This window comes from Lagenorhynchus albirostris, chromosome 20 (genome assembly GCF_949774975.1).
Source record: "Lagenorhynchus albirostris chromosome 20, mLagAlb1.1, whole genome shotgun sequence".
Lineage (NCBI taxonomy): Eukaryota > Metazoa > Chordata > Mammalia > Artiodactyla > Delphinidae > Lagenorhynchus > Lagenorhynchus albirostris.
The window spans coordinates 35024310-35145563 of record NC_083114.1 but is presented as its reverse complement, the minus strand read 5'-3'; the positions used below and the strand labels follow the sequence as shown (position 1 = coordinate 35145563).

At 38.7% G+C, this 121254-nt stretch overlaps 2 protein-coding genes across 11 annotated transcripts; one reads left to right on the top strand and one right to left on the bottom strand.

Annotated features, from left to right (window-relative positions):
* Positions 1 to 2306: 2306 nt before the first annotated feature.
* Positions 2307 to 70659, bottom strand: MBTD1 (mbt domain containing 1). Of its 7 annotated transcripts, none has more exons than XM_060134685.1 (16): positions 69870 to 70659; positions 43255 to 43456; positions 38705 to 38844; positions 37320 to 37434; positions 36664 to 36749; positions 26155 to 26272; positions 23635 to 23769; positions 23275 to 23363; positions 22831 to 23065; positions 22168 to 22223; positions 21726 to 21830; positions 17491 to 17638; positions 16414 to 16496; positions 15778 to 16012; positions 15206 to 15283; positions 2307 to 5571 (listed from the first exon to the last, which is right to left on the bottom strand). In XM_060134685.1, the coding sequence occupies exons 2-16, from the start codon at positions 43406 to 43408 to the stop codon at positions 5453 to 5455; spliced, it is 1896 nt and encodes a 631-aa protein (XP_059990668.1). In that variant the 5' UTR covers positions 43409 to 43456; positions 69870 to 70659; the 3' UTR covers positions 2307 to 5452. The 7 variants fall into 7 exon arrangements, with proteins under 7 accessions (XP_059990668.1, XP_059990669.1, XP_059990664.1 ...); XM_060134686.1 differs by having other exon boundaries at positions 36664 to 36746; positions 38711 to 38844; XM_060134681.1 differs by lacking the exon at positions 2307 to 5571 and adding an exon at positions 12554 to 12822.
* Positions 70274 to 108037, top strand: UTP18 (UTP18 small subunit processome component). 4 transcript variants are annotated; one of them, XM_060134688.1, is made up of 14 exons: positions 70278 to 70663; positions 72293 to 72405; positions 74583 to 74681; positions 76702 to 76769; positions 81039 to 81127; positions 82668 to 82793; positions 83605 to 83779; positions 89583 to 89683; positions 89973 to 90063; positions 92766 to 92889; positions 101686 to 101860; positions 105168 to 105310; positions 106641 to 106679; positions 107877 to 108037. In XM_060134688.1, the coding sequence occupies exons 1-13, from the start codon at positions 70334 to 70336 to the stop codon at positions 106663 to 106665; spliced, it is 1659 nt and encodes a 552-aa protein (XP_059990671.1). In that variant the 5' UTR covers positions 70278 to 70333; the 3' UTR covers positions 106666 to 106679; positions 107877 to 108037. The 4 variants fall into 4 exon arrangements, with proteins under 4 accessions (XP_059990673.1, XP_059990674.1, XP_059990672.1 ...); XM_060134690.1 differs by lacking the exon at positions 105168 to 105310 and having other exon boundaries at positions 70274 to 70663; XM_060134689.1 differs by lacking the exon at positions 106641 to 106679 and having other exon boundaries at positions 70276 to 70663.
* The last annotated feature ends 13217 nt before the right edge of the window (positions 108038 to 121254 follow it).

The window sequence follows — 121254 nt, the reverse complement described above, 5'->3', positions numbered from 1 at the left end:
GATTGGTACAGTTGTAAAATGGTGCCAAGGAGCACCTATCAATAGAAATGTTCACTATCATCTGGAGTCTGCCTTAAAAATGAGATTACAGAAATATGTGGGTTTATGAATACCTGTTTTCTCAGGAAACCGGTGAAAGCTTTTCATGCCACTTCCATATAAAAGACTCAACATTACATGTTTTTTTTTTTTTTTTTTTTGGCCACATGGCTTTGCAGGATCTCAGTTCCCCGACCAGGGATTGAACCCTGGGCCACAGCAGTGAAAGCCCAGAATCCTAACCACTAGGCCACCAGGGAACGCCCTCAACGTTACATTTTTTTATGCACGTTGCTATACTATAAGACAACGACAAACACATCAACAGCTTGGTACAGAAGTGTCAGGATTCTAATTTCGAGTCAATGATTGACAAGAAATTTAACATTTTCTAAATTATTTTTTAGTTTCAAGTGAATCTCATGTTTGTGTGCTACGTGCTTTCACTGCATTAAATGGCAGTTTACTGAAATTAGATCCTGGGGCAGGCCTGGGGCCTGCATTCTAATGTGGAGGTGCCCACCCTGGACCCACATGCACAGTGGCTAAGGTACCTGTCAGCAGCAGCAGCAGCGGTTACTCTGTGTATAGTATAGTATAGTATAGGCTTACTCTGTGCCAGGGTTGTTCTAAGAACTTCACGTACATGAATTCATTTAATGTTCACAACTCTTAGGAAGTTGGTACTAGTATCCTATTTTATAATTGAGGAAACTGAGTCAAGTTAGAGCGCTTAACAAGTGAAGGAGTCAAGTTCCAATGCAAGTAGCTGGCTTCAGACTCTGCTCTTGGTCACTGTGCTTTACTACCTTTATATAGTTTTCCAAGTGACGTGATAAAAGTCATGAGTTTGGAGGGTGATGAAGTCAAATTTGGAGTGGTGAGAGCTGAGAGGAAGGATATGAATGTTAGGACTTAATTTGGTAGAACTGAATGAGGAAGGGTAGGCTATGGTGAGGACAAAAGCACTGCCTCTGGAGTAAGGTTGGACCTAATTCTATGTAACAGTTGGGTGTGTGAAAGTGGACAACTAATTCAGAAACTTTTATGCTTTCATAAAACTGTATTTTAAACATATAATAAATGCATTTTAAAAAATGCATTACTTTTTATATAATTATTTGTTAATAGGCAAGCCCTGCTTTGGCCTGCTCGTGAGGCTTGGAATTCTTAACAGGCCAAAGAGGGATGTCAACCTAGCCTCAGTAAGAGTCTGCAGAAAGGAAATAGTTGCTGTTCTCCCCGTCTCACAAGGCTGGATAAACAACACAGTGCTAAAGTTACTTGTTTTGGGGAAACATTTGTTCCTCTTAAAACATGGGCATAAAGCACTTTAGGAAACTAGTTTCCCAAGAGGCGCGTAAGGGTTTAAAGAAGAATGTATATGTCAGAGCTCGGGGTAGTAATTGAGGCCAACCTGGGAATTCCAGTTTACTAGGGCAACTGTTTTCAAGCCATTTTAGGTAGGAAGCAGGGCAGAAATTAGGTTCTGTCTTTCTTGGAGTGTGTTATATTTTTCTAAAGTGATGAAATTAACTACTAAAGATACCCAATCCATCTCACTACTATCTAACATCCATAAAATTCTCTACAAACTGCTTCTGCAGTAAAAGTTGGATAATTTCCCACAGAATCAGCTGTTGATAAAGGAGGGTGTCTGCGTTCCCTCTTAATGTAAACAGCAAGAGCAAGCTGGGATAATTCATTTACATCCTATGAACCTTGTTGCTGAGGTTAATGGAGCTGGGAAAAAAAAAAAGTCTCCTAGCAATCATGCCAACCCTGAAACACCATGTTCTGACTAAAGTGATTTAATTTCCCCACAAGGGGTCCACACTCACCCCTCCCGTGTTTTTTGCCTATTCCCTCCAAGTGAGATCCTGGCTCAAATGCAACTATGGCCATATATCCACCCATATCCTCTTCCTCTCGTCAGCCAGCAGTAAATTCTTCCTCACTTGTGCTGGCTTACCTTATGAGAGTACAGGTTCTGTGAGGGAGGAACTGATCTGACTTTCCCAGGTGCCTTCGACTGCTTATAGAAGGCACTCAAGGGGCTTCCCTGGCCGTCCAATGGTTAAGACTCCATGCTTCCACTGCAGGGGGTGCAGGTTCAATCCCTGGTTGGGGAACTAGGATCCTAAATGCTGTGTGGTGCGGCCAAAAAAATAAACAAATAAATAAATAAAAGGCGGCACTCAATATTTTGAATAAAAAAGGAAATCCCTCAAATATCAAAGCATATTAAAGAATTGCTCATATACAACTTAACTTTAACGTTTTATTTTGTGTAAAAAAGGGCAAATTTAGTGAATTATTTTCATCTTGTACACAAAGTTATAATTTTAATGCTTTTCACATCCATGCTGAAAATTTGCAATTTGGTAAAAATGAAAGGAACATAAATTTCTCCAAAGGAATTTTTCACGCCATTATATACACTTTACGAGAAAGTTTCAAACACTTTCTCAATGATCACAAGTTACCAAGAAAATAAAAGATTAAATTTGTACAGATATTGATCTATTTATCAAATACATACAGAAATGATGTAAAAACCTTATGCAGTTTACTTTGACCTCTGTCCTCAAAAGATTTGCCCAGGGACAGATACTTTTCTTTTGTATAAATGACTGTGGCTGTATTTAAAATATGAAAATCAAAGGAAGAAACCCAGTTTAATCACAGTATTTTTAAAATCCCTTCCCAATAGTAAAGGATCATTACCAAATATATAGCACCATAATACAAATATTGACGGGAGAGGGTATTCACATCACACAAAATTAATAATAATAAAAACAAACAAACACTGAAAACCCGTGTTAGTATCCGTAGAATAAGAAGTTGATAACAGCTTTAGCTTTCCTCATACACAGCAAGGAAAAGGTTAAAGAGTTTAAACTACCAAAAATCCCCAAATAATCCTAACAGGAAAAAAACAAAACAAACCCAAGGTCAGCAGTACATTTGAACCGTAGAATAGAATGGGGCTACTGAGTTGTACACTTGGAGTTGTGGCTAAGACATAAATCTCCTCTGCATCAACTCATTTTCTGTTCATCGGCAGCAGGGAGTTAGAGTCTGAACAATGAAGAGGGCTTCAGATTGTGTTTATTCGGTAGGAAGTCCTTACCAACATTTAACGTTGGTCATGGGATTAAGACACGAAACACTTCATAAATAGGTGGGAAATCTGAAAACACTCAGAGCCTGGCTTTGCTGTAGAACTGGAAGCTTATAAAACCTGGCTACAAATGAGCATTTCACAGAACTAATTACCAGGCTCCAAACCAAATCCCTCCTGGTTTATTCAGGTCCCTATAGAGCCCCTAAGCCCAGGGTACTGTTAGAGCACACGATACAACTGGCTTCTGGTGCCCATATCATGGAATCGGAGTCCTGGGTTTAATTCACTAAGCCTGAGAATAAAGATTGTTGTAACCCTTGCTTTTTGGAAGTCTTCCAGGCTTTAAGTTTATAGGAAGATTCTTAAAAGTTAAAGATTTGGGAAGTGTGAGGATGTCACATTTACAGTAGGTCCCTCTCAGTAATGTTGTTTAAGATAAATATCCAGTAATTTAACAGCTGAATTCACATATATCTGACACATGAGAATCAACTTGGCATTGATATGGTCTGCATTTATGCCCCTAAAGAGTCAGTATTAAGAAATGTTGACATGCGATTCCATACATTCTTACACTATAAAGTAACAAATTTTACTTCCAGTAGCAACTATAAAACCTTATGATATTAACCCCTCTTGCATAGAATGAGGTAAACCTGTGCATATTACCAATGCTATTATTCCCAAAAGTAGAGCAATATTTTAGAAAATAAATTGCTGGTTTTTAATGTTTTATGCATTTTAAAATTCAAACAAAAAAAATCTTACCTAAAATGGTCTCCTGGGGCTTTCCATTAACATTTTTTAAAGCATTCCATAGGCTGAAGGACTGTAGAGGTTAATCATTTTGATTAATTTCTAATTAGCCCTACCTATATTCCAGAGGAGATGGTCAATATTACCACTCTGAAGAGGCCAGGCTAAGACCCAGAAGCACTTCTAGAACAGATGCAAGTAATTCCTGAGAGTTTAGTTTATGAACCTCACTGGTAAATGCTAAAGCTCTCTCATTCAGTCACAACTCAGAAAGTCAAAAAACGCAGAGAGCAAACCTTTCACCAATTTACCTTTATATCCTTTTTTCAAAGGAAGCCATGTGAATTTTAAAATAGGGAATGTTCAAAATGGTCCAAATCCATTATTATTGTTAAAATTAATTCTGAATAGAGTTAAAGACAATTCATACTAATTTTATACATATACATATATATATATATAATTAGTATGAATTGTCTTTAAATTTTAAGAAAATTAAATTCTCTTTCAAATTAGTTTTCTAACAAATCCAGGATAGTTAAAAGCAGAGCTGGAATGATTTTGAAATCTAAACTTATCTTGGCTTTAAACAACTGTTAATTTGATTCTCCTGGTAATACAGAACATGTGTTTTGGGGTGTGGTTATACCAAGTATTATCTCACAGATGGAGAGAAATGGCAGAGAACTGATGAGAATCCCTTTTGTGGGGTATTTTTTAGTAAGGAAAATAAAATAAACTTAGGACAATATTGCATTTTCCCCAACCCCTCAACATGTAGACTGAGATCTCGTATATCTTGTCAACCATTCCAGTTTAACACTTTAGTGTTAGGATAATTTTACTCATTTTTTAATTAAAAGAGAACATATAAAAGTATCCAGAGTTCTTCCAGTTTCATACAGAACTCTAAAGAAATTTTCACAGAATGAAAAACATTTCTGTACAAATATTTAAAATGGGCTGCAATAAAATGCCAACAAGCAGAATTAATTACCCTTCCGTGATCTATGTGGTGATGAGCTCTCCATGGGGCGGGGATGGGGGGGGACGTTCAGTTGCATATTCTGCAGCAGAGGAAGCTGGAGATGTGACTGGCCTAACTTCCAAAATCCCAAAATCTCCCAACAGGTACCAAAAAGGTTCATTTGTAATGACAGTTCATTTGCATTTACAACTATATCCTTCTTAAATCATTTCCTTCAATCCTGCTACCTAAACTTTAATCTTACCAAAAAAGTTAGAATTTCAGTTCTTGTTAACAATGCACATAAATCCAAACTTGGAAAATATTACAAAATTCTTTCAAAAGCTTCAAATACAACACAAAAATTGTCCATCTTTATAAATTGAAAAATTTCCCCCCACAGCTAAAATAGTTTCCCTACCCACTTGAAAAATCTGGAACTGAAATTTTCTATGTTTAGCAAAATGTTCCAGTAGAATAGCCCCACTGTACAGCTGGATTGATTATAAATCAGTCCTGTGTAAAATTCTTTCCCTCCCACCCTCAGTTTCTGAGCAACCTCAGGGCTCTTGTTTGATGTAGAAGTTGGCAGAGCCATTGCTTTCCTGATCAGATGCTCCTTGGAGGAAATTATAATCCTCTCCATCTATCAACTCCTCCTTCAGCTGCAATGTAGTCACTGTAAGAAATAAATGTACAAGATGTTATTAAGTCTTTCTAGAATATTCAGATTGCTTCATGTTCCACCAGCTTCACAGTTAATAAGACTTCTTCATGTCTTCAGTAACTCTTAAAACTAACCCCCCCGAAGGAAGAGCATTTAATTAATTTTAAGTTTCAAAGTATATTCGTAGTTAAGAAGAGTTCCAAAAAGGAACAATACTGCAAAATGGACACTGCACAAATGGACACTGTCAATGAAACGTTGAAGGTAACAGTGATCACTAATTTGACTAGAATGATTAGAGGTTTTCTCATGATTAAGTATTCACTTTTATGTCAATGTCTACATAAACAGCATATTTCTTGGATAGTTCTGAATAATAAGTAACACAACAAATGACTTTAACATGTTATTATCTCCAAGGAGTACCTAAAGACTCTCTTCATAAAAAAGATATAAATCTGATAATATTAAACACCTGTATTAAAACTAAAATCAAGAAAAACTTAAGTAATCATTTTAGGTAAAATAAAAATTGATTGACACCAGCAACATGAAAATCCTTGGTATAAAAAACAGCTAACTTTGGGAATTCCCTGGTGGTCCAGTGGTTAGGACTCTGCACTTTCAATGCCAAGGGCACGGGTTCAATCCCAGATGGGGGAACTAAGACCCTGCAAGCTGTGCAGTGCGGCCAAAAAAGAAGACAAAAACAAAAACAGCTAACATTACCAATGGGATCACTTAACAGTAGTACTACCTGTTTGAGTTCTTATCTGAAGGCTTCTTTTTTTTTTTTTTTGCGGTACGTGGGCCTCTCACTGTTGTGGCCTCTCCCGTTGCGGAGCACAGGCTCCAGACGCGCAGGCTCAGTGGCCGTGGCTCACAGGCCCAGCCGCTCCGCGGCATGTGGGATCTTCCCGGACCAGGGCACGAACCTGTGTCCCCTGCATTGGCAGGCGGACTCTCAACCACTACGCCACCAGGGAAGCCCCGAAGACTTCTTTTTTAATGAAAACAAACAACAGTATAGGCAATCTTCAATTTATGAACAGGTCATGTTCCAATAGGTCTTTATTTTTATGGACAACTGTTTTTCAGTTTCCAGTATTTTCAGTGGGGTTTAGGTTTCTTGGTAGTCACTGAAGTCATGCTAGTCATAATTTTTAGTGACAGGAGGGCTCTTCTTACTGCATGGACAAGCAAGAAGAAAAAGAGGAATGTTTTCTTTGCTGGTCCCAGCACTGGTCTTAGGCAAAAGTTTAGGTTGTTTAATTCTGAGATTTTCCTATCTCTTTTTATAAACATCTCTTAAGTTACCTCAACGCAGTTAGTCAGTAATTTCAGGCTGCCCTAAATCCTTTCCCCGAAGCCCACCCTCTACTTCCTATAGAACACCTCCCTTAAAAAAAATTACTTTCCTACTTTTTAAATGAAAATGATCTCAGCGAGGTGTTAAACAAACACTAGTCTTAGTAACTGCCAACCTCTCAGAGATGTATTTGAGTTTCTTAAAAAGTTACTGTTTAACCAAAATTGAGTTGGTAAAGTTTCAAATAATTTAAAGAATAGGTGATCTTTTATGCTTATATTCTCACTGGAATCTAATCCCATTGTGAGTAATGCTAACTTTCTTCTTCAATTTCTTCAGCACAGAGATCTGTTAAGTCAGAGTTCACAAACTGGGCTTTTCCCTCCCTCACCTCTGCCCTGTGGTTCTTTCAAATTGACTGAATATTCTGAAACAGGAGATTTCATATAAAACCATGAAAAGCAGGGAGACTTGGTAACATAAGACTAGCATTCTTGAAGGGCTATTAACAGCGGGAACCAATGTAGCCTAAGGCCTCCCTCTGCACAACTTGTGACTCTCAGACTGGCTGCTCAGCCACTGAGTAACCCACCTGTCTGCTTCCTGCAGGGACTGTCTCCAAAGGAAAGATGAAATTTTTCTGTTTCTTTTTTTATGGCTCTTTTCATAACAATTGGAGTGAGAGGATGAAGATATATATGGAATGTAAATTGGGAACTGCTTATACAGGGGGAAAAAGGTCAATTTATGAGAAGAATTAGGACTCAGAGTATTTAGATGAGTAGTAAGCCAACTAAGTTTCATGAAACAATAACACCACGTGGAACAATATTAAAATGGCTATTTTTAAAGTCAAATAGTGATAGAAAAATACTTCGTGTCTTGATTTTAGTTACAAAAGATTAGTTTCAAAAATAATGGTCTTTGACATCTTATTTAATAATTTAAAGAATAATCTTTTGGGGCTTCCCTGGTGGCGCAGTGGTTAAGAATCCGCCTGCCAATGCCTGGGACATGGGTTCGAGCCTGGGTCCGGGAAGATCCCACGTGCCGCGGAGCAACTAAGCCTGTACGCCACAACTACTGAGCCTGTGCTCTAGAGCCTGCGAGCCACAACTACTGAGCCCACGTGACTAGAGCCTGTGCTCTGCTACAAGAGAAGCCACCGCAATGAGAAGCCCACGTGCAGCAACGAAGACCCAACACAGTCAAAAATAAATAAAAATTTAAAAAAAGAATAATCTTTTGAAATAACGCTAATTCATTTTATTTTACTTTGGTACTTGTTTTGGTAATGGTGTTAAAAAATTTAATAGCCCAAAGACTGAAAAGTGAATACACTATGCCTATAATAATAGCAAAACACATACCAATCAGATTGCTGAAAGGTAAAGCAAACATGACTCTGCTTACTTTCTTTAAAAAATCCTTTAAAAAAATAAGTTAATATGATAAAAATGCTTTTATGGAGGATATCAAACATATAACAGTTATCCTTCAAGTCAAACCAACATGCGTTGTTAAGGACATTTGAACAATACCATGAAAATAAACACATGGAAAAGGAAAAAAACCCCAAATTTCATTAAAGGTGCAGTACCCACAATAAAAGGTTGATTAAAACAATATCTTGTTATATGATGATCAGATGGCTAAATGAATGAGAAAAGAATTACTGTGCTTCAAGACCAAACATGTTCCATTCAAACAGATGCTTTTTGTTTTTTTTTAAATGTAAGAAAAGTAAATTGAAATTCTAAAGCACATCCTGAAACTATTTGCACTTATTATTAACAACAAAGTTCTGGATTATGCTTCTACTCATGTTAAAATATGGAAACAATGTTCTTAAAAAAAATAACTCAAGATAAAGGTGAAACAGTCACTCAGATGTGTAATGTTCTAATGCAAAGTTTCAGTGTTTTCAAGGAACCTAAAATAAAGCCTGTCTGGTATCTTCACACTTATCATTTCTCCTTTACAGGCCTTATTCTCAATGAATGATGGATGAAATAAAATAGATCCTGTGACTGATGTCACTTTCTACACAAATGCATTTTCTTGGCTCTGTTTTTAAAAAGAAGTTACTTTGCTGACTTTACTCACTAACATTTCAAAAGACAGTCTAACAGAAATCACATTTTCCTAGTTAGAAGTCCATAAATAATAAATTCTCTCAATAGCTAAACAAACCGTAGCTTTCAGAGTTAAGACAGCAATGTAGTCCCTACATAGTTTCACCACAGTAAAATCACATTAAATCCCACAAGATGTGCCCCTAGCTCAGAAGATACACACAATAGACACCAGTGGAAAGGGAAGTCACTTAGGAGGCCTTGTGGGTTCCATCCTGTATGCCTACTCCAAGTTCCTGGGTTTTGCCAATCCTAAAAGTCAAGTTCTCTCACAAAACGTGACACACGCCTTCAAAATCAGTCTAATGCTTAAAGAAAATACACCTCAAATGCAATAAAAATTCAAACATATTCAGAGCTCACAATATCTATAGTTAATCACTTAGGTTACAGAAAACTTTCATAATAACAAGTACAAAAAGAAAAAAGTTACAAAGACAAGAAAAGAAGCTGAAAGGCTCTTTAGTCATTTGAAGGTATTTCCATAAAAGAGCAGATAAACTTGCATCTGCAGTCCTAATCCATTTCTTATACAACAGAGGTATAGTAATTTTCTCTAGATATAAAGATATGAGTGATCTTCAGAGAAACAGACTAGGAAGGATCAAGATCACCTAATACACTGTTTAAGAAGGCAAAAGCTAAAGAACACATTTTAAAATGGAAAAAAAAAGGCTGATGACAACTTCAGGTGCAAAAATATTAGCAAACAGAGGACTGAGAAGAAAACAGAGCTAGGTACTAAGTCCCATCATGCTTTTCAACATATAAAAGGCATTTTAAAGACTGCAAATTCGATAAAAAATTGTTTAAAGGCAATAGTTAGGATATGGCAGAATATATGCCAAGGCAGATACAACTTTGGATTTGGGGCTATGTGATCTGTACTCACGTCTAAGATTCATCATATGCAAGTGAAGCCTCTGACATTCTACGGTAACATGTTTGTTCTTAGCATTTACAAAGGGCAGTCTTCCTTATATTCTACCAGCTTAGCCTAACCAATTCAACTCAAATTAAATGTCATTTACTTACTTAATCACTGTACATATATAAACGTGAAATTATAGAAATAAATTTCACTCAAATTCAATACCAAAATTATAGAGGCATTATATTTCCAAATCCGTTATTCAACTAAGACTGTGGTAAATGTTACTACCAGAACTAAAATCACACAGGAATACAAAACACATCCTGTCTACTGAATGAGACGCTATGGAATGCTATGAACAAAGCCTCATTTTTGGATCTGATTAATCAGATTGCTCCCTTATGGCATATTTCTCCCTCAGGTCAAGTCACGTAGAATTCTGCAATGCAAAACGTTCAATCATTTTAACGAAACCATGAAACAGTACAAGTTGTCTCACAATTCCATAAACTGAAATCACAGCTTTACCTGAATTTGAAGCTCAAAAGTGGCTTGTAACAAAATAAAAATCCTTCCCTGATTATTCATTTTAGTGAAGTGACTACCAAAGACTAATGAAAATGAATTTTTTAGTTGAAAGAAAAAGAAAAATTTAATGTCAGCATCTGTCATGCCAGACCATGCTTCTGTCTCCCACCACCCTAACCCAGACTTTGACCCTCTGCAGTACCTGAGGTGCTGATGTGACCAATTACCTGTTTTGAGGCTGGGACTGAACTCTCGGCTAGTGCGGGGAGGTGGGAAGGCCTCCAGGGCTGTCTGTGCTGGAAGGGCTCGATATAGAGGGGGAGTCAACTCTTCGCCACCAGAGAAGCTCCTCCGTACCCCACCTGTCATGGGCAGGCTCGACAAACTGACAGGCTTCTTCCCAATTGGCATCTTCCTCTCTAAATATCAAGTTAAACTAAAGTAAGCTTTTACTTACATGTGTGGTAAGAAAACTGCATCATAACTAGGAAAGGTTGTGCTGCACAGGATACTCTGAAAAGAGAACCAACTATGCAAGGTTTGTATTTCCGAAAACAAGGGGTGTGTGTGTGTGTGTGTTGGGGAGTGGATGATGGGGGAGATTATTTCTAGTCTCTCAGAGTCTGGTAATCCTGGTTCTTGACTCTCTAATCAATTTAAAACAAAACAAAGCAAAATGAACTACAGAGAGCATCGAGTGTGGAGAACAGCTGGCTAATTACCTTCAAAAAAATTTTAGTTTGAGGGGGACTGACAATCCAATGGCAGAGAGGGTTTTAAAACCCTACTTGTAGGCATTTCACTGCCCATATAAGCCCAAACAAACACTGTCCTTCAGGGAGAAATCAAACAGTTTAATTAATGAATTATATGAGTGGCAGGATTTTACTGATATGAAATGTGCTCCCCTAACTTTTGGTTTATAATTCACTCTTTTAGAAAACAATTATAGTTCTTATTCTGAAAAGCAGTTCTAAAATTTAAATGTTTGTTGCCTGCAAGTTCTTCAGCAACCTAATTTCTTTTGAAACACCCTTTGGTTACGGTTTCATAAGCACACATAAGCTTTCAAAGACTTACACAATGCTCTTACCAACAAAAAGAAAATAAGCTTTGCAAATACTGAACAACCAAGCATACTGCATTAATTTGATTGAAAGCTGAAGGATACTTACATATCTTTGTGACTATAAATTATATCTGTTTTCTTCCAGAGTTTACAAATGACTCAGGCAAGAGCAATCAGAAATTATCCTTTGCAAAATCAGAACTAAAAGACAAATCTAAGTTAGACAGTATTCTTATGTAAAATGATCTGGAAACCAAGCTCCTGTGAGTACACTCTCAACTGCCAAACCAAAACCACTTGCAGCATTCATTTAGACGAAAAAGTCTAATGTACTACACACTTGGAGGTAAAAATGCAAGGAGAATCTCCAACTCTCTACTACTTACAATAGCCCCTGAAGATGGTACAGAAATTAGTGCTGGTTTTCCTGGTCTAGAATTACTAGGCCTTGAGGAAAAAAAGGCTTTTCAGATTGGACAGATCATGCGCACACAACAGTCTATATGATTCCCTCGACAGAACATCACCCTTATTTTTCAGAAGCACTAATTAATAGTTATCCCTCTGCAGCATGAACACAGCTAATTAAAAAATAGGCTAGAACCCGCGCACTGCAATGAAGAGCAGTCCCCTGCTCACCACAACTAGAGAAAGCCAATCAACTGTCTAGTTCCATAAAAAATAAGCCCTAACAAAGAACACACTGATGGATGATTTTAGGTACAAAAAGACCAAAGAGCCTAAGATGAAACAACAGAGCCAGAATATAATAATCTGTAGACAAACTTAAAAACAAATAAAAGGTTTTGTGGCCTATCTGACTGATATAAATCTGCATGCAATGGATGACTTAGGTTCCTGGACCCCAACTTCTTTCTTATTCTGGTGGGTAAAGTTTTGCGGAAAAAATTTCTAATAAATTATTTGCTGAGTAATGTGAAAAAATAAAAGGAACAGTGTCCTTACAATGAAGACTGCTTCTTCATTCACAAAGCACTACAATTCCTTATCCTCAATTCCAAAATTCAAAGGTTTTTTTTGGCAAAACTTCGGCAACAAAATCAGACCTCACTTGGTGATACTATTTATAATCTTTATTTGGCCCATTAAATGTAACTATTTATATATATTTTGCTTCAAAAAATGCTGCAGATGGGGCTTCCCTGGTGGCGCAGTGGTTGAGAGTCCGCCTGCTGATGCAGGGGACATGAGTTCGTGCCCCGGTCTGGGAGGATCCCCCATGCTGCGGAGTGGCTGGGCTCGTGAGCCATGGCATGGCTGCTGAGCCTGTGCGTCCGGAGCCTGTGCTCTGCAATGGGAGAGGCCACAGCAGTGAGAGGCCCGCATACTGCAAAAAAAAAAAAAAAAATGCTGCAGAGTCTGCAAGGGGTGTTACATAATATATGCTACACACACTGTACTTCTTTTCTAAAATCCAAAAAATTCTAAATTCCAAAACACATCTGGTCTCTAGGATTTCTAATAAGGGGCTGTGAGTCCCTAGTTCTTTTCTTTTCTATGTCCAAAGGACAATTTAAAGGCATTAGAGGGACTTGCCTGGTGGCGCAGTGGTTAAGAATCCACCTGCCAATGCAGGGGCCATGGGTTCGATCCCTGGTCCGGGAAGATCCCACATGCCGTGTAGCAAGTAAGCCCGTGTGCCACAACTACTGAGCCTACGCTCTAGAGCCCGCGAGCCACAACTACTGAGCCTGCGTGCCACAACTACTGAAGGCTGCACGCCTAGAGCCTGTGATCCACAACAAGAGAAGCCACCGCAATGAAAAGCCCGCGCACCGCAATGAAGAGTAGTCCCCTGCTCGCCACAACTAGAGAAAGCCCGCGCACAGCACTGAAGACCCGACGTGGCCAAAAATAAATAAAATAAATAAATTAAAAAAAATAAAGGCATTAGAGATGATGTCATAATATTAGGAGCTATTAAAATGTTAAAGAACAAATTATACTTTTAGCTAAATTCATTTCTTCAGCTAATCCAGAAATCTGATAATGTTAAATGTCACTAAAAACTGGGATAGTGATATCATCACTTCATTAATTTCACATTTCTTCCCATGTCCCCAGCCCATTAATTCAAAATAATTAAGCCCCATAAACCATAAACAAATCATGTGAGTGTCACACTGAGGAGGTATGTGAACTGTGTATACAATGCTCAGAAATTCGTCCTAAAAAATATATGTCATAACGTCACTGAGTAATAAAAAGCATTCTTAAATTCGACACATTGCAAAGAAAATTCTGAAATCTCATAATAATAAATAAAAAGTGAAAAGACAAGACAAAGCAGCCTGTCTTAGAGAAAGCTTAGTGATCACGTCTGCTATGGTTAGTCCACTGACATGAAGTTACTATGTGACTTCTTGCTAATCAGTTCCAGATAAGTGGGAAGTCACTTTCATCTATCTGGTCTGGCAATGTTCTCTAGAGTTCTTTTAGGTGAATATCAAACAGCCAGTCAGCAAAATAATTTTTGGTCTGTGGGAGGCTTATGTCCATAATATAAAAGAGAGGGTGAGAGACAGGCCTGATGATTATCACGATTGTGAGGCTGACTTGCGTTTCATGTGGGGAGGAAACTAAAGCACCACTGCAGTGGCTGCTAGAAGTCCCCACTGCAAAAACAATTAACATCAATAATCAAACGTGTGAAGGTATATTTGACTCTTCACACTGTTTCAATCTCTTTGTTGTTAATGAGACAGATTAGCACTTAGTCGAACATATGGCAAATCAGTTGGAAAAATCTGTTTTACTTTCAATCCTCTAATATACTTTTTACTTAAAAAAAAATCTTTAAGTAAAAATAATCTTATCTCAGAATGAAATATTCCATGACAGGTTTCATGAAGAGAAAAATCTGTAGTTCACTATGGGGTGGGGGAGGGAGATTTTAAAAGAATCAGAGCTATCAATATATTTTATATTATTTTGGCATCAATGTCAGTAATCATTCATTGTAAGGTAAAATATAGACAGCATATTGAAAAAGAGTTTCTTAAGCCTGATTGTGCTACCTATCAACTTGACTTTCTTTTCTTTTTTTTAACTTCAATTTCTTACAAGTATCATTCTAGAAAGAGAGTTTTGGTTTATAAGAAGGATGGGCTTATTAGTTTCCAAGTCTATTGTAAGCATCAAGCATCTGCTTTTACAGTTATTTTAATAAAAAATTTTTAAAAAAAGGATTAATTTTCAGAAGGTTTACATATTACTTCAAGAATCATTCACAGGGCTTCCCTGGTGGCACAGTGGCTGACAGTCCGCCTACCGATGCAGGGGACACGGGTTCGTGCCCAGGTCCGGGAAGATCCCACATGCCGTGGAGCGGCTGGGCCTGTGAGCCATGGCCGCTGAGCCTGCGCGTCCAGAGCCTGTGCTCCGCAAAGGGAGAGGCCACAACAGTGAGAGGCCCGCGTACCGCAAAAAAAACAAAAAACAAAAAACAAAAAAACAAAAAACAAATCATTCACAGACTCTATTCTTTACCATATATCAAATATTATGGTAATAATTTTTCATGTCAATCAAAGATAAGTGCTTCTCATTATTGAAAAGGTTTGCCTTTTATGGCATACTGCACCTTTAAGCATAATACAGAATGCACAGTTACCAGCTCTCACAAGGGATACCATTTCTGTGCAACAATACCAAGATCCCAGTTGGCCGACAAGTTAGGAAATGTATATAAACACCATGTGGTGACCCACTTTTCTTATGTCCTTTGTATTGCTGGGACTTAGCCTTTTTCTTCTGTTTTGATGAACCTGATTGGCTTTCTCTTGATGCTGAAAAATAAAAGAGAAAATTGATATCAAATAATTGCTTACAACTCTAGGTACAACTTAGATGAACTATCTTCACCAAAACCATGACGTTTATAAAAGTACACGATGCTTTGAAAATAAGGGTACTTGTTCCTGCAAAACCATGAAGCTCAATACCAGACAGATTCCATTATTTATTCAATAAGCACTTATTATATATCAATAAATTTTAGCCTATAACTTTAAACTCATTAAAGGAAGTCTAGCTTAATTTGGTGAGTACTCTTAATGTTGTGTTTCTATAGTCATTAAGCAACTGACTATTGAGTTCACACTGCCATGGTACACATGGTCTGATTCTGTGATATTGTTGTTGAGTCTTAAGATCTTACCTGGCAACCAATCAGACATAGGTATATTCTTGTCCTGTGAGCTCACAAGATGATTTATGTGAGATAGTCCTCGGAGAATTGCTGATTTTTACAAAAGGACACCTTTTCTGTATACCAACTTACACTGTGATGCTGGAGGCTGTAGTTGATATCCAGTTAATTGACACCACCCTACAGGATAGAGGTCAGGGGATTCACAGTCTACCCACTGATCATATTCTTCTTCCCATCCATCAAAATGTATCCTCAAGAGACGATGAATAATTCGAGTTACTGTGGCTACACATATTAATCGTGGCTCCATGAGATCTACTGCTTCTAATTTCATTCCTACACGAAATCCGTGATTTGGAACATCCTAACACGGAGAAGCAAAATATTAACACTGGTGAAAAGAAGAATGTATAACTCTACTAACACTAAGAAAGACAAAAGAGAAGTAACATAACCAATTAACAATTTAGACCAAAAAAATCCCAAATAATTAATTATTGAAACATATGAAGGTGAAGCATATAAGAACTAGTTAGGAAATGTATTCATTCCTATTTTACTCAGATTAAAAATGATACAAAGTTTGGAAACAAGCTTCAATGCCTATGTAAAGGAAATATGTACATTGTTTTACTAATATATATTTGTTTATATTAATCTCCACTAAGAAATTCTAACATAAGGCAAAGACATTTTGATCAACAATGATTTGCATTTGTTAAGCATCAAAAAAAATCAACGTATTATGCTATCTTTTAAATTTACCTTATTAAATAGTTTTACTGGTGCTGCAATGGAGCCAGTTTCCCTGAGGTAGTCAAACCATTTAAAAGGAAGTTTTGTGTAACCTGAAAAACATAACTGGTTTAACTAGGAGTTCACCTAAAATTAGTGTAATATTAAAATGCAGATACAAAGTAATTCAGTGCGCACTACAATCACAGGTGCTAATGCTGTACAGTACAATAGTTCCTCCCTGTTAGATGGATATTCTTCTTTTTCTAGGCAGAAACAGGTGCGCCCATTTATTCTAATGCCAAAGTAACTCTCCTCTCCTCAGTGTGTAAGAACTACAGACTTTTGCTTTTCAATCCTAGGCTTAGAACAGTCTAATATTTAATATTTTTTCAGCAGTATTTTTCTTTCTTTGTAAGAAAGAACACTGGCTGGGCAAATACTATTTTTATAGTCTTCTGTTTGGCTTTTCTCCTTCTTAAGAGAAAAATCCAAGGCTCAGCTATTGAAATTAGGAAAGTCACTGGTTAAGCCACATGAGCTATTTAAGGGTATGTAATCTTTTAAAAAGTCACATGGTAATCATTTTTATTTTTTAACTTTTTTTTGCCACACCGCTTGGCTTGTGGGATCTTACTTCCCCGACCAGGGATCGAACCAGGGCCTCGGCAGTGAAAGTCCCGAGTCCTAACCACTGGACCGCCAGGGAATTATTCCCTCATATGGTAATCTAAAGATGAAAACTTGCTTTCTCTCAAAGGCTAAAGTACCTATTTTTTTAAAAAGTTCATGTATGCAGTAGCTCTTTGAGCCTACATCAACATCTCAACAGGGCTTGAGAATACCAATTCTTATTATAAAATGTACACATGCTAAGGGAAAATTCTACACCAATGTAATTTATTAAAGCTACTTAGGATACAGTTCTTTATGTTTTCAGAGCACCCCCCAGCTCTTGTTATGTACGCATATGTTTATATATACATATACACACATACTATATTTTCATACAGCAAGAAATCTAGGGCTGTGGTAAATGTTGTAAACAGGTACCATGTAAAAGGAAAGCAAGGATGAAAACCCAGTGTATATATTAGGAAGAAGTACCTCTGGGTGGAGTAAGTTCAATCATGTTAATTTCACAGAAACCAACAGGGAAAATAGAAGGGGAGGTTGCATGGTAACAGAACCAGTCAGATCCATCGGCTGCTTCTGAGCCATCGATCCCAATCATCAGGAATCCATCAGCCAGCACCTTTTAAATTAACAGAATTCCAAGTATTTTAAATTAGGTACCCACAATGTTCACTGCAGCACTATTTACAACAGCCAGGACATGGAAGCAACCTAAATGTCCACTGACAGATGAATGGATAAAGAAGTTGTGGCACATATATACAATGGAATATTACTCAGCCATAAAAAGGAACAAAACTGAGTTATCTGTAGTGAGGTGGATGGACCTAGAGTCTGTCATACACAATGAAGTAAGTCAGAGAGAGGAAAACAAATACCGGATGCTAATGCACATATATGGAAAAAAAACGGTACTGATGAACCTAGTGGCAGGTCAGGAATAAAGATGCAGACGTAGAGGATGGACTTCAGGACATGGAGGTGGGGGGGAAGGGGAAGCTGGGACGAAGTGAGAGAGTAGCACTGACATATATACACTACCAAAGGTAAAATGGATGGCTAGTGGGAGGCTGCTGCATAGCACAGGGAGATCAGCTCGGTGCTTTGTGACCACCTAGAGGGGTGGGAGGCTCAAGAGGGCGGGGATATGGGGATATACGTATACATATAGCTGATTCACTTTGTTGTACAGCAGAAACACAACATTGTAAAGCAATTATACCCCAATAAAGATGTAAAAAAAAAATTAGGTACCACTATTATAAAAATGATTCAAGTCACATTCTAAAAGAAAGGAAAATCTATTACATAAAGATCTCTTAAAAGTGAAAAATGTTTCTTTATTTAATTAAATAACTGAAATTATAATGAAAAAAATCTGTGTAAGTTCTAGTGTGTACCAGAAATCACAGCATGGTTCCACAGAAGTGATTTCAGAGGTCTAGGGAAAACAGTACCTCTGCCAGTGGCCAAGGCTGTCTGCTGCTGTGGCACGTGAAAGTGGGCTGAGTGCTCTTCTACAATTTAACTATCTAGTCCCAGCTAAGCTTTAAATCCTACTCAGTAATAACTTTACTTCCTTCTGGTTTATCACACAGAGAAGCTTTTCTAAACCTTTTCCACCTTCCTCAAGCTCCAACTTTACCTCTCTCATGCTCTGGATGATCGTGCTCCTCTATCACAGAAACTATGTGAGGGGCCTCACAGTCCATCCTTTGCACCTCAAATTGTTGTAAGTAGTAGTCCTTTCTTTGCCCCTCAAGACAAACTTCTCCATCTTGACCTATTGTCACTGGTACCTTGCTCCTAAAACACCATCTCTTATACTCTAATGTCTCCCAATTCCCATTACATTAAAAATATTTTATTTTGAAACAGTTCAAACTTACAGAAAAGATAAAAGAATAATACAATGAATTCCTATATACTCTTCACCCAGAGACTCAATGCAAGTTATATACTATGTAACTCCTTGAAGTCTGACTTCTGTCCTGACCCTACTAAACTGCTAAATTCACCGATGACCTCCTAGTTTGTCAAATCCAGTGCCTTTTTTCCAACACTTCAGCCTCCCTTACAGTATTCCATACCAGTTGACTACTCAATTTTTTGAAACATTTATTCCCATACTCTCATTACATTACAGTCTACTGGTCCATCTTCTCACCTCTGTGTTCATTCCTTCACATTATTTTGGTGGCCACCCTTTCACCTCCAACTCTTGTTTCTGATTTTAGCCCTTTTCTTTTGTTTTCATGATGGCATCCACTCTTCAATGGTTGACTTTTATGCCAACAATTTCTCAAGTTTTATCATGAGTTTGTCACCCTCAAACAAACTGTCTCAGTCCTGCATTTTACCTGCATGCTGAACATATTCTCTGAGAGTTAGTACAGGGCATCAAACCAACAACTTCCTTCTCCTGCTCCTTTCAAAGGCAATCAATCACTGGGTTCCCACAGCTCTCCCTAAACATTCAGTCCCTTTATCCTTGCCATTAACTAACTCTCTCCCCATTACGTTGTTTGATATCATTGCTTTCAGCCTTCCTCTATGGACATTTCCCCTCTTACACAGTTAAACTTTCCTTTGGTATGACCTCTGTTCATTCCAGAAACCTTTACCAACTTCTCCTGTTCATAAAAAAAACTCAGACAGCCTGACCAAGCATTAAAGACTGCATAATCTAATTCCACATCATCTTTTTGTCTTTGCCTGCAGATTCCTTTCTCCTAGTTATTTCTACTATATTGGATATGTACACTAACTTTCTCTTCAACCTTAACAGCTCTAAGACCTCTGGAAAGGACTACCTCCACTCACATGGGATTCTTTTCTCCCTTTCTAAATACAGCTGACTGGATCAGGGGTTAGTATTCAACCTTCAGAGGACCAGGCCAAAGGCTGGGCTCAGTTGTTTAGATTCTCTCTCAGTAATTAGAATTAACAGACACAGAGATAGTAGTCAAGCCATCGGTTGGAGCTGGCACTGAAAGGTTGTGATACAGACAGGGACAGGGGCTACCATGTGCAGACTGAGTGAGCAGGACACCAATAGAGAAAGAGTGACAGAAGAGTGGTGCAGACACAGAGCATAGGTGGAATAAAGAGGCCCCTGAGAGGTGGAGGATAACACTAAGTTTATGCCTTCCCAGGTCTCATCCCTGTGTCCTTGCCTGTCTGTGAGCGTGCCCATTGCAACCTTAGAGTAACTTTCCTAGAGCTCACTTGAGTGGGTTTCTGTTCCTCATAAACAAAAAGCCCGGTCCAGAATATTCAAAGCAACTTGTCTGATGTGTAATGTGTGCGAACCACTCTCCACTTCCTAAACGTGGCCTGTACTTTCCACTCTTGATGCTTTTGTGCATATTCACTTTCCATGGCACGGTTTCCTCCTGCATCTCTGCTTGGCAGAGTTTTTCCCATCCTTCAAGACAAAGTTTTCAAATGTCCTCTCTTCCATAAAGCTTTCCCTGATTCCTCTGAGAAGATGTGACCTCTTCTTTATTTGAATTCCAACAGTACTTGTACCTTTCTTAAATCATAGTTGATCTTGTATGTTAAACTTATTTTCATACATCTTATCTCGTTCTACAAGACTGTAAGCTTCTTAAAGTCCAAACCAAACCTAGCATGGCAAGAATTCATAAAGTATGTTCTGAGTGAAGCTGGGTATTCTACTCGCTGGACACTTATTTTCCTTTCACACAGAGCATGGCGCTGGTTCCCAAACCTGGCTGATTTTCAGAATTACCAAGAGAACTTTTTATTTTCTTTATTTTTTAAACAAATACAGATATCTGAGCAATAATTCTTGTGATTCTGATTGAGTAGGTCTGGAGTAGGTCATGGAAATCTATGTTTTAAATAGTACCAGGTGGTCTGGATCACTAGTCAGGTTAAGAAGAAGAACAAGGGTTTGGAGCCTGTCTGGTCTAGCTGTGTGACCCGAACACAAGTGTCTGGGACATGGCAGCCATCACAACTGTTTTTAATTCTTCTGGCTTAAGGCTTAAAACTGTGTTGAAATGCAAATCACAATTTAGTTACACCTTTATGTAAGCAGATTCTGGATCAATGGTTCTTAACCTTGGTTGTACCCGAGAATCACCTGGGGACTTAAAACAAAAACAAAAAACCAATGCTAGGGCCCCAAACCAGACTGATTAAATCAGAATGGGGGTGCAGGGTCAGGGAAGAGGCCTAGTCAATGGTATTTTTTTTGTTCCCCAGGAGATTCTGATGCCTACTGAGAATTGAGAACCACTCTTCTACATCTTTTTATAAAAACAGTTTCAGAAGAGAGAAAAAAAGAGAAAAGAAGTAAAGTACTACTAAAAGGGAAAAAAAAAAAGCACACAAAGGAAACGTAGGAAACTGAAGATAAACTTGGCCTTGTTACAAATTCTGTGTGGGACAAGCTTTGACCAGGAAGTAAGTTAAATAACTATTCCTCCTCTAACTTAAGGATATACTTCCATAAAATAAAGGTAGCAGACTCAAGATAACAATCTTGACAACAAGATATATAAAAAGAAAAGCCCCTAAGAGAATTCAAATTTATTTTGAAATTACTAGTAACGTTCTCCCCAGTGAAGATGCACACATTTTATGTCAAAATGAATATGTTAGGGGCCTCCTTCTCCTATTACCTTAAACCTAGCTCCTGTAACTGCATTTCTATATTTTAAAACCTATTCTCTTACCTTTCTAATGGTCGCAACACATATTGTGGAAAGATTTAATGGGTCTATAGCTTCCAATTTCATTCCTTCCTTGAACCATTCCCCACTCTGGTCTACTTCTTTTACCTAAAGAATTACATGAAAGTACATCTACTGTCACAAGTGTTATCAGTTTAATAATTAAAATAATACCAAGTTGAAGAAGTTTACCAGATGAAAATACCGAGTGTCTTCTCCTACCTACCTAATATTATAACTCAAACTTCCATTAGGGAATAGAGAGAATTCAGGCAAATAGAATTGAAGAATAATTATAATCAACAGTTGTGACACATATGGATTACAAGGTCTTAATCCTTTTAGGTGAACATATGTAATTACGATTTCCATAATATCAGGAAAAAACCCACAACCCTATTTCAAACCTAATTTACAAATGAGGGTTCTTATAAAAACTTCTTACCTTAGCAAATAAATGTGGTGGTGTATCAAAATGTCCATCCTGTTTCTTTGTAATATCTACAAGGAAAAGTTACATACTAATCTGTCAGCATTTGTGGGAAGACCAAAAACCACGTTTCTTTGAAGGTTTCAAACTCACAAGGTATGTATACTCTAAAACATGGCAAAAATACATGCCTTCTACATTTATGGTGAATAATATTCTTTAAAAGTTTTTCTCTCTTTAGAGTACATGTGCTGTTAAATACATTCAGCCAATCAGAATGCTGGAAATTCCCTAGTTAGGGAATTACAACTTTAGAAAGTACGTTTTAATGTGTTTAGTATTAAGCCTAACCACATTTAATTTCACTATTTCAACTAAAATTGAATGGAAAGGGAAAGGCTATCTTCAGTTCTTTCAAACAGGCTGGATAAAAAAGTGTAAGAAAACAAATGTAGTTGTGACCAAAAGTGCATTATTTTTTACTTGAGCACAAATGGAAGGAATATAAAGGAACTGTTAGGACATTAACATCCTGGTGTGAAACTTTCCTAATTAAGGTAGAATAAGCAGCCCCGGCAACTAGTTTTGATCTATGCTATTCTGCAGAGAAAAATAACCAAGTAGTACAATTTAGCCTCAATGATATTTTCCACAGGAGTTCTTGTGACAGGTGCTTACCAGATCTTTTGAATCGATGGCCTATGCTTCGAGACCAACCGATATGATGGATTAATGGGCTGTGCATATGGCACCAGAAGTCATCTGTTCTATCTTCACTCTCTTCATACACTAGTCTTAATCTTCCTCCAATTACACTTTCCACCACTGCCACTCGTGTTCGACACAAATGCCTCTTGTCAACCACTTCTACCCTCATGCAAGGTTTGAAAGGATACTGCATGCTCTCTGAAACCTTGAAACAAAAGCAGAACTGTTGGGAATTCATGACAAAGGTCTACAAATAATTTTAGTATTGTACTATAAAAATACCGAGCGCACTCGATAATTAACATAGGTCATCTGACTCACTAATTCAAACAATTCCTTAAAAAACTTCGAAGGTATTCCATTTTTTAGAGTTCTCATTTGCCACTTCAGTCCTTTCTAAGATCCTGTCTTTACCTTTTGTGAGAAATCGGGAGGAAGTGTTTTGGCACCAGTAAGTCGTTTCACTAGAAAAGCTTTCCAGTTTGTATACTTATGCTGAATAGCTAAAACAAAAGAAATAACCAGTTACACTTTAGCAAAGAATAGAATTGCTTCATAAACTGTTTGTTAAAAAAAAAAAAATAACAAATTTCCCTGCAATTAAAGTTCTCAAGAAGAGTAACAAAAATAGGGAAAATAAGCATGTCTTACTAGCAAGTAAGTTACTTGAAACCAAAAAACATTATTTTAATTTCTATGTCACTTTAACGTTACTAAGTGTAAAACTGCATTAAAGTGCAAATACTCTATAGTAAGGGTAAAGAAGCTACTCACTTCTGGGAGGGACAAGAGGTTTTCCACTGGCTGCACACCAACCAACTGGATGGATATCAGAACCACATATATTGCACCAGAAGTCCAGACCAGAGTCATTTTCAAATCCTTCATATCTTAAAAGGGCATTGTAGCCTGAAACCAACAAAGCAATTGCCGCATAATAAGAAAACCAAATGAAATAAAACAGGATATAGTTGCTGGTAGCGGTTGTCAAATGTCAGTGAGCATCTGAAACAGATCCACATGCAGGGCTTGTGAACAGACAGATAGCTGGGCCTCACACCCCAGAGATCCAGATTCAGTAGATCTTGGGTGAGCCTGAGAATCTGCATTATAACACCCTCCCAGAGGCTGCTGTCACTAATGGTATAGATGAAACTTTGAGAACTATCTGAACAATGTAATTAGTTTAACTGTTTTCAGGGCATGGCCTACTCCTCTGAATATATTTCAACTTGACCCATAGTTTCTTAAATTCTAGAAAAGAAATTCTCAGTGAAAAGAGGGGTGGGAAAGTTCTATTAGAATGTGTAGTTTTGGAAATAAAGAAGACTGTGGTAAGTTAGTATAACCTTGTTAAGTCACAGAAATCCAGTTAAAGTACATTTCAAAGAAACTGCTTTATCCAAGTGATCAGGTGACCAAATTATTATTGGATAATTTGGATGTGGCTCCTTTAGGAGCCTAAACTTTTCTGTCTTGTTTATTTGGAAATAAGATTTGAAAATGCGAGGTAAAAAAGTTCAGTAAACACAAATAAAAGTATGTGAAATCACTTAAAATCTATATGTACTAAACAAATCGGAAGAATTATTTCCTGAAAAGAACAAATAGTATAGGATATATATTGTTTATAATTTAATAAACCTTGTATTGATAATAGATTAAGGTTTAATTTAAGGCCTTTAGTGGAATAAAAAAGGCCCAATAAACTTGTATTTCAGGCTGGGAGCTAAGTTCAGTCAGCATTTTCATGTGTTAATATTTATGATGAAAATTTATAGCATTAAACTTTTAGTTTTAAAATTCAATAATTCACAGAACAACTCATGACTTTGCTAACTGTTGCTGATTCTGGGTTCATGATCAATATCAGGCTCACTTCTAAAATGTCATTAAAGGGGCTTAAAATGAGATATAAGGTGCAATCAGATAAAACAGAAATGTAAAACCAGATGGAAGATAGAAATAATTCTTGGATATTAAATACATTGATCTTTAGAGCCATTTAAATGCAACTGATTTAACCATCAAGCAAAAAAATATATACTGCTGTTTTCAATTACGGTGTAGAGCATAATACAAGCATTTAAAGAATGCTTATATAGCTGGGGAAATGTTTCAAGGAAAAGGTGGGAACTGAACTGGGTTAAATACGGTAAGTGAGAGAGTGAGTGAGTAAAGGCATGGAAGTGACACAGAACATGCTGTATGAGAGAGGAGGAAAACTAATCTCACAAGAACAGATCATTTATGTTGGGGAACAATAAAAAATCTGGTCAGTGGTGTATGGTGAAACTCATCAATAGCTGTAAATGCTGACCATCCTGATCCTTTAAGGACGAAGAAGCCATTAAAGACAGAAAGACGGAATTGAGATCATTTTTAGGTAAATTAAGTCTATCAGCAGTACATAGGGAGCAATACGCAGGGTGTATGGGGGAGAATGGCTGGAGATAAGCCTAGAAAGAGTAGGAGGAGTAAGATACCTCTTCCAGTAATCTCAGGACAACTTTTATCATCTGAGCGGCTGCTCCCCCTCTGAAGCACTAGTGTCCTACTGCACCACTCACTAAGCACCTTGTGTTAAAATGTATTCAATATTTAGCAGATGTGAGCTCGCTGAAAAAAACAAATCTTATACGTCTGCATGTCACCTGCCCACGGTGTCTAACACAGCAGACACCTAATGCATTTACTTCATGAGCAACAATGTAATAAGGGCTGGGGTACTTGGAAGAGGTGGGAATGAAGAAAAAGGTAGTACCCAAAATAGATGAAATTTTCATCACTAGTTTACTTCTCATATTATGGACCATATCACTTTTTTTTAGTACTTCGACTTTTTTGTTACTTTGCAAAGCATCTCCCTCTACCAGGGGCTGGTAAACTATATATGGCCCACAGATCTGGCCTACTGCCTGATGTTTTTTAGTTTGCCATCTAAGAATGGTTTTTACATTTTTAAATAGCTGAAAAAAAAATCAGAGGTAAAATAATATTTTATGACACATAACAATAAATAAAGTTTTACTGGAACACAGTCATGCCTATTCATTTACGTACTGCTTCGGCTGCCTCTATGCTATGATGGTAGAGTTAAATGGTTATGACAGAGACTGCATTGCTCACAAAGCTGAAAATATTTACTGTCTGGTCTTTTACAGAAAAAAATTTGCTAACCTCTGCCCTACATCGTACTTATCTGGCAATACTTGAAAATTTACAAATATGCTTTCTCATAAGTTACAAATATAATTGACATTTTTAAAGTAAATTATTACACATGCTTTTCACCTGCTAATTTTACAATCCCAGCAATCCAGAAGACTTTGGTAGGTAGGCTGCAGTCTGTATTGGGAACTTCTACTCTCACATTTTCTGAGATATCACCCCAGCAGGTCCCCATAGGTGCCTGTCATATAAAAATTATTAAATTATCATCTTATTAAATAAAGCCTAAAACACATCATTCAAAATTAAGCACTACTCTCAATCATGGAAACATTAAACTAAAAATACCGTTTAATTCATTCATTTTTCTCTAAAAATATAATTGTTATTCCCTGTGTCACAGAATTCTATTTGGAAAAAGCCGACGTCAGGGACAAGCTCAAGATGAAGAGAATTCACATACATTAGAATAGATCCATGTCGAGTTCAAAATTCAAAACTGCCCTAAAACAAGACTTGAGCAGCAATTTTTGTAAAATCCAAATTACAAACTTGACAGTAGGTTTCAAAGGAAAAAGCTGATTTAAGAAATCCATTATTTTTAATATGAACTGAATGAATGTACTTTACCTTAACCTCTAATTTTAAAAGATCTGGTCAAAGAGCAGAAAGAAAGATAATTCCAATCAGCAATGTGGTTTCAGAAACGTAGAGAAACAAAACTTAGTTATCTATATTTTCAACTTCAGTTAAATTCATAGAATAGAAATATAGTCTGTTACAACTGACCTGTGGCAAAAGCACCAGATAAAGTTATTAAAAAGGTGGAGTGGAAGAGTTTTTGGAGAATCGCACCATGGTAAACTGTTAAATAATTTATTATTTCAAAATTTCTCATGCAGGAATTAACATAAACAAAGAGAAAACTTTCAGTGTTAGACCTGGTAATCAATAGCCTCCACGCAAATGGTTAAGATGGGGACTCAGAAAACCTATTAAATGAATACCATGAAGGGATTTTCCAAAACTTAATATGTTTCCAAATTACAATTTCCATTATATTTTAATCCTTAAATTTGAGGCAGTTTACAACTATTTGGAATTTAGCAATGGTTAACTAAACCAAATAAATGAATATAGGAATTTAAATGCTGATACTACCAAACAGTTTCTGCGGTCCTTGATAATCAGCTCCTCGTTAAATACAATTTAGAACCTTGATCACAGAAAAAAGGATTAGGTAAGGTTATAAAAGACCTGATAATATGAACAAATCAGGAAAAGACAAAATAGCTTCAAAGCTAAAAGATGACTAAACAAAGATATTCAAGAGTCACACAAACTAGTCCATCCGAACACTGGGCAAATGTCTTCCATGCAAGGCTGCTCATACTTGGGTGGATGCTAACCCAACAGGATTAGCTTAAAACAGCACTCAACCCTTATGCTCTCAATAGTTTAAGGAACTTCTGAAGGAGAGGAAGAAAATGTCAAACAACACTGAACTAGGATAAGTCTAGAAACGAAACACAGAATCAACTTACGGCTATTCTTTAAAGTAGCAAGCAATGAATATACTTCAATCACTTGGAGACAGTGGCCTATCTCAACTATTTGTAATTCTGGAAGGATACACATAACTATCTTCCCGAGCTGTGCAAAAAAATAATACATCTATTATGACTACCTCTTTCTGCTTTTTTTAAATTGAAAGAATGGACTCTTCAGGTTCTGCTATCTCCCCCTATATCATTCTAGACTGTAGGGCCATCCCTATTGCCAGCAGATATGATTAGAAAAGGAGAGGCTGGAAAGAAGATAGGTAACAGATTAAGCTACCATGTATTAACACAAAGACCATGTGTTAACTTCTGTGAGGATGAACCAATTAGAGCAGACAGATGCAGTGAAATGTATGCATTAAATTAAGGTGGGATATCCATTCCTCTTTGTTTGGCTGCCAACTCTTGTGGAATGGGCTTTATTTTTCACTGAGAAGGAAGAAGCATGGGTATGCTGACAAGTTGTGTGTTAGGTGGGCACACTGTTAAATGAATTTGGCATACAGGACTGACTCCCTTTTGAGCTAGATATGACAATGTCATACTGACTTTTTTTTTTAAGTCTCAGCAATTGTTTGGAGAAATAACTTATGGTCACATTTTACTAAAGAGAATGTGTCAATATGCTCACTTAGAAAATAAAGTTAATGCTCACTTTAGTGGGGTATGTTATGTTTTGCTCCCTACAGTCTGGATTGGTATAGGAGAAAGTAGCAGAAAGTGACATTTGTTCTTGCCTGTAAGGTTGTGGTTCTGCTAGGCCCTCTTAAACCAATCCATATGGTTCACTCTAAGAAAAAAAATGAAGAAACAAAAACGAGCACCATAGTCATTGCATAGTATGTGCTCAATGTGTTGAAATAATAAAGTCATTTCATAGATATATCTGCCCTTTTGTTTAAAATGAATACTCTTAAGTGTGGAAGACTAAATGACCCAGGGCTTGAGAGCCATCTTCATCCAAGTCATCTGTCTTCTCTTGCTGGCAGGAGGGATACCTCTGAAAGTCTGGATTGGCATAGCATGAACTAGCAGAACCATAATTTACAGGTAACAACAAATTTACCTTCCAGACTCAGGACGAGAGGTCCACCTCAGGTTCCTCCCAAACCAAGAAGATCTGCTTCACCACTTCCTGCTCCAGGGCCACTCGTGAGGGCTATCTGGGAGCGACTCTCCTTCCCTGCAAGGTACGCTGTCATCAGGTCCTGCAGGACATGGCCAAATCCAAATGTTGAGGGCTCCCCAACACAAATATATGATAACCTCCACCTGACTGTCTATCTGTAAGAAAGTAATTGGGTGGGATTCTTACTTTTCTGTGCTTTAAGAATATTCCCAGATAGTCCAACAGCTCAGATGGCCAGTATTTCGACTCTCGGAGGGCTGACACACTGTACGTGTGATGCTTTATGGGAGAAATACAGATTTCCCTCCACAGAGCTGACAACCTACAACTTTTGATAATCACAATCTTCAGCAGTGACAAAGAATTTAAGTGGGCAGAAGTTAGCCTTCAAGTTGCACATAGGTAACTATTATTGATCCTAATAATGATATGGCAAATATACAAAAAGCCACCATTAAAATACTTTGACTAATAGGCATTATGATGACTAAAATGAATCTAGTAGAGAAAGATAGACTATTATTTGGCCAAAAAGGGGAGAAAACATTATAGGAAATTAACTAGAAAGAAATTAGAACTCCTAAGTATTATTTGCTAGAACTGATAGGAAGTAGAAACAGAAAAAATAATTGATCCCTCTTTCCCCAGAAAGTCCACTCACCTTTTGATTTGATAACACAATCTATTGGGTTGGCCAAAAAGTTCGTTCAGTTTTTCCGTAAGCTGGCTCTAGTAGCCCTTAGTTGTCTTTAACTTCATTTGAAACAATTTTGTTAGACTGTATTGTGACAGCTGTCGTATCAGTGTGCACTTAAAAAAAAAAACTTATCAAAACTGGTGAATTTTTGTGTAGCCATTTTAATATTGAAGATGGAAGAAAAAAAGCAAAATTTTCAGCGTTATCATGCTTTATTATTTCAAGAAAGGTAAAAACGCAACTAAAACGCAAAAAAAGATTTGTGCAGTGTATGGAGAAGGTGCTGTGACTGATGGAACGTGTCAGTGGTTTGCGAAGTTTTGTGCTGGAGACTTCTTGCTGGATGATGCTCCACGGTCAGGTAGACCAGTTGAAGTTGACAGCGATCAAACTGAGACATTAATTGAGAACAATTAACACTATACCACGCGGGAGATAGCCAACATACTCAAAATATCCAAATCAAGCATTGAAAATCATTTGCACCAGCTTGGTTATGTTAATCGCTTTGGTGTTTGGGTTCCACGTAAGTTAAGTGAAAAAAACCTTCTTAACCGTATTTCTGCATGGGATTCTCTACTGAAATGTAATGAAAACGTTCCATTTTTAAAACAAATTGTGACGGGTGATGAAAAGTGGATACTGTACAATAATGTGGAATGGAAGAGATCATGGGACAAGCGAAATGAACCACCACCAACCACATCAAAGGCCGGTCTTCAACCAAAAAAGGTGATGCTGTGTACGTGGTGGGAACGGAAGGGAGTCCTCTATTATGAGCTCCTTCCGGAAAGCCAAAAGATTAATTCCAACAAGGACTGCTCCCAATTAGACCAACTGGAAGCAGCACTTTGCATCGGCAAAGCATCCGGAATTAGTCAACAGAAAATGCATAATCTTCCATCAGGATAATACAAGACCACGTGTTTCTTTGATGACCAGGCAAAAACTGTTACAGCTTGGCTGGGAAGTTCTGATTCATCCGCTGTATTCACCAGACACTGCACCTTTGGATTTCTACTTACTTCGGTCTTTACAAAATTCTCTTAATGGAAATAATTTCAATTCCCTGGAAAACTAAAAGGTACCTGGAACAGTTCTTTGCTCAAAAAGATAAAGCTTTGGGAAGATGGAATTATGAAGCTGCCTGAAAAAATGGCAGAAGGTAGTGGAACAAAAGAGTGAATATGTTGTTCAATAAAGTTCTTGGTGAAAATGAAAAATGTGTATTCTTATTTTTACTTAAAAACCGAAGGAGCTTTTTGGCCATCCCAATATGTTTTGGGGTGGTGGTAGCAGGGGGATAGGGAGTACAAGGAAAGTTCAAAAGTAAAATGGGATGTTTGGGGTGAAAGTAAGATTAAGAATGAGGGAATGCTAGTGTATGTAAAAAGAGACAGGAAGCAGTGGTTACTAATTTGAAAGGCATAAACAGCCCATAATTAAAAAAAAACATATCAAATGAAAATAATCTAGATTATTTAGGCCTTCCTTAAAACAGGTGATTTTTATTATATCAGAGTCCACTGCTTTCCTGCAGAGAATCTATTTTGTGGCAACACTCATAATAGCTAAACTGGATGGAGTACTAACAAGTACCAGAAACTAATTTAAGTCTTATTTCCATTAGAAAGAAGTTTTGCAATCTAGGACGACATACTGAAGATTCTAACTTTAGTTAAAATGGATGTGAAATCACATTTATTTTCAATTTTCAATGGAGTTACGTATGCATGGTTAAGGCTAGGGAAAAAAACAAAGAATAATTTTATTTGAAAGAGATTATTTTAGTAATAAATACAGACCTGAGAAATAAATCATGAGTTTTACTATAAGCTACTGTTACCGCACATACACAAACAAAAAGGTTTCTGTTTTTGTCCTTAAAATCCAAAAATATACTTGTAATATGTGTTGCAAAGAAATATGGATAACCTTATCCCCTTCAAAATAGCTGGCATACAGGTCTGGTACCAAAGAGAGGATTAGAAAACATCATGTAGGGCTTCCCTGGTGGCGCAGCGGTTGAGAGTCCACCTGCTGATACAGGGGACACGGGTTTGTGCCCTGGTCCAGGAGGATCCCACATGCTGCGGAGCGGCTGGGCCCGTGAGCCGTGGCTGCTGAGCCTGCGCGTCTGGAGCCTGTGCTCCGCAACGGGAGAGGCCACAACAGTGAGAGGCCCGCGTACCGCAAAAAAAAAAAAAAAAACAGAAAACATCATGTAAGCAATACAAGGTGATATCTGTGGAGAAAGGATGAAATAGTATAGTAAACGCAGCTTTAAAGTTATGGCACGCACGTGTGCAAAGGACCTTTTTAAAAAATACCTAACTACAACTATTTTCAAGGGAGAAGAAAGTAGGATGATTACATTTCTGGTTTGGCAATGACAGTATCAACAAGACACCAGCATATATAGTCCAGGTACCAAACAAAAGAAATCTGAAGTCTGTAAATACATAACTAAAGGAATATGATTTTAGCTTTTTATGATTCACGTACATTTGATATTAGCACATTTTGGCCTATGCTGTAATGCTTAGGAAAGACATATTCTACTTGATTTTTTTTTTTGGCCACGCCATGTGGCTTGTGGGATCTCAGCTCTCTGACCAGGGATTGAACCCCGGCCAAGGCAGTGAAAGCCTGGAATTCTAATCACTAGGCCACCATGGAACTCTCTGTACTTGATTTTATAAGGCAAATAATGGGGAACAGGAGTGCTTCTATTTAAAAGACTATAATATTAAAAAAATTAAGAATGCTTTAAAGCTAAATGTTCTGCATACACAGAACAACTCTCTTGGGTTCAAACATAAATTGTCAATAGGAGAAAATAGTCTGTGAACTTCATTAACGTGGAGTACCTAACTGGCATGTGATACTGCAGTAGTATTTTGGAGATTGTTCCACAGTTAGTAAAGATAAGGCTAAAAGGTGCTTTTAGAAGCTGTGAAATAAAAAAATGTATGTATTAGTCTCTGGCCCTGCTCCTGGCACAGAGGTCTTAACAGCCTTCGTAATTATCTAAGTGATAAGAGTACTAGAGGTATCTTTTCTTTTAATATTTGATCTTTGACTCTAATTCCAAGACATAGACCTCCTAAATCCTTTGGAATTTCTTGGGTGATAAGAGTGTCTTTTGTTCTAATGAGGCAACTCTTTGTGGGCCCCTAGATAGCTTCAGGATGGGAGCTGGTCACCACATAGATCAAACTATGATTAGAAGCTTGGAACTTTCAGCCCCATCACCCATCCTCCAGGAAAGGGAGAGGGGTTAGAGACTGAGTTAATGACCTATTATGCCTATGTGATGAAGCCTCCATAAAAATCCCAATACACAGGATTTGGAGAGCTTCTGGGTTGGTGGATAAGTAAAGGTGCTAGGAGAGTGGTGCACCTCGGAGGGTATGGAAATTATGCCCCTTCTCATATACCTTGCCCTACACATCTCTTCATCTGACTGTTCATCTCTTTTATTATATCCTTAATAATGAAACAGTAAACCTAAGTGTTTCCCTGAATTCTGTGAGCCATTCTAGCAAATTATCAAACCCAAGGAAGGAGCATGGGAACTCTGATTTACAGCTATCTGCCAGAAGTAGAGGTGACAATGTGGGATTTGCAACTGGTGTCTGAAGTAGGGGCAATCTTGTGGGGCTGAGTCAGTAAGTGTGGGATCTGATGCTAACTCCCGACAGACAGTGTCAGAATTGAACTAAACTGTAGGACACCCAAGCTGGTGTCAGAGAAATGCTTGATATGAGGAAACCCACACATCTGGTATCAGCAGCACTGTGTGGTCGAGTTGTGTAAGTAAAGGGGGAGCACAGGAGGGTTTTCCTATAGGGGCTTAATTCAAAACTATGTTAAAACCCGAACAAATAAGAAAAACTGCATGAGAAAAAGCAGGTTAAAGCCCAAAGTTGAAAATTTCAATCCAGCTACTGAAAAATGTAGCAAGAGTTTCTTCATTTATTAATAAGAGATGGAGTAGATGAGCTAGATGATTTTTAAGATAACTTACAGCTTTGTGACCATATGATTTAGGATTAATTAAAAATGATATTACCTAACACCTGAAACCAACACAAGATTGTAAATAAACTATACTCCAATAAAATTTTTTTTTAAAATGGTATTAACCTAATTCAGTGGTTTCCAACCTCAGAGACTGCCAAAGAAGGGAAAGCCAAGGGTCAGGGGCCAAGGCTCCAGCCATACCACCCTACTCTTGCCAGACCAATCAGTATAACTTCCCCTTATTCTAGCTATGTTTATTAGGGAAAGCGGGAATCGTAATGCTTTAAAAAAAAAGTCTGAAAACTACCACCTAGATGAAATGAAAGTTGCATCAGCTATACAGCAATCATAATATACAGGTTTCTAAGTAGATATATTTAATGACAACTGGGCTCCATTTACAATAATTATAAAAAATGTCAAACACTGTTGTAATTGAGTGATTAAGTATAAACCATTATGCACAATTACAGCAATATTCAAAGAGAATATTGTCCTATGATATACTTTGCAGAAACTTCCCAGAAATTTAAAGACAGACCATGGAAAAGAGGAATTCTACTGAAATTCTATGGTTTAAGAACTAATCACTATCATTTTTAAGTGCTGGAAAATATATTTACCTGGGGTCCCTACTGCAGAGGTTGAGTTACCTTAAAGAAGCAAGGCAGTCAAAGCTGTGACACCACCCCCACCCCCAAATCCTGGTTCAACCAGAACAGCTCTGTTTCCATGTACACACTGAATTTTTGTTTGTTTGTTTTTGGCGGTGCCACTGCCTTGCAAGCCGCGTGATCTAAGTTCCCCAACCAGGGATGGAACCTGGGTCCCAGCAGTGAAAGCACCGAGTCCTAACCACCGGACTGCTAGGGAATTCCCACAGATTGAATATGTTAAAAACTTATGCTTGAAAAATGAATCCCCTAGGCTTCCCTGGTGGTGCAGTGGTTGAGGGTCCGCCTGCCAATGCAGGGGACACGGGTTTGTGCCCCGGTCCGGGAAGATCCCACGTGCCGCGGAGCGGCTGGGCCCGTGAGCCATGGCCGCTGAGCCTGCGCGTCCGGAGCCTGTGCTCCGCAACAGGAGAGGCCACAACAGTGAGAGGCCCGCGTACCGGAAAAAAAAAAAAAAAAAAAAGAATCCCCTAGGAGCAGGGAAAGGCTCCCAACCTGCGCTCAAGTTGGAGACAACGCAGGTGTAGAGTGTGGAGGAAGAGGCCCCACAGATGAACCAGTGTTAGAGCAGGCATCAAGTGTTAGAAGATTAGAAGACTGATGATTCAAGGCAGGACCTTGTGCTTGCAGCTGCTCCTGGCAATAGGTTTTCTAAAGCTAAAGCCAGTAATTCTCCTTGGAGACCCCAAAAACTATCTAAGGGGGAGAACCATGAAGAGTCAACTCTAAAGGACAAAAATCAAGTACAGCATAAAGTCTGACCTCCTAAACCAAATGACTTCAAATAAAAATGCTCGTTAAGGCAACAAAGCAAACTCATTTTGTACTAAAATATATTAAGACATTAGCAGTATAAAATGTTTCCTATTTGGTAAGGAGAAGGCAGTAAAGGAAGATGAGTGGAGCAGGAAGGCACTGGGTGACAGATACCTTGCTTCTGAACGAGAAACAGGAGGTCCCACAGTATCATTATTAATCATACAGCTAAGGCTACCTGCTCTATTCTATATGATAGAATACTTTAATCTTAAAAAAGCAAAGTCAAAAAAAATCTGTTTCATTATAATAGAGATTTTCTTGCAAAGAACTTTAACATAGTATGACTATTCAAAGATACGGACATGAAATAAAATATTATACTTTTGGGACTTTGAAATGCTATTTTAAAAAATATCCTGACTACTTATATAAAATAGCTGAACATGGCTTATGATATTAAAACCTAAAAAAACAAAATATTAAAATAAAGATAGGAAAAGAGATAAAGGATACTCAGAAGGAGACAACAGACAAATGTCCCAGGAATCTGGGATGAAAGAGTTATTATAACTGAGAACTTAATCTAATTCTTATCTTCTTAGTACCAAAAAGAACTATCTCAAGAGAGGAGAGTTAAATACTTGCTTTGTAATTCTCATGAAAGCTGCTGTTGCCATGTATTTAACGTATCTCATAAACGTGACACTACTATCAACACTACAGTAAAATATATCAGCTACTGTATACTAAGGTAAAGTATCTAAGATTCCACTTAGGCTGATTCAGATGGTCAGCATGCCACCGACTAAGGGCTTAACACCTGGACTTTTAAGAAAGAAAACTTAGCAAATTAATGAATTTGGCTTTAATTCATATTTCTACCACTGAATTAGTATGTTTGGCCTTGATCAACATCCTTTATTGGACACGAATGAATTAAAATTCATTTGGATTTCCACAGCAAGAACTCAAGCTCAGTTTTGTTCACATGCTATTATTTAACAGTAAAGCCCTAAGTTAACAATATGTTAAGTGTACACAAAATTTCATTCATTAACTTTCTAAATTCTCTTTCCTTCTTATAAATGGTCAGTAGCAGATAGAACCTTTAAATATAAATTAAGCTTACAGTAAGGTTAAAAAAAGTATTGAAGAGAATTAATCAGATAACTGAATCAAAAGGAGTGAAATCAAAAGGAAAGAATTTATCATTAGATACATTTTAAACATAACTCTCAATTACTTCAGATGTTCTGTGACACTACTTGTTAAAAAGAACATCTCCCAACAGATCATTTCAGCCCACGATACTGTATTACTAATAGTTCCTTCTTTGTTTTTGTGATTTTACATTTGAGACAAAACAAAACTAGAAGATCTTTCCTTTTCTCAATTATTAGGTCAAATCACAAAAATTTAGGTAACATACAATGCATGGTTTCTATGAGGTTGAACCATATGACTTTGCCAATATACAACTATTTTTATACACAAAACCAGCAATTTTATATGGTTCAACTTAATACGAAAATTGGATGAGACTAGTGGCTTTCCCCGTTTGAAACAATTTCAACCTGCAATGTCTTTATAGGAAACTTTTACTTATAAAACTTAGAGAAGTTATGTAACTATTCATAGTACAATAATTAATTAAAAAAAGAAACATTTCCATTACAACATATAAAATAAAGACCTTCTAAGGATAAGATGATTAAATGCCATTGTGCCTTCAGATTTAAACAATGACTAAGCATTTCAACATAAGCTGAGAAATTCCATACTCACATGTTTAAAGCAGGTAACTGGAGCTGCTATAAAGCTATTGCTACTGATGTAGTTACCCCAGCTGAAACCTTCCATGGAGACTGCTACTGAAATAAAATAAATTTAGATATATTACAGTTCTCAAATTTGTAAGAAGGCTATTATTTTAAAATGTGAAATGACATAAATTTATCACCTCTGAAGAAAGTTTCTTCTATAAAGACAGAACTTCTCTAAATAAACATGAACTTTAGCATATATCATATTTGCAAACAAATAGCAGTTTAACTCTTTTATATACAACATATGCTCCTTGGGAAGTGAGGCAAGAGCTCTCCAGTTATAAGAAACAAAGAACAGCAGAGAGCAGATACCTTCAGGCTAACAAATGCCGTTCTGGCTGCTCTTGTGTTTTATTCCCACGCAGCTGTTACCGTGCACGTCAATGAGATTTCTATCCAGTATCCACCACCTAATAGCACCATAACTTGTGAACACTATTCTATTCTAGAATAATTTACTGAAACCAAAACCACAACCAGGAAGCCCAGTGTCATAATGTGCAAATACAGTACACAAATAGCTTAGTTAACAGAATCCAAAATTAAAATGTTATTAATTAAAACTAGATGAATCAGTACCAAATATTTCACCTCCACTACATTCACCCATATTACCTGATTTAGTCTTTGCTTGATTTTGCAAGGTAGCTTGATACTGAGCATATGCAGCTAGTTTAGCAACTAAAGGTTGTTTCTGAAGAACTTTTGCTTTCTTTGTTGGAGGCTTACCCTAAAACAAGAAGAGTTAAGTAAATAGGATTCTTTCTCATCCTCCCACCCCCAAATCTGAAAACTAACTCGATTGCATACTACTCATTCTGCTTAAGTAAACATCGAGGGTTTAGAAAATTATTAAAGCAGAGGAAACATACAAGGGATTTTAACATGAGAAATGTTTTCTGGAGTTCTGCTACAATGTAGGTACGTCATATGGGTAGCAGAGCTGGCACAGACTAAAATAGCAATATGCAAATTAATATGTTAATAAAAAATTATATCCCATAAGATGTTAAAATATAGGCTGTGGTGGATAATTCATTCCTTCTTGTACTAGATAAAACCAGTGGTTATTCACTCATGCAGGTTGCCAAGCATTGCTATTCATATAAGAAAAGATAATTTAATGTTTAAAGAGCAAGTGACTGAGGTTTATACCTTTAGCGCTAACGCAAAAGATCAATGACAAAATGATCATGGGCCAAATTCAGTGTGACAAACTGCCATCCATTTGGGTACAGACCATTGCTCAGGATCTTTAGGTACTGTCTATCTGAAATATAGAAATACATCTAAGTGATGTATTTCCTTGATCTGGGGAATTTAAATAATCCTCTCAGTGCTATGTAATGATCACAATAAGGTAAAGAAGAATATGAAAAATGTGATCATTCAAATAAAATATATTACAAATATCAGTTACGTGATGCCTTTAAAAAGTAGTTTATATGCTACAATAGTAATAACTTAGTCAAATGGTCAAATCTCCAGTCATTTTGTAGGCACTGACGTGCATTTACATAAAGATGATTTGCCTTTTGTATTATGAATTTTTCCAAAAAGTTAGTTGGATTAACCAAATACACTTGGTCAAGGTATCAAATGGGTTACAATCAAAAATACAAACCAAAGATGATGGAAAAATAAAACCAAAGGGTAAATCATTCCCCCTCCCAACACTGAAAGTTTCTACTTTGATGTTAACTCCAAAGAAAATCAGGGGGGAAAATGGCTTCAATTCATATATATCTAAAGATGTTTATTACATCTATACTTATTTAGAAAAAAGACACAAACAAGTCATAGTTTATTTTGGATAGTATGCCTTCTCTATTTATAACAGCTACTCAATTTTATAGAATGAACATATTTCTTTAAAATGTGGGGTATAAAATGATAACTGGCCAATTGGGCAAAGGTGAAGTGCAACGAATCACAATCAAATGACAGATAAACAGTGAAAGCCATAGAAATAACAGATATAAAGAATAAGGTTTCTGTACCGTTACCTGAAGTCTGGCCAAAATGCTTGCCTTCTTGGAGTTTGACGAGTAACTTCTTGAACATGAAACACTGCAGAAACGCTTTGTTTTAGAGTAAAAAGCATCTCGCACACCAACCATCCCACACATTTCGCAGGTAGCTAATTAACAAAAACATTGGTATTATGATCATATAATAAAACCAATTTTCATCTAACAGTTTCATAATTTCTCCAATTATCTAAAGGTTTTAATTTAAAAAATTTCTTTAAAGCAGATAGAAAATTTCTTCTATCTGATACATAAATGATATAAAAACCTAATAAAAGGTAGGGGAAAGACTGGAATGATACCACAGCTACAGGCTCCAGAAGGTCTGACAATAGCTTAAGGTCTGAAAGGGCTTTAAAAAGGGTCAAAAGACTCACAAACAAATATAAGTTAGATTCAACTAACATTTCCTTAGTGCTCACCTTGTGCCAGACATTATAAACTCTGATGTTTGAAAGGATTATAAACAAAAGATAAAAAAAAGTGCAACACAACTGAAGATTAACACAAAGTGCAGCACAGGTCTTTAAAATACTGTAAAGACTGAAACATAAAAATGGCCAACTCAGAAAAATGCTAAGGGCAATATGAGGATTCTCTCAAGTTATATTCAGGAGACGAGAGAAACAGGATAGGTTCAAAGCTTGAAGTACGTGCACTATTATTAACTGATAATAGAGGGCAACAAAACTCTAACCACTAGTGGGTCTCTTTTGTAAACTAGCATAATGGACAATAATTTGAAAGGCAGAATTAGAAGAACAGGGTAGTAAGAAGTGAAGCTCAAAAAAGATACATAGGTTGTGGGATTGCTGAATTACATAACAGTTCTATTTTTAAATTTTTGAGGAATCACCATACTGTTTTCAATATGGCTATACCAATTTACATTACCACCAAGAGTTTATAAGACTTCCCTTTTTCCGCATCCTCCTCAACATTTGTTATCTCTTGTCTTTTTGATACTAGCCATCCTAACAGGTATGAGGTGATATCTCATTGTGGTTTTGATCTTCATTTCCCTGATGATTAGTGATGCTGAGCACATTTTCCTGTACTATTGGCCATTTGCACGCCTTTTTTGGAAAAATGTCTATTCAGGTCCTTTGTCCATTTTTAAATTGGATTATTTGCTTTTTTGGCTATTGAGTTGTATGTGTCCTTTATATATTTTGGATAATTAACCCCTTATCAAATATATGGTTTACAAATATTTTCTCCCACTCTGTAGGTTGCCTTTTCAATTTACTGTTTCCTTTGCTGAGCAGAACCTCTTTAGTTTAATGTAACCTCACTGCTTATTTTAGCTTTTGTTGCCTTGTGCTTTTGGTGTCTTATCCAAGAAATCACTGCTAAGACCAATGTCAAGGAGCTTCTTTCTTATGTTTTCTTCTAGGAGTTTTATAGTTTCAGGTCTTACATTTAAGTCTTTAATCCATTTTCAAGTTAATTTTTGTGAGTGGTATAAGATAGGGGTCCAGTTTTTCTTTTGCATGTGGATATCAAATTTCCCAACACCATTTACTGAAAAGACTATCCTTTTTCCATTGTGTGTTCTTGTTGCCCTTATCAAAAATTAGTTGACTGCAACTCAGTATCTCAGAGATATCTGCCCTCCCATGTTCATTGTAGCATTATTCACAATAGCCAAGTTATGGAAACACACTAAACGTCTTTTGATGGATGAGTGGATTAAAAAAAAAATGTGGTATATATCTATATATAGACAGATAGATATGGTATCCATATATATGGAATATTATTCATTAAATTGGAATATTATTCACTATAATTGAGTATTATTCAGCCATAAAAAGAAGGAAATATTGTCATTTCTGACAACATGGACAAAACTGGAGGGGATTATGCTAAGTGAAATAAGCCAGAAAGAGAAAGACAAATAGTGCATGGTATCACTTATATGTGGAAACTTAAAAAAAGAAAGCCCATTTCATAGAATGGTGGTTGCCAGGGGTACAAATTTTCAGTTATAAAAAGAATAAGTTGTGAGGATCTAATGTGCAGCATGGTGACTATAGTTAATAACACTACTGTATTGTATACTTGGAAGTTGCTGAGAGCGGATCTTGTGCTCACACCGCACGCACGCACGCACGCACGCACACACACACACACACTCAGTTAACTTTGTGAGGTGACAGATGTGTTAATTATCTTGATCTTGGTAATCATTCCACCGTATCCGTGTATATCAAATCACCACATTTATAGACATTTATACATTTAAACATATACAATTATATTTGTCAATTATTCCTCAGTAAAGTTGGGGGGAAAAAGATAACAGAGCAAACAACTATGTTGTTGAGTGGGTTGAGTGGGTTCAAATCTCCATCTAAACAGTTATAACTGGAGGAACTTACAGTTTAACCAGTAAGTTCTCATAACAAATTATGAGAAATCATGGAAAAATTGTAAGAAGCCAAGGATAAGAGATAAACAAAGGGTGTGTAAGGGAAAAAAAGCCTGAATGATCTTCTGTTGTAAAAATTCTAGAACAGATTATTTAAAAGGTTTGTGGATCATCTACATAAAAAAAAAAAAAAAAAGCGATCCCAAGGGGACAATATATCTTTTCCAAGAACTAAACATGTCAAACTAGAATTCTCATGACCAGGATGTAAGCTCCACCAGGGAGTTTATTCTATATTGTTTCTATTTGTATCTGTAAAACAGAGTCTGGCACATATAAAGCTCCCTTTTGTTATAAGATTACCAGACTGGTATATCATAACTAAACCACGACAAGATGTATATTAACAGGAGTAAACACATTTGATAAAATCTCTCAGGTAGCTTTGTCAGTAAGGACTGAGAAATTCAAGCTGAAGTAGAAAACACCTAGGTAGGTTTTAACTGGTTGGATGACTACACCTAGTGAGTCCTGATAAGTGAAGTTAAGTTCTTTGATATGATCTGCAGGACTCTGTACCAGGGCCTTCGATGCTCAACGTTTTAATCAAAAGACTAGAATATAGGGCTTCCCTGGTGGTGCAGAGGTTAAGAGTCCACCTGCCAATGCAGGGGACACGGGTTCGAGCCCTGGTCTGGGAAGATCCCACTTGCCGCAGAGCAACTAAGCCTGTGTGCCACAACTACTGAGCCTGTGCTCTAGAGCCCGTGAACCACAACTACTGAGCCCAAGTGCTACAACTACTGAAGCCCCCGCGCCTAGAGCCCGTGCTCCACAACAAGAGAAGCCACCCAATGAGAAGCCCGCGCACCACAATGAAGAGGAGCCCCCGCTCGCCCCAACTAGAGAAAAGCCCACACGCAGCAGCAAAGACCCAACACAGCCAAAAAAAAAAGTACCAATGTCATTAAAGGCCAAAGGAAACTAATTAAAAAAAAAAAAAAGACTAGAATATGACTTACAGGGCATTATCATCAAATCTGCAAATGACGATCAGATGACACTGCATTCAACATTAGATGAAAGAATTAGGAATAAAATATTTCTAAGACCAAAATTTAGTAAGAAAAAGGTTACATGGAGGGTTTTAAAGTCTTAACACCTTGGGTTTAAAAAATCAACTGCAAAAGCGCAAGACTGATTTAAATTGGTCTAGTTCATGTGGTTTCAGTTATTTGCAAATTCAGCATTAGTTTTAAAAAAGTTAAAGCAATTTTGGTGGCCTGAATGGAAACACAGTGTCGTAAAAAAAGGAGATAAAAGCTGAACTACCTTCTGTCCTAATCACACAGGGTGACCAACTATTTGCCTGAGGTCCTTTTCCAGGATGTGGGACATTTAATCCTAAAACCAGGACAGTCTCAGGTAAGACAAGTTGTCACCCTACTACCACATAATCTGAAGTATTCCCAGAAGAAAGTGAGCAGGATACTGATGAATTAAATCATTGATGCTGAGAAATGACTGAAGCAATTAGGTTTACTTAGTGTGTCCTAGAGACACCCTAGAAATAAGTGTTGTAATGTGATGGGAAGAGATGTCTTTGTTACAGGGATTAGAATCATTCTGTGTGCCTTTAAAAATCAAAATTAAGACCAAAAGACAAAGTTAGAGCAAGGATAATTTTGGTTCAATATAAAGGATATTCTGGTAATTAGAGATACCCTATAGCCAAAGTGTTAAAACAGAAAACTTATAAGGAATCGTTAAAGAGAAGGGAGACTTAACCTTGAAAGTCTCTTTCAACTCTTTAAGTCTATTATCTTACACACTTCCAATTACATAGGGATTTATTATTTAATTATGGAACTTAAGTCCCATTAAGTTTCTCAGCTGCCTTTTGTTTTCATTTTTTTCTACTTGTTTTCTACCAGCAGGTGGTAGGTATGCAAAATAAAGAGATCTAACACAAACCCAGTGATCTTATCTAGAACTATAAGTTTCAGACCATGTTTCTTCAAACTGTTCTTTAAAAATTCTAAGGGAAATGACAGGAGAAATGGAATCAAAACATACCCTCAAGTATAAAGGTGTGTAACAGGTAAAGGCTGTTCACCTGAGCTGAAGTATATATCTCCATACTCACCCATGCCAGATTTACCATCTGGGTATGTGTACACTTGGCCATTGTTTTTGATAATTGGCAGATTAGAAGGTAAAGGAGCAACTTCCTCTTCACTCTCCTCAGAGCTGGAGCTGCTACTCGTGTCCTCACTGCAGCTATCATAACCGTCAAACATCCCGAAAGAGTCTCTTCTTTTCCTTTCGGATCGTGAAGAATGTTCAGTCTTAAAAGTAGAAGAAATCAGTAACACATGACACAGCACTCATGTATACTACCTAAAAGACCTTAGTTCAAATTGTGATAAATGAGATTTGAAAAATGAAAATCTAGCCCTGAGAATTGATAATTTTATTTTATAATGAAAAGCTAAATGTTTGAGGAGGATGCAGTGGCCAGATCACCAGGGCCCTTGAAGGCTAGGTTAAAGTTTGATATATTTTCTTCCTGAGGGCAACATAAAGACACTATGAAATATTTATCACAATGCCTGGAATATACATTTAGTAAACACTGGCTAGAATTCCAAATCCTAATAAATTCACACACCCTAACTCCATACAGAGATGATCTTTTACATCCAGAGTTTTCATATAAGTTTGTCGTCCACTTTATAGTCAGCTTGGTTAGCAGCTATTTACTGATCCTGAAATGTCAACACAGAATATCTTATTCTGACTCAACTTGTTAGAGAATATAAACTTAAAATTTCAGGGACCCAATGATTACAAACATTTTGGTTTCAATAAGTATAGGCTGTTAACATTTAAAAAAACGTATTATGGTCAAATACATTTGGGAAATTTTCCTTACTTCAAAGCCCTCTTCGAACCCTTAAGATGCTTGTGAACATTACAATAATTTAAGAGGTATATACAGTATGCAGTGTTTTCCAAAGCATCTTTTTTTTTTTTTTTGGGTACGCGGGCCTCTCACTGTTGTGGCCTCTCCCGTTGCGGAGCACAGGCTCCGGACGCGCAGGCTCAGCGGCCATGGCTCATGGGCCCAGCCGCTCCGCGGCATGTGAGATCTTCCCAGACCAGGGCACGAACCCATGTCCCCTGCATCGGCAGGCGGACTCTCAACCACTGCGCCACCAGGGAAGCCCCCAAAGCATCTTTAAGAACTAATGTTCTAGAGAAATGTTCTCTATATCAGACCAAAGCCCCTGAGGGGGCTGCAACTTCAATATAAGTTGTAAAATGGGTGGGAAAAAAACTGACTACATGTAGGGAGTTCCCTGGTGGCCTAAGTGTTAGGATTCCAGGCTTTCACTGTGGTGGCCCGGGTTCAATTCCTGGTCAGGCAATTGAGATTCCACAAGCTGCACAGCTCGGGGACCTACAAAGGAGCCTTTTTGTCCATGCTCTGGGTGGAGAGGCTTCTCCGGGATTTTGCAACCAAAGACCTGAGGTTATAACTTATCCTACCCTAGATGGTCAGAAAATTCCCATGTCAAGAAATTAAAGTGGTTCTAGGATACCAGTGCCCCTTGACACCCAGAAAAAGCAATCCTAAATCATTTCACAAATAATCACCTACAATTCCGGCCTTTCAGCATTTCCACAGATTTTTATCAAATATCAGTACACAATCAAATATCAAACACACAATAAGTGGTCCACCGCAAGCGTCAGCAGAAATAGATTAGATATCCCAAATAGTTAGGCACTGGAATTGCCAGAGACAGAATATAAAATAACCATACAAGAACTCAGAAGAAATAAAAAATGTTATTGAAAAATGAACAGAGAATACAATCAGAAAGAACCAAATGTTATTTCTGTAAATGAAAAATACAATTGCTGTAATTTTTTAAAAAAACACAAAAAAACCCTAAATGGATTAGACATGCCTAAAAAATAATTGGGGAAATGGGAGATAAACATTAAGAAAGAACCCAAAACAGCAAAGAAGAACAGAAACATAGAAACTAAGAGGTTAAAAGAGCACTGAATGTAAAGATCTAATAATAAATGTCAATAAGAGTTCTCAAAGGAGATGGACTTCCCTGGTGGCACAGTGGTTAAGAATCCACCTGCCAATGCAGGGGACATGGGTTCGAGCCCTGATCTGGGAAGATCCCACATGCTGCGGAGCAACTAAGCCTGTGTGCCACAACTACTGAGCCTGCGCTCTAGAGCCCGCGAACCACAACTACTGAGCCCGAGTGCCACAACTACTGAAGTCCTCGTGCCTAGAGCCTGTGCTCCACAACAAGAGAAGCCACTGCAACGAGAAGCTCGCACATGGTAACGAAGAGTAGCCCTTGCTCGCTGCAACTGGAGAAAACCCGCATGCAGCAACGAAGCCCCAACACAGCCAAAAATAAATAATAAATAAATAAATTTATATATATAAAAAAAAACTCTAAAAGGAGAGACTATGGAGAATGGAAAAAGGTAAAGCTGAATGAGATACTGGCTGAAAATTTTGAAGAAATAACAAAAACATGAATTCACAGATAGAACTACAATATATGTTAAGCACTACAATATATGTTAAGCACAACAAAAAGATATCCACATCTAAACAGATCACAGTAAAAGTGCAGGAGACCAGAGAGATTTTAAAAGTAACCAATCATAACAGTGAATCTCACTAGTCAACAAGCCCAATTTAGGCACATTTAGTCCCATCAGCTGCTTAGTAACTAACCATTAAATATGAATAAACAGGCAAGCATTACCAGTCATTTGTGAAAGGCCTCTTAAAAATGTGGAAGGCCAGGAACTTCCCTGGTGGTCCAGTGGTTAAGACTCCTCGCTCCCAAGGCAGGGTGCCTGGGTTCGAGCCCTGGTCGATCCCTGGTCGGGGAACTAAGATCCCACATACTGCAACTAAGCACTTGCGCTGCAACTATTGAGCCTGCGCACCTCAATGAAGAGCCCATGTGCCGCAATGAAGACCCAGTACAGCCAAATTAATTAATTAATTAATTAATTTTAAAATTAAAAAAATTAATTAAAAAAATGTGAAAGACCAAAACAAATCTTCAGAAAAAAGAATCTACAGGAAATAGAAGTAATACAGGGAGCAAAAGAAAACTTAAAAAAAAAAATTCTTCAGAGAAATATAATAATAGGATGCTATCAGTGAATAAGATGGATCTTGGAATTTAAAAAACAGAAGAGGCAAAATAATAAATTAATACATGGATAGTAAAATCAAGGAAATCTTTCAAAAAGCATGTGTGTATGTGTATACATGAGACAGATAGATAGTAAAAGAGAAAAGATAAAAGTTAAATACAGAAGATACAAAATCCAAAGAATAGAGATACTGAAGAAAGAAAACAGATAGGAACAAAGAAAAAAATACAACAACAACAAGAATTCCAGGATCAAAAGACAGAGTTCCTATACTGAAGGGACCACGCAAGCCCAGCTTAATGACTTAAAAAAAAAACCAAACTATACCAAGGTACATCCTTATAAAAATTACAGAACTTTGCCATACTAAAAGCTTCAAGAAAAACACTATATCACACAAAAAGAGAAGGGAATTAGGATATCAGTGGGTTTCTCAATGACAAGATTAACAAAAGTAATGCCTTCAAACTTCTAAAGGAAAAAAATTCTTATCAGAAAAGCTATACTCAAAGCTCCAAGTGAAAATCAACTAACTGAAAAACAAACAAAAAGAAGAAAAAAAGAAAGTAATAGCTGGTTAAGGAAAAAAATTCTTATCATAAAATCTATACTCAAAGCTCCAAGTGAAAATCAACTAACTGAAAAACAAACAAACCAAAAAAAAAAACGAAAGCAATAGCCAGTTCTTTGAGAAGATCAATAAGACTGATTAGAGATAAGCAAAAAAGAGAAAAGACAAAATTTCCAGTATCATGGGTGAGAGGCAGCATCACTACAGATTCTGGAGATATTAAGAGGAGAGTAAGAATATTACCAACAACTTTACGCTAATAAATTTGACAACTTAGAGGAAATGGACAAATTCTTTGAAAGACATAAAACCAAATCTCACATATAAACATATTACCTGAATAGGTAAGTAACTATAATAACCTGAATAGGTAAAGAAATTAAATGTGTAGTTACAAACCTTCTCACAAAGAAAACTCCAGCCCAAATGGCTTCCCTGGAGAATTCTACTTAAGAAATACTACTGATTCTACAACAACTCTTCCAGGAAACTGAAGAGGATGAAATAGTTTCCAACTCATTCTATTAGGCCAGCATTACTCTGATCCCAAAACCAGAAAAGCTACTGTAAGAAAACTACAGAGCGATATTACTCATGAATATAGGATGCAAACATTGTAAACTAAATTTTAGCAGACTGAATCAAACACTACATAAAAAGAATAATATAGGATGGCCAAGTGGGTTTATCCCAGGAAGGCAAAGCTAATTCAACATTTGAAAATCAATAAATTCATCATATTAATAGACTAAAAAACAGAAGTCATATGATTATCTCAAGAGATACAGAAAAAGCATTTTACAGACTCCAAGACCTATTCCTGATTAAGAAAAAAAACCCTCAGCAAACTAGAAATAGAAGAGAACTTCCTCACCCGATAAAGAACATTCAGGAAAATCCTAAACTTAGCATGAAATTTAATGGGGACTTCCCTGGCGGTCCACTGGTTAAGACTCCATGCTTCTACTGCAGGGGGCACGGGTTTGATCCCTGGTAGGCGAACTAGGATCCTGTATGCTGTGTGGCCCAGCCAAAAAAAAGAAATTTAATTATGAAAATCTGGATGTTTTCCCATCAAGACTGGGAGTTTATATATTTGCGTTTGCCATTTTAATTCAATATTGTACTAGAAATTCTAGCCAGCGCAATAAGAAAAAAAAAGTACAGAAATAAATAAAAGAATCCAGATTGTAAAGAAGTAAATTTAACTAAATCTTTATTCCCAGACATCATGATTGTAGAAAATCTGATGGAATATACAGTAAGTGTTGGGCTAATAAGTGTTTAGCAAGGATGCAGGACAAAATATCAGTACAGGAAAATCAGCTGCATTTCTATATACTAGCAACAAAACTCCAGAAATTGAAATTTCTGGAGTTCAATTTCTGGAAATAAAAAAATACCACTTACAATAGCATCAAAAAGTATGAAATAATTGGGGATAAATCTGGCAAAAGATATGCAAGACCAATACCATGAAAACTACTAAATGTTCCTGAAAGAGTTAAAGAAAGATCTAAATAAATGGAAACATTTACTGTGTTCACAGATTAGAAGAATAAATATTGTTAAAATGCCAATTCTTCCCAAGTTGATTTATAGATCCAACACAATTGTAATCAAGGGACTTCCCTGGTGGTCCAGTGGTTAAGAATCTGTGCTTCCACTTCAGGGGGCAGGGGTTCAATCCCTGCTGGGGAACTAAGATTCTACATGTTACATGGAGTGGCCAAACAAACCAACCCCGAAAAACACAACGTAATCAAAACACAGAAGATTTTGGGGTAGAAATTGACAAGCTGAATCTAAAATTCATATGGAACTGCAAGGGCCTAGAATAGCCAAAACAAATTTGAGAAGAACAAAGTTGAAAGACTTAAGCTTCCTGACTCCAAGATGTATGCTGAAGCTACTCTAATCAAGGCAGTGGAATTTTGACATAAAGACTGACAAATAGATCAAAAGAAATAGACCCATACATATATGGTCAATTGATTTTTTTTCACAAGTGTGAAAAGGCAATTCAGTGGAGAAAATATAGTCTTCTCAACAAAACGTGCTGGAACAAGCAGATAACCATATGCAAAAAAAAAAAAAAAAAAAGAGAGACCGGGATCTATACGTTATATCATAAAACGTAACTCAAAATGGATCACAGGGAATTCCCTGGTGGTCCAGTGGTTAGGACTTGGCAATTTCACTGCTGTGGCCTGGGTTCAATCCCTGGTTGGGGAACTAAGATCCCACAAGCCACACGGCATGGCCAAAAACAAACAAAACGGATCACAGACCTAAAAGTAAGAGCTAAAACTAAAAACTTCCAGAAAAAAAACTGGAAAAAGACATTCATGATGTTAGGTTAGGTATTAAAAAGTTTTTGGATATGACATCAAAAGTATGACCCATTAAAGGAAAAATTGATCACTAAACTTAATCAAAATTTAAAACTTCTGGTCTTTGAAAGACACTATTAGGAGAATAAAACAAGCCACAGACTGGAAAACAATATTTGCAAATCATATACCTGATAAAGGATTTGTATCCAGGACATATAAAGAACCGTCAAAACTCAGTAACTTAAACAACATAATTTAAAAAATCAAAAACAGGCAAAGATCTAAAGAGAATTCACAAAGAAGCTACATGGACGGCAAATAAGGACATGAATACATGTTCAACATCATTGGTCATTAGGAAATTACAAATTAAAATCACAAGATGTTCTTATGCATCTATTAGAATGGCCAAACAAACCCACAGCCCTCTATGGTCTGTGCAGCAAATGGAACTCTCATATACTGAAGATGGGAATGTAAAATGGTACAAGCACTTTGGAGAACACGCAGTTTTAAATACAGTGTTAAATAAGATGTGCTAAATATACACCGCCTACGATCCATTCCACTCCTGGGTATTTATTTAAGAAAAATGAAAGCTTAAGTCCATACAAAGACATATATATGAATGATCATAATAGCTCAAAACTGGAAATACCCAAATGTCCATCAAAAAGTAAATGAATAAACAAATTGTGGTACATCCATACAATGATTCCATTTTGCTACTTGGCAATAAAAAGGAATTAATTTTTGACACACACAACAGCGATAATCTCACAATAATTATGCTGAGCAAAAACCATACCAAAAAAAAAAGAACACAAGCTGCATGATTTCATTTTTATAAAACTTTAGAAAATGGAAACTAATGTATAGTGACAGAAAACAGATCAGTAAGTTACCTGGGGAAGGGATGGGCCAGGGGTGGGAAAGAGGTTATAAAGGATCATGAAGAAACTTCTGGGGATTATGGACAGCTTCTGTATCTTGACTGTGGTGATGGTTTCACGAGTGTTATATTTGTCAAAACTTATTAAATTGTACACTTTAAAGTTTTAAATCTCGTGTCAATTTTACTTCAAGAAAGTTGTTAAAAAAATCTATATCCTGTCAATCTATCAGCCACGTGTAATGGTTGGATAAAGATATTTTCAGATATGCTAAGTCTCAAAAAACTTAGATCCCATGTTCACTTTTACTCAGGAGATGTGCTTCATTATAACATCAAAGTAACGAAGAAAGAGGAAGATTCAATAGAGGACAGGGAATTCCCAAGACAATGATAAAAGGGACATCCTCGGATGACAGCTGTACAGGAGGCCTACAAAGCAACCAGACTATACTGGAGGAGGATGGACGATGGCAGCTCCAGGATAAAAATAAAACTTGTGTTTGACAGAGTTTGTTGGAGGATTTAGGAAAAAGGCAATAGACACTTTTAATAGTGTTAAATGATTAAACGAAAAAATATGAGACAGTTGTTAACTCCAGGAAAAGAAGTTATATCAAAAAGGAACAAAGGGAAGGCTTCCCTGGTGGCGCAGTGGTTGAGAGTCCGCCTGCCGATGCAGGGGACATGGGTTCGTGCCCTGGTCTGGGAAGATCCCACATGCCACGGAGCGGCTGGGCCCGTGAGCCATGGCCGCTGAGCCTGTGCGTCCAGAGCCCGTGCTCCACAACGGAAGAGGCCACAACAGTGAGAGGTCCGCGTACCGCAAAAAAAAAAAACAAAACAAACAAACAAAAAGGAACAAAGGAAGTTCCCTGGTGGCCTAGTGGTTAGGATTCTGGGCTTTCACTGCCGTAGTCTGGGTTCAATCCAGTGACCGGGCTGAGCAGCCGTAAACATTATCATATAAACACTAATGATTTAACTTATGAAGTGGATAGGTATAAAGATATAGTGATTCCTCATTTCCCCATGAGATTAAAAATAACAAGAAGTGAGTTTTTTGATCAACTTGAATAAAAAGTTTGGAGGATAGAGATAAAAAGGGCGAATGTCAACTTATATTTATTGCCTGGGTTATAAATTTTTTCCATAAAGCTTAACTTATTAAACTTAAATGACTAAATGACTACTCTTTATTATAAGATTATGTCCCCCCTTAAGAATGGTAACAATAGACGGCTATTTTTGCAAAATATTTCATCTTTACTTACAAATGATTTACAATGTATATAGTTCCAAAAGATTTACAGAAAAGTTGAAAATACAGCGCAGATTTCCCATATTATACCTGTTTCCCTATTAATATCTTATGTTAATATTGTATATTTGTTAATTAATGAACTAAAATTGATATGTCATTTAACTAAGTCTATATATACTTTATTCAAATTTCCTTCATTTTTACCCTATGTTCTTCTTCTGTTCCAAGATCCCACACTACATTTAGTTGTTAGATTTACTTAAGCTCCTCTGGGCTGTGAAAATTTCTCAGATTTTCCTGGTTTCTGGTGACCTTGACAATTGAGGAGTACTGGTCAGGTATTTTGTTGAACGTCGCTTCTACTGAATTTGTCTCATATCCTCATGATTAGACTGGGGATACATCCTGTCAACATAACTTATCCCTGTTGATGTTGACCTTGATTACTTGCCAGAATTATTCTTTTAAAATAAATAAATGTATTTATTTATTTATGGCTGTGTTGGGTCTTCATCGCTGCATGTGGGCCTTCTCTAGTTGCGGTGAGTGGGGTCTACTCTCCGTTGCAGTGCGCGGGCTTCTCATTGCGGTGGCTTCTATTGTCGTGGAGCGTGGGCTCTAGGTGCGCGGGCTTTAGTAGTTGCAGCACTCGGGCTCAGTAATTGTGGCTCATGGGCTTAGTTGCTCCGCGGCATGTCGGATCTTCCCGGACAAGGGATTGAACCTGCGCCCCCTGCATCGGCAGACGGATTCTTAACCACTGCACCATCAGGGAAGTCCCACTTGCCTGAAGAATTATTTGGCAGTTTTTTCTACTATAAAATTACTCTTCACCTCTCTCCATACTGTACTCTTTGGAAGTAACTATTCGAAGCCCATGCTCAAGGAGTGGGGAATTAAGCACCCCCTCTTTTTCAAAAAATTTATTAAAAAAAATAAAGTAGCACTCTTAAACAAATTAATTAAATGAAGTAGCACTCTTCACCCCATTATTTCTCATTTCAGTATCCTGTTTGTTTCTTTCAGAGAATTTATTATGAATTTGATTTTAAGATTTTTGTGTGCACTTAATTTTTTACCTATCTTCTCTGAACTGTATTTCTGTCTTGTTCACAATATTCTCAGAGATCAGCATTGCAGGACTCAAATATTTGTTGTCTCTCAACTGGGGGCAGTGGATATTAGCCCCCTGGTAGATATTTGGCAATATCCCTTAAGAGGACTGGAGGAAAAGAGTCACATTCCTTTGCATTAACATGACAGGGGAGTCCAAAACGCTGTGTAGTGCCACTGGTGAGAAACCCTGATTTAAACTGAGGCTTTATGTTTTTGGTTATAAGTGACAGAAACCTAATTAAACTGTGGTTCCTAATTTGATGAACAAACTGAATTTGGTATGGGCTAAGCAGAAACCAATTTTATTCTCTCATTATTGTCCCTGAATATTTGAGGATCCCTCTTTATTCCTCAGACAAAATCTTAGTCAAAGCCTTTAGCTTTTTTCCCCGGTATTATGATCTCTTTATCATTCATTTCTTAAATTTGCCATCTTACAGTTCTAAGAGCAGAGTTCCTAAGTTTAAAAAATCCCAAATAATGGGTATGTTGTCTTCACCTGGGTTAAGTGCATGCCTAGGGGTATTCAACCAGAGGGTCAGGGGCATAAAAGAACAGAGCAGCTCCAAAGACAATTATGTGGATGAATGGAATGAAAATTTCCAAGAGAGAAAAACAGGGGGTCAGGTCAACTCAGTATCACACACATACACACACACACAAATGATACTTGTTTAAAGGCTGAGAAAGAAGATTTCTGATGGGCGAGAGGAGGATCTTTTTAGGCAGAGAACAGCATAGGTGAAGGCACATCAGCAAGAGGCCATCAAGCACCCCCTCTTTGAGCGTGGACTATCTACACAAATTATTTGGAATTCTTTCACATAGATTTCCTCTCCTTTAAAAACTTCCCCTTTTTGGGTTTGCAGTTTTCTCATCATTAGATTCAGACTGTATATTCCCAGTTGAAATACTACATAACTCATGCTACTCAGGGTAGTAAACCCAGATTATGAGATGTTCATCTGCCCCTTATTGGTGACGATAAGACTTGGTCTAGCTGTGGGATCTGGTTCTCCACTGGTGTTTTACTGTTTTCCCTCTTTTAATAAGCAACCTATGGAAGACACTTCAAGACCATGCAAATATACTGCTCATCAAAATTTCACTCCAGATTTAGCATCCAATGATTCTTGCCCAATCTTTTACTACGATTTTCCAATCCCAGAATTCCTTCCATATTCATCAGTTGGCATTCTTCTGTCAGGAAGATCCTTCTTTTTTCTCTTATGGGTATTAACTCCTGGATTCCAACTTTTCAATGGTTTGTAATTCTTTATTGTCCTTTGTTATTTGGGGGCTCAAATCATGACAGATTCAGCCAGTGGGAACCCATTCAAGCTGACTCCTGTGTCATTCTGACATGCCCCTATCATTTTTGAACAATTTTTTGCTTTCTGGCATAACAAGACATTCTAGGCTTATCTCACTTTCCTGTCTCAGCTCTGGAATCAACCATTTCTCCAAAGAGCCTTGGTTTCTTTTACTAGGAATGTTAGAAATAAAGATCTAGGTGGTCCATGTGTTCATTGCTACTGGGGTATCTCTTTGCTTCTGGAGCCTTTCAGTGCATGTGAGTTGGAATATATATGCAGACATGTATGTGACATATGACTTATGTATATACAATGTATTTTCAAAATCATAAGTTTACACTTACACCTCCAATTAGAATCCATCCCCACAGGGCTTTTCCTTACCTTCTCACATCCGTATTTGTCTCTCTCTTCTTCTATTGAAAACCCTGGCTTCCAACAAAATTAACATTTATTCATTTGCTCCATCCTTTTATATATTTAAATAGTTTCAGAGCATAACATCCATACTGCTACAAAAATGAACTTTTGAGTTCAGAATTTCTTTGTAGTCCCTTCTCCTCAAACTGAGGAACAGAGTACTGAGTTTTAGAGTTACTTGGATTAGCTATTTCTCCCTCTTTCAATTGTCAGTTTGAAATAAGTTGGTTTTGGTTTGCTTTTGGTTTTAGTCTCGACATCCTTATTGAGTTAATTTCATTTACTGGGACTATCAAAAAAATCACCCTGCTTTCAAATATAAACAGCTATACAAAAAGGTATAACTTGGAGAAATATTTCCTTCCCTTACCTCGCCACTGTCTCCTGTAGGTGGGTAACCAACTTTATTGCTTTCTGGTTCATCTTTCTTATGTGTGTATGTTTTAAAAAGGTAAACAGGTATATTCATGCTTCCTTATATACACAAAAGGCCACATACTAAATTCCTCTGTCCTTTAATTTAGAAATACATCCTGGAAACGACTTCATTTCAGGGCACAGACATCTTCCTCATTCCTTTTTAAGCTGCACAGTTCTCCACTGTGTGCATGTTTATTCAATCAATTTCATTTGGACACAATAGTTTTCAATGTTTTGGCAGTAACAAATATTGCTGCAATGAACATATATACATGTATATATACATATACACATATATGTATATAAATTGTTTGAGGTATAACTTCAGGGTATATTCTCAGAAGTGTGACTGCTGGGTAGAATGGTGAATGTTTTGTTAGATATTGCCAAATTCCCCTCCATGGAAACTTTACCATTTTGTATTTGCTCCAGCAGTACTGGGAGGTTTTTTTTTTTTTTTGCCATATAATATGCTGGATGAAAATGGTATGTCAGTAGTCTTTTTTCCCCTTTTTTTTTAAAAAACTTTTTCTTGGAAATAACTCCAAATTTACAGAAAAGCTGGAAATATAGTACAAAGAAATCCTGTGTATTCTACTCAGATTCACCAATTACTAAAAAATCGCTCCATTTGTTTTATTCTTCTCTCGAAATATATAGATGTTTTTCTGAACCATTTGAGAGTGAGTTGCATACAATTTTTTTTTTTTTTTTTGGCAGCAGCATGCAGGATCCTAGTTCCCTGACCAGGGATCAAACCCATGCCCCCTGCAGTGGAAGTGTGGAGTCTTAACTACTGGACCACCAGGGAAGTCCCATACATGTCTTTTTATTCCAAACTACTTCAGTGTGCATTTCCTGAGACTATAAACATTCTCTCATCACTATAGCACAGTTATTAGTTTCAGGGAATTTAATGTTAATACTTTGCCCTAATTTACCATCCATATTTCAATGGACCCAATGTCCTTTATAGAATTTCTTCCCTCTAGTCCAGCATCACATGCTGTATTTGTTTCCTTTAATCTAGAAGATTGTTTTTGGAGAATGTAGGCCTCCTCTCTTTTTTTTTTTAATAAGCAAGAAATAAGAAAATTTATTATATTAGTATTAAGTTACAATATAAGGACAAGCTATATATATATATATATATATATAAAGAGACAGAGACAGAGATAAATGTACATACATCACCAGTTTGGGAGAACTTACATCACCAAGTTGGGAGAACAAGCAATATATATATAGATAGAAATAAAAGTGCATACAGCACCAATTGGGGAAACACCTACATCCAGACCCAAGCAATGCTGGGAAGACCTCTCCTCTTTTTAATGGGATGCTTTTCATATGGGGTTCATCTGAAGTTTCCTCATTTTCAGGTTATATATCCCCATAATACTACGTAAGTGATATATCCTCCTCAAGAGTATTACATCCAGAGGCACAAGATACATATCTGCCCCTCAGTGGTGATGTTCATTTTCATCACCCTGCCAAGGTGTTGTCCAGTTTTTCCAGTATACTTACCATATTTCTCCTTGCAACTAATAAGCAATCTTGGGGACACATTTAAAACAAACTAATACAGTTGCTCACTGAAATTCTACCCCCCTCATCCCTAAATTAGGCATCCAATAACTCCTGCAGAACCAAACATTATGATGTCTGCAAAATGATTTTCTAGTGCTAGTACTCTCTTACCAGTCAGCAGGAAACTCGCATCATCCCCTTTATATATCTATCTACCTATTCATTATCAGTATGAGTTCACTAACTCCTATTTCCCTGCCCCACACCCCCAGTTCATAATTCATTTCTGTCTTTAATTATTTGGGGGTTCAAATTATCCCAGATTTGGCTACTAGGATCCCCTTGAACTGACTCCCATGTCATTTTGACATGCCCACATCAATTTTTGAGCAGTACCTTACTTTCTGGAATATCAAGATATTCTAGGATCATTTTAAACCCTACACTGCTCCAGCTCCTAAATCAACCTTTTCTCCAAGGAAACCTCATCCTTTTTAGTGGGGATTGGTATTAAAAACCAGTATAGTTCTACACTAAGCCATTTTTGTACCTTTCTGTATATGTGTGTGGACTTCTCTGTTCTTATCTCTTGCCCTTTATTCTTTAAGTGTTTTTAATCTTTTAAATGTTTTTTCAAAACTCTTTGTATTTAGGAATTTACCCTAAATTTACCTCTGTTATATATGGCAAATTTTGATTTTATGGAATTTTTTGCCATACAATTAAATAAAATTTTTTTAATGTAGTAAAACTTATCAGTATTTTCTTTCATTGTACCTTGAGTCACAGAAAAATTTCCCTTATACCATGGTATAGAAAAATTCACCCATATTTTGTTATTTACATCTCTGATCCATTTAGAGTTTATTCTTTTTTTTTTTTGCGGTACGCGGGCCTCTCACTGTTGTGGCCTCTCCCATTGCAGAGCACAGGCTCCAGATGCGCAGGCTCAGCGGCCATGGCTCACGGGCCCAGCCGCTCCGTGGCATGTGGGATCCTCCCGGACGGGGGCACCAACCCGTGTCCCCTGCATCGGCAGGCGGACTCTCAACCACTGCGCCACCAGGGAAGCCCCTAGAGTTTATTCTTATGTATGGTATAATCAGTGGCCCTAATATTATCTTTTCCCAACTATCTAGTTGTACCATCGCTTTTTACTAAAATGTCCCTTTTGTCACAGTGCTTTGAAATACCACTTTATGTTTTAGATTTCCATATGTAGTTGTGTCCATATCTAAACGTTATACTATCTTATTGGTCTGTCTATTCATGTGCCAATAGCTTCCTTTTTAAATTAGAGAGCCTTCCTAGTATAGTCTGAAATCTGGTAGGCCTAGACACCCGCCCCCAATATTTTTCCTTTAATGCTTTGATATTCTTGCATGTTTTATTTTTCCAAATGAACTTCAGTATTAACTAGCTTAGTTCTATACCAAAAACTTGTTGGGTATTTTTATTAGGGCCTCATTAGATTTACTAACTTCGGAATCTTCATAAAGTTGAAATGTCTTAACTGAGAACAAGAAACGTTGTATAGTTTGCATCATATAGGCTTTTGAACAATTCTTGTTAAAAGGAAATCCTTATGAATTTAAGTATTTTATTTTTCGTGGCTAATGTAAATGCAATTTTCCCTTTTGTTATATTGTTGAATTGACTGAGTACACTTAGATTTATTATTTTATATCCTGCAATCTTGCTAAATTATTTGGAAAGTTTTATCATTGATTTTCTAGGGCTTTCCAGATACACTATAATGTCACTTGCAAAGAAACTTTTCTCTTTTCCACTAAGCTTATAATTTTCTTTTTCCTAACTGTATTTTTTGCATTTGCTTTATTTATTTATTTATTTTTGGCTGTGTTGGTCTTCGTTGCTGCACGGGCTTTCTCTAGTTGCGGCGAGTGGGAAGAACTCTTCGTTGCTGTGCACGGGCTTCTCACTGAGGTGGCTTCTCTTGTTGCAGAGTACAGGCTCTAGAGCGCAGGCTCAGTGGTTGTGGTGCACGGGCTTAGTTGCTCCGCGGCATGTGGCATCTTCCCAGACCAGGGCTCAAACCCGTGTTCCCTGCACTGGCAGGCGGATTCTTAACCACTGCGCCACCAGGGAAGCCCCAGGATTAAGATATTTTGATGTATGTATGTATGTGAGTGTGCATGTGCATTTACGAAAATCATGTTAAGGAAGGATCTATCCATTCCTGTTTTCTTAAAAGTTTTTATTAGGAATAGGTGTTGAATTTGTCACAGACTTTCCCAACATCTAAAAAGAGAATATGACTGTTCTCCTTAGAGCTATTAATATGGTAAATTATATCAACAAACTTCCAAATACTGAATCATTCTTGTACTGCTACTATCAAGCTCACTTCGTCATAATGTATTTGAATATTGTGTTAAGAGATTGCACAATATTTAGGATTTTGCACTGATATTCATAAATGTCTAATTTTCATTTTTTTGCACCATCTTTACCAGGTTCAGAAATCAGTATTAGTCTTGCTTCACAAAAATAATTAGAAAGTTTTCCTTCATTTTCTATGGTCTGAAATGATTTGTGTAGTATTGGGACTACATGCTATCTAAAGGTTTTGCAGATTCCCTTGTGAAATCACTCAGGCCTGGTGTTTTGTGGGATAGCTCCTTGATAATTTCCATAAAAGAAATAGAGAAATTTACCTAAGTTTTTAAGAAACTCTCTAGTGAGGTCAATTTTCTCAAACTGTATTTTCCTAATAATCCATTTCATCTAGGTTTTCAAATTTATTTGCAGTGTGTGCAAAATAGTTGTGTAAGATTTTCTCAATTTCTTCTGTATCAAGTTATTTCTTTCTTATTTCTTATTTTGTATGTTTGTGCATTCTCCTTTCCCTCTTGATTAAACTAGCTAGTGGTTTACATACTTTGTGAATTTTCCCACAAAGGTCCAGGATTGACTCATCAATTTTATGTATAGTTTTTCTGTCCTTTAATTCATTAACTTCTACTTTTATCTATTATTCCCTTTTTTTGTGGGTTTTGCTTTGCTCTTTTTGTTTCTGAATTGGGAATTATTTATTTTCAATCTTCTATATTTACTATGCTAAAGTAACCGGATTAGGCCCAAGGTGGAGTTGCTCATGCTAAGTCCCAAGTCAGAAAGCCAAAATTTAGTGGTTAGTTTTCTACACTCAGCTCTTCCAGAAAAAGATAGGCCTAAGTCAACCTATCAGCACAAGTTACTTGACCCAGCTCCAAGACTTCCTTTTGCTCCATTAAGGCCAGCAACCCCATTTTAACCAATCAGCAAATGCCCAGTATAACTTCCTTGTTCCTCCTGCTCACTTTGGTCTATCAAAATCTCTTGTCCTTCTGCAGCTCTTCAGAGCTCCTTTCTACCTGCTAGACTGGATGTTGCCCAATGTATCAACTGCTGACAAAGCCAATAAAATCTTTAGAATTTACTTTTGAATTTTCCTTTAACAGCTGATAATTTAGGAGTACGAATTTTCCTCTGCTCACTGCTTTAAACGTATTCCACAGATTCTGGTATGTATGTAGCATTTTCATTATTATTATTTATAAATTTATTTATTTATTTACTTTTGGCTGCTTTGGTTCTTTGTTGCCGTGTGCAGCTTTCTCTAGTTGCGGCGAGCAGGGGCTACTCTTCGTTGCAATGCGCGGGCTTTTCATTGCAGTGGCTTCTCTTGTTGTGGAGCATGGGCTCTAGGCACGTGGGCTTCAGTAGTTTTGGCACACGGGCTCAGCAGTTGTGGCTCATGGGCTCTAGAGCATAGGCTCAGTAGTTGTGGCACACGGGCTTAGTTGCCCTGCGGCATGTGGGATCTTCCTGGACCAGGGCTCGAACCCATGTCCCCTGCATTGACAGGTGGATTCTTAACCACTGTGCCACCAGGGAAGCCCCATTATTATTACTTTTTAGAAACTGTGTAATTTGTTTGCATTCCCTGTTTATCCAAAAGTTGATTTTTTTAAATTGAGGCATAATTTTGAATGCATATCAAAGATGCTGAACTTTTCAAGTTCAATCAAGATGCTGAAATTTTCTATCACTCTAGAAAGCTCCCTCATGTCCTTTCACACTCAGTTTTTCTCCTCCTCCCAGTTTTAGCACAATTGCTTAATTTTGCATATATTTAAGATTTTACATAAATGGAATAAAACTATATGGACATTTTGAGATTTATCCATGTTATTGCATGTATAATGGTTCAACGCTTACTGCTGAGTGAAACTGAACTTTATCAATGTATTAGTCTATCCATTCTCCACCCAGACTTGAATACTATGAATAAAACTGCTATGAACTTTTTTGCACAAGGCTTTCTAACATATAATAGAAGGTTTCTAAATTTCAAGATGGAAGTGCCCTTTTGCTTTTTGGTTTTGCTTTTGCTTTCTTGAATGGAACCTACTGATGTTTTCCTAATTTAGCAACAATTTTTATGAATACTCTGTGTTTGAAATATAGTGTCTACTAGGATGTAGCAATGGATATACCTGATGATCTGCCTTATTATGTGGTTTAGATCTTTTATAACCTTATTTTTTGTCTACAACACCTATCTTGTGCTAAGAGTATTAAAGTCTCCAATTTTTAGTGCTTTTCACTACTTGCATTTTTTATAGCTTCTGATTTACACAGATTGTTGCTGTTATTTGGTTCATATATACAACTATTGTACTTTTGTTGTGAATTGTGGTTGTAGCATTATAAACTGTCCTCTTTTGTCCTGTTCAATGCTTTTTGGTTTGACTTCTACTTTATCAGCATTGCCAATCCTGTTTTCTTATTATTTGTTTGCCAGGTATATCTTTGTTCATTCTTTTACTTCTACTGTTTTAAGGGCCTATTGTACATTATAAAGTGGGTTTTGCTTTTCTAAGCCAATTTGAAAATATTTTTAATTGGCGATGCGCCACTATTTCTTGCTGTGTATGTTGCTTTTGAGAAACCCAATACCAGTCTAATTCTCTGGCCCTTGTAAGTCACTTCATCTTTTTACCCTGGAGGCCCTGAGAATTTTTATGAATCTTTAAAGTTGTATAGCTTTACTAGAATATTATCTTGGAGTTTATATTCTGGTATGAACTTTTCATATATTCAAAATTCAAGATTCAGATCTTTTATTTCCAGAAAGTTTTCTTGATTATGCGTTTAAATGTTATGCTTTTATTCCTCTGCCTTCTTGAGAGACACCAATTACATGTGAGACTTTTTGTACCCACCTTTCACTAAAACTGTCATTTTCATTCTCTTAGTTTTGTTTTTCTTCTATGTCTTTTATCACATTTGCATTTGACTCTATTGTTTGTTGGGAAACTTGTAACTTAGTCTTCATTTCTGATATGATTTTTTTCCTTCTACTTTCTCAGTTTAATCTAATCTGACCTTATTTCATCCTGTTTTTTGTCCCTTTCTGTTCTGTGTTATATTTCTGAGTGAAGGTATTTTTTTACCCTTATCTCCAAATATGGTCTGAAGATGTTTTATTTCATTTTGAGTATTATTGTGTCAATTTTCTTCTGCCTCACGTTTTTCTTTTTTGGGGGAGGAGAGATATTCATCAGCTGATATGCTTTGACTCACACTGTTTCTTCTCAGAGAAGTTCTGTATGGATGTGATCCATTCTTTTCTATTTCTATTCATTTCATGGTCAGAGTTCCTAGTTAAAGAACATCCTCTTTCTTTTTCTGAAAGATTATTAATTTTTTCCTCTTCCTTCTTTCTCTTTATCCATGACTCCAAGTCTCCATGTCTTCACTCCTTCCCTATGAAGCACTGATAATTTCAGCTTACCAATTCTGGTATTGCTTGCATTCAAGCTCTTCTCTGTGGCTGGAACTGTGAACTATCAGATTTCAAACCTGTGTTCAGTATTTTGGAACTTAAGTGATGAATTTCTCTCTTTTGGAAGTGGTACTGTTGTGCTTCATCTGAGCCTTCCATGTCCCTAAACTCTTTCAACAAACCTGTTAAGACTTACCTTTCCCACTCTTCATATGGGCAGGAGGAGCTCTTGGAATCTGATTTCTCTGCTTATAGGTAATTTGAAGGTTGTGGTAATCTGTTTCTTAATGCTGAAGGCAGGGGTGGTGTGTGATTTATACATGCTTTTTTATTGGTTTATAGGTAGGTGGGTGGGAAAATTGCATCAGGCTTCTGCCACTGTTCTCCAGACTTAGAAGTCTATACATAAATGTTTAAGTAGTATATTAGAATATATTATCTTAGAAATATTGCTTTTGTCATTTTCTGAAACACTTCCCCTGTCACACATTAGATTCACTTTTTGTATCACTTGACAGTTTTCCAGAGTAAGTCTTGTTCATTTTCATCTAGTTTGGTTTAGAAACACATTTTCTCTACAGGAGTTTATTTGTAAATTCCGCAGTAACCTTATGAAATACTTTTGCTCCTTATTTGTAAAAAGTCTGTTAAGATTAGTAATACAACTAATATAAGTCATACAACTTAAAGGATGCTTAATATGTGCTAGGGACATTCTAAGCACTTAATATGTAGCAATGCATTTAATCCTTACAAATATTATTACTCCCTTTTTACAAATGAGGAAGCAGAGGTTCGAACGGATTAAGTAATTTGCCCAAGGTCACAGAGCTAAAATGAACACTAGCAATATGAATCAAGGGAATAATCTTAAATCTATGTTCAATTTTAACCTCCTTTCTCTTTCTTTCTTAATTATGGTTCTATCAGCTAACTTCTGTAAGCACAGAAAACAAATATCAAATAAAACTGTTTCAGGTAATGTGCCATTCTGAACACACTGCTCTTCAAAATAAAACTGAAAAACCATGTTAGGTGACTACTCAAGGCTTTGAATATAAGGTGATGGGATGACTGCAGGTGGTGAGACCTTGCCTAATATTAGGGCATATATGGTAACTCCTCAACTAGCACAGAGGAAGTCAAAATATAATACCTAAAATTCATACATCAGGTAATGGAAGTCTAATATTTAGAATTATGGAGATGGATATTAGATCAAAAAGATAAAAAAATTAAAAGTAGTTGTCTCAGGACTTCCCTAGCAGTCCAGTGGTTAAGACTCCGTGCTTCCACTGCAGGGGGCATGGATTTGATCCCTGGTCAGGAAACTAAGATCCCACATGCCATGAGGCACGGCCAAAAAAAAAAAAAGTATTTGTCTCATGAAAGCTGAACTGGGAAGAGAAAAAAAGATTGCTGCAAGGGATCCTTTTTGGGGGTACACTTCTATTATTGTTTACATGGTACTATCAAGTGCATGCATTTGTTTTATAAAAATAAAAGTTAATTTTTATAAAGTATAAACTACCTCTAAAGAATTCAATAATTGGTAAAAAATTGAGAGACTGATGATATCTGGCATTGGCAAATTTATGTATGGGAGAAAAAGCACTCATATACACTTGGTAGGAAGGCAAACATATGCCATCTTTTTGGAAGGCAATTTGCATTACTTATGAAAACTTAAAAAAAATGAGCATGCCTTTGACCAGGGAATTCCACTTTCAGGAATCTGTCCTTCAGAAATACTCATAGGACACAAGAATCCATGTGGAAGGATATTTCTTGCAGCAATAATGTAATAGTGAAAAACTGAAGGCAATCTAACCATCAGTAGGGGGGTGATTTACTACAGGTAAAATACTGAGTAAAAAGTATTTGAAATACTGAAAAAAAGTAAATTGCCAAATATGAATAATATGACTCATTTTTTATTAAAAGAAACAATATATGCTGGTATATGCACAGATTGATATATCTGTGTTTGTTTATGTATGCATTTAGAAAGATCCTGAAGGAATAGCTAAACTGTTAACAGTGTGAGAATGGGATGGCAGGATAATTTTAACTTTTCCATATTTTTCATTTTCTTTTTTTTAAAACAGTAAATATGTAACACTTCTATAATGAAAAATAAAACAAAAAAGAGGTTTTTAGAGTGACAAAATGTAGGAAGTCATAAATTGCAGTAGAATTTCATTTTCCTACCGTGACTGTAACCCTGATGAACCTTCCTCCTTATAAAATCTACAAAGGAATTAAAAAGTATAACCATTAACTTATTTGTATAATCACCCCACAGGTTGCAATAAAAGTGTAAACCTCTCCAGGAGAAATTTTACAGAAAATATTTGAGATTCTAAATGCAAGCACATATAAATATGCAACCAAGTCCTAATAGCATAATTTCAACATGAATAAACTAATCAAAAGTTAACCAATTCTCCATTATCCACACTAACAGGGTACAGTGACCCATATAATTATCAAAGTTTTATATTTAGTCATGGAATATAAGTTTTCTAGAACCTTAAGTCTGAAAGTTGTATGTGTGAACTGACAAAGTTCAAAATAAGAATTAACAGATACTCTATGATGACTGGACTCAGTAAGAGCTACTTAGCTCTTGCTGGTTTCTTCCTCATACCACTATCAAGATACAATTCACTGGGCTAAATAGAAAGCTTAATAGTAAGCTTTCTAAGCTTACTATTAGGAGAAAAATAAATGGTAAGGATTTGGGATTGTTGGGTTTTTGTATCCCACAAGTTCAATGTGAAAGAGTAAGTCCATGTCAATAATACAGTCATCGAAACTGAAAGCAATAATATCCTGAACATCCCACCTAGAGAAAGTGAAAAGTACCCAGAGAAGGACAGGAGAGGACAATGTTCTACATAACAATACTCTAAGATTTAAAGCAACAGTGAGCAAAGGGAAGCTATCTTTGATATATAAAAAATACAAATTTCTATCTCTTTGGGTTCAAGTCCTGGTTCTATTACTCAGGACTTTGGATGTAACAATTATTTGGGTCTCAGTTTCCCTTTCTTCTAAATAAGGAAAACACCACTTACCACACAGGAAGGATGTTTGAAAAATAAAATAATTCACATGAATGCGCTTTCAGTTCTTCAGAAGAAAGTTATGAATCCTTAAGTATGAACCTGAAAAGCTAATTAAAAATAAGATGACCTCGTCAAAATTAAGTCTGAAATACAGTAACCAAGAGGGTCTTTGAGATCATTCATTATCAGCTATCAATTCTACTCCAAATAACTGAATTCATATTAAGGCTGGGCTGAAGTGTAAATGTAATTTAAGTAATCAAACAAGAGCATTTATAACGTTAATGTAGCAAAAATAAGTTAAATAGGTTATTCAGCATCATCTTGATTTGATATACCTAAAAATACTGATGCAAAATGATGACATTCTCTTGGTGTTTATCTTTTAAAAATATATTTGGAGCTGGTTGCTCAAAAGATACACAATCACTAACAATAAACACTATAGGGTATTAATAATGGAACAATTGAAATAGAGTTAAACACACATATGCACACAAGGGGGTTATTTCTCTGGTGTATAAAATAATCTGAAACTAGCTAATTAAAATTTTGAAGTCTAATAGTAAAGTAATAGATGGTATTATCCAACATTTACTGAGCAATATATACAAATCATTATGCTAAGCACCAGAAGTACAAAAAAGTGTTAAACTTAATATGCACATCCTAAAACTAGACTATAAACTACGGCCAAATAGTTGAGACAACAAGAAATTACTAAATTAATTAATGCGTATTGTATACAACTAGTTCTACAATATAAGTAGGAATTAGATAATAACAGTGAAAAGGGAAATAAGAAAAAGGGATTCTGGATAGATATCTTAACATTTTATCATTTATAGCAGCTCCCATTTTCTTATACAGTGGTCATCACATCTGACTGGAGGTTTACGGAAACCTTGGGAGGAAGGCACAGCTGATCCCTGGCTGGCCCTTATTTTAGATGAGGAAAATGAAGCCTGAAGAGATTAGGCAACCTGCGTTAAGATCACAGGTCAGGAGGTGGCAGAGGCAGAGCCTGGCCAGTTTGCCAACTTTGTCCGTAGCTCATTTCTACTACATTACATTTTAAGTTATCAATACTAAAATGAGAACTAGAAGGGAGCTCAGAAATCTTCTCATGCAGTATTGCTCTAACCAATCTGATAAACCTTTCTGAAGAAGGCTCCACCGCAGACCTACTGATTGATCACCCACAAGAGGGAGGTTTTGTATTTTTATAAGATCCCCAAGAGGTGATTGTGGTGATGAGCTAAGCTTGGAAAACACTGTTCTATTATCTGTCCAGTGTGGCAGACATGTGGCTATTTAAATTTACACCTGATTAAATGAGATTGAAAATTGGGCTCCTCAGCCACACTAGTTACTCTTTAAGTGCTCAACAGCTACATGTGGCTAGTGGCCACCATACAGATGGCACAGATATAGGACAGTTCCATCACTGCAGAAAGTTCTATTGGATAATGTTAATTCTAGACCAACCTTTCCACTCTAAGGATGAGAAAACTGAGGCACAGAATCTTGTCCAACAAGGCATATGAAGCTATTTAGTGGCAGAATTGAAATGCTAACCTAATCTGCCAGTGTCCCTCATACTGCATCACTTCATCCCCATAAATTTAGGGTTTATTCAAATGGGAATTGTTTTCTTTCCACCCTTCCTTGTGGGTTGCAGTAAGAAATTTTAAATTTGTGGGAAAAAAAATCCTAAAAAAACAAAGGCTTATTTAAAATTCATGACTAAAATCAAACAATCTGCAATTTTTGTATAAAATTAAAAGTAGCCTTGGACAGTTAAGAATACCCTAGTGTTAGGAGGCATATCTTAGTTTAACTATTAACTACTTCCTCTTTTACCATCCTGATGTTTTTATCTTTCTTTTGGATCTGAAACTCTGAAACTAATGATAATTGGCTTACCTTAACATTATAAATATGAAAAAGTTAAATCTTACTTAGCAAACATTTTAAAGATGAACAATTGAGAAACAAAGAGCAACCAAAAGAATAGTGACTTGTCTAATTTTAGGATGTGGTCACTCAAATCACTGAGAACTCATGGCTTTCAGTAATCTAGTGGTTTTGTATTTATAACATTAATAGGTTGTTTTCACTTCTAAGCTATAGTTTAACCTTCCTTTGACAACTATGTTACATTTAAAACAATTTAAATAGTTTTAATTTCTGATGAAATTGAGGGTTTGAAGCCTCTGAACATCTAAGAAAAGGTTTAGACACTAATTAAATCAACATATAACCAGCCATAAAAATATACAGTAGTGTCTTCTTTAAAAATAAAACCAGTCATTCCTGTCTAGTATGTTTAGAATGCAAATGTCTCCAAAGTCAGTCAGCTTAAGTCATGACAGTTCATGTTTAAAGTGAACAGGAACTTGGGAATTTCACGTTAATGAAAACTTTCAAGACAGAATTATGCAGCTCCATTAACTTTTATCAGTATCTAGTATTCATTCCCATGTTAACTTTTAGTGACTAGATTTAGAGAAAATATCACACGTCAAAGTGTGTACAAAATTAAAAACTGGACAGTTAAAAAAACATGGTTCAACATAAGATACTTATGAACAGATACTTATTCAGACAGTTTTTGCCATAATTTGCAAGGCACCCAGAAGCGTGGAGTATGGGGTTCTACATAAGTAGAAGCTACTTGTTATTCAGGGAAGGAGGTGGTGCAAAAAAAGACAGCTATTTTCTTTCTAAACACTCATCGGTGTAGAGGTAAACAAATGAAAAAGAATACAGTGTAAGCACATTAGAGCAGAGCAACAGTCTCCAAGTCATAAAAGGGGGAGAAAAAACAATTTCTGTGCTCTAACATTTTAACCGGGGGACTGGGAGTTTAAAGTAAAATTTATTCTCTGGCTTTTATACTAGATTCATTACCTCTACATTTTATCTGTTACGTCTTGACTCCCACTTCACCATGCTAGGAAGAGGAAAACATGTGCCCCCAAGATTCCTATGCCAATAAAACTTCTCTTGGAAGCAGCATAGCTCACCAAATGAAGGAGAGTATTAGAAAAATGCTAAGTGACAATAGTAGAACTGAACTATCTAAACCACCGAGTGATAACTACTGATGTATACTAATACAAGAAGCATGAAAAATATTGCAAACTCTAGGCAAATATTAAAGTGTTGCAAAAATTTCATATCTCATTAAAAATTGGAAATGAAAAAGAGAATGTATTGTGAAGGAGGGGCCCCAAGCAGGAAGCCCAGCTTGAAAGGAAAACACAGGTCAAAAGGAGGTGGTGGTGGGGAGTGCAGTTCTTCTGATCATCCCTCTACCAGGAGATGCTTCTAACAGCTTTGGTACTATCTCCAAGAGGCAATTTAGGCATCCCTTAGGGAAAGTGATTTAGGCAACAAGAAATGTGATTTGAGATAGAATGCTGAAATTTCTAACTTTAAAAAGATGCACTAGTGAGAGAAAACAGCCATGAAATTCCCAGATCCTATTTCCCAAACTTCCTGTAGAAAAATATCAACCATTCTCAGACACAGAAGCCAGCACATTTGAACTGACAAATGTAACAAAACAAAGTTTTCAGACGGCCCTCACTATCTCTCAAGCCCTCCTTCCCCCACTTCCCTGCTGTTCTTTCCTGGCACACAAAATATAGGCCAATGAGCAGTGGGTGAGGAGAATGTGAGAGAAAATTTGAGAAGTAAAAAGGGAATCCACTTAATAAGGACATGAATGAGTCTAAAGAGTCTAATAAGGGTAGGCAAACAACAATCAGAACTGAACGGCAAGGGCTTTCCATGGCAGCAGCGAGCGCTCAGTGTTTGCAGGGGTTTAGGCAGAGGCCAGGCTACCTACCACTTGTCAGAGAGGCTGCACAGGGGACGGCTGCTTTGGGTGACCTCTAATGTCTCTTCCGACTCTGAAATGTTAGGATTCTTATTTCACAAAAGAGAACGCAACGGTCGTAAAAGCCCACCGACTTAGAACCCTTTCAAATAGGCGGCGGCTTCCCAATCACCACTCCCACCTCTCCCATCCCACACGTGCCCACCCCGCCCCCTTTCAATTTTTCCACCTCCACGTGCGAAACGCCTCGTGGCACCTGCCCCACAGCCGAGAGGCGCCTTCCCCTGCAAAGCACCAAAACTCTGCCCCCTTGGGAGAAGTGAAGACTCCACTCCCCGATTCTTGGGCGGCCAAAAAGGGAAGTCTCAAATCCAGCCTTTCTCCCCAAGCCAGAGCTGAAGGGGGACGGGGGACCGGAACGAAGAGAACTTTCTTCTAAAATTTTTCTTCCAAAAAGTAAAGAGGATAGAGAGAACCCTGATGAGTCCGGGGATGGGGGGAGGGGAACCCCCGAATCGTTTAACGGCCGGTAGGGGGAGGGGGGCTCCGGAGGTGGAGGGGGCGTGGGATGGAGAAGCAGGCCTGGGAGCGGGGTCAGGGAGCTGCAGGGGTTCCTGGGGTCGGGGGGCTGCCGGCGTCCCCCCAACCTGGCACACAAAGCAGATGCCGCGCTCGGCTCTCACCAGATCCTTTGTGTTTTCCATCAGGGCCTCATGGGTAGGGGCTGTCCGTGCTCCCCGGGCCCGCGGCGCCCCCTCCCGAGCTGGGGGCAGGCGCCTCTCCCCGGGACTACGGCGACTACAGGGGGGCCCCGACTGGGCCCAGACCGGTGGCGGCGGCGGCAGCCCCCGGATTTCCCCCCTTTAACTCGGGTGGCCCCAGGATATCAACAACATTAGCATAGCCCTCCCTCCCCAGCGCGCCTGCGCCGTGACCCGCGCCCCGATTGGCCCACTTCCCTACATACCCTCCGTCTGTCTTCCAGCGTGGGACCCTCTGCAGGCTCCGTACTCCAAGGGCCGTACCAAGACGAAGGGGTGGAAAAGGCGATTGGGCTCGTGTAAGTCGAGTGGTTAAAGTTAGGAAGAAGAGTAGCAGTTTTAGCCTGTCATCTCAGTTTATACCCTGGCTTTCTTGCGCTCCTTTCAATCAATTGCAGCTGCGAAGTTGTGTTGGAAAAAAATTTCCACTCCAGTCACGCCGCTTCCCCCTCCACCCGGAAGATTGGTTCTCTCGGAGGAACTCCCACACGGGGAGGGGCTCGTGAGGGGATGGGCGTTACACAAGGGGGCCAGTGCTGGTCACGTGCTCACAGGGCGGTGCAGCCTCTTTCCGGCCCCCTGTGGCCTCAGCCGCTACGGAAAGCAAGGGCCTCGGCGCACGCGCAGTGAGGATCCACGTGAGCACCTGCGTTCCTTCTCAAACCGAACCATGCCGCCGGAACGGAGGAGCCGAACGAGACCGGACCGGAGAGCCGGAGCGAGACCAGACCGGAAGACCCGAATGAGGCCGGACGATAGAGCCGCGGGGCCGGACGGGCCGCTCCAAAAGGCTGCTCCTTCATTTCAGCGGAAATCGCCGGCCCGGCCGCGCGCGGCGGCCGCCGTAGTCGCGGCCGAGGAGGAGAGACGGCTCCGGCAGCGGAACCGCCAGACGCTGGAGGAGGACAAGCCGGCCGTGGAGCGGTGCTTGGAGGAGCTGGTCTTCGGCGACGTCGAGGACGACGAGGACGCGCTGCTGCGGCGTCTGCGGGGCCCGCGGGTAAGGGAGGCCGCGACGTGCGGGCTGGGCGCTCGGTGGGCGGTGTGCCTCCGAGGGCGGAGCCTGGGCGACCTGTGGCGCAGGGGAGCGTTCAGGTGGGAGGGAACCGGGAATGCGGGCGCCGCGGGGTGCCAGACTGAAAGTCCCGGGAGGGCGGAGACCGCGCCTTTCTCCGCCCCCGAGGGAGCCGCTGAGCCTGGTATGCAGCAGGAGCTCAACACATATTTGTTTAGCCAACTAATCGTGAGCATCTTTCGATTAGTGGCAGTGGCTCAGTTCCACTGTTTTCTCCCCAGACTCAGTGTTTCTTCTCTCTTGGTCATTCAATCGCCTGCCTCAATACTTTGCTGTGATTCAGGGGTTCCACTTCGTTTGTGAAATCAGAATTTGTGGGCACAGGCCTGGGAGTCTGTTTTAACAACCACATCGAGTGGTTGATAAGCCAACTTTTGAGAGTGACCGTGTATTCGTCTATTAAAGTAATATTTGTGAGCCAGTTTGGCGCCAGATACTTCTCCTGGCAGTGCAAACCCTGCATGATTAATTGATTATAATTTTTTTGCATGCTTTTTTTTTTTTAATCCTATACCTGTCTTTTCTTCCAATATAGGGAGTCCCAGGCAGTTTCTAGGCACTAGAGGAGAAACAGCAGTGGACGAAAACTAACAAAAATCCCTGCCTTCTTGGAGCTTGGATACTTAGTGGCAGAGGCAGAAGATAAAATTCAAGTTATGTCAGTGAAGTGCTGAAGGAAAAAAAAAATAAAGGCGTTCAAAAAAGGGAGATAAGCGTGTGTCGAGGGGGCCTGTGAAATTTTACATAGGGTAGTCAAGCAAAGCCTTACTGAGAATTACTCAGTTTGATAAGCGAATGCAGACCTAGCAAGTATCAGTTGATTGCCAGAACCTCATTTGGGTGCTTATGGGAGAGGTTGCAGAATCTAGTTGGGAGATAGAGAAATGCTACTGGAAAAATGCTGAACTGTGTGACAGTTTCCAATTCGGGAAAAGAAACAGTTTAAGTGTGGTGGGGTTTGTTGGGCTTTGAAGGATCATAGGCCAATAATCGTGCAAGTAGAAATCATTTGGACATTTCTATCATGTGGTTTTGGGAAAGCTCTCAAGCTCACTTCAGGTGAAATTCTGTGGTCTAGATTTAGATTTGTTTGGGTAGTATAAAGTTTCTTGAGGAGGTGAGGGGTCAAGAACAGTTAAGAAAAGTGGAGAAGTATGTTTATGAATATGAAATATGACTTAATTATGACATTCAGTCATGTTATTTTATCTTTGGTGTCTGCCTTTGGTCCTGTGATTTCTGTAGTTCTGTGATTTTCCCTGCTCCTTTATTCATCTGTCAACTTACCTTTTTTACTTGTCTTACTTGGTTTTTTCCTTTCAGCAAGTTGACTCTTTGACTATTCCAATCTTACCTCATGTGTCCAACGGGGGGTGCCATTCTCTAATCTCCTCATTTTCTGTTCGATCTCCAGCATTTGCTGTGGTAGCATTCTGTCCCATAATTTGATAAGAGGGCCATAAAAACAAAGCATTCTACAAGCCACCATTCTGCAAAGTCTGCCACCATGGAGTATGAAAGACTCAGTGCTTGTGGGTATTTTGTCTTTTCTAGGTTCAAGTACAAGAAGACTCAGGTGACTCTGAAGTGGAGAATGAAGCAAAAGATAATTTTCCACCTCAGAAGAAGCCAGTTTGGTTGGATGAAGAAGATGAAGATGAGGAGATGTAGGTTGCCTAATTTTTCTTCTGGAGTCCCTCTGGATTCTTCAAAAGTTACTTTGCAGGTTTTCAGAAAGTTCTCTTTCTGAATATGTGAGTACGTGAAGACTTGAAAAATACTGGAAAGTATAGCAAAGATCATTCATAATCCCATCACCGAGGGAGAACCACTGTTAACATGTTGGCATACATCTCTCCCTCTTTCTTCTCTGCTGTATAGAAAAGCTAAAAGAGCACAGTGTTTGGGGTCAGACCTGAGTTTGCCTCCTAGTTTGGCCAGTTCCTAACTGACCATTGGCAAGTTTGGAACCTACCTTTTCTCATGTGTAAAATAGGGATAATAGTAACTATATCAGAAGGCTCTTGAGATTAAATAGTGTATGTAGAACTCTTAACACAATGCCTGAAATTGAGAAAAGACCAAAAAAAGTTAGCCATAATGTACAATATGTACCTTAAGATGAGAATGTATTGTATTGCAAGTATTTTCCCCAATTAAAAAAAAAAAACCTTTATAAACATTTTAAAATGGATGTATTATAGTCCATTATATGATTTAACCATAATTTACGTAGCTATCGTTGGATAAATATTTTTCCTTTTAATAGATTGATGTTGAGATGAGCATCTTTATGCATAAATCTTTTTCTACTTAAAATTATTTAAGAAAGATTCTTTGAGGTAGATGAACTTAGTCAAAGAGCAGACATTTTTAAGGTTCTTGATAAATACTGCCAGGCTGACCCTGAGGTTCTGCTAATTTACCTTTCCATTGAAAAGTGTCCGTTTCACTCCATTTTAAAAGCAATGATTTCTCTGGACTTCCCTGGCGGTCCAAGTGGTTAAGACTTTGCCTTCCAGTGCAGGGGGTGCGGGTTCGATCCCTGGTGGGGGAGCTGAGATCCCACATGCCTTGCGGCCAAAAACCCACAACATAAAACAGAAGCAATATTGTAACAAATTCAATAAAAACTTTGAAAATGGTCCACATCAAAAAAATCTTAAAAAAAAATAAAAGCAATGATTTCTCTTTTTTCAGACATTGTCAGTTTAGGGTGACAGTTTAGGGTAGGAAACATCTAACTTGTGTTGAGAAAACTATTAGTTGTTGGTTTTTCTTAAAAGTAGTCTCCATTATGTCTTTGCGTATTTGTCTACTGGAGACTTTCATTTTGTTTTTTTATTTTTAAAATAAAAATTGTACATAAGGTGTACAACATGATAATTTGCTATATGTATACACGGTGAAGTTATTACTATAGTTACGTGAACTAATTAGCATTTCCATTTCTTCAGATGGTTACCATTTTTATTTGTGGTGAGAGCCCCTGAAATCTACTCCCTTAGCTAAGTTCCAGTGTACAATATTGTCATTAACTGCAGTCATGCTACGTAACTGCAGCTTTGTACCCTTTAACCAACATCTCCCTATTTCCTCTACCTTCTCACCCCTGGTAACCGTCATTCTGCTCTTCGCTTCTACGTATTCTACTCTTTTCAGATTCCACATGTAAGTGAGATTATGCAGTACTTCTCTTTGATGTCTGTTTTATTTCACTTAGCTTGACGTCCTCCAGGGTCATCCATGTTGTTGCAAATGGCAGATGAGACTGTTTATTAATGATTTTAGTATATCAGCTCCTTGCATATTGAGAATTTCAAACCTTTATATGTCAAATTTATTGCACATTAGCTTTTTGTTTGCCTTTAAGTTTGTTTTAATGTTGTCTGATGCACAGAATATTTTAATGTTGATGTAGTGAAGTCTATGACACTTTTCCTTTTTTTTTTTTTGCTGTTGTTTTTAGTAAAAAGTTCTTCAGAGAGAAATATTTGCCTGTATTTTTCCTTCACAGTATTTTAAGGTTTGGGTTTTGTTTTTTTTTGTTTTTTGTTTTTTTGTATTTTACTCTGATTTACCTGGTATTTATTTTGGTGAATGGCATAAGCTGTGTCTAGATAAGTAATTGTGAATTTGAAATAGGTCTTCAAAGGGTAAACTAGATGATCCGAAATATTGGAGATTCCTTTTTGTTTCGGGAAGAATGGAGAATGTGCATTGGAGACGTTCCACATCTTATAAATCTTGACCTGTGTTGTTTGCTCAAAATACTAAAGGCAGCAACTATTTATGTTGATTCTTTAAGTTATTGAAAGCATGCTGTTTTCTGTTTTTTTTATAGGGTTGACATGATGAACAATCGTTTTCGGAAAGATATGATGAAAAATGCCAGTGAAAATAAACTTTCAAAAGATGAGCTTCAAAAGAGACTTAAGGAAGAGTAAGTGTCCTTTTTTATAGGTTTGCCAAGATGTATTTATAACCAGTATTTTGATTTGCTCAGTCTTTGGCTTCTTGGGTAGTCAGATTTCCATTTTGAATTGGAAGAGCATTGTTCTTGGAAGACATGATTAAGTTTTAGTATGGGGGCCTGAGAAGGAATCAAGTGCAAAAAACTTTGGAAAAAACCTGTAATCCCACCATTTAAATATAATCAATGATATTTTTTTTTAACATCTTTATTGCAGTGTAAATGCTTTACAGTGGTGTGTTAGTTTCTGCTGTATAACAAATCAGCTATTCATATATCCCCACATCTCCTCCCTCTTGCATCTCCTTCCCACCCTCCCTATCCCACCCCTCTAGGTGGACACAAAGCACCGAGCTGATCTCCCTGTGCTATATGGCTGCTTCCCACTAACTGTCTGTTTTACATTTGGTAGTGTATATATGTCCATGCCACTCTCTCACTTTGTCTAAGCTTACCCTTCCCCCTGCCCATGTCCTCAAGTCCATTCTCTGTCTGCGTCTTTATTCCTGTCTTGCCTCTATGTACTTCAGAACCTTTTTTCTTTTTTTAGATTCCATATATATGTGTTAGCATAATGTATTTGTTTTTCTCTTTCTGACTTACTTTACTCTGTATGACAGTCTCTAGGTCCATCCACATCTCTGCAAATGGCACAATTTTGTTCCTTTTTATGTGTATTAGCTATTTTAAAGTCCTTGTGTGCTAATTCTGTCAGGTCGGTCATTTCTGTTTCTGTTGACTGCTTTTTCTTCTGGTTATGGTTCATGTTTTTCTGCTTCTCTGTATATCTAGTAATTTTGATTGGATTCTGGGCAGTGTGAATGTTGTTCAGTGTCTGGATTTTGTTTTTTGCTTTTAATGTGTATTGAACTTTGCCTTGGCAGGCAGTTAATTGACTTGGAAATCACTTTGATCCTTTCAGGATTTGTTTTTAGCTTTCTTCTACAGTAGCATTTATTCTAGGCTGGTTTAGCCCCATTATTAAGTTATGACCTTCCTGGGATCTCTCCTGAATGCCCTGAGTGTTCAGTAAGGACCCTTCCTCTGACTGGTTGAACTCAAATATCTGAGTTTTGGTTCTGTGCAACTTACAGACCCCTAGTAGTTCTTTGCTTGACCTCATGGAGTTTCATCCTATGAGTGTGCAGTTTAGTATTCAGAAGAAGTGTCTGTGGACCCCTGTGCAGATTTCTGGAGCTCTTTCTCTTTTTCTTCTACAGTTGACTGCCCCTCAAATTCGTGTTGTTTCAGCCTCTTTCAAGTCTGATCTTTTTCTCCTTGTTTCTGTGTCAGGGTCTTATAAAAATGCCTTGAGGGGAAAATCCCAGTAATGGCATTGCTCACCTTGTTATTTTTCTTCTCTTAGAGATCATAGTCCTATGTTGCCTGTTGTCCAATTTCTGAAAATAGTTTCACATATTTTGTCCAGTTTTCTAGTTACTTATGGCTAGTGGGCTTAGTTTGGTGGACTTGTCTGTGATTCTGCATTAAACAGAAAGATTCTTTTCAGGCTTCCAAATACCAGCCCTTCAGAATATAACTGTCATGCTTCTCCTGAAGCTTACTTTTTCCAGGATGAAATGCTCCCATTTTATGCAAAGGATATATGATGAAGTTTTGTTTATTTTACCAATCTGGTTGTTTTCTTTCAGACATGTTCTAGTATTCTTTTGTGTAGTCTGTGTACTATAGCATTGATTTATAACCACAAAGAGATTTCTATTTCTTTACTTAGTCACCAAATCTGGTGTGTTGATATGTGCAAATAAGACAACTATGTAACTAGATGTAAATAAATAACAACAAATATGTATCCAGGTGGTTATTACCAATTTAGGACTATCCTGTGTGAGTGGCCCTTCTTTTCTGAAAGATGATAACTTCTTTGGAAGAGATTCTATTCATGCTCTGACCTATATTCTTGAGATGTATTAAACTCTATATAAATACAGTGGTCACTACAATATTTTATTTTTACATTTTTGCTTAGATTTCAGCATGCCATGGGGGGAGTACCTGCCTGGGCAGAAACCAATAAGCGGAAAACATCTTCAGATGGTGAGTGTTGACACCTCTGTTTAAGTTGGTAAATAGATTCCTATTCCTGTTCTGTTATTGTTTGAGGTTTCTCACGAGGCTTGTTAAAACCTGGTGTTTGAAATATGTCTTTTTTTTTTGTTTTATGTCTGGTTTTGAAGTCTATCATTTCTCTGAAGGAAGCTCTTCTACAATAGTGTAAGAGGTACTTAGTAGCATATTCTTTACTTGTAGAGACAATAATGGATGGATTTTATGATGTTTTTCCTCAACAGAACTGTGTTACATTATGGCATAGATTAAGTAAAAAATAAGTAGTAGTGTTATTTCTTGATTCAGAGCCCCTTCCAAAGACATGAGCAGCTGATCTAGCTATCCACTAGGAAATGGAATGTCTTTCTAAGGAGCACATGTCAGGTTAGGCCCAGATGATTATTCACTTTCTAAAAACCTATTTTTCAACTGCAGATTTTAAGTTTGACTTGTACCAAAACTGTTTTCTGCTGTTTAGATCTTTGAGTTTAGATATTATTTATATGGATGGTTTGGCCAAGATCTGATTTGAGTTCTTGGAGTTATAAATTTTAGCCTTGGAATTGACTTCTGAAATCCTTGAGGAACTCCAGAGTATATCCTCCCATTGTAATACAGGAGCTCCTTTCTTAGCATCTTTGGTATCTGATGAACCTCTGTTTGATTATCATCATCACCTCTCCCTCCCATCTCCCCACCCATGTCAGTCTTCATGGTATTCACGTATAGAGAGCCCTTCCAAGGAGCCAGTTTTATATAATTCTGTTAGAAAACTCAATCTGTTATTAAGTAGAAACTTACTTTCTGGTTTCCAACCAGATACTTTTAGAGGTTGAAGGACTCTTAGTGATGTAGCCCGACTTTATCTCCTGCAAGAAACTTCTCTATAACATCTGTTAGATGATAATTTAGCCTCTGCTTAAATATTTCAAATAATGTTGTGCTCTTTATTAGACTATTTCTTCCTCTTTTCTTCTTCTCTTTAAAAACTAATTGTAATTTTTTTACTATTGAAATTTAGCCTCCCTACACTGTAGTCCTACCTTTCGAAGAGATATAATCTTATCTCTCTTTCATATAAAAGTCTTGTTATTTGAGAAATGTCTTTCCGGGTTTTTTTAAATATGTTAATCATCTTGTCCTGTCACTGTTTTTTTTTTTTTTTTTTTGGCCCTGGATGAAATATAATTTTATTATCCATTTTAGAATATTGGATTCATAGAACTACAGCAGTTTAGATATAGATTAGGTTTATGCTGACATTGAAGCAGGAAATCTCCCAGATCCCAGTGGCTTAATCCAGTAGAATTGTTTTTTTTCCTATGAGTACAATTGAGGTGGTGAGAAGGTGATGCTCTACTTAAGGGACCCAAGTTTATAGACGTTCTGCCATCTTCAGGCTGGCTCTTCCAATGTTGCCTAGGATATTGACCACCAGTTGACTTATAGGAGAAGAGAGAGAACTCACCAAGGGAAGTTTTTATTGTCCTGTCCTGGAAGTGGTACGTGATACTTTCACCTACATTTTATTGGCCAGAACTCAGTGATGAGGCCACACTAACTGCATGCAATACGAGGAAATATAGTTTGTCTTTGTGCCCAGGAGAAAAAGGAAATGAATTAGGTCAACAGTTAGCCAGTCTGTTACTATCTGGGATATCCAAGTCTAATACCTTAATTGTACATATGACAGTAGTAAAGTTCAAAAAGATAGAAGTGACTTGTCCAAGGTATACTTATTGGCGGAGTGGTGACTACAACCCAGCTTCACGGTTATCTCCAACGTATTATTTGTTTTTATCTGTAAATACTAGATTATCTTTTTTTTTTTTCCTGAATTACCTTCCCCCCCCGCACTGGCCCACTGGCATGCAGGTTCCCTGACCAGGGATTGAACCTGTGCCCCCTACAGTGGAAGCACGGGGTCTTAACCACTGGACCACCAGGGAAGTCCCTAGATTGAGCATCTTTGAAAGAGAAGTACTCCTCCCTTTAAACACAGCTATAATGCTATTATCATACACCTTCAGAAATCAGTAGTAATTCCTTAATATTATGGAGTTTTATTGTTGCTGTTTTGTCAATTTATTTACCCCCACCCCCCACCCCCCAGCCCCCTGCTGCAGTATTCCAGTGTTTTTAGCTTGCTTTGTATTCTGGTTGGTCTTCATAGGTGCTGTTGAATCTGGCTACATGTCTTTTCTAAGTTTTGGAAATTCTTGCCTGTTATCTCTTCACACGTTGTTTTTGTTCCATTCTTTCTTTCCTTCTGGGATACCAATTACATGTATGTTAAAAAATTTTTTTAAAGCATTCTTTGTTCTTTTCTGATGAGATTAGGTGCATTCAGGGTGGTATGGCTGTAGACTGTGTTCTTTTCTGTATCTTCTGTCTTTCTGCTTTCTGTACTTTAGTCTGGATATTTTTTTCTGATCCTTTTTCCAGACCACTAATTCTCTCTTCAGGTAATTTTGATATCCTGTTAACACCATCCACTGGGGTGTTAGTTTTAATTACTGTTTTTCAGTTCTAGAATTTCCATTTCGTTCTTTTTTTTTAATAGTCTAGTTCTCTGGCTTAATTCTGAGTCTTGCCTTTCATTATCTCTAATATGTTAAACATAAATTTTTTATTTTATTTATTTTTTATTATTATTTTTCCTTCCAGTTTTTTTTTTTTTTTTTTTTTTTTTTTTGCGGTACGCGAGCCTCTCACTGTTGTGGCCTCTCCCGTTGCGGAGCACAGGCTTCGAATGCACAGGCTCAGCAGCCATGGCTCACGGGCCCAGCCGCTCCACGGCATGTGGGATCCTCCCAGACCGGGGCACGAACCCGTGACCCCCTGCATCGGCAGGTGGACTCTCAACCACTGTGCCGCCAGGGGAGCCCTCCTTCCAGTTTTACTGAGATATAATTGACATAGAGCACTGTATAAGTTTAAGGTGCACAGTATAATGATTTGACTTACATACATCATGAAATGATTACCTCAATAAGTTCAGTGAACTTCCATCATCTCCTGATAAAAATAGATAAAAATTAAAGAAGTAGAAAAGAAGTATTTTTTCTTGTGGTGAGAAGTCTTAGGATTTACTGTCAACACCTTTCATATATAACATACAGCAGAGTTATATTTATCACGTTGTACATTATATCCCTAGTACTTATTTCTTATAACTGGAAGTTGGTACCTTTTGACTGTCTTCATCCAATTCCCCTCACGTTACCCTCCATCTCTGTTAACCACAGACCTGATCTCTTTTTCTATGAGTTTTAAATGTAATATTTAAAAATTTTATGTCTGATAACTTCATTATCTAGATCTCCTGTGAGGATTGTTTGTTTTTCTTTAGGTTTTCAGTTAAGTTATCTTACCTTGTCATTTACCTGGTTATATGTCATTGAGTGGTGGGCACTGTATATGAGAAATAGTATTGATTAACTAGAGGTCTAGGACAATGGTATCTTTCTCCAGAGAATTTGTATGTTTGTTTTTGGGTAGGTGGTTGGGCAGTGGGCACTAGCAATCCTAGAACATCTTATTCTAGTGAGAGAGTGTGAGGATTCAATGCCGGGTTTCCGTTCTTGGGAGATTTTCTCGTAATTCTTTGATTTCACCTTTAATTTTATGTATAGCCTTTTGTGGCAACAATCCAGAGCCTGGTGGTTTACCAGACTCCTTAGGAACCTTAGAGGGCTTTTGGTACTAGTTTTTGCTCTCTTAACCCTACAAGTGTTTTAAACACTCTGCTTAGCTTCTCAGCTTTCTTTACTAGAATCGTCAGTCATCTCCAGGGGAAAAGCAGCCCTATTACCTCTCTTGGAAGTGTTGATACACAGTTTGCTGGCATTGTTGTTTCAGTCAGCTAAAAGTTCTAGTTCTTTTTCCTGTGAGTTGTTAAGCTGGATCTGCTGTTCATCCTGTTGCCCATCTTGCCACTGTTACGAGTTTGTCTTTTTAAATTAAATGCTGACTCCGTTTCATCTTCATTTCATGTTGTTTTAGTCACTGTAGTGAATGCGTGTCTTTTGTTCCAGAGTCAGGCGTTGATTTTAACCATATACATGGAGGTCTTGTCATCGTTTTCCTCTCCTTCAAATTTATTTTGCTGTTTTACTTTTACCAGTTGCAGCTTAAATAAAACGATTGAGGTTGGGAGACTGGGAGGGGAGTTGAAGTTTGAAATATAGATGTTTGGGATAGGTAATGGCCATCTCATTGATTCTGAAGATCAGCCTGTGGGTTTGTTTGATTTAGATGAAAGTGAAGAGGATGAAGATGATTTGTTGCAAAGGACTGGGAATTTCATATCCACATCAACCTCTCTTCCTAAAGGAATCTTAAAGGTGAGAATCAGTAAAATTGGGTCAATCCAACTAATTACCTCTGAAATCCAATATACTTCCCAGTTACAAATGTATGGATTCCTGTTATCTGTGGGATTAAATGTGCTTGCTATCATTTTGCCTTGGTAAATATTTGTGTTAGGTTTTTTACCTTTTGCAAAAACAAGATTAAATTATGTTCCCAGGAATTTTTTAGGAATGTTATTTGCTTCCTCCTTTTGCATTTCTTGTTCCTTCTGTTGGCACCAGCCTTGTTCATGCTGCTCTCATCTCTCGCCCAGTGCATAGCAACAGCTTTGTGGCTAGATTCTCCACTTCAACTTTCCTTCTTCCTAAACTGTTCTTCCTATAGTAGCCTGAGGGATCTGTTAAAAATCAAATATCATGTCCTGTCACTTTTCATTGCTCTTTGAAAACTTCTGAATTCCTTACCATAGTCTACACTGCCCTTCACAGGATCTGGCCTTTGCCGATGTCTTCAGCTTCATCTGATGCCTTTTCCTCTTATTCCTTACTCATGCCACACAGGCCTTCTTTCTGTTTCTGGCACATGCCAAGTTCTTTCTTGCCCCTGAACCCTTGCTCTTGCTCATCCCTCCATGTGTTCTTTAAGCACTGCCAGTGGCCAACTCATTCTTACTTTTTTTTTTTTTTTTTTTTCCCGGTACGCGGGTCTCTCACTGTTGTGGCCTCTCCCGTTGTGGAGCACCGGCTCCGGATGCGCAGGCTCAGCGGCCATGGCTCACAGGCCCAGCCGCTCCGCGGCATGTGGGATCTTCCCAGACCGGGGCACGAACCTACGTCCCCTGCATCGGCAGGCGGACTCTCAACCACTGCGCCACCAGCGAAGCCCTCATTCTTACTTTTCTGCTCACATGACGCCCTAGAAATGTCTTTCCTCACCATCTTACCTAAAGTGGCACCTTTCTGCTCACATGATGCCCTAGAAATGTCTTTCCTTGCCATCCTATCTGAAGTGGCTTACTCTAGTTACTGTCTAACTCATCACTGTGTCTCACTTGTTCATTGTGGTAACCAAGTGCCTACCCAGCACTTGCTTCAGTTAAATATATGCCAAATGAACAGTTCTCTCTTTGACATAATTTTCCCCATTATAAAAGGGTAGCATGCGAATTTAGATGGTGAGAGGGGACCTTATTATGGTAAATTATTAGAGTGGTTCTGTCACTCCCCACCCTGTGCAGATAATTCATTTAGCTCCTCATAGGGTGAATTCACCTCCATTGAAAATGTAGTCACCACAAAAATTTATCTTCAGGGGTTACAAAGAAAACATCATACGATACTGTGTTTTTTATGTAATTGCATTTTCAATGTAGTGGAAGCCCCCGAAAAATGGATTCTTGTATGGTAAAGCGCTGTACTAGAATACTAGTTGGTAGCAGAGCTGTGGTCTTCTGGTTACTCTTCCAGTGCACTTTCTTCTGCATTGTAAACTACTTTATAGTGTCTTCATGCTTTAAAGAAAATAATGTTAACCCATTCGAATTGATAAAATTCCAGCTTTATTTTTCTGTAGATGAAGCACTGCCAGCAGGCTAATGCTGAACGTCCTACTACTGCTCGGATCTCGTCTGTGCAGTTCCATCCTCGTGCACAGGTTGTGATGGTCGCTGGATTAGATAATGCTGTATCGCTATTTCAGGTATGCATTTTTTTTTTTTCTGCGGTACCTGGGCCTCTCACTGTTGTGGCCTCTCCCGTTGCGGAGCACAGGCTCCGGACGCGCAGGCTCAGCGGCCATGGCTCACGGTCCTAGCCACTCCATGGCATGTGGGATCTTCCCGGACCGGGGCACAAACCCACGTCCCCTGCATCGGCAGGTGGACTCTCAACCACTGCGCCACCAGGGAAACCCTCATTCTTACTTTTCTGCTCACATGACGCCCTAGAAATGTCTTTCCTCGCCATCTTACCTAAAGTGGCACCTTTCTACTCACTTGATGCCCTAGAAATGTCTTTCCAGGGAAAGACACTGTGCCACCAGGGAAGCCCCAGGTATGCATTTTTAAATGAAGACTTGTAGGGACTTCCCTGGTGGCACAGTGGTTAAGAATCCGCCTGCCAATGCAGGGGACACGGGTTTGATCCCTGGTCCCGGAAGATCCTACATGCCGCAGAGCAGCTAAGCCTGTGCACCACAACTACTGAGCCTGTGCTCTAGTGCCCATGAGCCACAACTACTGAGTCCACGTGCCACAACTACTGAAACCCATGTGCCTAGAGCCCTTGCTCCACAGCAAGAGAAGCCACCACAATGAGAAGCCCGTGCACTGCAATGAGGAGTAGCCCCCACTCACTGCAACTAGAGAAAGTCCGTGCACAGCGATGAAGGCCCACTGCAGCCAAAAATAAATAAATAAAATTTAAAAAAAAGACTTGTAGTGAAAAGTGTTTACAATCAGCTTACATGGTCTGTGGAAATAATCAAAAGGAATATTTGTACTTCCTTATAGGTTGATGGAAAAACAAATCCTAAGATTCAGAGCATCTATTTGGAAAAGTTTCCAATCTTTAAAGCTTGTTTTAGTGCTAATGGAGAAGAGGTTTTAGCCACGAGTACTCACAGCAAGGTTCTTTATGTCTATGATATGCTGGCTGGAAAGCTAATTCCTGTGCATCAAGTAAGAGGTAAGGTTTCTAATGAACATATAGCTGACACGCACCTCCCTCCCCCCCAGCCCATAGTTGAGTTTGTTTAACAGTATTACAACCACTTTTTTTCCTCCCCATAGAATTATTAAAAATAAGGATTTCTTTGGTTTTAGTATTTGGAAAATGTCGTGTTGTTGAGATAACCTGTTTGAAAAAAGTGAACTGACTTTTTACTGAGTACCTATGGGAAGAAAATCATAATTTGCAAATATATATTCCCCTAGACCAGAAAAGCAGTTGCAAATACTTGGCTGTAAAATTAGCAGTTGCTGTAGCAGAAAGAACATGAGCCTGGGAGCTAGAAGACCTGGGTTCTACTGCCTTGGACAAATTATTTCACTCCTCTGATCTGTAATTTGGGTGCCCTCCAGTTCTTCTGCTGTTTGTTATAATACAATTTTGGTTTACGTTTAAAGGAAATAAAGCACTGCTTTTGGAATTTGTAATGTATTTTGAAGAATGAACTACTTAAATAATACATCTTTTTTTATCAGATAAAAATTTATCTTTCCTCTGCCTTATCTCGTCTTCTGCATTCTCCTACTCCCATTACCTCAAAAATATAATGACACCTTCATGAATCCTTTGGGAACTAAAGTCCTTGTAATGAAGTTGGTTGGGTTAACATTATAAATCTTGGGAGGTGTTGTCATACGCTACAGCTTGCTGGCAGTCTCCCTGTTAAATTGCACATATGTGGGGCTGTAAAGGTTACAGGTTGCTCTGTACAGCCTTTTTTCTGCTAGTGGTTAAAAGTGAGTAAGGCCAACTTTAGAAACATTTATGAAGTTTATTTTCAGTGTTTCTGGTCTGGTCTTTCCTGTGTTCCTGACACTTTCAGTGATCCTTTCCAAGGGGTTTTTTCTTTTTTTTTTTTTCTCTCCCATTGCGGAGCACAGGCTCCGGACGCGCAGGCTCAGTGGCCATGGCTCACGGGCCCAGCCGCTCCACGGCATGTGGGATCTTCCCGGACCGGGGCACGAACCTGTGTCCCCTGCATCGGCAGGCGGACTCTCAGTCACTGCGCCACCAGGGAAGCCCTCCAAGGGCGGTTTTAATTTATCTATTTATGCTTTAAATCAGTGCTTCTTAAACATTAATGTGCATACGAATCACCTGGGGATCCTGTTAAAATGCAGACTCTGATTCTGTTGTTCTGAGGCGGGCCTGATTCTGCATTTCTAACAAGTTCTCAGATGCTGCTGATGCTACTGGTCCATGGACTTCCCTTTGAGTTGGAAAACCTTAAACTGTCTCCCCATATTGAAATAGAAAACAACATGTAGTAGTTATTATTCTTAAATGTCATTCCGCTAATCAAAAGGAATGTGCTCTGGTCCTTCCTTGCCTTGCATCCTCTTGGGAAAAGCAAACCAGGGGTGGCTGAGATCCAGTAGTTAGTGATGTGCACTGTGGATCTGCTGGTGTGCAGGGGTGTGCATCTGATCACCGGATTCTTCTAAGACATGGCATTTATCTTTGCCTTTTAATATTTTTCCTTCTCTTTCCTCAATAAGCATAACTTGGTAATAATGATAATTATAATAGTAAATCAAATGTATTTCTTCTTGTGGTGTTGTTATTGAATATAATTCTCAGTCTCTCGTGATTATAAAACAGTAATCATAACTCGAAATTAAGGACAGTAGAACAAGGGGGAAAATTGCTGACAAGTTAGGATGTGCAAGCCTTACATGTATGTGAGCTCTTGGTTCTTGCAAATGCAAGTCTGAAAAATGAAGAATTCAGAATTGATGCATTCTGAAGAATTCCACTTTGATGGTTCCTTCCACTAACCTGTCAGGGCTTTTAAAGTGGGGTCCGTGGACTCTCAAAATTCAGGGGTCTGTGAAGCTGGGTAGGAAAAACATTCCATCTTTATTTTCACTAATCTCTAAATGAAATTTAGCATTTCCTTCAGTTACGAAAGTTTTAAACAACCGTTATTTTGAGAAGGGTATCATACACTCACCAGACTGGCACACAGAAAGGTTAAGGACCACAGATTACTATTTCAAAGTTCAGAAGCAGTTTCTGTTGCATCATTTAGAAGGACAGTTCTTTTATCTATATCTGTCCATCTGTGCCGGGTCTTAGTTGTGGCATGTGGGATCTTTGTTGCCGCATGCAAGATCTTCATTGCGGCATGCGGGAATCTTTTAGTCGTGGCATGTGGACTCTTATTTGTGGCACGTGGAATCTAGTTCCCTGACCAGGGATCGAACCCGGGCTGCCTGCATTGGGAGCACCGAGTCTTAACCACTGGACCACCAGGGAAGTCCCTAGAAGAATAGTTCTTTTTTTTTTTAAGATTTATTTATTATTTATTTATTTTATTTTATTTTTGGCTGCATCGGGTCTTAGTTGCAGCACACGGGATCTTCGTTGAGGCATGTGGGATCTTCTCTTGCAGCATGCAGGCTTCTCTCTAGTCGTGGCATGTGGGGTTTCTCTCTCTAGTTGTGGTGCATGGGACATAGGCTCCAGAGCGCATGGGCTCTGTAGTTTGCAGCATACAGGCTCTCTAGTTGAGGTGCCTGAGCTCAGTAGTTGGGGTGCGTGGGCTTAGTTGCCCCGAGGCATGTGGAATCTTAGTTCCCTGATCAGGGATCTAACCCCTGTCCCCTGCAGTGCAAGGTGGATTCTCTACCACTGGACCACCAGGGAAGTCCCAGAAGGGCAGTTCTTAAGGGAGCTGTCTTGTTCTAGGAAAACACAAAGAATTTGACCATTTGGGAATTCAGTTAGTCAGGCAGCCATTTTGATTTATAGGCATATGGTCATTGCTGAGCCTTAGTTTTCTCTTTCTGTAAGCTCAAGGGTTCTAAAATATTAAAAGAATTTTTTAGAAGATTGTAACTAAGCACCAGTTCACTTCCCATCCTATGGAATTTGGTTCTATTCTAATTAAATTGGCCATTCTTTTCTTATCTATCAGTTGCTCAGCAGTTGACCTAAAAATCTCATTCCTGGGACTTCCTGGCGGTCCAGTGGTTAAGACTCCGTGCTTCCAATGCAGGGGGCGTGGTTTCGATCCCTGGTCTGGGAACTCAGATCCCACATGCTGTGTGGGGTGGCCAAAAAAAAAAAAAAAACTCATTCCCTAATCCATAGAAACATTTACACCTGACATCTTTAAAGCTCTGTATCTTCTTTCTCAAGGCCATGTTATAAATTTTGTCAGGCTTCAATTTTTTTTTTGTTAGTTTCTGCTTTATAACAAAGTGGATCAGTTATACATATACATATGTTCCCATATCTCTTACCTCTTGCGTCTCCCTCCCTCCCACCCTCCCTATCCCACCCCTCCAGGTGGTCACAAAGCACCGAGCCAATATCCCTGTGCCATGCGGCTGCTTCCCACTAGCTATCTACCTTACGTTTGTTAGTGTGTATATGTCCATGACTCACTCGCCCTGTCACAGCTCACCCTTTCCCCTTCCCATATCTTCAAGTCCGTTCTCCAGTAGGTCTGTGTCTTTATTTCTGTCTCACCCCTAGGTTCTTCATGACATTTTTTTTTCTTAAATTCCATATATATGTGTTAGCATACAGTATTTGTCTTTTTCTTTCTGACTTACTTCACTCTGTATGACAGACTCTAGGTCTATCCACCTCATTACAAATAGCTCAATTTCGTTTCTTTTTATGGCTGAGTAATATTCCATTGTATATATGTGCCACATCTTCTTTATCCATTCATCCGATGATGGGCACTTAGGTTGTTTCCATCTCCGGGCTATTGTAAATAGAACTGCAATGAACATTTTGGTACATGACTCTTTTTGAATTTTGGTTTTCTCAGGGTATATGCCCAGTAGTGGGATTGCTGGGTCATATGGTAGTTCTATTTGTAGTTTTTTAAGGACCCTCCATACTGTTCTCCATAGTGGCTGAACCAATTCACATTCCCACCAGGAGTGCAAGAGTGTTCCCTTTTCTCCACACCCTCTCCAGCATTTATTGTTTCTAGATTTTTTGGTGATGGCCATTCTGACTGGTGTGAGATGATATCTCATTGTAGTTTTGATTTGCATTTGTCTAATGATTAATGATGTTGAGCATTCTTTCATGTGTTTGTTGGCAGTCTGTATATCTTCTTTGGAGAAATGTCTATTTAGGTCTTCTGCCCATTTTTGGGTTGTTTGTTTTTTTGTTATTGAGCTGCATGAGCTGCTTGTAAATTCTGGAGATTAATCCTTTGTCAGTTGCTTCATTTGCAAATATTTTCTCCCATTCCGAGGGTTGTCTTTTGGTCTTGTTTATGGTTTCCTTTGCTGTGCAAAAGCTTTGAAGTTTCATTAGGTCCCATTTGTTTGTTTTTGTTTTTATTTCCATTACTCTAGGAGGTGGGTCAGAAAGGATCTTGCTGTGATTTATGTCATAGAGTGTTCTGCCTGTGTTTTCCTCTAAGAGTTTGATAGTTTCTGGCCTTACATTTAGGTCTTTAATCCATTTTGAGCTTATTTTTGTGTATGGTGTTAGGGAGTGATCTAATCTCATACTTTTACATGTACCTGTCCAGTTTTCCCAGCACGACTTATTGAAGAGGCTCTCCTTTCTCCACTGTACATTCCTGCCTCCTTTATCAAAGATAAGGTGACCATATGTGCGTGGGTTTATCTCTGGGCTTTCTATCTTGTTCCATTGATCTATCTTTCTGTTTTTGTGCCAGTACCATACTGTCTTGATTACTGTAGCTTTGTAGTATAGTCTGAAGTCAGGGAGCCTGATTCCTCCAGCTCCGTTTTTCAAGATTGCTTTGGCTATTTGGGGTCTTTTGTGTTTCCATACAAATTGTGAAATTTTTTGTTCTAGTTCTGTGAAAAATGCCAGTGGTAGTTTGCTAGGGATTGCATTGAATCTGTAGTTTGCTTTGGGTAGTAGAGTCATTTTCACAATGTTGATTCTCCCAATCCAAGAACATGGTATATCTCTCCATCTGTTTGTATCATCTTTAATTTCTTTCATCAGTGTCTTATAATTTTCTGCATACAGGTCTTTTGTCTCCTTAGGTATATTCCTAGATATTTTATTCTTTTTGTGGCAATGGTAAATGTGAGTGTTTTCTTAATTTCACTTCCAGATTTTTCATCATTAGTGTATAGGAATGCCAGAGATTTTTGTGCATTAATTTTGTATCCTGCTGCTTTACCAAATTCATTGATTAGCTCTAGTAGTTTTCTGGTAGCATCTTTAGGATTCTCTATGTATAGTATCGTGTCATCTGCAAAAAAGTAAAGTGACAACTTTACTTCTTCTTTATCAATTCTTGAATACACTACTGACACATGGTTTTGTTTTGTTTTTTCTTTTTGATCCACAAAGTTAAGAATTAGACTCCCATTCATCATGGGATGTTTAGTAGCTGGCTAGCAACTAGTTTCTGCATGTTACTGTGTTTTAGCTGTTTCTGTGGCAGTGTGTTTTCGCTCTGGTGATGAACGTTTTGACAAAGAAGTATAATTTATCCTTTTAGTTACTTACAGGTATTACTGTTTACATTTGGAAAATTAGTTGATAAGTTTACTGGTTGGAGAGCTGGCTCTCAGGCCTGTAATTAGAATGGTGAATGTTAACCAAGACAAAGAACAGAAGTTTGCTAAGCATTTTGTAGTGACCTTGTATTTCGGTCATACTCAATGATGCATGGGGTCAGACTTATTCAGAGTCTGAGCCCATGTTTTATTTAAGGCACTTAAAAAGTAAGGAACTCTCAATTGTCAGTGAAAGCTTTACTGTAAACCATTAATCCTTATTGATTCATCTCTTTTCTTAGGTTTGAAGGAGAAGATAGTGAGGAGCTTCGAAGTCTCCCCAGATGGGTCCTTTTTGCTTATAAATGGTGTTGCTGGATATTTTCACTTGCTGTCAATGAAGGTGAACCATTATTAGCTGTTGCTTGTTCTTCTAGGATAAGACATTAGTGTAGGGATGGTCTTGAACCATAACTCATGGTGTCCTTAAATCTGCATCTCAAGTAGAGGAGCGTATTGAGACTTCGGGAGAAGTTGTGGGCAGTTCGGGAAGAATTTTTTTTTTGAGGGTAGGGAAAAACAAAGTTGAGTAGGTGCTCAAAATAGAGAACTAGATTGCTTTTATTCTGCACGTTGTGATTCTTCTCTGCAGCGCCTAACAATTTGATAAATAATATTTATTGTTCTTCCAGACTAAAGAGCTACTTGGTAGTATGAAAATTAATGGAAGGATTGCAGCATCCACATTCTCTTCAGACAGTAAGAAAGTATATGCATCTTCAGGTAAGTTAAGTTAATGATAAGATGATCCGAAGCTTCTTTGAAGCTTTGGGTGTGTTTAAATACCAACTTTAACCAAAACTGTGTTTGATTTTAGACTTTTTTGTGTTAGTAAGAAAATCATTTTTATTTTTACAATTCATTTTTCATTGCTGTTTGCCTTCTCATTTACTAACTAGTAATGGTGAAGGGTTAACCACTTAACATGCACTGTTTGGGGAAAAGATGGGAAGAAAATGCATTTTATTTAATTAATTAGTTAATTTTTGACTATGTTGGGTCTTCGTTGCCGCGCGGGCTTTCTCTAGTTGTGGCGAGCGGGGGCTGCTCTTCATTGTGGTGCGTGGGCTTCTCACTGCAGTGGCTTCTCTTGTTGCAGAGCACGGGCTCTAGGTGTGTGGGCTTCAGTAGTTGTGGCATGCGAACTCAGTAGTTGTGGCTCGCGGGCCCTAGAGCACAGGCTCAGTAGTTTTTGGTGCACGGGCTTAGTTGCTCCGTGGCATGTGGGATCCTCCCGGACCAGGGATCAAACCCGTGCCTCCTGCGTTGGCAGGCAGATTCTTAACCACTGCACCATCAGGGAAGTCCCCAGAAAATGCATTTTAAAAGATGATTTATTCTGAGACTTTCTTACTTTCTTTTTGAAAGTTACTTAGAATCATCACTTCTATTAGCCTCTTTTGACTTGGATAATGTTTGGAATTTTATTCATTATTGACTGAAAACAATTCTGATCTCATTCTGACATTTCTTTAGTACTACCAACCAACCCTTTATCATTCCTGACAGTCTCTAATCTTGTGCTTTTCTGCTGGCCTTTCTGACTGTCCTGTGACTCTTACGCCTTTTCCTAAAGGATCTTGGGGACCATCACAAGCTCAGCGTAGTTCATGCTGTTTGGTAGTGGGAGGAATTAGAGTGGTTCTGCCAGTGAGTATTATTCTTCAATCTATTCATAACTTTTTTTAAAAAAAGGATTAAGTTTAGCATTAACTTTAATTTTTGTTTTGGTTTTGGCCCAGAATCAAACTTTCACAAGGTTGAGTTACTTACATTTGTATGTTTTTAATCCAATAATATGAGAATGTCAGCAGCATATATAGTCTCTATGAATTAATATGCTAGGTTTTATGAGGGGTAAGGAATAAACATTGGTTCAGAGAAATAATGCTCCTAATGAAATGGCCCTTGGATCCTGGGAGAGTCAGAGTTGGGGAGAAGAGTTGAAGGGTCAGCACAGATACTGAGATTTGGTTATATGAATTGGATATAGATGTTAAATATTTACAAATTAGGTTAGTACCATGGAGGTCTAATTTACCATAAGAAAGGTCCTAAAATCAGAGAAGGAGTAATCAAAAGTTGAGCCTTGGTAAGTTAGGGGTTACCTATATTTTGATTGGTGTTCTCCCCCCTCCCCTTCCTCCTTTCCTTCTGTAAGGAGTGATTTATGTGATTGGTGGCATATTGTTCATATTTATTGTTTTATATATATAAAGAATATTTTGATAGAAGGAGTGTTGAAGAAAGAATTTACCTTTTATCTTTTTAGCTGAACCAGTTTTTTCTTTTTGTTTTCTCTTGGATTAATTATTGCTTCTTAAGTCAACATCAACTTATGACCATCTAATACACTTGCTTTCTAGATGGTCTTCCTGCCCTTCATCCCTTCTGTTCCCATTTTAGTCTGTTGCTAGCTAGGCTGATCTTTAAACCCCTTCCTTTATCGTACCATTACCCTACAGACAGACATAAAGTTTTTAAAATTTGAGCCTATTAAATTTTTTCTAAATACATATTTTACTTCTACCTAACCTAAACCCTTATGCCAGCCTGGGAAATTTTGTTTCTTAATGAAGCAGTTGAAACAGTGAGATTCATTGAATTCTCATTGGAAGGATAATAGTATAGAAGGGTGAACGTTAGAGCAATATCCACATAAAAGAAAGATGAAATACATGAGTGAGGAGCCATCTTTGAGATGGGTATAGGGTCATTATACACATCTATAATGGGTGTGAGGAAGGGGGTGATCATCAATATTGAGTGTATAGGAGAGAGAAAAAAGGAGGACTGATTTTGGCAATTAGATGGCCATTTCTATCATGAAAATATTTGTGTTCTCATCAGGTTTAATATCCTTTATCTTTCACACATTCTCCCTTCTCTAAACTGTTTGTGCTTATTACAGTAAATTATCCATACCTCCTTAATTAAATTATAAATTCCTTTTGGTCTGGAGCAGTTCATTCTTCATTTCCTCCTCTGTCGTCAACTTCATCCTCAGTTTGGTATCTAAATCACCTAGCCTTACATGTTAGGTACTCTGATACCTCTTGATAGATGTTGGAAAACCTTTGCTGGTGGGTTTTTTGTTTTTTCAAATTTTGCGCCAATAATTTATCTGAGTGAAATGTAGAAACTTTTTCTGAAAGTTCAACTCAAGCCAAGAGTTTGTGATTTTCACTCTAAACCTAAAGATATTGTTTATTAATGACTAATGAGGATGTAGTTTTCTATATATGAAAATGTACACAAGAAACATTTTTAGGCCAGTTTTCTAGACCTAGGACAATTATAGTATATAGTAGGTCTTTATTTGTAGTATCTTGTACTATTAAAGAGGGACTAAGAATAGTCAGTTCACTTGCCTTTCAAGTTTAAAACAAAATTAACCAAACCCATTTTTTGGCTGTTTCATTCAGGGGATGGAGACGTTTATGTTTGGGATGTGAACTCTAGGAAGTGCCTTAACAGATTTGTTGATGAAGGCAGTTTATATGGATTAAGCATTGCCACGTCTAGGAATGGACAGTATGTGGCTTGTGGGTAAGTAAACTGAGGTTCTGGTAACATTTAATCACCTTTTGCTAATGAGAAAATATTAAAGAATTGAGGGGCTTCCCTGGTGGCGCAGTGGTTAAGCATCTGCCTGCCAATGCAGGGGATATGGGTTCAAGCCCTGGTCCGGGAAGATCCACATGCCGTGGAGTAGCTAAGCCCGTGCGCCACAACTACTGAGCCTGCGCTCTAGAGTCCGCGAGCCACAACTACTAAAGCGCCTAGAACCCCCTGCTCCTCAACAAGAGAAGTCACCACAAGGAGAAGCCCGCGCACCACAACGAAGAGTAGCCCCTGCTTGCTGCAACCAGAGAAAGACGGTGTGCAGCAACGAAGACCCAACATAGCCAAAAATAAAATAAATAAACTTATAAAAAGAAAGAAAAAAAAAAGAATTGAGTATACTGAATGGTGCCTAGTAGTTCTGTTTATAAACTAGTAATATGAAATTAATAAACCCAGGTCTTACATTTTATTGTCTTAATAATATTTGTTAATATTTGTGTTTAATAATACTAATGGCAGTTTTTCAGCTCTTTAGCAATGAAAATACTGGATGACCTTATGTTATGGTATGTTTTCTTATGTTTGAAATATTTGTTTAAGTCTTAAAGATACTTAAAGCATTTTTGCCTTTAGCTAGCTAGGTGGTATAAACCAAAAACATGTTTTTTGGGAACACTGTTGTTAGTATTTTAGAGACTTTGAAAATATTATCTAGAACATGTTATTGTGTCATTGCTGAAAAAAATGGTTATTACACTGGGGAAAAGATGGCTTTATTGTCCTACTTGATTTTAAAGATGCAGGGTGGGAGGAGGGGGTATTGGATACTTACCTGTAATTCTAAACGATTTTACCTACCAAATCACTAATCAGCACCTGTAATTTTAGAACTTCCAGAAGTCAATCTTTATGACTTTCTTAGACTAAACACAATTGATCTATAAAGAGATTTCAAATTCTCCCTTGGTGGGAGGTCCAGTGGGTCTTGCCGTTACAGCATACTCACCACTTTTTCTTCATTTCACTCCTTCAAAGGTTAAAATTGGGGAAACTGCTTATAAATATCCTTACCACCATTTGGAAATTGGTCAGCAGCTACCTTGGGGCCTGGGAAGAAAGGAAAGTGGAACCAGGCTGTGGAGCTTGGAGGCCAGGCTAACATCACATGGGTCTGCCATAGGCAGTAGGGCAGCCTGAGCCCAGCGTTGCTAGAGCACTGTGCACTATGGCAGCAGTTCATGATTAGCAGGTCTTCTGAGACTAAAGCTCCTTTAGAATGAAGACTGGTATTTAAATTAATTATAAATAATTTTAAGCAGACCTGCTTTTGCCTTTATGTGGGAAAGAATAACTGCACAAACATAACCTTCACTCAAATCTGTGAAGTTAATCTTTTTCTAGTCCTTGCCTCTCTTTTTTGTATCACCTTTTATTAATCGCCTTTGAAGGGCCCAAAGAGGAAAGAATCTAGTATTAGTTGTTTAAACTCATTTGATTTTAATTGCCTTTCAGTGTAATTGAATTCTGATGTGCTTGGTCAAAGACCATTATTAGATTTTTATTGTTAAACCTAGAAAGAAAGGCCTTAACCTTTGTTAGAGGAATTTCCCATGTTATCAGACAGGTGGGGAAGAGTTGGTGGTGGAATCAGGGCAGAGGTAGGAGAAACTGAACTCACTTGACTGGTTGGCTGGCTGCTCCTTCCCTTCCTCGCACCTCCCTCTCTTACCCCTCTCCATGTACTGGTGTGAAATTTCTCTGTCCTGGACTTTGCTGCTGGGAATTAACTCCTCCCTTGATCTCAAAATTCGTCTGATAGTGTCTATTAACTCTTCTCAGTGTCCTGGCATAAAGTGGATGCTTTTGATTTACAGCTTTGCTCTGATAGGGAAATAGGGAAACTAAGAATGTTGTAGATAGAGAGGTCTGTTAGTTTACAGTATCTCTTTTTATGGCTTTGGTTAATATAAGGATTGCTGCATATTTTTAGAAAGTTTTCACATTAATTTGTACATCAGTGTTAGGACATACTTGGGAAATCATTAGGGGCTAACCCTTCCTTACAGGTCGGGGGCGCTGATGCCCTGAAGCGTTCTGTAAGACACAACTGGAATCATTGATAAGGAGGGGTCTTGAAGCCTGCAGTCTTCCTTTTCCAGGTGCAGTGCCCTTCTCGCTCTACTGGGTAGAATCTTAGTTAAGTTGTACCTTTGCTGCATCTTCTGTATATGCAGTAGTGTGTTTTGTGACTTCCTATCTAGTCTAGAAGTCAGTCAGTAAAAAAAAAAAAAAAAAGAAAAAGAAATACTTGAATGCTGGCTATGTATTACAAAGCACTGTATATTAAAGAATGGGAAGTTGAGACCTGGCATATTCTCTCCTTTGCATGTGACAGCTCTTTGAATACATAGACTTCAGAAGATAGCTCACTAAATTCAGGTGGCCCCGTAAGGTGACTTGGAGAATCCCCTGTATCTTGTTGCTGTTGCTTTATTTTCTCTGCTTTACAGTGAAGAAGTTAGGAGCATCTTGTGCTGCAGTCATGGAACATCACTGGCTTGGGCTCCTGCCTTGACTTGGGGTGTGCAACCGATAAACCACTTCGGGCTCTTTGTATTTTGAGAACTGTTGGTCAAAGCCATAAAAATACCTGTTTTTATATTTTCTCATCAAAGTTCTATCAGGTGGTTAGATACTTGTTGACTTTAGTCTTCATTACCTTCTTAAAAATACACAAATTAAGATTGTCTTTTTACTAGTTTCCATCTAAATAGTCTTAAACTGTGCTCTGAATAATAATCACAATAAAAAGATTTATAATATTAATAGCAAAATTTTTCAGCACTTAGTATCTGCCAAGCACTGTTTTTCATATATAGCTGCATATGTGTATTTTGTGTGTGTGTGTGTATATATATAAGCTACATATGTATGTGTGTATATAAATATATATATAGATATCTTTTCATATATAATCTAACTTAATTCTCATTTCCTACTCCATGATATTGGTACTATGATCCCTGCTTTACAGGTGGGGAAGCTGAGGCACTGTGAGTTAAGTAACTTGGTTAGGGTCAGACAGTAAGTGGAAGACCCAAGATTACAAATAGTCTGGCTCCAGAGCCAGAGCTTTTAACCTTTAAAATTTTTGTTTGTTTTCTTTTTAAAAATTTTATTGAAGTACAGTTGATCTACAATGGTGTGTTAATTTCTGCTGTACAGTAAAGTGACTCAGTTATACATATATATTCTTTTTCATATTCTTTTCCATTATGGTTTATCCCAGGATATTTACTATAGCTCCCTTTGCCATGCAGTAGGACCTTGTTGTTTATCCATCCTATATCTAATAGTTTGCCTCTGCTAATCCCACACTCCTGCCCCTCCCCACCACCCCCAACCACAGGTCTGTTCTCTATGTCTGTGAGTCTGTTTCTGTTTTGTAGTTATGTTCATTTGTGTCGTATTTTAGATTCCACATATATAAGTGATATAATACGGTATTTGTCTTTCTCTGTCTGACTTACTTTACTTAATATGATGATCTCTGGGTCCATCCATGTTGCTGCAAATGGCATTATTTTATTCTTTTTTATGGCTGAGTATATTCATTGAATATAAATATATACCACATCCGTATCCATTCATCTGTCAACAGACATTTAGGTTGCTTCTGTGTCTTGGTTATTGTACATAGAGCTGCTCATAGCATAGGGGTGCATGTATCTTTTTGAATTATAGTTTTGTCTGGGCTGTTTTATTTTATTGAAGTATAGTTGATGTGCAATATTATGTAAGTTACAGATGTACAGTATAGTGATTCACAGTTTTAAAGTTTATACTCCATTTATAGTTATTAGAATATTGGCTATATTTCCTGTGTTGTACAATATATTCTTGTAGCTTATTTTATACATAATAGTTTGTACCTCTTAGACCCCTACCCCTATATTGCCCCTACTCACTTCCCTCACCCCACTGGTAACCACTAGTTTGTTCTCTATATCTGTGTCTGTTTCTTTTTTGTTACATTTATGAGTTTGTTATATTTCTTAGATTCCACATATAAGTGTCATACAGTATTTGTCTTTCTCTGACTTATTTCACTTAGCTTAATGTCCTCCAAGTCCATCCATGTTGTTGCAAATGGCAACATTTCATTGTTTTTTATGGTTGAGTTCTACTGCCTTTTTAAAGGTACATCTCTGTGTGTTGATGTGTTTAAATATAAAATGGTACAATCACTAGGAGTTTTGCAAATTAAGGAGTCTTACAAGAAGTAAAGAACATTTAGTCCAGTGTGTCTTTAGAATGAATCCTTTTGTGCCATGTATGTAATCCCTTTGGAACATCAGCTTCAAACATTCTGTGCTTCAGCTTTTATTAGCTTTATCTTTTATCTTTTAAAATGTCTAAATATACCTTAGATTGCTATTTTTCCTACTTAAATCTGTGTTTTAAACCCTTAGCTTAAAACTTTGCTTCAGGATTTTTGTGATTTCAGTAATCTACCTGGATTGGGAGAATGTGGAAACTAGTCTTTTGTAACTTAAAGCTAACAAAAAGTTTCTCTTTCTAAGATATTTTCAGTATTAGTTTATTCTGATGCTGATTGTCCCTTTTCTGTTACCTTTCCATTTGTTTGTATATCTGTTTTTAATTTCTTGCTGGTGTCTAATTCTGCACGTCCATCACAGTAACTTCTAGCCACATGTGCTATTTAATTTTAAATTAATTAAAATTAAAAAAAATCTAGTTCCTTGATGACACTGGCCACATTTTATGTATTCAGTAGCCACGTGTCTAGTGGCTATCATATTGAGCAGCACAGCTATAGAGTATTTCCATAATCACAGAAAGGTATACTGAGTAGTGCCAGTCTAATCCAGTCATTTTATTGATAAGGAAACTGAGGTCTATTAGGTAATTTAAGTGTTGTTACTCATCAGACTAGTTATTGGCAGAGCTGGATCTGGAACTCATGTTGTCTAGTTTCCAGTTCTGTGTTCTTTCCACACTGCCACCCCCAAGTATTTTTGATTTTATTTTAAAAGAATACTGAATAATTCAGGGCTATAGAAAAGTATGAAATTTGTTATGATTTAGGGCCTGGAATTAGTAGTTCTTTAATTTTAGTGCTCTCATTGAACATATAAAATGGGTTTCATTTTGCTTCATATAGAGATTGTTCAGGACATGTATGCTTTATAACGCAAGGAAAACCTGTTTTATTCAGGGATATGTTTTTGCTTCAGTTTCCTCATTCATAAAAACATTTATTGAGCATTGAGCTGGAGATTGTGAGATAGAACTATGCATCATCACCTTCTCATAGTTTTTGATCTTATGTGAGGACATGCATACATGTATCTCTATTTACAAGGTGAGACGTCTTAAGGGCTGCAGTTGAGATACAGTGTTTTAATTTTAAGAATGTTAGGAATGGTGAAGGCTGTTATTGTTGAATGTCTGGAAAAGGGTTTGGGGGATATTGGCACTTGAGCTGGCCATTTTGAGGGCCAGGTGGGGTTCAGAGAAAGGCATTGCAGATAGTGGAAAGGATGAGAAAATTCAGGTTTGTGTTCTGAGAGAAGTCTGGATGGGATGACTCTTAAGGGGGGTTAGGCTACAAAGGTAAGCAGTCAGGGGATAACTTGTAGAAAGGTCTTTTATGCTGTGTCGAAGAATATGAACATTAAGTGGAAAGAGAAACCGTTAAGAGTTTTTAAGCAGAGGAGAAACATGATGATATTTGAATTTTAGAGTTTGAAGTAGATAATTTGCATGACAGCCTTCAGAAGGGGAATAGAGGTGCAGGTAGATGAGCCTTGAGGTCATTGCAATAATCCAGGCATTAAGTAGTAAAGGTGGGAATGGGAATAGGGAGATAGGTAAACAATGCTTGTAACATATGTCATAACTGCTTAGAAAACTGGGATGGGAGAGAAGCAGTGACATTATCAGGCTCCTGGCCAAGACAGCCAGAAGAGTGGAGTTGTCCATAGAATGAGGGTGGAGGAGGGAGGCGTGCCAGAGATAGGCGTGTCACGGGGCTGTTCCACAAGCAGTTAGAAGTGAGTGGAATTAAAGACACTGATGGTCCATGGGGGTAAATGAGATGAGAGAGACACTAGAGGTAGGTTGATGTGGTTAATTGCCATCATTCCTGTTGGGGAAGATTTTTGTGTACCAGGATACGTCATGGTTGCTGATCTGCTAATGGATTGGCTTCTTGATTCAAGAACCTGCTTCTAGTCCAATCAGCTGTGGTTGAGGGTGGAAAGATAACAGTCATGTCTGTTTCTTTAGTTTGGATTTCAGGGATGAGCTCCTTTCTCCCTTTGGTCCTGTTCTTCCACTTACGATACCTGGTTTTAGTTGTTGTTGTTCTTTGTTTGTTTTTTTAACCTAATATTTCCCTTCTCCATCTCACGTCTTACCTACCTCTTCCACAGAGCTTCACTGGATCAACTTCACCTCATATTGATTTTTCCCTTCTTTGAGGTTCTAGATCACGTAAAGAGCTTAGCTTATGTTCTCCTGTATTTCTGGGTATTTCTTGCAGGTGTATTTTTTTCTGGGGTTAAATTCCTTCTGATATTCTATGTTCCTGTGACAGTTTGCATATTGCTGGTTATATAGATATCATTCAATAAATAACCACTCTCAGTAGCATATTAGAATCAGTTATCAATGTATTTTAGCACAAATACCACTGTAAGTTTCCATATGTCAAAATGATTAACTTGTACCATTTTTGTTCCACACATCTAAGCAACATAGGCTATATTTAAGGGTACTCTGATGTTCACGAGGATAAGATTTGATCTAAAATTGATATTTAGAAGAGAGTATATGGATTATAACTTTTCATCTTTAATTAAGATGGATTTAGGCATAAATTAGTTTTCAGCAAGAAAAGAGATTTAGTATAAAATAAGTACAGTGAATAGATATTTTGATCCAAGTCAAATATATAAATAAGGAAAATATAAATTTTGTCTTAGGTTGTTGTAACAAAGTACCATAGATTGGTAGCTTATAATCAACAGAAGCTTATTTCTCACATTTCTGGAGACTGGAAGTCTGAAATCAGGTTGCCAGCATGCTTGGGTCCTTGGTGAGGGCCTTCTTCCCAGGTTGCAATAGGCTGGCTTCTTGCTGTGACCCCACAGGGTGAAAAGAGAGTGAGAGAGCCTCTGGGGTCACTTTTATAAAGTCCCTGGGCTTCCCTGGTGGCGCAGTGGTTGAGAGTCCGCCTGCCGATGCAGGGGACACGGGTTCGTGCCCTGGTACGGGAAGATCCCACATGCCGCGGAGCGGCTGGGCCCGTGAGCCATGGCCGCTGAGCCTGCACGTCCGGCCAGGCCCGTGAGCCATGGCCGCTGAGCGCCTGCGCGTATGGAACCTGTGCTCCACAATGGGAGAGGCCACAACAGTGAGAGGCCCGCGTACCGCAAAAAAAAAAAAAAAAAAGATCATATAAAGTCCCTAATCCCATTCATGACCTAATTACCGCCCAAAGGCTCACCTCCTAATACCATTACATTTCGGATTAAGATTTCGACATAAGAATTTCAGTGGGACACAGACATTCAGTCCATAACAAAATTATATAAACCCAGGATATATATGGTTTCTCCTGAGTGGTTAATATGGACTATATAGTTAGCTGTCCTTAAATTAAGGCGTTCTTAATGTATATGAAATATATATCAAAAACTGTATATGTAAGCAGTTTGAAGACTTTAAAGCACTAAATCTAACATACTATTTGTGTGTTGGCTATAATTTCAAGCTATAGAATCTTGTATGTGAACTGAATTTATCTTGTGTATGCACTGTGCCTGGTTCACTGTAGGCAGTAAGCTTAAGTGAGAATGAGTATAGGAATGAGAGAACACTTAGTGGAATACATGTGTGTCGCCCTTGTTAGTTTGAGGCTTAATTTCTTGCATCTTTCAGGTTGATGTTGCATTTGCTAATTAAGTTTGAATTAAGTATCTATGAATTACAAGTACCTTATTCTTATTCCTTACAAATGATGCCCATAACGTTAGTTTGTCTGAACACTGAGGGCAAAAAGTTTACTGAAAGTTCTTGTCTGTGGATGATTCTGTTAAAGCCATTAAGATCTACTTTTTATGAATATTGGGTATAATTCATTGCTGGTAAATGTTTCAGTAAACTTGGAGTGGATGATCATTTCCATAACTCTTGACTGTAGATATTCCTGGTAGAGCAAAAAATTAATATGCTTGCTGTTACAGCTGTTGTTCAGCACTGTTTTGGAAGTTCTCATAAATAGAATAGAATAAAAAAGGAAAGGAGGAGACCTATTTAGATAGGGGAAGGACAGCTCTCATTCGCATATTAGGATGTTAGGTTGGCCATAAATACCATGAGAGTGGCAGTCTTACTCTCTTTTGTTCACCTTTGCATCCCAGGCGATTAAATAGTGCCTGGCATAGAGTTGAAATTCAGTAAATAGTTATTGAAGGAATGAATAATGAAGATTTTACGCTTTGTAGGATTTTCTAGCTAGGCTAGTAACTAAAAAGCTGCCAGAGTTAACAAGAGTTCAGTAAGACTACAGTAGAACTGATAGACTGTGTCTAGCTTTTGCCTTGGGATGAACTCTCCAGCCCATGGTCCCTGTGTAACACAATACGATTCCTGTAAATATCAGTTTGGGGGGTTAAATCTTTATTCACTTAGGTGGTGAAAACTCTTTTGCTTGTTTTTAATCTGTTGTATTCCTTTTTCTCTTTGCAGTTCTAATTGTGGAGTGGTAAACATATACAATCAAGATTCTTGTCTCCAAGAAGCAAACCCAAAGCCAATAAAAGCTATAATGAACTTGGTTACAGGTGTTACTTCTCTGACCTTCAATCCTACTACAGAAATCTTGGCAATTGCTTCAGAAAAAATGAAAGAAGCAGTCAGATTGGTAATATTTCTTTACCCTTTCCTTTTAGCATTGATAATTTTAAAATTTAAAGTTGAAAACATGGAAAGATAATAGGAAAGTGTTGGATTATTTTAAAAAGAATAGCCTCTTTTGATGTAGAAATTCCTTATACTGTAGCTTTTGGGTATTATTATAGAAATGACTAACAGTAGCCACCAAATTTGTATTATGTCAGTTCTTTTGGGAAAGCTGTGCTGTCCATTCCTAGCATTTCTTAAGTGGTAGTCTTCATTTTCAGAGGTTTCTTTCGGCATACACATGAAGGAATATGTTTAAAGCAAACACTTCATTCCTCTATAGTTTTTTTTTTAAATTAATTCATTCATTTAGTTTTGGCTGCATTGGGTCTTCGTTGCTGTGCACGGTCTTTCTCTAGTTGTGGTGCGCAGGCTTCTCATTGAGGTGGCGTCTCGTTGTGGAGCACGGACTCTAGGTGCGCAGGCTTCAGTAGTTATGGTACACAGGCTCAGTAGTTGTGGCTTGTGAGCTCTAGAGCTCAGCCTCAGACGTTGTGGCACACGGGCTTAATTGCCCCACGGCATGTGGGACCTTCCTGGGCCAGGGATCGAATCTGTGTCCCCTGCATTGGCAGCCGGATTCTTAACCACTGTGCCACCGGGGAAATCCCTAGTTTTCTTTCTTCATCTACTTTTTTAAGGCCTGGTGTCATAATGGAGTAGAGGCAGTTCTTAATTTTTGAAAATAAATTGTGTACAAAGAGTGCAATTTAAATAGCTGGATAGTTACTTGTGAAGATAGCTCTGTGCCAAGGATCCCCAGGACTTCCCCCAGGTTTGGTGAATAGAATAGTAAATAAAAGGACTCACAGGACTCAGAATATGGTCATACTCATGGCTAAGAATAACTACAGGGAAAGGATACAAAGCAAAATCAGCAAAAGGAAAAGGTGCATGGGGTGAAGCCTGGAAGAAACAGGCACAGACTTCCAAGAGTCCTCTCCTAGTGCAAGTCACATAGGACACATTTAATACAAGTCCTCTCCCAGTGCAGGTCACATAGGACACGTTTAATACAAGTCCTCTCCCAGTGCAGGTCACATAGGACACGTTTAATACAAGTCCTCTCCCAGTGCAAGTCACATAGGACGCATTTAATACAAGTCCTCTCCCAGTGCAAGTCACATGGGACACATTTAATTCCTCCAACAGCAAATTGTGACAACATGTGTTAAGTGTTTTCTGCCAGAGAAGCTCATTAGAGACTCAGTGCCCAAGGTTTTTATTGGGGGTTGATCATGTAGGTACCCTCTGCCTAGGAGGTACCCAAAGTAAAGGCTCCCAGAAGTAAAGGCAAGTGTTCAGCATAAACCACATGAGACAAATCATTTAGGCATAGTGAGCTGTCCTTATCATTTAGGGAAAGTTTCCCATGTGTGTAGGGACCTGTATGCCCAGAAGTTGGGTTTTTATAGGACTTTTTCTTATTAGTTCAATTACAGCTTTTAATACGGGGGTCATAAAGAGAGGTTAGAGCACAGCTGAGTTCTAACCAGGTGGGGGTCATTGGTCTGAGGGAAGATGTACTAAAAACACTGGGGAATAGTTACAGTTGAGTCTTTTAGGAGGGCATAAACATGTTTTTTGCCCCTGATATTCAAGTCAGTAGGGGAGATAAAATTTAAAATTAAATTGTCCAGGGCTTCCCTGGTGGCGCCGTGGTTGAGAGTCCACCTGCCGATGCAAGGGACGCAGGTTCGTGCCCCGGTCCGGGAAGATCCCACATGCCGCGGAGCGGCTGGGCCCGTGAGCCATAGCCGCTGAGCCTGCGCGTCCGGAGCCTGTGCTCCACTACAGGAGAGGCCACAACAGTGAGAGGCCCGCGTACTGCAAAAAAAAAAAAATTAAATTGCCCATAAGTTGGTATTTATCCTCCATCAGGAAGAACACATCAGCTTGTCGTGTGAAACCATGGCCGCTGTGTACAGTTGTGTAGGTTATTTGTTGCACAAGGCACCACATCTAAAGAGACTCCATTTACATCATAAACTTTGTGTTTGTATTTACTGTAGTATTTCTGATAATTTTGGTAACAGAATTGTTCTGTTTATTTAGCTAGAAAAATACACAGCTACCTTCTGGTAAAAATGAACTTTAAAAAATTGCTTTGTGTCTTGTGCCCCAACTTTTGTGAACTTCTTAGCTTTAATGGGTCAAGACCACTTCTAGTGCCTTTGCATTGATGCCAGGCTGTGCAGGCAGAGCCTGCTTCCCAGAGAAGTTGAAAATAATCGAAAATGGCTTGGAGATTCACTGTAAACTTTACTTTCTTGACAAAAAATGGTCAATAGGCATTTATTGGGGGAGTAGGGCCTAGTGACTGACTGAAACCAGTGTAATAGACAGGTGTATCTAACAGTGGGTTTTACCTGGTACTTGTCTATGAAAATCACCTTGATTGGGTGGTTTAAAGTCTCATCTAAAAGTGAAGGATGATAGACTACCATGATTAATAGCTGAATGATAATTCTGTATGTGAGTATTAAGGTGGTGTATTTCTTGGAAGAGCTAGAGAATGTGTGAAAATGAGAGTTTGTTAAAATCCTAGTCTGCTTAAGGTAACGGCTTCCGTGCTTGGGTTTTATTTATCCACAAATTGGACGGGGACTTGTCTTGCCTAGCTTGGATTTGGGCCTGTTTTCCCCCAAGTAGACTTTCCTGGAGAAAGAGACCTGGCCTTGGGGTGAGCTTTTGGCTCTTTCTCAATCAGAACACAGTTTCACTTGATGAACTAGGTTTTCATGGTTTAGCCCTCCTCAAGGAGAGATTGCAAAAGGCAAAGAATATACCACAAAATTGAGAGATAAAAGTGAAAAAAGGGGAGTTAGATGATATTGGAAGATTTGATATGACTTTGTCTTGGATTCCAACTCTTCATAATGTTTGAAGTATCTGTTCCTTGTGATTAAATTTTAGTATCCTTTACTGTGGTTATTAAGTTAGAGCATTAATGGGCTCTACTGTTGACTTTTCACTTTATTCATTCACTTATTCGTTTGACCCTCCCAGGCCCCATGCTAGATGCTGCATTTTAATGCAGCATCAAGAAAGCACTTTCTTCTCTTCCTTCCCTTCCTTCTTAGTTAATAGCACATTGAGAATCAAATTTTAATTTTGGAACACTTTGCCTTATTAAGAGAACTGTACTTGATGTGTGCTACAATCAAAATGAACTTTTTGTTCCAGCAAAGTGACAGAATGAAGACTAAAATTTAAGAAAGATGAGCTCCCAGTTGTTGTAGTTTAAAGCTTTTTATTATTTCCTGCAGGTCCACCTTCCTTCCTGTACAGTATTTTCAAACTTCCCAGTTGTTAAAAAGAAGAATATTTCTCTTGTTTATACTATGGATTTTTCTCCCAGAAGTGGTTATTTTGCTTTGGGGAATGAAAAGGGCAAGGCCCTGATGTATAGGTAGGTATTATTTATGTTTAGAAGTCAGAAAGAAGTCTCAGCTTCTTTTGAAAATGTGAAGATAAAGTTGTTACATTCTCAAGTCTATAATTATATATAATTTATTAGATCTGTAGTTTATTAATTATAATTAAGAATTATTAACTGATAAATTATAGAGTGTTTATAGTCGACTCCCATCGTCATATCTAAAAAAAAATGTGCATTTTTCTACCATAAGATTTTTCTAGCAGAAAATTTACTTGGGGAATTTTTGGAGGAAAGGGGGAAGCTATATTTTGAAAATGTCAGATTGAGGAAAAGTTGCCACTTTAATAATACTGCCACTTTCATGGTGCCTTACGTTTAGATTAGCCTTTGTTGACCTGACAATGCTCTATTTATTCCACTAGATGTAAGTGATTTTTTTTAAGAGGTATTTCTTTTCCTGCAGCTGTAAGCTGTAAATAAGGATGTTAACTACAAAGATACCAAAAGGCTGTGCTCTGTCCAGGTTCTTTTCTGTGCTCAACCTACTTGGCTATAAAGCAAGAACAAATAAAATGTAATTACATTGTTGCTAGAAGATACAGGTGACAAGGTAGCTCTGGGGGAGAACCTGTGACTTAAAAATAATAGCCACCTTTCCTTGCTCCCATGTGTTGGCAGTGAATGTTGCATAGAACCCTGTGTTTATGTTTGTATGCTTCAGGGAAGGCCTGCTTTCAAAGAAACTGAAATCTGGGGTGAAGAAGAGGAGGAATACAAATTGGTTTTGAAAAGAGAACAGAGCAAACAATAATATGGCTTATAGTTTTACTTACTTTGAAAGGAAAATGGTTGGGTGGTACCGGGAAAATTGATAATTCCATCATTCTCATTTCACGTCATTTTTGGAGTGGTTCTTTCAGTTTGGATTTTATAAAAGGATGCAGATTCTTACTGAACTTAGGAATTCTCTTCCAAAGCTTTGGTTTATTATAACTGATTTGTTTCTTTTCTTAAGCCCCAAAGCTCATTAGAGTTTTCACCAGAGCATTGGTCTCTAGTGAGACTGTTTCTAGCGTGTGGGTTGGACTGACAGCATTTCTGTTGGATGTGGCTGATCAGGTATTTCATAGACCGTGATGTAATGCTTTGGAGCAAGCTGATGGCTTTTATCTAAAATCTGAGGTATTAGCATTAGGATACTTCAGAATGGCAGCTTGAGGAGTCACCTAGCTGCCTAGTGAGAGTGATTGTGATTACATTTCCGCACCAAAGTCTTCCTAAGTGTCATTCTGCGATCTGATTGACAGTATCCTGGGTAATCACAAAATTGTTTTGATGATTTTGTCTTTTACTTTTTCAGGTTGCATCATTACTCAGACTTTTAAAGAGATTATTTGAAGTAAGAAAATCTTTCACTTTTTTTTTCATCCTACAAAGTTTTAAGGTTACACCCATTGCTGTCAATTGGCAGAGGGACCATATTAACTGATTTTTGTTTCTTTGCCTCTGGGTTGCTCTGTCTTCAGTTAAGGGAGTGGGATGGATGTAGATCAGGAAGAGCCTAGTTGGACTTGAACCTTCCTTGGGAATTTTTTATCCCAAATCACAACAGTCTGGCTCTGTTCTTCTGAGGGCAGATCTTTAATATTGTGTCCATAATGGTCATCAAAATTATAATTACTGAATATTTAATCCACAAAGGAGAAGAGACTTAACTGAGAGAGATAAGTATCTCCAGATATAATTATAGCTTCCGTAAGCTCAAACCCTTTTATTTTGTATGTTTCTTGAGGGATTATAAGTGGCTTGCCTTGTGGCTAGTTAATGGTTGGTCATTAGTTTTGCTGCCGTATATAGTAGATATATTTGGCATATGCATATATGTACACATATACGCCATATATGTATTTCTTTTTCTTCCAGTTTCATTGAGATATAATTGGCATACAGCACTGTATAAGTTTCAGGTGTACAGCATAATGATTTGACTCACATACGTCATGAAATGATTACCACAATAAGTTTAGTGAACATCCGTATAGATAAAAATTAAAGAAATAGAGAAAAACTTTTTTCTGTGTGGTGAGAAGTCCTAGGGTTTACTCTCTCAGCCACTTTCCTGTATAACACACTGCAGTGTTCGTTATATTTATCATGTTGTACATCCCATCCTTAGTACTTATTTATCTTATAACTGGACGTTTGTACCTTTTGACTTCCAGGTACAAGATTTGTGCCTTCCTCCAATTGCTGCTTGGTATTTAAAACAGTAGGACATGCTTCTCTTCCTATGGCTTGATTTTTCACCTGAGATATGGTGGTGGTTCTGAGGTGGAGCTGCGACCAGCTGTTCATCACAGTTGACTAATTTGGTCTTCTCTGAGATTCATAAATGTTGAGGAGAGACTCTGGGAGTGCATGTAGACTTAATTAGGGGAAAGAATTTTTGAAGGTGGTGGAATTTTGAGCAAACCTAGCCAGGAGGGGAAAGCAGTCCAGCTGCCTTGCCTCCCAAAACAGCACTGCCAGTGCATGTTGTTTGTTGGTGACCAGTGACTATAAATCAAGTATATAATTTCTTCTGTTCTTTCCTCAGATCCAGTTGAGCCACAAGAGAAACCCATCCTGATAAATCTTCTCAGAAACTTTCCAGAATGAGTGATAATATAAGGATAATGATATATTGAGCCAGCTGTGCTTATTTAAGTTACCAGAAATGTTTTAATAAACCCATAGTAACTTTTGTTTGAAACTAAATGTATGTGGTTCTTCCCTCTCCACCTACACACACGCTAATTTGGGTGCATTTCTTTTAAGACCCAGCATGAGAGATTGGAAACACCTGTCTGTAGCCAAAAATAATACAGGTAGTTAGTCTCCTGTTTCACAGTTAACCCTGATGAGTATTTCCCCCTTTCCCAGCATAGATCTCTCTGTGTTTCTGGGTATCAGCTAACAGAGGTTCTGATGAGCTGGAGGTCAGTCCACATTTATGAGAACCATGGGATCTAATGGTATAAATTTTGAACCTTCAGGTTTTCCTAGAAAGGTAGTTGTGGAAGCGAAAAGACTTTTCTGGGCTTAGTACTTCAAATGATTGTCACTGTTACTTTGTGGGGAAGGGGGCATATGAACACCTGGTATGCTTGTCCTACTAATTACTAGCCACTCCCCTTCCTGGAAATGTACATGACGCCAACTTAAAAGTTTAGTTGAGGTTCCAAGTTTGTCAGTTGATTGCATAATTCTTTAATCATAGTATAACCTTGCTTAAGTCCCTATGTTTCTTAGGAAAAACTGACATTATATTATGTATTTCACCCCACCTCCTTTCTAAAATGTGGAAAAGAAATGGCAGGTTAGAAAAGGAAGTTACTCCAATGACAAAAAATGGTTCTGGCTCTGCCCAGAGAAGTAATAGATCCCACTTAAATGTACAGACAAACAGGCCAGTGCTGAGTATCTTCAGTGTCTTCAGGGTCCTTCCAGGTCTACGGGTGATGACCTCGAGCAGCCCACTGGATTGTGTTAACGTATCCCAGCATCTTTCTAAAAGAACATTTTCTATTAAGATGAGCTATTGCTGTACAATTGTGGAGACCCTATGTGGCCTCCTTTTTCAGCGTCTTCTGTCGTAAATAATACTAAGGCTAAAAATTTCAGAGTCCTAGATCCAGTAGGCTTATTAATATTTCTCTTTTGAGTTGCTAGAGGGCAGCATTAGATTATGTGAGTAATTGAAGCTTTTGTAGCTTTTTGTCATCACCTTATCTTAAGCTTCAGCTCAATCATTGTTTCAGAAATGGACGCTAAGCGTTATATGTGCTTATTTTGCATGTGTTTTCAGAGTGAAAGACTTATAGGAATTTATCGTTCTAGAAAAAAATAATGGAAGCAGAGTTTAAATTTATTTTATTTAATTTATTTTTGGCTGCATTGGGTCTTCGTTGCTGTGCGCAGGCTTTCTCTAGTTGTGGCAAGTGGGGGCTACTCTTCCTTGCGGTGGCTTGTCTTGTTGCAGAGCACGGGCTTCAGTAGTTGTGGCACGTGGGCTCAGTAGTTGTGGTTTGCGGGCTCTAGAGCGCAGACTCAGTAGTTGTGGCGCACAGGCTTAGTTGCCCCGCAGCATGTGGGATCTTCCTGGACCAGGGCTTGAACCCGTGTCTCCTGCTTTGGCAGGCGGATTCTCAACCACTGCGTCACCAGGGAAGCCCCCAGAGTTTAAATTTTAATTCTACTTTGTTAACATCTCTAGGTCATATTTATACTCTACTAGGGGGAGAATAAAGAATTCCCAGTTCTAATTTTTTTTACTCCCTTGATGGGGATTAGAGGATTTGAGTCAAGCTCAAATCCTTCTTGTAACCAGTGCCAAGCGAACTCTTCAAGGAGGTAAGAGCCACAGTCATGAACTTATTTACCCACTTCTCTATTGGCAGTTGCTAAGGTAGCATGAATGTGGCTTATATGTGTTTTGGGGGGACTGTCAAGTTGTGAGGTGATATTTTGTCATCTAGAGCCACATGGGGTTTATTTGGAGTAATGAATTGACCTTTAGTGTATTCAACTCATCTCTCGCCCAATCCCTGCTAATATTCAGTGAACTGAAGAATTATTAGCCTCTTGAAAAATTTCTCCATTTGTGAGAAGTCTCTTGCTGTACTAGCTGTTAAGTGTGGTGTGTTCCTGGTGAGGGTATGTAACCCTTTCTAAGCCTGTGCAGAATGAAGTGACCAGCTGCAGGGTTTGTGACCAGCATTTTTGCACTTCACCTTGGGGATGGGATGTCAGCAAGCAAATGCCTATGAAATGAAGTGCTTGCTCACACCTGTAATCAGCTCTCAAGCCACTCGGGAGTCCACTTAAATGCATCTCCAGATTCCTCACACAAGAAGCAAAAAGCATTGGCTATTCTGCTACTCTAATCTGGAGGAAATGGAGACTGGGGCAAGAGGTGTGGGGAGAAGGAAGAATGGAGTATAAACAGCATTTTGCAGCCCCTGGCACCATACTTGTGCTCACATCAGCATATACGTATATCTCATGACATTTTCATTGTTCCTCTGTAAGGAAAGTAGTATTTTCTATAAACATGGAAGTAAATTGAGGTTCAGAGAGGTTGAACATTCCAGTCTAAAACCATCACCCTTACGGAGATCAGTGGTCCTCAAAGGGTAGTGTGTCCATACTCTTAATAGTATGAAATACAGCCCATTAAGTTGTGGGTAGGAAATGCTAGAACTTCTATGCCATGCAAAAAGTATCTTTGTTACATAACATATTACTATAGATCATTTAGGTAATTTGTAAACAAATAGGTTTGATTGAATTGAAGGTATATACTCAAGGATTTTCTATGAAAGGGCCACTGATTTAGATGCCCCACACACTGCCATACCAAACTTGACATATCCAAAACTGAACACACTTCCACACCCTTCCTTTCACTGTTTCCCAGACCTGTTTTTTTATTCCCTATAATGTTAACAGCTGCTGCATTAACTGCATCACTTAAGCTAGGTACCTAAGACTGACTTTAAACCTGAGGTTTTTCCGCTACTCCATCCCCCCACCACAAAGACTAGTTTCTCTCAAAATGTCTTATTTTTTTTATCCTACTGCCACTTCACCGACTGTCATCAGCTCTCACCTGTTAATACCCTAACTTCACACTTTCAGTTGGATCTCCATATTGCAGCCAGAGATTTTTAAAAAACGTTTATTATGGAAAACTTCAAATGTATACAAAAGAAGAGAGATTAGTGTAATACACCCTCTTCTATGCATCACCCAGCTTCAACAATGATCAGCTCCTGGGAATTTTTATCTATATCCCCACCCACAAACTGGTTATTTTGAAGCAAAGCCAAGATGTATCATTTCATCTCTAAATATTTAAGTATGTATAGAGATGTGTTTTAAAAATATACATCTCAACATGCTACTCTTGCTTAAAATCCTTCAACAGCTCATCTCTCCCAAACTGTTTAGTTTCCCCATCTATGGAAAGGGCATAAAAGTTGACTTGCTTTGTAGGACTAGTTATTAGATTCAGAACAGCACCTGGTCCAGAACATGTTCTCAGTGAATGTTAGCTGCCATCATTAGAATCATCATGACCACAGTCAGGTTCAAGCTGACATTCCAGCTCCTATGCTGGACAAGATTGATGAGGTCCCATCTATATATAGTAGGGAGGAATCTAGTTTGGACTCAAACTATAAATTTTGGATATCCTTAGTCCTAGCATTTCCAATTCATTGGAATTATTTCAACAGATTAGTTGGATAAATTTACAGTTTATATAAAAACCATGTTTGCTGCATAGAAAATTTGTAGCTAGTATATAGATCCCCCCGAATGACTTGCATATTAATTTGTTTATCAATACACCCAAAGGGATTTGCACAAAATTCCATTAATAGTAGATAACATAGATGGAGGTGGCAGAGGGATTTACTCTCAACATCTTTCCTATATGCCACACAGCAGTGTTCACTATAGTCATCATGTTGTACGTTATGTACAGTACACCCTAGTACTTAAGTGTCTTACAACTGGACGTTTGTATCTTTTGCCCACCTTCCTCCAATTCCCTCTCTCCCCCCACCCCCACTTCTGGTAACCACAGTCTGATCTCTTTTACTGTGAGTTTGGTTATTATTATTTTTAGATTCCCTATATAAGTGAGAGCATATAATATTTGTCTTCATCTGACTTATTTGACTTAGCATAATGCCTTCAAGGTCCATTTTATTGCAAGTGGTAGGATTTCCTCATTTTTTTTATGGTGGAATAACATTCTCTTGTATGTGTATATATGTGTGTGTGTGTGTTTGTGTGTGTATATATATATATGTGTGTGTGTGTATAGCACAACTTCTTTATCCATTCACCCATTAGTGGACACGTAGGTTGTTTCCATGTCTTGACTATTGTAAATAATGCTGCCATAAACACACAGATATCTTTTTGAGTCAGTGTTTTTGTTACCTTTGGATATGTTCCCAGAAGTGATATTGCTGGATCATACATGATAGTTCTATTTTTCATTTTCTGAGGCTCCTTCATACTGTTCTCCACAAAGGCAACACCAATTTACATTCCCAGCAACAGTGTACAAGGGTGGCCTTTTCTCCACATCCTCGCCAAGGGCTTTTCTTTTTGATCAAAGGAGAAAGTCTTTGATAGAAGTCTCCCTGCAGACTTTCCCTAATGTTTCCTTGGCAGAATAGGGTCACAAGCCCACCTCTAGACCAATCACTGTCTAAGAGGACCGATTTTTCCATAAAACCAATCATGCTTCATCCCAGGGGCTGGCAGTGGGACCTGTTGCCCCAGATAGCACATTGCTATCTGCCTGTTGCTTGAAAACTTCTGGGCATTCTGTTTGCAAGGAGGGAGGGGGAGGAGGGAATGACTGTTGGGAGAAAACCAACAGTGCTTGCCGCAGATACATGCATGCATGTTTTAAAATTTTTTGTTTTATTTTTTAAACAGCAATGGGCCCAAGTTGCAGTATTCTCCAACTCACTATTTGCACTTATTTTCACTTCCAGCCGATATGGCAGTGCGTATGGACTTACCTCCTTTGTAACTACTGCATAGTATCTCTGACTGAGGAACATTTGGGTAGTTTTCTGTCTTTTACTATTGTAAACTAAACAATGCTGCAATTAACTGTCTTATACAGGCTCTTTGTACACATATGTATTTCTCCAGGGGAGATACCTGGAAATAGAATTGCTAGACAAAGACATTAAAATTTTTGATTTAAAAGTTTGATAAAAACCGCTCTCCAAAAAGGCTTTTATGCCAATGACATTTCCACTGATGGGGATGAACATTCCCCTTCCCTTCTTTCTCTTTGACAGCTAAACAGTGATAAAATTTCACCACTGGATATTATTGTTCATAACCTAATGAGGGAAAATGATACCTATTATTATCTTACTTTGCCTATGCTATCATTCTGATTCCATTAAGGAAAAAAAACAAAGTTCTATGATCCACATTGTCCATAAGAGAAGTTAATACCAGTCCCTCAGGGAAAGCAGTCTTCCTCCTCCCCTCAACCCATCCTTGACATGCATTTGTTAATATATTTCTGTCCTGCTAATATTTTATTACTCTCTGTATCTCCAGCATCTAGTTCAGTGCTTGCTTCATATATTAGATATGTAATTTTATGAGTTCAAGAAAATCTGACTTGATTACAGAGAGAACAAGGGGTAAATATGGACTGATAATGACTAAAAGCACATTTTCTGCATCTCAAATCAAGATGCAAGGGTTTACTAAGGAATTTTTGTTTGTTTGTTTGTTTGTGGTACGCGGGCCTCTCACTGCTGCGGCCTCTCCTGCTGCGGAGCACAGGCTCCGGACGCGCAGGCTCAGCGGCCATGGCTCACGGGCCCAGCTGCTCCACGGTATGTGGGATCTTCCCGGACCGGGGCACGAACCCGCGTCCCCTGCATCGGCAGGCAGACTTCCAACCACCGCGCCACCAGGGAAGCTCAACTAAGGATTTTTGTGCCACTTTCTGATGTGGGAAGCCACCATCTTGGAGGTATAACATGAATAGAAATGAAACTTCTGAGGTATTTTGATGGTTTATACAGACAGCAGGTCAGTATACTTGAAATTGGGACTATTTTGGAGGTTAAGTTGTAAAAAAGCGCTTAAGAGAGAATGCTGAGGCATAAGGAGAGATGAACTGCCGAGAGCCAGAGGCAAAACTCAAGTCAGTAGTTTTAAAAATAGGTAAGTTGAAAATAGACTCTGGAACTTTGAGGCAGCCAGCAGCGGGCAAATGCATTATCTCACAGACAGCTGAGCGGTGACAGAATTCCCTCTTTGTAGGTCCTGCCTCCCTTCAGAAAGCATGTATGGACTTGTGAAAGGAAATCAAATTCTCAGAAGAGGAAATACTCTGTTCTACCTCAGCGTCTTGCTCCCTCTTCCTGTTGGCTTCACCTGAATTTTCAGATCATCCATTCATCTATCCACGCACTGAATATCAGGTGAGCTCCTGTGTACGTCAGGTACTATGTCATTCGTGCTGGATTCCCAGCAGTCATGGACAGATACAGGCCTTCCTCTCACGAAGGGAAAATCACACATTAGACAGGTAATTGCAAGTTCAACAAGTGTAACTGGAAGGGAAGGGCAGAATGCTTTGGATCATGGAGCAGGGAAGCTCGACCTGGTCCGAAGGGTCCTGGAAGGCTCCCTGAGGAAGCCAGGTTTAAATGGAGTTTGGAAGAGTGAGTAGGAGTTAGCTCAGTCCCTCCATGTCACCGCACCCCATTTCTCTCTAAGGCCTTGGCCTCTACTATGCTGTATGGAATTTTATCCTATTGGGAAGACTCCCTGTGCATTCTCTGACTGCTTCTCTTTATTTCGAACCCTGGGTTCTCCCTGAAGATCCTGGGTCTCCAGTGGACCTCTGTCTCCTCTTTGATGGATCTGTCCATCCACCTCGTTCCCCCTCTCAGTTTGGGGAGAGAAAACGCTACAGCTTCTCTTTTTTCTTAGACAATGCTCTAATAAAGGGATGGAGAAATCATTTTGTCTTATTTCCAAGTTTTGGATAACTTTTCTTATCATAACATAAAGCAGTTTAGCAGTGGGTCAAGCACAGAGTAAATTCTTGATATATGTCATATTAATGCTATTACTATTTTAAAAAGACTCTGACAGTACATTGCCCATAATAAGGACTTCATAAGTAATGGGTCCCTTCCTCCATCCAAGGGCCCCATGGCCCAGGCAGAGCAGAGAAGATAGGGCTGTAGGAATCAAGCTTGGTAGGGACCTTAGAGGTCATCTGGTCTTGACAGTGGAGTGATTTATCCAAGGGCACACAACCTGTCAATGTTGGAGCTAGACTTAGGATCCAAGTTTTGATACTCCAACCCAAGTGTCCTGACTTGTACTTTAATGCTGTTTCTACTACAGTACCCCATGCTCTTCATTCTCCGTGGGGATGCTCAGTGGGGCTCCCTTGTCTGTTTTCACCGGAAGACCTTGAGTCTGTGCTCTCAGAAGCCTCCTCTTGTCTCCTCTGCAAAAAGAGGACTGTCCTGTGCAACCTTGGAAACTCCCAGGACCTCTCTCCAGTGCAGGGAGCACCTCTGGCTGTCTCACAGGGATGGGGGTGGGGTAGGAGAGGATACAACACCCCCTCCTGCTATTTCCAAGTCTCTCTTGTCTTGAGGGTTTGAAGGACATATTCCTGAATCTCCCTACATTCCTCAGTCTTCACTTGGAGGTGTCCTTGAAGCATCCCTTCTGCTTTGCTTGGGGAGATGTTGCATTATAGATGGCATTTGGTACCTGCTGTGTGTCTTCCTGTTGTACAGTTTTAAGGACACAGGGTTCTTTTAGTTATGCTGTATGTACTCCAGGGGGCAGTACAGCATCACAGTTAAGAGCATAGAACCCAGAGTCAATCTACTTGCTTTAGAATGTCAGCCCTAACTGGGGCAAATTATTTACTCTCCAAGTCTCAGTTTCTTCACCTGTAAAAGAGGGGCAGTAATAGAGGCCACTCCAGAGGCTTGATGGAGAATTAAGAAGTACTGCAGCATATAAAACGGGTGGCCTGTTGCCTGGCATATGGCAAGCAGTCAGTAAATGCCAGCTGTTATTATTGTCTCATCAGCCTGGGGAGGTAGGCAGGGCAGTTTTTATTAACCCTTTTATGCCCCTGGGAAGGCTGAGTTTCAGAAATGTTAAATGACTTGGTCTGAGGTCACAAATCCAGTAAATGACAGTCAGGACCCCAGGTGTCCTGACTCTGAGTCCAGTGCTCCTTCTGTTCTCAGAGTGGCCTCTGGAATGAGTGGTATTTCCCTTGGGGACCTGCCTTTCATGTCTGTGAATTCTCTCTCCTTCCTGCTGCTCCTCCTCTTACCAAAATTCTGCCTGGTGCTTTCTCCAGAAACCCCGGGGCCAAACTTCTGCCTGTCGCTCAGAGGCTCTGGGATGCAGGTCTCTCTCAGGAGGGACCAGGAAGGGCACTCAGCGGCTGTGAGGCTGGTGGGTTCATCCATGCAAGGTGAGCACTGAGCCTTCAGCTGGGTGTTCACCTAGATGTCTACTGAGTAGAATTACTTCGAGTCCCTCCAACTTGAAATAAGACCTATCATATGTTTATGCATTTGAAAACTGCAGAATCATTTAATTCTTTCTTTTTAAAAACACTTGTTTTTAAAAATTACTTTATTTTATTGATTTTTATTTTTGGCTGCGTTGGGTCTTCGTTGCTGCGCACGGGCCTTCTCTAGTTGCAGCAAGCGGGGTCTACTCTTCATTGCAGTGTGCAGGCTTCTCATTGTGGTGGCTTCTCTGTTGGGAGCACGGGCTCTAGGCACGCGGGCTTCAGTAGTTGTAGCACACGGGCTCAGTAGTTGTGGCTCGCGGCCTCTAGAGCGCAGGCTCAGTAGTTGTGGCACACGGGCTTTGTTGCTCCGCGGCATGTGGGATCTTCCTGGACCAGGGCTCGAACCCGTGTCCTGCATTGGCAGGCGGACTCCCAACCACTGCGCCACCAGGGAAGCCCAGAATCATTTAATTCTTATAACAGGTATTGTAATATGATATTGCTGAAAAGATACTAATGTGTTTTTACACTGTTACTCTTTCTACAAAAGATTATTTCTCATCCAAGGCCTCTGAGCTTCTTGCTTTTATATATCAGCAAGAATATTCCATTTTCTTCAATGAAAGCACTGGGTTTCATTCTTCTTTGATGTCCAACGAATTGTCAGGGTAGATGCTAGTGCTTCCCTATTCTCTTTCCTCTGGAGTAGTATTTCTGAAGTGAAAGCTCTTTCACTTGTTGGTTAGGTAACTCTGGGTAGGTTACTAAACCTCTCTGAGCCTTCGTTGCCACATCTGAAATGATAATTATCTGACAGAGATTATAAAGGGTTCAATGAGATGATATGTATAAAGGACTTAGTATAGCACTCTCCCTGACATTTACAAGGTGCTTGATCAGCCTGAGTTCGTCTTTACCTTGTGTTTCTATAGTCCTTCACACTTATCCATCTGTAGTCACATTTATTATTTCATTTTCTTCTGACCCTGTGAAGCACATGGGACCAGTATTAATTTGAAATATGGATAGATATGGCTAAATTGCTTTACAAAACCCTTATCAGTTTATACTCCCATCACCCCTGTGTGAAAAACCCAATTTACTATCTTTACTTAAGCATATCACACATATTTATTTATTTTTCTTTTTGCTGTACGCGGGCCTCTCACTGTCGTGGCCTCTCCCGTTGTGGAACACAGGCTCCGGACGCGCAGGCTCAGCGGTCATGGCTCACAGGCCCAGCCGCTCCGCGGCATGTGGGATCTTCCCGGTCCGGGGCACAAACCCGTGTCCCCTGCATCGGCAGGCAGACTCTCAACCACTGCGCCACCAGGGAAGCCCAAACTGGCATATTAATGAATGATGCCCTCGTAACCATTGGGGACTTTGGTCCTGGACCCCAAGCCTTTTCCTCTACCACAATAATGGCTATGCCAACAACCCACAGATTTTCCTGGGCACAAAATTCCTCAACCTCCTACTGTGCAAATATACGGTAGGGTTTTATTGTTCGGGGGCGGGGGGAACTTATAAGCAGAGCAATAACAGAGTGCACTCAATCCCCCAAGCTTTCAGAGAAGGGGATTAGATCAGACTTAGCCGGATTGTGTGTCCCATGACCTGTAGAGTTCCCGTAGAGGAGGAGACAGCCAGGAGTGCGTCACAGCCACAGGGATGGTGAGGCAGGGAATGTCTACACTAACAGTGGCAACTGCTTGGTGACAGAAATGGTCGCAGTAGGAGGGGGAGCCTATTTTTTCCATCGAGCTCGCTGGTAGCTGCTGAGCTAGCTTTTTGCTGAGCTACTGAAAGGGGAAAGGGATGAGTGTCCAGGACTATCTGAATTATTTCTCATCACCTCCTGGATTCGTAACACCTCACTGATCTCCATTCCCAGGTTACATTTGGACTTTATCATCATCTGGAATTCGTCATAAAAAATCTTAAAAGTACAATCTTTCATTCTCTGAACGTAAGCTCTTGTCCTTTCAGTTCTCACTCACGTGTATCCACCGTACATGCTCTTCAGTTGCATCAAAACCTCTGGTCTGGTGCCCCATTTTCTCCCAGTTCCTACTTGGTCTAAACACCCAAGTTGACCTCTCGGCCTCTCTACTTTTAGGCCACCATCAAAGTACTCTTTGTAAAACTCAAGCTTGGTCATGTCTCTTCGCTGTTGAAAACGTTGTAGTTTGTGCTCTGTTCGCTCGAGGCCATGTGCCTTGACCAGGCCCTTTGGGATTGGTTCTCTGCTCGCCCGCTCAGCCTCACCTGCTGCCCTTTCCTCCTTGTGCTTCATGCTTGGGAACACCAGACTGCACACGCTTCAAGCCCACCCAAGGTTTCATGCCTCTTGCCTCTGTACTGTCCTCCGTCTAGAATCCTTTCCTTCATCTCGTCCTCCCAAGAAACTTCTGTTTGGCTTTCTTCTTCTTCCCCTCCTCTAAGCCATCCCTCACATTGACTCCTTTCCAGCGAACCAAGAGCTGAACCACTTCTTGGTACACCGCCATTGTCATGTCAACACACTGTCTTCTGTGTATAATATGTCTTCAGGTGTCTGTGCCTCCTCTCAGTCTCAGGGCTCCGCAAGAGCAGGGACTTTGTCCTAACCAACTCTTTCCCCAGCACCAGGCACATTGTCTGGTATATAATCCTGGCCCAGAACAAGTTCTACATTTTTCATGGACCCTCCCCAGTTTCCTAACCTTCCCTCCTCTGAATCCTACATTTTTGTATCATTTTTGCCCTAATCATATATTGTCTCATTTCATTATCTTTCAAAAAGTGGCTCATTTCTCTGATAGATTTCATCAGAATCAGAATTTTCATTCATTTAGTAGCTGTTGGCCTTGTATCTCCCTCTCTCCTTCTATCTCTCAGGTCTCAGTAAGGATTTGGGCTCTGAGCTAGTTTGTCCATCATAAGATGGTGACAGAGGCAGCCCCAGGCAGCCATGTTTTGTACCACCTGACCCTGGGCACCCCTCCTGCTTCTGGGCCACAGCCAGGGATGAGTCCCTGATCCAAGGAGAGACAGCTCACTCACAGGCTGGCCAGGTGAAGTCTCTGGCTCTGGCAAAAACACTGCCCAATCTAGGTCAAGCTGGGCAATGCAGAATCTTACTCTTGGGAATTTTAATTTACAAATACGGTAGGGTAGCATTTGAGACTAATAAAAAATTGTACAAATCTGAGGTAGTAAGATACCAAAAATATTATCTAAGCCTCATTTATGTACCAACTTTGAAATAATGGAAATCTCCCAAAATAGGAACCTGGAGCTACCTGGAATGCTGGCCCACACTTTGGAAAGCCCAGCAGTACAAGGATCTCTACCCCTGGCTTCTCGTCAGCTCCCTGTCGTTGTGACCACCTCTCTTATTGAAATCAGACCCCCACTCATTACAGAGTTTGAGCGGGCAGGGGGACCTTCCGCTCTTGTGACCTAATAGTGTAACCAAAGTGCCTAGTACTGTACCTGGTCCATAGCAGGTGCTCAATACACAGCAGCTGCCTCCTTCTCCTCATTATTACCGTTGTTATCAACTCTTTGGTGGCAAACACAGCTTATACTTCTCTGCATCCCTGTTGGAGTCTAACAGTTCTGGGCTCCAACCTTAACTCACACTTTTGGACGCGGGGCCTTGGGCCCTTGAGCAGGTTACCTACATTCTTTAAACCCTGTTTCCTATCTGTCAAACGAGGATGACAAGATATGCTTCCACGGACTGTTGGCCTAAATTAGACCATAAGATGCCTAACCCAGGGCTTGGCACCAAGCAAGCAAGTGGTAAATGTTAGCTGCTGCTGCTTCCTATTGTTACTAGTATTAGTCATGTGCCTTAAACACAGTAAATACTTGTTGCCTCACTGAAGTCACCGCCCAGAGAAAAACACTTGTATTTCATTCTCAGTAAGAAACTTTGGGAGGTGACTCGGGCAGGCACTGAGAGAACAGATGTCTCTCATGCAGCATCAGCAAACTAATAAATCAGAAGAACTGATGGGCCGTTCACTTTGCTTGGAATCCCACCCAACCGGCAGAACCTTCTGGGCTGTCTCCCAGGCCCACTGATCCTCTGGGGACCGTGTGCTATCACCCCATGGCTTGCACCGTTCTTCACCTCACATTACTAAACCACCAGCACTATCTGTGGTCATTTAGGTACATTATCATATCTTGTTCATCCAGAATTTCTTTTACTCATTACTGTATTTAACTCTCACTGACTTAATAAATGTGATTAATGACTTAATAAATGTGATTAATGACTTTCTTGGCAGGAGTGGAAGAGCCTTTGCACTTTCTGCAGGTGGCACTGTCATTATAGAATCACTTGGAATCGTGCAGCCTGGGGCCTGTGCTGGCTGAGGCAGGAGGTGGCTAGGTTTGGTGCTGGTCTGAGCTGGAGGGAGCCGAGCGGCACACAGCTGACCCGCAGCGGGGTCAGGAGAGGCCAGGGCCTGAGGAGGGCCGTCTTGGGCAATGGCTGCTCTCGCACGTTCTTCTTTACCCTGTCTTTCTGGCACCTCCCTGCTAGTTATCCAAGGGTTGGGATTTTTTTTTAAAGGAAAAAAACAACTCAATGGGAATTTTCCACCAGCTTGAAATGGTGGAGAACCCCCTACCAAGACAGGGTACACATTTGTACCTGAGTTTGAGAACTTGGGAGAAAAGTCAGGCCTTGGCTCCACAGTGGAGGGAGGCCCAGTGATCCAAGTATTCTCGCAACCCCAATGACCGTATGTGAGGGGCCAGAAGTAGATGATCCTCTATGGGCAGGAGGTCGAGCATGTTGTAAATAACTGGTACTTGATGAACCAGGAGAGAGAGGGCACCAGAATAAATTGTTATTTGATTTAAT

Coding starts and splice junctions, on each gene's coding strand:
- MBTD1 (XM_060134681.1), bottom strand. CDS start 43,408: ATGTTTGACGGTTATGATAGCTGCAGTGAGGACACGAGTAGCAGCTCC. Junction 23,066..23,274: donor CTCCCGATTTCTCACAAAAG/GTAAAGACAGGA, acceptor TTTTGTTTCAAG/GTTTCAGAGAGCATGCAGTA. Junction 21,831..22,167: donor CACCACATTTATTTGCTAAG/GTAAGAAGTTTT, acceptor GTAATTCTTTAG/GTAAAAGAAGTAGACCAGAG.
- UTP18 (XM_060134688.1), top strand. CDS start 70,334: ATGCCGCCGGAACGGAGGAGCCGAACGAGACCGGACCGGAGAGCCGGA. Junction 72,406..74,582: donor GAAGATGAAGATGAGGAGAT/GTAGGTTGCCTA, acceptor TTTTTTTTATAG/GGTTGACATGATGAACAATC. Junction 74,682..76,701: donor CAAAAGAGACTTAAGGAAGA/GTAAGTGTCCTT, acceptor ATTTTTGCTTAG/ATTTCAGCATGCCATGGGGG.